Source organism: Staurois parvus, unplaced genomic scaffold (assembly GCF_062004578.1).
Source record: "Staurois parvus isolate SC_StPar_1 unplaced genomic scaffold, SC_StPar_1.0 ptg000578l, whole genome shotgun sequence".
Lineage (NCBI taxonomy): Eukaryota > Metazoa > Chordata > Amphibia > Anura > Ranidae > Staurois > Staurois parvus.
The window spans coordinates 6,871,344-7,015,522 of record NW_028318374.1 but is presented as its reverse complement, the minus strand read 5'-3'; the positions used below and the strand labels follow the sequence as shown (position 1 = coordinate 7,015,522).

At 41.9% G+C, this 144,179-nt stretch overlaps 3 protein-coding genes across 11 annotated transcripts in view; 1 reads left to right on the top strand and 2 right to left on the bottom strand.

Annotated features, from left to right (window-relative positions):
* DNAJB4 (DnaJ heat shock protein family (Hsp40) member B4) overlaps window positions 1-4,716 on the bottom strand; it is a 31,910-nt gene extending 27,194 nt beyond the window's left edge. Inside the window, exon 1 of the mRNA XM_089692203.1 lies at window positions 4,356-4,716. Coding sequence (XP_089548329.1) covers window positions 4,356-4,566 — 211 coding nt within the window. The 5' untranslated portion in view covers window positions 4,567-4,716. The remainder of the gene's footprint in view (window positions 1-4,355) is intronic.
* Window positions 4,717-28,755: 24,039 nt separating this feature from the next.
* Window positions 28,756-60,452, top strand: FUBP1 (far upstream element binding protein 1). Of its 5 annotated transcripts, XM_089692198.1 has the most exons (21): window positions 28,757-28,945; window positions 34,294-34,384; window positions 35,528-35,566; window positions 35,663-35,705; window positions 37,236-37,285; window positions 37,367-37,438; window positions 38,101-38,158; window positions 38,254-38,413; window positions 38,529-38,627; window positions 39,060-39,161; window positions 39,424-39,526; window positions 39,597-39,697; window positions 42,134-42,275; window positions 42,494-42,654; window positions 44,014-44,168; window positions 44,252-44,331; window positions 45,944-46,072; window positions 46,417-46,491; window positions 48,312-48,371; window positions 50,181-50,329; window positions 50,601-60,452. In XM_089692198.1, exons 1-21 carry the CDS (start codon window positions 28,853-28,855, stop codon window positions 50,607-50,609), a joined length of 1,971 nt encoding a protein of 656 aa, XP_089548324.1. In that variant the 5' UTR covers window positions 28,757-28,852; the 3' UTR covers window positions 50,610-60,452. The 5 variants fall into 5 exon arrangements, with proteins under 5 accessions (XP_089548326.1, XP_089548327.1, XP_089548324.1 ...); XM_089692200.1 differs by lacking the exon at window positions 37,367-37,438 and having other exon boundaries at window positions 28,756-28,945; XM_089692199.1 differs by lacking the exon at window positions 35,528-35,566.
* A 56-nt stretch (window positions 60,453-60,508) lies between these two features.
* NEXN (nexilin F-actin binding protein) lies at window positions 60,509-138,428 on the bottom strand. 5 transcript variants are annotated; one of them, XM_089692193.1, is made up of 15 exons: window positions 138,177-138,427; window positions 98,516-98,599; window positions 95,095-95,286; window positions 90,235-90,313; window positions 85,475-85,623; window positions 84,552-84,593; window positions 83,555-83,752; window positions 83,072-83,251; window positions 82,419-82,604; window positions 80,468-80,668; window positions 75,805-76,002; window positions 68,227-68,448; window positions 67,889-68,074; window positions 60,973-61,327; window positions 60,509-60,886 (listed from the first exon to the last, which is right to left on the bottom strand). In XM_089692193.1, exons 2-15 carry the CDS (start codon window positions 98,540-98,542, stop codon window positions 60,873-60,875), a joined length of 2,229 nt encoding a protein of 742 aa, XP_089548319.1. In that variant the 5' UTR covers window positions 98,543-98,599; window positions 138,177-138,427; the 3' UTR covers window positions 60,509-60,872. The 5 variants fall into 5 exon arrangements, with proteins under 5 accessions (XP_089548319.1, XP_089548322.1, XP_089548321.1 ...); XM_089692196.1 differs by lacking the exon at window positions 95,095-95,286; XM_089692195.1 differs by lacking the exon at window positions 84,552-84,593 and having other exon boundaries at window positions 138,177-138,426.
* Between the last annotated feature and the right edge of the window lie 5,751 nt (window positions 138,429-144,179).

Below are 144,179 nucleotides of genomic sequence, written 5' to 3'. Positions count from 1 at the left end.
CGGCGTTATGCATGACGTGATGGTCTGGGGATTCGTCCGCCACGCACACCACGTCAGGAATCATACCGCTGAGTGAATGTATTTATTGTATGCCTGGAACTATATTGTAATGTGGTGTATTGTGCGCTGCGTCGCAGTATAGGGTGAGATGTACCCCGATTACGAGTATTGTGTTTTCTGTAAATAAAGTATATTTTTCAATCAAAAAACTACTCCGTAGCAGCCGCAGGACTACTGGCCAGGTCTTCTAAAAGCCTTGCCTCACAGCCAGGCATAAAGGCTCATTCACACATTTCTTCAATGATCAGTCTAGGGGTGTTGTTTTTTATTTTTGGAGAACTTGGATAGAGTTGAGGGAATTAGGTGGGATACTCCAAAAACAAGAACTATATACAGCTTGAGGACTTGGGTATTCTTCAGAGTAAGCTATGTCAAAATTTGTTCTTGTAGCAAACAGTGGACTTCAGCCTAAAAGTGGTAGTAGTAATAATCTAGAGCGGAGTCCTCTGTTTAGAAGGAGTTTAGACAATGCTTTTTTGGGGTCCCAGCCGGTATCCCCTTTAGGTGGACCCACAGCTGACTCCCTAGCACCAGAGGGGTTTAAGCAGCACAAAGTCTCTAAGATCCTTTCAGAAGTGTCTGTACTCACAAGGCCCAAGGAAGCTGGATGACTTCCTTCATGATACCAGACCAGATCTCCAATAGATGGCTCCTCAGTCAGCTCTTAGCAGTACCTGGGTCTCAATGTTCAGACCCTCAGGTTTCCCACCTGAGGCCTATGCCAGCAGATGCAGCAGCTTTGCCTGTGCATGCCCCCTCCAGGCTGGACCAATCCTATACAGGAAAATACCAGAGCTTGGTGTGCTCACTGAGTATATACCAGCATGCCATCACAGCCTGCCTCTCTGGGATAGGCCAGGGCTGTATTAATACTCATGCTGCCATCTGCATAGCTCCACACCTATCATCCAGAAACTTCTCAAGCTCTCTGGATGCAGAGGGAGTTATCAGGCTGGCAGCAGCTGAACACACTGAGCAGACCTAACTAGCAGAACACAGCACTGTCTTATCTGTCTAAACCAGTGGTCTTCAAACTATGGCCTTTTACTTGCTTTTATTCGGCCCTTGGATCACTATTGCATTCACTGACACCAACAATGGGCCACTGTTCCTCCTAATGACACCAACAATGGGGCACAGTTCCTGCCAATGACAGCAATGATGGGGCACAGTTCCTCCCAATGACACCAACAATGGGGCCCAATGGCACTAATGATGGGGCACAATTCCTACTAATGAAACCAATGATGGGGCACAATTCCTTCAAATGACACCAGTGATGGGGCACGATTCCTCCCAATGACACCAACAATGGGGCACAGTTCCTCCCAATGACACCAATGATGGGGCACAATTCCTTCCAGTGAAGCCAGTGATGGGGCACAATTCCTCCCAATTACATCAACAATGGGGCACTAGTCCTCCCAATCACACCAATAATGGGACACTATTCCTACTAATGACACCATTAATGGGACACTATTCCTACTAATGACACCAACAATGGGGCCCAATTATACCAATGATGGCGCACAATTCCTCCTAATGACAACAAGGATGGGGCATTGTTTACTCCAACTGATGCTGGGACATTTTCTACTCCCGATGGTCACAGTGCAGCCCCTCTAAAGTCTTAAGGACAGTAAACTGGCCCTTTGTTTAAAAAGTTTGGAGACCCCTGGTCTAAACCATTCACCTATCTAGGAGGGTGCTACAGTATCTCTCACCTGAGTAAAAAAGTTTTGGGAGACCTCACCGTTTCGGTTTTTTTTCCACCCAGTGTTTGTTTACATTCACCTGTCACTCAGGATTCCATGGCTGACAGCTCAATGTGTCAGGCAGGGATGGGTCACTGGAATTTTGAATTGTGGGTGGAATTGCCGAGATTCTGCCCACGATTTTAAAACGCACTGTTAAAATGTAAAATCAGCGTGTTCAGGTGCCATTCATTTCAATTTCAATTTTCATTATTTATTCATTTATCCTGGTTGTTAGGCATCATTTATATTTAGGCATTTCGAATCACGGGTGGAATCACTGCGATTCTGCCCGTAATTTCAAAATACGCTATTAAGATGTAAAATCGCAAATCAGCATGTACAGGTACCATTCACTTCAATGGCACCTAAAAACTAAGCGATTCTGCTGCAATTGTTGCACAACGAATCGGGCATGCAATTGCACAAACCAAAATGCGCCGCCCTGGCAGAATTGCCCTGTGTTTTAGGTGCCATTGAAATGAATGGCACCTAAACACAATGTGCGATTTTACATCTTAACAGTGCAGAATCACAGCGATTCCTCCCATGATTCAAAACACCTATATGTGAACGAAGCCTAACAACCAGGAGGAAGCATCACATTTAGCAGTGAAAATATATATTAAAAATATATATATTTTTCTAATTAGCAAATGGTTCTCATGGTCAAATGTTCCTATAGCTATTATTCTCTTAGGATGGTTATATGTGCAGGAGACTGGTCTTGTACCCACCGCTTCCTGTAGTAGGTAGGCTAGCTCTGCTCTCTGCACAAGTTATGTACAACATGGCGATGATGTCATTGCTAGTTTTACAGGGTAATATCTGGGATTGTAAAGGTACTTAGTGCCCACAAAGTGGGATTTTATATATATATATATTATACTGTATATGTGTGTGTGTATGTATGTATACCTATACTGTAAAAATGGCATTACCCATCACTATTGTGCTTCAGTAGCATCTTCTTCCCGGCTTGATCTATCCATGGCATGTTATCCTCCTTGACATATGGTACATCATTAGGACATTAGACTCCTGTGTGTAACCATGGACTATCCTGCTTTCCTCCACACCAGAGGCACCATTCTTACACTGTCCAGATGTTACCTTCTTTTGCAAAAGTAGGCTGCAAAGTATTACTCTGCTGCTTTGCTGATCACCCTTTGACTGATCAGAGCAGCTGCTTTTATAAATTCTGAAGCACCATCTGACATTTCAGAAGTGTGCCAACCAGTCTCACACACTTTCTACTGACGCACAGCCATCACATCCCTGAAAGCTAAAAAGCTTCATGCGTGGGCGTCTCTGCCTTCGCAAGAGTTATTTTCTTTGGAACAAAGGCAACTTAAAGTGCAAATTCATCATCGCTTACTAATTTTGGGCATTTGGTCGGACTGGTGAAGTCTACAATCTGGAATACCATGGTGAAGATTACAGAAGTCTACAGTCTGAGACACCATGGTGAAGATTGGTGAAGTCTACAATCTGGAATACCATGGTGAAGATTAGAGAAGTCTACAGTCTGAGACACCATGGTGAAGATTGGTGAGGTTCCACAGTCTGAGACACCATGGTGAAGATTGGTGAAGTCTACAGTCTGAGACACCATGGGTGAAGATTGGTGAAGTCTACAGTCTGAGACACCATGGTGAAGATTGGTGAAGTCTACAGTCTGGGACACCATGGTAAAGATTGGTGAAGTCTACAGTCTGAGACACCATGGTGAAGATTGGTGAAGTCTACAGTCTGGGACACCATGGTGAAGATTGGTGAAGTCTACAGTCTGAGACACCATGGTGAAGATTGGTGAAGTCTACAGTCTGAGACACCATGGTGAAGATTGGTGAAGTCTACAGTCTGAGACACCATGGGTGAAGATTGGTGAAGTCTACAGTCTGAGACACCATGGTGAAGATTGGTGAAGTCTACAGAGTGAGACACCATGGTGAAGATTGGTGAAGTCTACAGTCTGAGACACCATGGTGAAGACTGGTGAAGTCTACAATGTGAGACACCATGGTGAAGATTGGAGAAGTCTGCAGTCTGAGACACCGTGGTGAAGATTGGTGAAGTCTACAATCTGAGACACAATGGTTACAAAGTATCTGTTAAACATCCTAAAGCAGATATTACCAATCCCCTGAGGACCACAGGCATTCTCTGGATCTCCCAGTACCAGAATCTCCCAAAACTTTTTATTTACGACCCTCATGGTACAGCTCACACATGCCAAGGGGACAGTTCCCTTTCCTATGTAGTAAGGGGAATGGATGCTGATTGACAGGGGGAAGTTTCTGAGATCTTCCCAGATAGTGAGTGTTTGTTATCGCTTGGGCATTAACCCTTCAAACTCTTAACATTCATGTCTGCGAAAGATTTCGCCCAACATGGATTGTGTCTAGCAAGCCTAATTCTTTTATGAAGTATTTTATCCTTACACACACATTAACTCCTCCCATGCCATACTGTTCTGTAGAGCAGATTAATAGCTTTACAAGTCTGGATGTTAGAGGATGCTGTTACAATGCATACCTTCCTCCCCATACTGGTCGTAGATCTCTCGCTTCTTGGGGTCACTTAGCACCTCGTAGGCTTCAGCGATCTCCTTGAACTTCTCCTCGGCATGGGCTGACTTGTTTTTGTCTGGGTGCCACTTAAGAGCTTGCTTTCTGTAAGCCTTCTTGATGTCTTCCTCCGAAGCCCCCTTCTCAATGCCCAAAATCGAATAATAATCTTTCCCCATATCACCTTTGTCAGCAGGACTGGAATGCACAGAGCTAGTCCCTTGCTCTGGATATAGAAAGTCTGATCCCCTCTAAGCGTTCACCAGTCCATCCCCTCCTGTTCATATATAGAGATCAGCTCCCAGCCTCCCATTTACGTCTCACTCTCTCTGCTGCTTGCAGAATTCACCAGCTCTTTCTAGAAAGTTTTTTTTTAAACAAGCTAAAGCTTTATTAGATGACAGAGGCAGCAGAATCTCTGTTTAACCCATTGCATATCTGGCTTTAAAGCTGGGTAAGGGAACGGGAGGCATGCCAACAAGCCTGGACAAAAAGTGTTCTGTGGCTCTCCTATGGACATTCTCTACATTACTTTTAAAGAGGTTTTACAGTTTTGGTACGTACTACATTGTAAAATAATTTTTTTCTTTACTAAATAAAGATAGTGGGCCTATAGCTCAGGCTGTTATTAGTCATTTTTTAGTCATTTTTAACATAGAAACATAAACCTAAAGAGGTACTCCAGTCATTTAAAAAATAAATAAAAGTCAGCAGCTACAAAAACTGTAGCTGCAGACTTTTATTAAAGAGACACTCACCTGCCCATGAGTCCAGCATTGTCCTCTCTGGGGTCGGTTATTCCTGCTGACCACTGAGCATGCACAAGATTGCGCTGCACAGTCAGATTGGTCCCACGGGCTCCTGGGATGTGTAACATGTCCCAGGAGGCTGCAGGGGCAGGCCAGGCTTTGTAACTCTTGCCTAGGTGAGAAAATTGCAGAAGGGGTAGAGGGTACCTGTCAGCAAAAGGTACCCTCCCCCCCCCAAAAAAAAACAAATATGTTAGGGGGGAGAGAAGTGGATTGGCAATATTTTCACTTTTACGTTAAAATCTGCTTTGAACAAATACAATTCTACTCTAAAATCTATCTCCTAACAATGCAAGCCATCTGCAGATATGCAATTCTTTGACAACCTCTTAGGCTGCACATACACAGTACAAAATGATTGTACAGTGTCCTTTGGATCTACCACTAATGGACTAGTTGATCCTGATAAGTGTTGGCTCTGAGGAAGAGGTTGTGTCCTCGAAACGCGTTAGCCAGTTGGTCATCCAGGGTTCCATCGTATGGACTCAGATGTTGTTTGGATCATACATCTTGTTCAGTTTGACATGCCTGTGTTATTATGTCCATTGTGAGTATGATACCTATTTTTGTTTCTTTAATAAATTATTTTAAACGATAATGCACTAGGTCGGTGCACCCTTTTTCTTTTTCTCCATTTGTATCCAATGCATAGTGTTGGTGAAGCTAGGAAGGATTGTCCATGGATAGTATAATCAGATTGTTAAGTGTATGGCTTTAGATATATGTATGAACAGGAGCCAGGCGCTGTGTAGTTTTGTGATAAAAGTAATACACCTTATATAGAGGTGTGCCTTTAATAATTCATATGGTAAAAAATAGATAACCAGCCTGTGGCTTTAAGAAGCCAGGTTCCAAGATGGACGGCCCGACCACTCAGAGGGAAGTAGTGGAGTAGAATGCCTGTCAGTGCAGGGACCACGTGTATCCGACTGTCAAGGTCCTACCTTTTCCCAGAGGTTATGTTACTCCATGTGCTAGCATCCATCTTGGATTTCTGCTGAGCATGATGGGAATCTTTTATGCCTTCAGGTCTCTGAGGTCCATCCCCCAGAGGGGTGTGGCTGAGTACATATAAGCCTGGGATCTGCACATGCTCTTTGCACTTGTGTCTTTGTCTTGCTACAGCTCTGTGTATACGCTCGTGACTCTTCTGGTATTCTGACTCGGCTTGTGACTAAGACCATTCTCTGTGTTTCCCTTTGATCTGACCTTCCGTTGCTGAACCCGGCCCGTGACCTGTGATTCTCTGTCTACTGTTCTGTACTGTTTTGTCCCGTTGTTATTGACCCGGCTTGTCTGACTACGCTATTGTCATTCTCACCAGCTACACGCCATTGGCGGTGGCCATTACCGCAGCTGGGGTGTCTCGGGGGCCGCGACCTGGTCCCTGGTTGCGTCAAGTCCATCCCCACCATCAGGGGCCCTGGTGAAGGGCAGCCTGGGACTTAGACTCCGCGCCCTGAGGGACTTCAGTCTGTTGGTGGTGGTTGTCGTCAGCCAGTGCGTTACCCTGCCACTAGGCCTACCTGTCCGTTCCACAGCCCTGCCCTGACACCGACGTCCCAGCGTCCCGGATGACGTCACCACGATGTGGAGAGACGGAGGGGGGGAACTCTTGCTGGAGCCGCAGCTTTAGAAGGAAGAGGTCGGTTGCTGGGACAACATGTTTCGCGCGCATGCGCTTTATCAAGTCTGGAGCCCCAGATCGAGGGAGATTATCAGTGGTCTTGTATGTCTTCCATTTTCTAATTATTGCTCCCACAGTTGATTTGTTCACTATTGACTATTGCAGATTCAGTCTTCCCAGCCTGGTGCAGGTCTACAATTTTGTTTCTGGTGTCCTACGACAGCTCTTTGGTCTTCACCATAGTGGAGTTTGGAGTGTGACTGTTTGAGGTTGTGGACAGGTGTCTTTTATACTGATAAGTTCAAACAGGTGCCATTGATACAGGTAATGAGTGCAGGACAGAGGAGCCTCTTAAAGAAGAAGGTACAGGTCTGTGAGAGCCAGAAATCTTGCTTGTTTGTGGGTGACCAAATACTTATTTTCCACCATAATTTGCAAATAAATTCTTTCCAAATCAGCCAATGTGATTGTCTGGATTTTTTTCCTCATTTTGTCTCTCATAGTTGAGGTCTACCTATGATGCCAATTACAGGCCTCTCTCATCTTTTTAAGTGGGAGAACTTGCACAATTGGTGGCTGACTAAACACTGTACTAGGGCCAATTTAGACATGAGGCAATAAACATACCAGCATGTCTTTGGTGTGGGAAGAAACCAGAGTGCCCGGAGGAAACCTACACAGGCACAAGGAGAACATGTAGACTCCAGGCAGGTAGTGCTGTGGTTGGGATTCAAATCAATGACCCTAGTGCTGCTAGGCAGACCTGCTAACCATTTAGCCACTGTGGAGGGACTTCATGCATATTTTTACATGGGTCTCCCCCTAAAAATCCAGGCCAGATCTGAAGGATCTTTTTTTCTCTTTTTTCATTTTTGCTAGAAGATGTACTATAGTAAACATAGTGACATAGTGACTTTTATAAAGAAAACAAAGAAAAGATAATAATTTGAAATTTCTGGCAACTTACATTGCACAAACAGCTTTTTTTTTTGTTTCAAAAGGGACCCCCAAGAGTCCCCCAAAATGCTTATCAGATCCTTTAAACACTGTTCATTCAAACCCCTAGATAGAGCAAAACACAAGATTATACCATAACTTTTCATATTTTAAATAGCACTCTTATATTATCCCAGTGCTTCTAATCACTCTTGCTGCTAATGCAATTCATAAATTGTCCATTCCACTTTCGATAATGTGTATCACCAAATCAAACATAGGTCAGTTGTTGATAATCATGGTGACACAATCCCATATCCCAATCATGGTGTTATTTAACTTACTCAAATTAGTGCAGCTCCCAATTCACACTGTGATTCCACCATCCAGACCCTGAAAGCTCACCAAGATTGTAAAATCCTTAGTGTTAAATGGGTCATTCAACGTTTACATCTGAACCCTGGAAGGGCCTTTGCACCCTATCTATTCCATAAAACATAATTAAACAAATGAGAACAGTATGGGGTGCAGGGAAAGGCTTTTTGGAGAAGATACCATACAGAAAGAGATGAAAAAGGGGAGAGAAGAAAAATAAAAATGAGAAGGGAATTTTAATCTTAGCGATGTAACTTTTATGGAACACAAGATGAATGTTTTAGACCTTGGAATAAAATATGGACCAAATATATGGTCCTAATAATCAATTAAATCAAATTTAAATAAATATGACATTCAGAAATTTTCAAAGAACTCAATGTCAAAAAATTATTACACAAGAAAGACATTTTATCAGAAAATATGCATACCCTGACAAATGATGAGTTTAATTAACCACTTGCCGACCACAGATAACCGAATGACGGCTTCACTTCGGCCGGCCAGTTCTGAGAGGGCGTCATATAATGTCCTCCCAGAACGCGCCCTCCCACGCTCCCCCACACACAGCTGATCACATGATGTGGTAAAAGGCCAATCACAGTGGCCTTTTACCATGTGATCAGCCATGTCCAATGACACAGCAGATCACTGGTAAATGTAGTTGCCTGTTATCGGCTGCACTTTACTCACGCTGATAACCGGCAATTGTCAGAGGAAGGATTGCAGTGATCATCAGGGCACTGATGATCAGTGCCACCCACCAGTGCTGCCCATCTGTGCCCAGCAGTGCCACCGACATGTGCCCAGCAGTGCCACCTGCCTGTGCCCATCAGTGCCACCCGTCTGTGCCCAGCAGTGCCACCCATCAGTGCCGCCCAGCAGTGCCACCAGTCAGTGCTGTCAGTCAGTGCCACCCATCAGTGCTGCCTATCAGTGCCAATCAGTGCCACTTATCAGTGCCCATCATTGTTGCATATCAGTGCCAGCTCATCAGTGCTGCCTATTAGCGCCACCTCATCAGTGCCGTCTATCAGTGCCCATAAGTGCCCGTCAGTACTGCCTATCAGTGCCCATCAGTGCTGCCTATCAGTGCAGCCTCATCAACACACATCAGTGAAGGAGAAAAATTACCTGTTTGCTATATTTTATAATAGAAACAAAGAAAAAATATTTTCAACATTTTTGCTTTTTTTTGTTTATAGTGCAAAAAATAAAACACCCAGTGGCGAGTACATACCACCAAAAGAAAGCTCTATTTTTGTGAAAAAAAAATTATAAAAATTTCAAATTGGTACAGTGTTGCATGACTGCGCAATTGTCCTTCAAAGTGCGACAGCGCTGAAAGCAGAAAATTGGCCTGGGCAGGAATGGGGTATAAGTGCCCGGTAGGCAAGTGGTTTTTAAACACAGTGGTCTAAAAAATACATTGGTTTTTAACCTCAAAGTGACAAGAAGCCATTATTTAAAAGATTTTAAGGCTATGGTGGAGAGTTGTGTTTTCTAAATAACATTTTTAGGATTTCTAAATATGGCAAAACCCCCTTGCATATTGCAGCAGGAATTAAAGAATTAGAGATCAAAACAACAAACAGTAGTAAGTCAACTTACTGATAAGTGTGGGGGAATTTATAAACAAAAAGGATTATGAAGAAGAAATTAACAAATGAATCTCAGTTGAGAACACCTACATAGTTTTGTCATGGAATCCCAGATACTTTTAAATTAAAAACTTTAAAAACTTTAATCAAGAAAGGAAAGAGACAGAATATATTGAATGTGAAAGAAGCAAGGTATTTAGTTCCTAAAGTTACCTACAATCTATTATATACCATATATTCAAAAGGAAAAGAAACATTCACTGGGGAGACCCATTATAAGTGAAGTAATTTCAATTATTTCCAGATTGGGGGGAATATATTGATTTATTTCTGCAGAGTGTACTTTTTTAAGGAGAGCAGAGAACTAATTTTACTGTTAATAGAAATATCATATAAAGATGGATATATTTTCACTACTATAGATGTAAACTCATTACACACTAATATAAAACAAAAAGACAAAAGAAAGCTTTGGAATCAGCTATGAGCAACAACTACAGTGCCTTAAAGTATTCATACCCCATTGACGTTTTCCACATTTTGTCATGTTACAACCAAAAACATATGTATTTTATTGGCATTTTATGTGATAGACCAACACAAAGTGGCACATAATTGTGAAGTGGAAGGAAAATGATAAATGGTTTTCAAATTTTTTTTACAAATACTGTAAATATCTGAAAAGTGTGGTGTGCATATGTATTCAGCCTCTCTGAGTCAATACTTTGTAGAACCACCTTTCGCTGCAATTCCAGCTGCAAGTCTTGTTGGGGATGTCTCTACCAGCTTTGCACATCTAGAGAGTGACGTTTTTGCCTGTTCTTTTATGCAAAATAGCTCCAGCTCTGTCAGATTGGATGGAGAGTGTCTGTGAACAGAAATTTTCAAGTCTTGCCACAGATTCTCAATTGGATTTAGGTCTGGACTTTGATTGAGTCATTATAGCACATGAATATGCTTTGCTCTAAACCATTCCATTTTAGCTCTGGCTGTATGTTTAGGGTCATTGTCCTGCTGGAAGGTGAACATCCGCTCCAGTCTCAAGTCTTTTGCAGACTGTAACAGGTTTTCTTCTAAGATTGCCCTGTGTTTGGCTTCATCCATCTTCCCATCAACTCTGATCAGCTTTCCTGTCCCTGCTGAAGAAATTAATTCCTACAACATGATGCTGCCACCACCATGTTTCACGGTGAGGATGTTAATTTTTAAGCACACATAGGGGTTGATTTACTAAAGATAAATAGGCTGTGCACTGCATGTGCAATTGCAAGTGCACTTGCTTTATATCCGAGGGGAAGCTCTGAAATGAGGCGAAGTTCTGCTAGTTTCTTTCATCCAATCATGTGCAAGCAAAAATGCTGTTTTTTTATTTTCCTTGCATGTTTCCCTCAGATCTAGAGCAACTGCACTTGCAGTGCACAGCCTATTAGCTTTTAGTAAATTACCCTACAGTGTTTTGCTTTTAGGCCAAAAAGTTCAATTTTGGTCTCATCTGACCACAGCACCTTCTTCCACATGTTTGCTGTGTCCCCCACATGACTTCTTTCAAACTGCAAATGGGACTTCTTATGGCTTTCTTTCAACATTGGCTTTCTTCTTCTTCCATAAAGGCCAGATTTGTGGAGTGCATGGCTAATAGTTGTCCTGTGGACAGATTCTTCCACCTGAGATGTGCAGCTCCTCCAGAGTTACCATAGGCCTCTTGGCTGCTTCTCTGATTAATGGTCTCCTTGCCTGGCTTATCAGTTTAGGTGGACGGCCATGTCTTGGTAGGTTTGCAGTTGTGCCATACTCTTCATTTTCGAAGGATGGATTGAACAGTGCTCCGTGAGATATTCAAAGCATGGGATATTTTTTTATAATCTAACCCTGATTTAAACTTCTCCACAACTTTATTCCTGACCTGTGTGGTGTGTTCCTTGGCCTTCATGATTCTGTTTGTTCGCTAAGGTTCTCTAACAAATCTCTGTGAGCTTCACAGAACAGCTGTATTTATACTGAAATTAAATTACACAAGGTGGACTCTATATACTAATTAGGTGACTTCTGAAGGTAATTGGTTTCAAAAGATTTGAGTTAAGGGTATCAGAATACAAATGCACACCACACTTTTCAGATATTTATTTGTAAAAAATGTTGAAAACTATTTATCATTTCCTTTCCACTTCACAATTATGTGCCATGTTGTGTTGGTCTATTACATAAAATCCCAATAAAATACATTAGAAACATTAGAAAGATTTTTGGAATATATTAAAAATAATAGATACAGGACTACATTTACATGGGGATGAAATAAGGTGATTTTTCTAAATCTGGATGTATTTAAAAATATGTGACATCTAAGACATCTTTCTTGTTCATTAATGTTTTATTGATTATTACAAAATACACAAAAGAAAACAACAAAAACCAGTATAAATAAGAATATACCAGCAGTTGCAAAATTTTGGATACAGTAAGATTAGTTTCACAGCTTTGCAGTTTGCATTTGATCCATTTTTGCTGTGCTTTTTGCAGTGCGTTTTTGCACATGCAGTTTGTGTTTTTTTTTTCAAACTTGTTGCTGGGCAGATTAGAACGCATCAAAAACACATAAAAAATGCACTACATGCATTTCTGCAGCGTCTCTATTGAAGTCTATTGAACCAAAAATGCAACGTTTTGCATTTAAAAAAAAAAGTCCTTGACCCTGTCCAGAAAACGCACCGGGTGAAAATGCGGAGATGTGAATGTGTCCCATAGGAAATCATGTTAAATGGACTGTAGTGCAGTTCTGCAAAATGCGAAACGCACCGCAAAACGCTTAGATGTGAATCTAGACTAAGGGCGGGTTATATCCCCTGTTAGTTTTATGTTTGCCTTCTGTGTCCCATTGGGGAGATTTCCCTTTGCTTAAGAAAGAAAAAAGGTTTTGCCTTTAGCTAGACTTTAAGAAAGTTTGTTTTCTGTGAAACTACAGCGCTTGCTATGGAAATACTTTTGACATGCCAATGCGTCCCTCAGGCTCCAAAAAAATGTACTGTGGGATGGGTAGGGGATGTGTACATTTGCTCTGTACCAGGGAGATCTGTTTTTCTTAGGGGACTGTGCAGCTATTGAAGAGTCAGCTAAGCAAATTTGTAGTAAGTTTTCAGTTTTTACATGTTTGATATATGTGCTTTATTTTTTTAATGCGTTTTTATAGATTTTTGGTAAAAAAAAGTGCTAAAATCAATAAATGACAAAGTATGTGACTCAATAAGTGATACAATTAAATCACAAAAAATATTAAATACTACAAAGTGTCTATAAAAAATATGCGCCACAATGCGCAATATGTTTCAATAATAAAATGCCACAAAAAGTGTCCATATGGAAAAAAAAGTTCAAATACATTGTCTCTTCATTGAAGCCCCTCCTCCCCAAGAAAGCTCCAGTCAACAGGTGAAAGTGATCAATGCAGCAATACCGTTTTAATGCCAATGTGCAAAAATGATCATCCCCTGTACCGTGTCCGCAGTCCCTGGTCATCCCCTGTGCCGTGTCCGCAGTCCCTGGTCATCCCCTGTGCCGTGTCCGCATTCCCTGGTCATCCCCTGTGCCGTGTCCGCAGTCCCTGGTCATCCCCTGTGCCGTGTCCGCAGTCCCTGGTCATCCCCTGTGCCGTGTCCGCAGTCCCTGGTCATCCCCTGTGCCGTGTCCGCAGTCCCTGGTCATCCCCTGTGCCGTGTCCGCAGTCCCTGGTCATCCCCTGTGCCGTGTCCGCAGTCCCTGGTCATCCCCTGTGCCGTGTCCGCAGTCCCTGGTCATCCCCTGTGCCGTGTCCGCAGTCCCTGGTCATCCCCTGTGCCGTGTCCGCAGTCTCTGGTCATCCCCTGTACCGTGTCCGCAGTCTCTGGTCATCCCCTGTACCGTGTTCGCAGTCTCTGGTCCAGGGGCGGACTGACAACTCATGGGGCCCCCGGGCAATAGGGGATCATGGGGCCCCTGTGTCCTTGCCCAAACTCAAAAAAGCCTATGAAAAAGGTACCAGGGGCATCTCATGGGGCCCCCTACTGACCCCGGGCCCTCGGGCAGTGCCCGAGTTTCCAAATGGTCAGTCCGCCCCTGCTCTTGTCATCCCCTGTACCATGTCCGCAGTCCCTGGTCATCCCCTGTACCATGTACGCAGTCTCTGGTCATCTCCCGTACCATGTTTGCAGTCTCTGGGCATCTCCCATACCATGTCCGCAGTCTCTGGTCATCTCCCGTAGAATGTCTGCAGTCTCTGGTCATCTCCTGTACTTTGTCTGCAGTCTCTGGTCATTTCCTGTACTATGTCTGCAGTCTCTGGTCATTTCCTGTACTATGTCCGCAGTCTCTGGTCATTTCCTGTACTATGTCCGCAGTCTCTGGTCATTTCCTGTACTATGTCCGCAGTCTCTGGTCATTTCCTGTACTATGTCCGCAGTCTCTGGTCATCCCCCGTACTGTGTTTGCAGTCTCTGGTCATTTCCTGTACTATGTCTGCAGTCTCTGGTCATCTCCTGTACTATGTCTGCAGTCTCTGGTCATTTCCTGTACTATGTCTGCAGTCTCTGGTCATTTCCTGTACTATGTCTGCAGTCTCTGGTCATTTCCTGTACTATGTCTGCAGTCTCTGGTCATTTCCTGTACTATGTCTGCAGTCCATTGGTTCAAAATATTTTTTTTTTTCGTCCTCTAAAACCTAGGTGCGTCTTATGGAGTGAAAAATACGGTATTATAATACCAAATGCAACATTCAATGCAAATGACTTTACATCCACCTTGTGAACCTTTTATTTTTTAATGAATAGAATATGTTAGTGCACACAAATGGTTTGTTTATCTTTTACACAGTAATGCTTTACCTTCATTTCCTTATTAAATAACAAGAGAAATGCTAAATCTTGGGTACACACCCTTTGGTCAATACATTCCTATCTTCAACCACCTGGCATGTTTCCTACAAAGTGTCTTATTTACATTGTAAGGTGTATGGATCAAATCAGAAACAAAACGTGTTTGGGTTAACTTGGATCTTTTCTTTGTAACAACAGTGCGTGACAAAGAAGCACTCCCACCTTCTGATGACTGAACATCAGGGGTGGACTGACAACTCATGGGGCCCCCAGGCAATAGGGGGTCATGGGGCCCCTGTGTCCTTGCCCAAACTCAAAAAAGCCTATGAAAAAAGTACCAGGGGTATCTCATGGGGCCCCCTACTGACCCCAGGCCTTTGGGGAGTGCCCGTTTCCAAATGGTCAGTCCGCCTCTGCTGAACGTGGATCTATGATGGTTCACACCAGCAATGCCAGGATTGTTTAATTCAGAACACATTACATTTTGTGTTAGTGTTTTATTTTATACTTGTATTGATTGCAAGGTTGGGGGTCATTCACACCGGTAATGTGCAGGCAGCTTCTCTATCCTGATGTGGTGCAGAATTCGCATCAGTTTCTGTGCGAATTCAGCACCGCACCATAATAGCACCCTGTTCATGCGAACCGCTGCGGGTATGTATGTTAACAACACACAAATCTGTTCGCAAAACGCGGTGCAATGTGCAGAATCGGATTGCATGGGTGTGAATACCCATGTGATTCGATTCTCCTGCAGACAAAAAAAGGATCCTGCACCTTTTTGGTGCTGATATGGTGCAATTTGAGCCATACAAAATGTATGGCTCAAATTGCACCGCACAGAATTCGGATGTGATTTGCACAGGAATGCGGTATGCTTCCTGTGCAAATCACATGCAATGTTCCACACCGCAGAAGTGTGAACCCGGGCTCAGTCTAGGTTCACACCTATGTGTTTTCCGCTGCATTTTGCAGAAACGCACAGCTGTCCATTTAACATGATTTCCTATGGGACAGGTTCACATCTCCGCATTTTCACCCTATGCGTTTTTTGGAAAGGGTCAGGGACTTTTTTTGAATGCAAAACGTTGTGTATTTGATTCTATATACTTCAATGGAGACGCTGCAGAAAAGCATGTAGTGTGTTTTTGATGCATTTCGCCTTTTAGTCTGCCCAGCAACAAGCTGAATAAATGCGAAACGCATCAAAACACGTCAAAAATGCCCGTGCAAAAATGCAAAACACACCACAAAAAGCACTGCAGAAATGGATCAAACACAAACTGCATAGGTGTGAACCAAGCCTAAGTCTAGATTCACACCTATGTGTTTTCCAGAAACGCACAGCAGTCCATTTAACATGATTTCCAATGGGACAGGTTCACATCTCTGTGTATTCACCCGGTGTGTTTTTTGAGAAGGGTCAGAGACTTTTTTAAATGCAAAACATTGCGTTTTTGGTTCTATAGACTTAAATGGAGACGCTGCAGAAAAGCATGTAGTGCGTTTTTGATGCATTTTGCATTTTATTCTCCCCAGCAACAAGTTAAAAAAAAAAAAAAAACAGAAAAAGGTATCATAATTGAGGCAAAAAAGCATGTGAAAAAATGCAAAACGCACCACAAAAAGCACTGCAGAAATGGATCAAACACAAACTGCATAGGTGTGAACCTAGCCTAAGTCTAGGTTCACACCTATGTGTTTTCCAGAAACGCACAGCAGTCCATTTAACATGATTTCCAATGGGACAGGTTCACATCTCTGTGTTTTCACCCCGGTGTGTTTTCTGAGAAGGGTCAGAGACTTTTTTAAATGCAATACGTTGCATTTTTGGTTCTATAGACTTAAATAGAGACGCTGCAGAAAAGCATGTAGTGCGTTTTTGATGCATTTTGCGTTTTATTCTGCCCAGCAACAAGTTAAAAAAAAAAAAAAAAACAGAAAAAGGTATCATAATTGTGGCAAAAAAGCATATGCAAAAATGCAAAACACACCGCAAAAAGCACTGCAGAAATGGATCAAACGCAAACTGCATAGGTGTGAACCGAGCCTAATTGCAGGTACCAGTTTGGATATGCAGTTATATGCCAACAGCCACAATGCGTGTCATTAATGTACTGGCTGCTGGTCGCAGACACCTGTGTATATCCACGGCAGGGAAAAGATCATTCTTGGTGGTGCACGGTGCATATAAGGCATGTGAATGAGCCCCTATAAGATTGTGTATAAGCAGACATTTCAGCACGCTGATGACAAACTCTTCTCATTGAATGAATTGCGGCCTTTCAGGATCTCCTACCAGATTTGGCTGATGGATGTTAATTCTGGGGGAAGAAAATGTATTACTGCTTGCTGATCAGATAAAATATTGAACTGTCATCAGATAAAGCACAGCAACTGCATTATTCACAGTCTAGTCATTCCACCAATAGAAACTCAGGTTACCAATTGTAAAGGTATGTTCCAGACCGGGGCACTGGGGTACCTGCAGGTGTATAATGTAACCAGGGCATGTTTTCAGCAGGAACACGGGGGAACGCAGTTCCGTCACCTCCAGCACTGAATGTAGGCAAAGGTTATGGAGCGTCTATTGCTACTGGCTGCTAGGGGATCTAATATTGCCCGGGGAGGTCTATTGTTGCTGTGGTGGTCAGAAGTTACTGGGAGGGTGTCTATTGTTGCTGGAGGGTCTATTGTTACAGGCTGCTAGGGGATCTAATATCGGCCGGGGAGGTCTATTGTTGCTGTGGTGGTCAGAAGTTACTGGGAGGGTGTCTATTGTTGCTGGAGGGTCTATTGTTACAGGCTGCAAGAGGATCTAATATTGCCCGGGGAGGTCTATTGTTGCTTTGGTGGTCAAAAGTTACTAGGAGGGTGTCTATTGTTGCTGGAGGGTCTATTGCTACAGGCTGCTAGGGGATCTATTATTGCCCGGGGAGGTCTGTTGTTGCTGTGGTGGTCAGGTGTTACTGGGAGGGTGTCTATTGTTGCTGGAGGGTCTATTGTTACAGGCTGCTAGGGGATCTATTATTGCCCGGGGAGGTCTGTTGTTGCTGTGGTGGTCAGGTGTTACTGGGAGGGTGTCTATTGTTGCTGGAGGGTCTATTGTTACAGGCTGCTAGGGGATTCATTATTGCCCGGGTTGGTCTGTTGTTGCTGTGGGGGTCAGGTGTTACTGGGAGGGTGTCTATTGTTGCTGGAGGGTCTATTGATACAGTACTGACTCCTGGGAGATCTATTGTTGCTGGTGGGGGTCCAATGTTGCTGGGAGATCTGTTACTGGAGGGTGGTTCTATTGTTTCTGGCAGTGGGGCCTATAGTTGCCCTGGGGGGGGGGGTGCTGGGGTGGGTAATTTGTTGTCATAGAGTCTATTAGTGCTGTAAGGGGGATCTATGGTTGCTGGCTACTTCACTGCTTTTCTTGTTATCATTAACAAATTCATAGAAATTTCACAGCACCGCAAAATGATACTTGATTCTGTATTCTGTAAAAGGGGTAGATAGGGAAGAAACCAAGAAATGATGCTCAAAGGTGGGTGGGGGGCACGGACAAGGGGTGACTCAGAAGGGGTGGGGGAGTACCTGCACCTATTCTCTGAGAAAAAAAGCCCTGCATGTAGCCATCTGGTCCGCTTATAAAATCACATCGGTCTTTACAAAGATGGACCCATCTCTCAGCTTCCATGACTGATCACCTGATAACTCATTGAGGGATTGTTAGTGATTGATCCCGAAAAAAAATATTTTGAGGATAGTAAAAATCCACTAGCAGGGGCGGACTGACAACTCATGGGGCCCCCAGGAAATAGGGGATCATGGGGCCCATGTCCTTGCCCAAACTCAAAAAAGCCAATGAAAAAGGTACCAGGGGCATCTCATGGGGCCCCCTACTGACCCCGGGCCCTCGGGCAGTGCCTGAGTTTCCAAATGGTCAGTCCGCCCCTGTCCACTAGTATTGTTGCCAAGTGGTGTTTATTTTAACCCTTTATTAATTGGGATAAGAAACACCTGCAGTATATTGTGAACAAAATTCAGAGTACAGAAACTTCTACAATATATTGTAACCATAGACCACTGAATCTCGCAATCTGTATCCATGGATCACGAGGGAAATCCAACTTGTGTTACCATCGGGCTGGAGTGCTCTATGGATAGAATTAGTGATACACTGATATATCGGCTGCCGAAAATTACTATTGGCTGATAATAGGGTTTTTGGCGTTTTGATATAAAAAAACAAAAGTGCTGACAAAGATGGTTAACTTCAGTGCAAAATCGCGTCCCATTGACTTTAATGCAAAATTACATCCCATTAACGTCAATGCAAAATCACATCCTATTGCTTTCAATGCAAAAAAAAAAAAACCTATTGACTTCAATGCAAAATCGCATCCCATTCACTTCAATTCAAAATTGTGTCCCACTGACTTCAATGCAAAAACACTACCTTTTGAATTCAATGCAAAATCGCGTCCCACTGACTTCAATGCAAAATCGCGTCCCACTGACTTCAATGCAAAAACCGCCTCTATTCAAGTTTTTTAATTTTATATATATTTCATTTTATTTTATTGCTAATTATTGTGTGTTACTTTCAATAAAAGTTTTTACGTCACTGGATTGTATTTTTTTTAACTTATTTTCATTTAAATTCATGATATTAATTAAAAAGTCGAATATAATACAATTATGTAAAAAACATATTATTAAAAAAACTCCACTTTAGTTTTGGTTTTTGGCCAATTGCATCTGAATCTTCGGTTTCGGTACAGAATTTTCAGTTCTGTGCACTACTAGATATAATGTCCCCATCATCAGTATATGAGCTTCAGGTGCTGCTTACAGACTGCTGTGTAGTTTAGGAGTTCTTGGTGCCCACAGATGGGTATAAGACCAGGGGCGGACTGACCATTTGGAAACTCGGGCACTGCCTGAGGGCCCGGGGTCAGTAGGGGGCCCCATGAGATGCCCCTGGTACCTTTTTCATAGGCTTTTTTGAGTTTGGGCAAGGACACAGGGGCCCCATGATCCCCTATTGCCCGGGGGCCCCATGAGTTGTCAGTCCGCCCCTGTATAAGACCTTTTCCACACGGGACCTACGTGGATCAGCATGGCTACTCTTACCTACAGCAAACTTTAACATTACCTATGTCGTGCACCACTCCCTTCATTTCATTTGCATTCTGTAGGAAATTACACAAGAGAAAGCTTCGAGCCAGACATGCCCTGAGGACATCACGTATGTACAAAATGTAGTTTCACTGCCAGCAATTGTGATTTCCTGCCATTACCAAAGAATACCGAATATGAATCAATAGAATTTTAGGGTACTCAGGGATTACAAATAAAACATTTTTATAAAACTTCTACTTCCATATCTATCACATAAAAATACTCCAATACATATCAAACCCTCTTCATGAAGGATCTCCATAACTAATATGTTACACTATTATCTTCAAACTTAAAGTGGAACATCACCCAAAAAGGAAAGTTCCTCTTTTCTGCCAACAAACCCCCCCCATTTTTGGGCTAATGTTTTTTCAGGAGAGCAGGTACCTAGTTTTGTTAGTGTCGACAGGGGAACCCCTCCTGCCAAGCCATAGTGTTCTCCCGGCAAGGTGCGTGGGAAGCCGTCCCCGCTGGGATAACACAGTGATTATTGCTAGCGGCTATAACCGCTTCCCGACCGCCCTATAGTAGAAATACTGCTACAGGGTGGCATGGCTGCGCAAAATCATGTGTATATACGTGATTTTGTAATTCCGGGTTGGGGGTGTGTGTGCCCTACCCGCACCACCATTCGTGGCAACGGCTGACAATCACCGGGTCCCGGCCGGTGATTACTCGCCAGCGCCTGATGATTTCCAAGGATCTCCGACGGGGAGGAGAACTGTTTTGTTTACTAACAGTTCTCCTCCCTGTCAGCTCGGGAACACTGCTTTGGATGGCTGTGCACAGCACAGTCATCCAAAGCAGTGTAAATACAGTGAAGCACACTGACATCGCCCCCTAGTGAAACAGTACAAGCACACAGTTAACTCTTTGATCACCCCTCATGTTAATATATACACACAGCCATTTTTAAACGCTATAACTTTCACGTAAACCAATTAATTTACACGTATTGGGATTTTTTTTTTAGCAATGACATGTTGCAGAATACATTTTGGCCTAAATTTATGACGAAATTAGATTTTTAAAATTTTTTTACTGGACATGTTTAATAGCAAAAAGTCAAAAATATTGTTTTTTTTTCTCAAAATTGTCGTCTTTTTTGAAATTTTTTTTATAGCGCAAAAAAATAAAAAACACACAGGTGATCAAATACCAATGAAAGAAAAAAAGGGTGTAAGTTTAATTTGGGTGCAGCGTTGGATGACCTGTCAGTTACAGTAACGCAGCGCCGTAACACAAAAAATGGCCTGGTCAGGTAGGGGGGTAAATTCTCAGGAGGGTAAGTGGTTAGCAGCTACTAACGATAATTGTAGGTACAGTGCCTTGAAAAAGTATTCATACCCCTTGAAATTTTCCACATTTTGTCATGTTATAACCAAAAACGTAAATGTATTTTATTGGGATTTTATGTGATAGACCAACACAAAGTGGCACATAATTGTGGAAGGAAAATGATAAACGGTTTTCAAAATTTGTTTATAATAAATATCTGGAAAGTGTGGTCTGCATTTGTATTCCGCCCCCTTTACTCTGATACCCCTAACTAAAATCTAGTGGAACCAAATGCCTTCAGAAGTCACCTAATTAGTAAATAGAGTCCACCTGTGTAATTTAATTTCAGTATAAATACAGATGTTCTGTGGAGCCCTCAGAGGTTTGTTTGAGAACATTAGTGAACAAACAGCATCATGAAGGCCAAGGAACACACCAGACAGGTCGGGGATGAAGTTGTGGAGAAGTTTAAAGCAGGGTTAGGTTATAAAAAATATCCCATGCTTTGACCATCTCACGGAGCACTGTTCAATCCATCATCCGAAAATGGAAAGAGTATGGCACAACTGCAAACCTACCAAGACATGGCCGTCCACCTAAACTGACAGGCCGGGCAAGGAGAGCATTCATCAGAGAAGCAGCCAAGAGGCCCATGGGAACTCTGGAGGAGCTGCAGAGATCCACAGCTCAGGTGGGAGACTCTGTCCACAGGACAACTATTAGTCGTGCACTCCAAAAATCTGGCCTTTATGGAAGAGTGGCAAGAAGAAAGCCATTGTTGAAAGAAAGCCATAAGAAGTCCCGTTTGCAGTTTGTGAGAAGCCATGTGGGGGACACAGCAACATGGAAGAAGGTGCTCTGGTCAGATAAGATCATAATTGAACGTTTTGGCCTAAAAGCAAAGGGCTGTGTGTGGCAGAAAACCAACACTGCACATCACCCTGAACACACCATCCCCACTGTGAAACATGGTGGTGGCTGCATCATGTTGTGGGGATGATTTTCTTCAGCAGGGACAGGGAAGCTGGTCAGAGTTGATGCGAAGATGGATGGAGCCAAATACAGGGCAATCTTAGAGAAAACCTGTTAGAGTCTGCAAAAGACTTGAGCAGAGGTTCACCTTCCAGCAGGACAACGACCCGACACATCCAGCCAGAGATACAATGGAATGGTGTAGACTAGAGCAAAGCATATTCATGTTAGAATGGCCCAGTCACAGTCCAGACCTAAATCCAATGGAGAATCTGTGGCAAGACTTGACAATTGCTGTTCACAGACGCTCTCCATCCAATCTGACAGAGCTTGAACTATTTTGTAAAGAAGAATGGGCAAAAATTTCACTCTCTGGATGTGCAAAGCTGGGAGAGACATCTCCAAAAAGACTTGCAGCTGGAATTGCAGCAAAAGGTGGTCCTACAAAGTATTGACTCAGGGGGGCTGAATACAAATGCCACCACACTTTTCACATATTTGTGAAAAAAAAATTGAAAACCATTATAGTGAGCAGCTCTATACAGCCTGGAGGACTACAAGTACCAACTGCACTGGGGATCCTATCTGATCAGCCTAGAAATGAACAGGTGGTCTGTTTCCATCCGACCGCCGATAGAGGACATCGGGCTGTGTCTGTGTCCTCTCTGCAGCAGTGGAGCGGACATGGACCTGTCATCTGCTTGCTCAACGGTGATCAGCTTAGCGGGGAACGGAGAGATCCCCCGCTGAGCAAGCAGATCTGCTGATAGGTCCACCCCTGTGAAAGGGGCCTTAATCTCTCGCTTTTATCTATCTATATATATATACACAGGTGAAACTCAAAAAATTTGAATATCGTGCAAAAGTTAATTTATTTCAGTAATGCAACTTAAAAGGTGAAACTAATATATGAGATGGACTCATTACATGCAAAGCAAAATAGTTCAAGCCGTGATTTGTCATCATTGTGATGATTATGGCTTACAGCTCATGAAAACCCCAAATCCACAATCTCAGAAAATGAGAATATTACATGCAATCAATAAAACAAGATTGTACATAGAACAATATTGGACCTCTGAAAAGTATAAGCATGCATTTGCACTCAGTACTTGGTTTGGGCCCCTTTTGCAGCAATTACTGTCTAAATGCGGCGTGGCATGGAAGCTATCAGCCTGTGGCACTGCTGAGGTGTTATGGAAGACCAGGATGCTTCAATAGCGGCTTCAGCTCTTCTGCATTGTTCGGTCTCATGTCTCTCATCTTTCTCTTGGTAATGCCCCATAGATTCTTTATGGGGTTCAGGTCAGGCGAGTTTGCTGGCCAATCAAGCACAGTAATCCCACGGTCATTGAACCAGGTTTTGGTGCTTTTGGCAGTGTGGGCAGGTGCCAAGTCCTGCTGGACAATGAAGTCAGCATCCCCATAAAGCTCGTCTGTGGAAGGAAGCATGAAGTGCTCCAAAATCTCCTGGTAGACGGCTGCGTTGACCCTGGACTTAATGAAGCAGTGGACCAACACCAGCAGATGACATGGCTCCCCAAATCAACACAGACTGTGGAAACTTCACACTGGACTTCAAACATCTTGCAGTGTGTGCCTCTCCATTCTTCCTCCATACACGGGGTCCTTGTGCCTCTCCATTCTTCCTCCATACTCGGGGTCCTTGGGCCTCTCCATTCTTCCTCCATACTCTGGGTCCTTGGGCCTCTCCATTCTTCCTCCATACTCTGGGTCCTTGGTTTCCAAATGAGATGCAAAAGTTGCTCTCATCAGAAAAGAGGACTTTGGACCACTGATCAACAGGCCAGGTCTGGTTTTTTTTAGCCCTGGTAAGACGCTTCTGACATTGTTTGTTGTTCAGGAGCGGCTTGACAAGAGGAATACGACATTTGAAGCCCATGTCCAGGATCCGTCTGTGTGTGGAGACTCTTGATGCACTGACTCCAGCCTCAGTCCACTCCTTGTGAAAGTCCCCAACACTTTTGAATGGCCTTTTCCTGATAATCCTCTCCACGCTGCGGTCATCCCTGCTGCTTGTGCACCTTTTTCTTCCAAACTTTTCCCTTCCACATAACTTTCTATTAATGTGCTTTGATACAGCACTTTGGGAACATCCAACTTCTTTTGCAATTACCTTTTGAGGCTTTCCCTCCTTATGGAGGGTGTCAATGATGGTTTTCTGCACAACTGTCAGGTCAGCAGTCTTTCCCATGATTGTGATTCCTACTGAACCAGACTGAGAGACCATTTAAAGGCTCAGGAACTCTTTGCAGGTGTTATGACTTAATTAGTTGATTAGAGTGGGACACTTTGTGCCAAGAATATTGCACCTTTTCACAGCTCATGAAAACCCAAAATCCACAATCTCAGAAAATTAAAATATTACATGCAATCAATAAAACAAGGATTGTACATAGAACAATATCGGACCTCTGAAAAGTATAAGCATGCATATGTACTCAGTACTTGGTTTGGGCCCCTTTTGCAGCAATTACTGCCTCAATGCATGGAAGCTATCAGCCTTTGGCACTGCTGAGGCGTTATGGAAGACCAGGATGACATTTGAAGCCCATGTCCAGGATCCATCTGTGTGTGGTGGCTCTTGATACACTGACTCCAACCTCAGTCCACTCCTTGTGAAAGTCCCCAACACTTTTGAATGGCCTTTTCCTGACAATCCTCTCCAGGCTGCGGTCATCCCTGCTGCTTGTGCACCTTTTTCTTCCAAACTTTTCCCTTCCACATAATATTCTCATTTTCTGAGATTGTGGATTTGGGGTTTCCATGAGCTGTAAGCCATAATCATCACAATTATGACAAATCACAGCTTGAACTATCTTGCTTTGCATGTAATGAGTCTATCTCATATATTAGTTTCACCTTTTAAGTTGCATTACTGAAGTAAATGAACTTTTGCACCATATTCTAATTTTTCGAGTTTCACCTGTATATATTTCTCTCTCTCCATCCGGGTTCAAACCAATGCCATGTGGGAAACGCGAATCCTGTGCGTTTCCCACACCATATTGCAATCGCATTGCTTTCATGCGATCTGGTGCGGGTGTCAATCATAAATTAATAACACCCTGAAACAGATTGCAAAATGTGATGCAATTGCCAGAAGTCTCATCGCATGGGTGAGAACACCCATGTGATGCGATTCAGATGCGGATTTAAAAAAGGGTTCTGCACCTTTTTGGTGTGGATACGATGCAATTTGAGCCATACAAAGTGTCTAGCTCAAATCGCACCGCACAGACATTTGCCTGTAATACACACAGGAATGCTGTGCGATTCCTGTGCGAATTACATGCAATGTCCTGTACCGCATACTGTGAACCTTTATCTCTACTTTCATCTCTCTCTTGCTCCCTCAATCTTAATCTCTCACTTTCTCTCTATCCCTCTCTCTTTACCTACTTCTCTCTCCCCTCCAATTTAGATCGGAGTGGTGCCAGATTTTAGTTTTGCCTAAGGCAGCACAAAACCAAAATACAGCACTGGGCGCAATGCATGTGGTTGCGGCACATTTGTTGGGAAAAATGGGGTTAAAACAGGCGGTTATTAAGCGACTTGTTTCCTTGCCGCTTGTCAGTAGCCTCTGAAGTCCTCTCCCAATGTGGATCAGGCTTCAGAGGTAAGGCTTCATATACACTAGCAGCTGCTAAACTCAAGTTTAGAAGCTTTTGGCATTTTTTTTTTTTGCCAAAGCTCCTAAACTCCGATCCATAAAAGCCTGCGCCCATGTACACATAGGCTTTCAGCAGAGTTTAAAGCGGAGTTCCAGCTGAAAAAAAAATAAATAAAAGTCAGCAGCTACAAAAACTGTAGCTGTTGACTTTTAAAATACAGCCACTTACCTGTCCCTCGGTCCAGGGGTGTCCTCATTATGGCTGGTTTCACCGTCCGGCTTCTCTCCCTGACACCGGCATCTTCAGTGTGGGCACCCGGCTGTGACAGCTTGCAGCTTCACAGCCGGATGCCCACTGCGCATGCGCGAAACAAGCTGCACTTTGTGAATGGCCCCACGTGTGTCCCAAAAGACTACTGGGGGGGGGGGGGGATTGGGAGGACAACTTCTGCTTCCGATCGCCTAGGCAATCGCAGCAGAAGTGAGAGCGGGTACCTGTCAATTTTGGGTACCCGTTCGGCCTCGCTCCCCAAAGGTGCCAATCCTTAATGGGGAGCGGGGGACAAGGGCTTAAAGCAGAACTTCCCCTTTTGTTAGGAACTCCGCTTTAACTGCTTCCCGCCCAGCCTATGGCCAGATGGCGGCCGGCAAATCACCTTGTCCCTCCGGGTGGATGCCACATGGTGTCCTTTCAGGCATGCCTAGTTTGCATGCCCGCAGAGCCGCGATCTGTCACCGGCCGTGTACTTCGGACACGGCCGATGACAGCTCTGAGTACCGGCCCCGTTGCTGGTACCATGTGACCTGCTGTGACCAATCACAGCAGGTCACATGACAGTTGTATACAATGGATGGCTTCCTGTCATGCCATTCCTGTGATGTCATTGTATACTAGTGTGGCTAGCTGTGAATGGTCACAGCAATCACATGCGCAAGCTGGGCCAATCACAGCCCAGCTGTGTCATGTGATTAGCTGTGGCCAAATCACAGGTAAGAAAAAAAAAAACCCTGAATGAATCGATTTCATTCAGGTAAATGCTTGCTATAAGCAAATTGTGTAAAAAAAAAATATATATATATATATATATATATATAGATCACTTCCCCAAAGTAGTACAATGTTACTATGGTAACATTGTACTACTTTGGTCATAGAGAAATATGAAAAAAAAAAACCTTAAACTTAAAAAAAGAGAAAACAATTTAATAAAAAAAAAAATTAAAAAAAATGTATCAATTTTTTTTTTTTTCGTACTGTCACTGGTGTCCCTGATCACCGCCATGCCAGTTATATGATGATGCTGTACTGCACTGCTGAAAGTATATAAAAAAAATAGTGAAAATCATTTTTTTTTCTTAATTTCCAAAAAATGACAAAAAAATTCCAACTTCAAAAAACTCGCCATGCCTATTAAGAAATACGTCGGACTGTCTACTTTGCAAAAAGGGGTCATTTGGGAGATATCTATACTGTCCTGACATTTGAGGGATATCTGTACCGTCACGACATTTGGGGGATATCTGTCCTGTACTGACATTTGGGGGATATCTGTACTCTCCTGACATTTGGGGGATATCTGTACTCTCCTGACATTTGGGGGATATCTGTACTCTCCTGACATTTGGGGGATATCTGTACCGTTCTGACATTTGGGGGATATCTGTACCGTCCTGACATTTGGGGGATATCTGTACCGTTCTGACATTTGGGGGATATCTGTACCGTCCTGACGTTTGGGGGATATCTGTACTGTTCTGACATTTGGGGGATATCTGTACCGTTCTGACGTTTGGGGGATCTGTACCGTCCTGACGTTTGGGGGATCTGTACCGTTCTGACGTTTGGGGGATCTGTACCGTTCTGACGTTTGGGGGATCTGTACCGTTCTGACATTTGGGGGATATCTGTACTCTCCTGACATTTGGGGGATAGCTGTACCGTTCTGACATTTGGGAGATATCTGGCCTGTACTGACATTTGGGGGATATCTGTACTCTCCTGACATTTGGGGGATATCTGTACCATTCTGACATTTGGGGGATATCTGTCCTGACATTCTTGGACCTCAAGAAATTAGATTGGCTGTCAGTACTTCAGGATTGATCAATATTCAGATCTATACCATAGTTTGTGAACTCTATAACTTTCCTACAAACTAAATAATACATCCTAATTTGGGTTATTTTCACCAAAGACATGTAGCAGAATACATCTCGGCCTAAATTTATGAAGAACAATTATTTATTTGTAAACTTTTATAACAGAAACAAAGAAAAATGTGATTTTTTTTTTTGAAAAATTTTTGGTCTTTGTTAATTTAGCAAAGAATAAAAACACCAGCGGTGATTAAATACCACCAAAAGAAAGCTCTAGTTGTGTGAAGAAAATGATAAAATTTTAGTTTGGGTACAATGTTGTATGACCGCGCAATTGTCATTCAAAGTGTGAGAGCGCTGAAACCTGAAAATCGGCCTGGGCAGGAAGGGGGTAAAAGTGCCCGGTATGGAAGAGGTTAAGAACTGCTGGGTTGGATGAGGTTAAACCTCCCTCTCCTAAACGTGAAATAATCGCGTTCAGGATAGGAACGTTTTGACCGTCGACGCAGCAAAAACGCAGTACTGTGGTTGCCGCGTTTAGTTTCCCAGCAGCCGGCGGTCAGAGTTGTGTACATGAGCCCTAAGGTGCACGGTTTAGGATGACAGTTTTGAACTTTTCTTTTTCAAATTTTCTTCTAGAAGCATTCCTGAATCCATCCAGGTGTGCTGTACCGCCAGTATTGTATTTATAATGAAACCATCCCTCCTGTACTTCATACACACGGTAGCTTTTTATAAAATAGACCTAATCAGCTTCCTCCCCTCCTTCTCTGTAACAGAACACCAGCCTCCCAAGGACACCTCCCCTCACAGGGCGCCGCCATCTTGTCTCCTAGGCGCCCACACACACAACACGCGCAGCACATTTGCCTCAAGAACAGGGCGGAGTGAACGTGGCGCGCTCCTCTTTCCATTACTCTCTCGCGAGATCGCCGCGCAGGGCTCGGCCCCTCAGCTCCCGCGAGATCTTCGGACGTCCGAAGGGTGGAACCTTCTCACTTCTCGCGAGACCCCGACGACACGGGGTTACCAACAGCGCGAGGGAGTTCGGGCGCCATTTTCTCTCTTCCCCTCACAGTGCGCGGCTGCTCGGACTCACACACGGTGCAGGCGCTGAAACATGGCCGATTACTCCACCGTCCCTCCACCAAACGCAGGCAACGCCGGTGGGGTCAACGACGCCTTTTTGGACGCGCTGCAGAGGGCGAGACAGGTGAGAAGGGAGGGCGCGAGGCCCGGGACGGGGACATGAGGGAGGGCGATGAGGGGCTCCGGGCTGGGCTAGGCCGCGGACAGGTAATGGAGGCCGAGTTCTGGAAAAGGCTCCTCACGTTTCTCCTGAGCGATGTGAGATTTCCTCTCAGAGGTTTCCCTCCATTTCCTCCTCTATGGCGGATTCTCCGATCACACCGCCTCAGGGAACTGCTATTCCCTCCACGGCGTGCTGGGCTCAGCGTGTCCATACACTCCGCGGTCTCGAATCCATTCCTACCAGGAAAAGTACTTTTATGGAAAGTCCATCGCTGGCTCTGATGGAAAGTACAGCCGCGGGCGGCCTCGCGGTACGGCACCCCCGCGGCCTCGCTGTACGGCAACCCTAACCCTCGGGGTACGGCAACCCCAATCCTCGCGGTAATGCAACGGAAGTAGAAGAGGCATGGTTCCTGGATGGAGGGCCGCTGCACAATGCAGTCTCTGCACCCCGGAGGCCCTTTGGATGCATTTCTCCCCCTCATTTCGTTTCCTTCATCTCAGTTCAGGACTTATCTCTGGTGCATTTCTAACGCGGCTTGCCGAGTTCCAGATGCATTTCGGACCAGTTCACCCCAAAAGTGTGGGAAACCCACGTTCTGTGATAGTTTTCCGCACCATAACACTGCTGTTGCGCTCCGCAATGGATGCTCGTGTTAACCGCTTGGCCTCCAGAGGATTTACACTCCTGATGGGACTTTTTTTTTTTTTGCAATACGGTGCTGCGTTACTTTGAGAATTGTGCGGTCATGCGGCGCTGTATACATGAAATTTATACCCTTTTTTCAACAACAATGGAGATTTTTTTGTGGTATTTGATCGTCTCTGCGGATTTACTTTTTGCTCTTTAAGCAAAGCCAACTATTTAAAACATTTTTTTTTTTTACTTTTTGCTATAAAATGTGTCCAGTTAAAGAAGGTTTAAAAAGTCAAATTTCATCATAATTTTTTGCCAGAATGTATTCTGCTACATGTCTGCAAAAAAAAATCCCAAGAGGTGTAAATTAACCTCTTCACGCCGAGCGCACGCAAATGTGTGGCCTCTGTCTGGGCTTTGACACCGAGCGGCCGCACATCTGCGTGCAATTAAAAAAAAAAAACCCATATGTGCTGAAGGCACATGACCTGCACGCTCCCAGCACACAGGTCCGGTACTCACGGAAACGTCCCGATCGCCTCTTGTGATTGGGACCTTTCCCAATCGTGACAGCGAATGTACGGCGGTCACATGACCCTAAAACCCCACCCGCCTCCCAGCTTCTGAAACTCTTAAAGGGCCGGGAGAGGTCAGCGCCAAGGGGTTAATTGGTTTACATCAGAGACGTAGAAAACTTTTTTTTTTTTTTTTACCTTTTAAGGCTACTTTCACACTGATCCGCCTCAAAAACATATATGCGTTTTTACCGCGCTCTCTGATCATGTTTAACCTCTTCACTTCGGCCAAACGCAAATGTGCGGCCTCCTGCCGTCTGGGCCTAGACGCCGAGCAGCCGCACATTTGTGCTCTATTAAAAAAAAAATGTGCAAGAGCGCGCACCCTGTGCACTCCCAGCACACGTCTGGTACTCACGGAAAGGTCCCAATCTCCTCTTTCAATCAGGACCTTTCCCGATCATGTGACGGCGGTCACATGACTGTAAACCCTGCCCTTAAAGGGCTGGGAGGCGCCAAGGGTTAAAGGACACGTGACTTAAAAACTGCACCAAAAACTCTTCTCAGAGGTGTTTTTAAGGAGTTTTTTTTTTCAGACGTTTTCCATTGATTTCAATGGGAAGATGCTTTTTTGGGACCTTTTTTGTTTTGTTTTTTTTTTTTAACTCGCCAAAGGAGTTTTTACACTGCACCACAAGCGCAACGCTTCAGTGTGAAAACAAACATAGTAAACATTCACATACATAGGGAAGCGTTTTTCTTGAGCTTTTTGGGTGCTTTTTTAACACAAAAAAATGCTTCAAAAACTCCTCAGTGGGGAAAGTAGCCTAATACAGGGGTAGTCAAGCTTAACCACTTGTCCTCCAGAGAATTTACCCCCCCCCCACCCTTCCTGACCAGGCCATTTTTTTTTCTGCGATACAACGCTGTGTTTCTTTAACTGACAATTGCGCGGTCATGCAACACTGTACATAAATTACATTTACATCCCCCACACAAATAGCTTTCTTTCAGTGGTATTTGATCGCCTCTGCATTATTTTTTGTGCTATAAACAACAAAAGACCAACAATTTAAAAAAATAAACTCTTGAATTTTTGCTATAAAACATAATCAGTGAAAAAAATTACAAATTCAAATTTCTTCATTAATTTAGGCCAAAATGTATTCTGCTACATGTCTTTGCATCCCAATATGTGTACATTGGTTTACATGAAAGTTAGTGTTTACAAATGGCGGTATATATACTGGAAGTTCTCTTCTCTTTTTTTTTTTTTTATACTAGTAATGGTGGCGATTAGCCACTTGCTGCGGGACTGCGGCAGGAATTCTGACACTGAGTGGGAGCTAACTGCCACTGACTTCCCCAGTGACACTAATACAGCGATCAGTGCTAATAAAAAGCACAGACACTGTACTAATGGCATTGGGCTGGAAGGGGTTAACATCTGGGGGCGATCAAAGGGTTAACTGTGTGCATTTTACTAGGGAGACATGCGCTGCAGATAAATACAAAGCAGTATGTCCTTGTTGGCAGAAGCGAGACCTGTGTTTACACACACCTCTCCCCTGTCAGCTTTCCCGGACGATCATTGTGGAATCTCCCGCCAGGCGGTGGGCGCCCCCTACCCGGAAATGCAAGTCACGTGTGTGTGTGTGTATATATATATATATACATGTGATTTTGCACAGCTCTTCTGCCCTGTAGCAGTACTTCTACTATAGGGTGGCAGGCAAGCCGTTACAAAGGGGTACTGCAGTGACCCAAAATTTCATTCATCTTATTCCGTGATGTGATTTAAAGTGATTGTAAACCCTCAGTTTGTAAAGCAACCCATTATGTTTAAAATAGAAAGTCAAAACGTGTATAGATATGAAAAACATAAATTTTTCCCTTTTTTTTTTTTATATACATGATCACATTCCCTCTGATTCAGCTACATAAGAGCTGGGAGAGGAGAAACAGCAGCAAACGTATCTTCCCAGTGAATGCCTGTGCAGGGAGTGAGGATGTCAAGACAAGTCTAATAAATGGAGAGCAGGCTGAGTTACAGTACAGCTAGAGAGCTGACCATGCTGAGCTCTCATGCCCAGTGTGGTCAGTTTTTAATGAGAAAGCCGAGGGACTAGCAGGAACACCAGGGATTTCACACATATAAAGCTATACCAAGAACAGCATACATTTTCATACAAGTGCATGGTACAGCAGGCACCTATCAGGAATATGAAATGTGTTGACATATTCTTTAAAGCCAGCCATACACGGGTCAAATTCCAAAAGAATTTACTTTCGAAAATCTTTTCTAACAATGTTCGTTTGAATTTCGCACCATTAGTGGGTCACAGAAACGGACAATTTTCGTGTGACCTTCGAATTGAAGATCGGAGAATTGTGCAAGAAATATAAAGCTGTGGCCTGGAAAGGGGAAAAAAAAATTCTTGGCCACGAAAATTTTCTGTAGCAACATTAAATGCTTGGTTTGTGGAATTACGAGATCATTGGTGGCACCATTGGATTAGAAAACGCACAAAATTTCAGATTTTCTAAAGATTAGTTCGGAATTTGACCCATGTATGGCTGGCTTAATACAACTTTTGGACATTTTTTGAGATCCCTGGTGTGAGAGTGACCATCATCATTGCTAATTTCTGTTCATTTACCAGCAATATGCCTGAGGCAAGCCAGTAGTAGATCTGTTGTAGATGTTCTGTTATGGAATGAAGTGTTTGGAAGTGGGACTGTACGTTTCAAACTGTAAAATGTAGATTTTAAAATTCCAAACTGAAATTGGCTGGTGGGATTGTGAATGTGAGGTTACATTCACGCGACACTGCTGTTTGTGTTATTTAAATGCAGGAGGAATTATATCACAAAATATAAACTGTATACTTCCCAGATTGCATTCTCCTGTGTTTAAAAATAAAAAAGCACAAATCGCCTATTTTCAGCACTTCCAGACCACCTATCAGTGGCCATTTACTATTGTCAAAATGGAGCAGATGGAGGTGTACACACAGCAAGGCAAAAATAACACTGCACACAGAGTTCATCAGACACTTTGCAGCCACCTCCATTACCTTCTATTGAAGTGCACCTATGGCATTTACAGCAGATTTTAGATCCCTTTTACACGGTCGTTCCGTTTTTTTTCCATCAGTTCAGTGACGTTTTATCCAAGAACAACGGATCAGTTTTTCGTCCATTCCATAGTTTTTTTTAACCGAAACAAAATGGTGTTTTCTGTTAAAAAAAAAAAAAAACCGGATGCGGACATTAACCGATCATCAGTTTACAGCCGCTAGTCCATAGAAATACATGGGTGTCTGTTTTTCATCCGTAAACGGACAGATGAAAAATGGGCATACAGGACGCCCATGTGAAAGGGGCCTTAGGCTCCATGCACACTGGGCGTTTTAATAATGCTGGTAACATTAGCTGTGTAAAGTCATGTTAAAAACAAATTTTTTGGTTTTTTTAGCGTTTGCATTCGGGTTTTGCTGTGTTTGCGGTTTTGTTTTTTGCTCAAAAAACGTCCAAAAACACTGGTGTGCCGTGTTTTACTGCATTTTTCAGCGTTAGAGCATTTTTACAGCTAAAACAAAAACTCTAGAAACACACTAGTTTTGAGGTTTTTTTTCTACAGCCAAAAAACACTGATTACATCCTATGTGTGCATGGTGGAGGGTTTACTGGCTGTAGAAAAAAAGCCAAAAACAGCAGCTGTAAAAACATCCAGTGTGCATGAGGACTAAGTCATGGTTGCAAATCATCAAAAGTAATTTTCTTGTTTTAGCATTGTACAATATAAAAACAAAACAAACACTCGCAGGGTGTTTGAGGCGTGTAGCCGGACGCAACATGAACACATGCAATGCATCCAAAGCACACATTGATTCTATAATGTGAACTTAGCCCAACTTCGCCTTTTCCAGAAAATGGCCCATGCAATCAAGGGGCCCCAGTAGATATATAAAAAAAATCCTGCTTTGTTGCTAAGATGATCGCTGCTATTCCAGCTTGTTCCTACTATTGCAGGAGCAAGTTCTCTCTAATCCAAAACCCTGTGCATGTGTGGGTTGCTGTCACCTCTATTGCAAAAGTGAAGGATTTTCTAAACAAATTTTAATGGGGTTTTTTTTTTTCATTCCTTTATTTCAGATTGCTGCTAAAATAGGAGGAGATGCACCACCACCTATGAATTCAAATGACTACAACTTTACAGGGCAGAAGAGACCATTAGATGATGGAGGTTTGTGTGATTTAAGTATTTTTACAGTAATTAGTGTTTTAGAATTCTATTAAAACATTCTTTTTTATGAATATTTAGGCTGGTAAGTAAGTTTAGGCTGGCTAGAGAGAAGTGAGCAATGATAACTTTGTTTCTGATCTTTTGAGCTTCATGTGCCTCGTTTACACGGATCAGAGCTATGTTATTGTACATATTCTATATAAATCCGTGTAATGTTCATATTTATGCTATACATACGATTATCCATATCATGCTTATGTGTGCAGCATGTTTATTTCGAACAAAAGTAAGAATGTGATCAATATTTTTGATAGGATTTGTGTATCTTATGTCCTTCCGGCACTCGCTGGAGAAGGGGAGGGCACAGCTGGCTTTTTGCTCTTAGCCATTTGCAAAGAACCCGAGCCAGCTGTCAGGCAGCTGAGTGGATCCAGACAAAGTGGTCGGGATCTTTCCAGAACTTGGAGCAGCTCTGTGACATCAGCTGACAGTGCTGTCGGCTGATTTTGGGTCACAGGAGAATGTAGGTAAGAGCACGCCTGTCACCCGCAAGAGAGGAGCATGGCCAACAAAAGCATGGGCCGTCTTCTCTTCTAAATAACAATGGTGTAACCGTTTCCCCTCGTGCCCCCCAGTGAGGAAGGGAAGACAAAAAGTCGCATGATACATTAGTGGCTAGCTAAAGTTTAAAAATACAACTTTCTGAGATTTTTTCCTAAGGTATTTTCATTGTCATCACTTTGACTTTTTTTTTTTTTTTTTTGCCTTCTCAATTGAGGGCCCCAGCACTGTGACCACGCTGTCAGAGATAGCTCCTGCTCACATAGCATACAATCAGTAGCCAGCAGGATAGGCACATGGTCACCGTGACAGCCAGTCAGTGATCACATGAATGGGAAGCCAATGTAACTCCTCAGATGTTAGATTTTCAGGGAGGAGTTAAGGAAAGACATGTTTGTTGCCTTTGTTTTATTTCCAAAATTTATAGATCTGTCTGGATGTTTCTTAAGCATTCTTGGCAGTGGTGTAGCTAGCAGGCTTAGACATATATTGAAGAAGCAGTGTCCTAATGGGAATATCAGAATGGAGTTAGTTGCTGGATGGTAAATTTTTTTTTTTTTTTTTTTACTTCATTTATTTTAGATCAGCCAGAGGCAAAGAAAGTAGCTCCAACAAATGACTGTAAGTGCTGTATAAACCTGCTTGTTTAGTTTTTAAATCATTTATACATACTGTCAAAATACAAGTTTACATGTTTGTTTGTTTTCTTCCTTCAAGCTTTTTCACCTTCACTGCCTCCAATGCATCAACAACAACAGAGGTGAGTGTTGTGTGAACACTAGCTTTGTATATTAGTGATGTTTGGCGTAGTTGTTTGCAACCTGTGACTCCTAAAGAACTTTACCACACGTAAGCTCACCACACACGTTACAATCTTTGCAATCTTTTTTAGATCCACCAACAATTATGTAGTGCAAGAGCCTGTCAGATTGGATGTGGATTTGGTTAGTTTACTTGGGTCTATATACTAACCATTTTTAATCTAAAATTGATTACACAAAGATAGGTTAGATTGTAAAGTGTATGGTGCCCCCTAGGGGGTAAGTTAGTCCCTCACACCCATTTTCTCATGCTGAGAATTTTATGTTTGCTTGCTGAATTGGTTCAGCTCTTACCAGGGCTCTTTGGCTATCGATGGAGGTTTGTTTGAATAGTTTTAGGTTGGTAGTCGGAGGACTCTATACTCTTAATGACTTGATGTTTGTGGTCCAATGCACAGAGCTGTCACCCTTTAGGTCCTCTTAAAGGAGCACTGTATATTCCCCATAATTGCTTCCCTGCAAAAGTCTCACTTTTTGGCAGTGCCTAGTCTTTCAATTGCAAGTCTGCATTTTTTTTGGAGGGAAGTACAGCTTTGCTTTCGGCATAGTTATAAGTAGTTTAGTTCACCTTGCAAGTTGGAAATCTAGGGACATATATGTCCTGTCGACTGTCTATTGCTTTTAACTGCATTTTAAATGTTTTGTGATTACTGATAATTGAATGTACAGTATTTCGTCATTGTTAGCTCTTGCAGTAAGGGAGGGTTATAACCCTTGTAAGTTTTTTACCATCTGTGTCCCCTTGGGGAGATTTACCTTCACTTCCTGTCCCATTGCCAAAACAGGAAGTGGGATCTGCAAATTAAGGGAGTTCTTTGGGTCCCCTCAGGTCAGAAAAACTTGTGTCCCCATTAAAAAATGTCCCCTCTAATAATCTGCAGACATCCCCAAATTTGGGATTTTGTCTTACTTTCACTTTTGATAATTGTTGTACAGGACCCATAGAGTGGGTGAATCTGCCTAACTGGGCCACAGACAGCAATAAAAACCTGACAGGTGTTCTGATCCATCTCCACTCCATGCAAAACTAAATAAAAAACCTTTAGTTATACTTTAACTCCTTGCAGCCGGCCACATGCATGTATGTGGCCTCCTGGTGGGTGGGCCTTAACGCCGAGAGGCTGCATATTCACAACCCCCCATCAAACCCCGCCTCCCGGCATATAAAGGCCTGGAATGTGCCAGCGCAAAGGGGTTAATATTATACTAAAGTCCTGTTTTTGTTCTTTTTAAGAAAGAAGGAAAAAATAAAACTTGTCTATGCATACCTGCTGTATGTAGTGGTTTTACAGAGATCAGCCTGGATCCTCTTCTCGGGTCCCTGCCGGCGCTCCTGTCCCCTCCCTCTCGTTGGGTGCCCCCATAGCAAACAGCTTCTGACTTTTTCTGATCATGACTTTCTTGAATAGCAATAATTCTTTGTTCTTCCGTAAGATGCAAGAACTAAAATATAAATATCTTTTTTTCAGGTCCGTTGTTACCGAAGAGTACAAAGTTCCAGATGGAATGGTTGGATTCAGTATGTATTGTCTTAACTCTTTCATACATCTTTTACCTCGTTTTCCCTGCTTTTGTTCAAAATGGTTGTGTTTTTTTTTAGTCATTGGTAGAGGTGGTGAACAGATTTCACGCATTCAACAGGAATCTGGCTGCAAGATTCAGATTGCTCCAGGTATATTTTGCTCTTACAAGTGTGGATCACTGGAAGAGTTTCATTATATATTTGTGAAAAAATAGAATTTGTGATTTTCAGTCCTGGTGACTGTGGCTGCCAGGAGCAACAAGTTATTTCTCACTAGAGGGGACACAAATAGCAGGACAGCAAGTTTTCAGAAGGAAAATTGTTGGTCTGTCAGTGTTTTCTTTATCTTCCACACTGAAATGGTCATGAACTGTTAAAAAGAGGGCACATAAGTTTTGTGTGACTAGACTTGACTCTTGCACATTTCTAATTGGTAAATGTTTTGAAAATTTAACCCATGACCAGAGCTCCTGTAACATGCAATTTTAGTGGCGCTTAAAAATATTGGACATTGCGGACCTAGCTCTTGTAAAAGGAGATGTCTCTGAAGCTACATATTGGATGCAGTATTTAGGAAGGCAGTGTGTAGTATTTTAGCATCTATTTACCTGTGGACAAATAGCAGCATGCATCTGAGGCTTTTGGCTTGTTTGTAAGGTTTAATTGGTTCAGCTTAATTGCAGCCAAGGCTAGCAACTGGAATCTGGTTTTGATTTGTGACATATGCCTGTTTATTCACTTTTGTCCTTTTTTTTTGAAGAAAAGGATTTTGTTTTGGGACTTGTTTTTAAACTGTCTGGTTGCCATTTCAGATAGTGGTGGGATGCCTGACCGATCCTGCATGTTAACTGGAACCCCTGATTCTGTCCAGTAAGTAAAGCACTACCTCCACTTGATCAAATTTTGATAGGTACAATTTCCTATACTAATACAAGTGTTTTGTTGTTTTTTTTTTCCTGTTGCAGAGGTGCAAAGAGGTTGCTCGATCAGATTGTTGAAAAGGGAAGGCCCACTCCTGGATACCATGGAGATGGCCCTGGGAGCACAGTTCAGGAAATCATGATTCCTTCTGGTAAAGCTGGACTGGTCATCGGAAAAGGAGGGGAAACTATTAAACAACTTCAGGTATGAATGAATACCTTTTAACTGCTGTCTCTGAGCAAAGTAAGTTTTTTTTTTTTTTTTGTTTTTTTTTGTTTTTTTTTTTGTTTTTTTAAATTAATCTTTTACTTTCTCGCAGGAACGTGCAGGAGTCAAGATGGTCATGATTCAGGATGGACCCCAAAACACAGGAACAGACAAGCCATTAAGAATTACAGGAGATCCTTACAAAGTGCAGGTACTAAACAAAACATTAGGGTGTGATGAGCAATATGCAAGGTGAACCGTTTAAAGCGGAATGTCACCCAAAAGGGAAATTTCCACTTTGTCCTCCTGGTCTCTTGCACCCCCACCATGTTTGTTATATAATTTTTGGGGTCGGGAAGAGCAGGTAACTAGCTTTGACAGGTAGGCGATCTAAGCTGAAGTTCTCCAGGGATATTACTGTCCCAGAAGACTGCAGGACCATTCATAAAGTGCAGTGGGCATCCAGCTGTGAACCCAAAAGCAGCATAGCTGGCTGCCCACAGGATGCCGCCTCCAGGAACCCGAAAGCTAGTAACTAGCCTCAGTGAGGATGACGCTGGATCCCTGGACAGTGTCATTTTATGAAGCCAGCAACTACAGGAGAGAAGAACCGCTTTAACCATGCTCTTTATTTTTTTTACAGCAAGCTAAGGACATGGTGTTAGAATTAATACGTGATCAAGGAGGTTTCAGAGAAGCAAGGAATGAATATGGCTCAAGAATAGGCGGGAATGAAGGAATTGATGTAAGTATAGAGAATCTTTCTGTCTGGAAATAAATTAAGGAGTTGTACAGTTTTGTACTTGTACTGACAAAGTAATCTTGAAGCTAAAAACTTGTATAAACTACTAATTGATCTCTGATCCATCAAGGAACTGATACTTTTAGCAGGCTCATCGTAATTTCTGGCTGTCAGCTATATTTTCTGCTGACAGACTTACAACTTACTGCAGTAATGTCTGGGAAGCCTTTGCTGGTGCCATATTTAGTCCCTGTTTGTTTTCAAGGTACCCATACCTCGATTTGCTGTTGGAATTGTAATAGGCAGGAATGGTGAAATGATCAAGAAAATTCAGAGCGACGCAGGCGTCAGAATTCAGTTTAAACCAGGTTGGTATTTTTCTTTTAAGTTGTTACTTAAGAAAATGTGAATTTTCCTGACAGAATTTTTCTCTTGCAGATGATGGTTCAACTCCAGAAAGAATAGCACAGATCACAGGTCCTCCAGACAGATGTCAGCATGCTGCAGAGATCATAACAGACTTGCTGCGCAGTGTCCAGGTTTGTGTTTTTTTCCAGACTAGTTAGCAAAAGTGCAATGGTTCATTGAATGAATTTTAGAAGTCGCTGTTGTACAAACAACTTCTGTCTATTAATCTGACAGTACTGTGTTGATTTAGTGGTGTGGAATATATTAGAGCACATCTTTCAGAGTGGACCGTGTAATGGATGGCACAACCCATCATCCACCCCCTATAGACTTGGTATTTAATACCACCCCAGATCTCCCATCTCTATGGATCAGCATGCATATTCAGTGGATATAAAAAGTCTACATGTCAGGTTTCATTGTAAAAAAAATTAGACATAGATAAATCATTTCAGAACCTTTTCCACCTTTTAATGTGACCTATAAACTGTACAATTCAGTTGAACATCAAACTGAAATATTTTAGGTGGAGGGAAGTTAAAATAATATGGTTGCATAAGTGTGCACACCCTTGTTGAAGCACCTTTTTGATTTTATTAGTCTTTATGGGGACAAGGCTATCAGCATGGCACATCTTGACTTGGCAATATTTGTCCACTCTTCCTTGCAAAAACACCCCAAATCTGTCCGATTGCGAGGACATCTCCTGTGCACAGCCCTCTTCAGATCACCTCGCAGATTTTTGATCGGATTCAGGTCCGGGCTCTGGCTGGGCCATTCCAAAACTTTAATCTTCTGGTGAAGCCATTTCTTTGTTGATTTGGATGTATGCTTTGGGTCGTCATGCTGAAAGGTGAAGTTCCTCTTCATGTTAAGCTTTCTAGCAGAAGCCTGAAGGTTTTGTGCCAATATTGACTGGTATTTGGAACTGTTCATAATTCCCTCTACCTTGACTAAGGCCCCAATTCCATCCAAAGAAAAACAGCCCCAAAGCATGATGTTGTTTTTGTGCCAAACATATCTTTTGCAATTATGGTCAGAAAGTTCAACTTGGTGTCATCAGACCAGAACACATTTTCCCACATGCTTTTTTGGAGACTTCAAATGTGTATTTGAAAAATTTAGCCGGGCTTGGATGGTTTTTCTTCGTAAGAAAAGACTTCCGTCTTGCCATTCTACCCCATAGCGCATATGAAGATTACGGGAAATTGTTGTCACATGTACCACACAGCCAGTACTTGCCAGATATTCCTGCAGCTCCTTTAATGTTGCTGTAGGCCTCTTGGCAGCCTCCCAGACCATTTTTCTTCTCGTCTTTTCATCAATTTTGGAGGGATGTCCAGTTCTTGGTAATGTCACTGTTGCGCCATATTCTCTCCACTTGATGACTGTCTTCACTGTGTTCAGTGGTATATATAATTCCTTGGAAATTCTTTTGTACCCTTCTCCTGACTGGTACCTTTTTAACAATGAGATCCCTCTGATGCTTTGGAAGCTCTCTGCAGACCATGGCTTTTTGCTGTAGGATGCAACTAAGAAAATGTTGGAAAAGACCTATTAGAACAGCTGAACTTTATTCGGGGTTACTCAGAGGCACTTTAAATGATGGCAGGTGTGTACTGACTCCTATTTAACATGATTTTGAATGTGATTGCTTTCATTCTGAACACAGCTACACCCCCAGTTATAAGAGGGTGTGCACACATATGCAAACACATTTTATTTTTTACGTTTACTGACACCCCCCCCCCCCCCCCCAAAGATTTGTTTGTTTTTCATTTGAGTTGTACAGTTTATACGTCACATTAAAGGTGAAAAAAGTTCTGAAATAATATTTCTCTTTTACCTCACAGAAACCTGACATTTTAACAAGGGTGTGTAGACTTTTCATATCCACTGTACTTGCCAGTCAGAGCTACACATCCTGTCTCTCGGCTTTTAATTTCTGTAGATTTTCCTGTTATAACACAGCACCTACTTCTTAGACACTACTTCTCTGCCCCTCCCATTGCTGACCCTGTGCATGCTGTTCCTGGTTTTGTTTTTAATAAATCCTATTGGATATGCAGTACTCTGCAAAATATGGGTGCATTTTCTAAGCTGATGACCCTTTTTTAACCCTTTTCTCAAATGCAAGATTAGAAATTGGTGTCTAGTTTATGTAAGGAGCATTTTATTTTGTGCTAATGCATTGCTTCTTAGATCCTTGCCCTTTTTTTCTGTACTGGACATCTTTTAGGAAGATTACTTTGTCACAGGTTTAATTTACAGTTATGTGTAGCCTTTCATTGAGACGCCATGTTGGCACACTTTGCATTATGGTAGGATTGTGTTGCAAGTCATCAACTCGCTTTAAAGTGGAATATAGTTAGTATAGGTTTTTTTTTTTTTTTTTTTTTTTGTTGTTTCTCTGGTTCAGTGAAACTTCTTAAGTGAAACACGAGATGTCCCTTTACACAAAAACTTGGTGGAGAGTTCAAGAAATATTAACAGTTTAGGTCGATTTTCACACTTCTTTAGTTATAACCTTTTTATTTTGATAATTTTGTGTCTTTTATCACATGTAGGCCGGAAATGCTGGTGGCCCTGGTCCGGGTGGCAGAGGAAGGGGTAGAGGACAAGGAAACTGGAATATGGGCCCCCCAGGAGGTCTGCAGGAATTTAACTTTGCTGTTCTCACAGTAAAAACTGGACTCATCATTGGAAAAGGTATTGGTTAATAATGCTACAAAGTGCTAGCTGACTGACAGCTGTTTTTAGCATACTGCTTACTAATTGCAGCTAAGGTTTTAGTTATCTCTGAAGTTTTTGTAGTAGTTGTCAATTCTAACTTTTTATTGGGACATCTGTAAACGTAATTCTAGTGGCTTTTTGACGTCTGTTGCAATTTTAATTCTTTACTCTGTCCTTGATCTGCGTTTTTTCAGGTGGTGAAACTATCAAGAACATAAGCCAACAATCTGGAGCTAAAATAGAGCTTCAGAGAAACCCTCCACCGAATTCCGACCCAAACATGAAGTTATTTACTGTGCGCGGCTCTCCACAACAGATAGACTATGCAAGGCAACTAATTGAAGAAAAAATAGGGGTATGTATAATGTTCAGAATTTCTGCATTGTTACATATGGCCTGATTTGCTGTTGAAAAGCCACAAGTGGTGATATCCACCCTTGTTTTTAGATTGTTGTACTGTCAAGATTCATTAGTGTTTTTTTTTTTTTTTTCCCTTCTGGCATTGGTCATTTTTATGGTGAGGAGCATACATCCTAAAGAGACTATTTCCCTGTTCTTTCCTTCCTTATAGAGACAGGAAAAATTCAGCAGTATTAAACCCAAAAGCAAATATTATTTCAGCTTACCATTTCTTGGATGCGATGGCTACATTTTGTTTTCTTGTTGGGCTTTCTTCTATTTTCATTGGGTGATCTGGCCAGGAATCCTCAGTTCACACTAGCTTTGTAAGCAGGCGTTTGAGGGGCATTTTTAATGCTCTTTAAAAGCCTATAAAAATTATACACATGGCAGTACACAGTGCTGTTCACCCTGAAGCATTAGCGTTGTGGAAAAATTGATGCCTTGTGCAGAGTCAGGAGGAGTTGAAGCCTTTCAGCGCCTCCCATTCAATTCTATGGTGACACTCCTCAAACGCTTGTCAGGCGTTTGTGGGGCGTTAATACCATTAACTTCATTATAGGCGTTTGCTGTGTGGTTTTAACGCTTGGAAAATGCCTATGAAAAGGCACAAAAACACGCATGGAGTGTTTGGGGAGCGTTACAAACCTGTCAAATGCTATAGGGGCGTTTGGGAATAAGTCTTGCAGATATTTCAGTTACAGGGATGATCCCAAAACAAAATAAAGGTTTGCTGTAACTGCTTATAATGCATTAGCTGGAGTTTGTATTCAGAACCCTCCGTCGTCGTCCCTGTTGACAATGCTGCTGTCCAGTTGTGCCCCTGGTTGCACCTTGACTAATATAGGGGGCACTGTAATTCAGGAGGTGGGGTGTTACTGTCCAGATCACAAGTGAAAACGGGGGAAGGAAGCCTTAAAAGAAAACTAATGTAGCCATCTAATGATTGGTAAGCTGCAATATATTGCATTTGGGTTTAATAACCGCTTTCAATGTTCATGTAACTCATTGGGCAGGTTAGAAAATTTGTAAACAGGACTTGCTGCTAACCCTTGTGCAGCAGGCTTTATTGTATCAAGATGATACTTAGATTAGTTGTATTACCTACAAATATTGGGATATTTATGACCCCTCAGCCTAAATAACCGCTTTTATTTGTGATCAGTGTTGTACTTGTTCCTCAAACTGGAGTTGATTATATTGACTGTTGAAACACTAAAATTTATATAAATCATAAAGCTTTGAGGATTTTTTTTTTTTTTTTTTGAGCACTGAAGGCTAGGTATGTTCTTAATTTCATCTATTCACTCTTCAGGGCCCAGTTAATCCGTTAGGGCCTCCAGTTCCTCATGGACCCCCTGGAGGTGTACCTGGCCCCCACGGACCTCCTGGACCTCCAGGCCCCGGTGCTCCCATGGGACCATACAACCCTCCACCATATAACCCAGGACCTCCAGGCCCAGCACCACAGTAAGTAATACATTTTTATTTGAATTGCTTGATTGTATTTATGATCGGGTGTGTTTACCTAGGCTTGTCATTATCTTTTAAAGCGGTCCCCCCGCGCCATATGCCCCACAGGGCTGGGGCAACACATACCAGCATTGGCAGCAGCCAGCTCAGCCAGACCCAAGTAAGTTGTCTTGTCTGTGTTTGCATTTTTACCTTGATTTTGTAATGTATTCATTTAATATGGGTAGTATCATTTATACTCAAAATTTGGGTGTATGGTTTACATTTGAATCCTTAGGAGTCCTACATTTACATTTTGTCTAGTTTGCTAGGATAAAAATAATTCAGTGCATGTGCTTCATTGAGTAGCGGAATGCTGATGAAGATTTTGGTTGATCGCAGCAGTGATCATAATGCTTCATTTGGATTTTCACTGCACAGTCATTGAACATGCTTCTCTGTGCTGTACATTAATAGGCATGACATATTTCAGCCTAACAGATCCTTAATTCAGTGCAGGCTAGAGGAAAATCATTTACACAAAGGCCCTTGGCAAGGATAGGAAAGTGGTAACTGGATAGGCAAAGAAAAGTTTCAGTAGTATTTTCGTTACACCAGTTTTCTGCAATATTGGGGAAACTGCAGCCACAAAGGTTAGTAAAAGTTTTGGGGTGGGTTCCAAAAGTCTAGCCTTTTCTGGTGTATATATTTTAATCCAGCCAGGCAAATCTGGAGTGTTAAGTATCTCCTGAGTTTAAAAATACCTGTTGGATCTCCCAGGAGACCAGGTGTACATAGCTCTTGGTCACATTCTGACCTTTGCTGAGGGTTTGAGCTAAATCCACCAGATTATTTCTGTTTGTAGTTCCACCCCAGGCTGAAGCCCAATTGGTCTTCCTAGGAGGAAATTACAGCACAGAACTAAAGCCCCCACCCCTTCTCTGGTTCTTACTTTGACCACACCGCCCTGGTTTACCTTTTGCTAGCCTGGGTAGCGCTGATCAATCCTATTGTGATTGCAGACTGCAATTAAATTGGTAAATGTTCAGTTAGTGCTGGTAGGGCTGTCTGATCTGACAACAAAGGAGTTAAACTAGTAAATAGTGGCTGCTGGTAAACATTCCCCCACACTCCCAATAGTAAACTGTAGGAAAATTAACAAGTCTCCATGACTTGCACTTCATCTGGTACCTCCTCTGGTCCCTGCAGCACACATCTCTGATGACTGTGAAACTCGCATGACTTGCCTCCGGATGGCACCTCCCTTGGTTTTTGCAGCTCCCATCCCTGGCTCCTTAATTAGCCCCTGTCACTGCCCTAGTGCTGACTGATTATTTACCATTGTGAATGCTTAGTCTGCAGTCGTGGGGCTGTTCTATCTATCTGCCAGTGTAGTGAATGTTGACTAGCAGCTGGCAGATCTGTCACTCAGCCCCGCCACTGCTGGCTGTTCATTAGTTCAAATAGTAAAAGTTCAGTCATCACTGGCTGGGCTATGTCATCGATCTGACCACTGATGGTAAACATCCATGCATCAGATGGATAACACAGCCACACAATTTTGTTGTGAATGGAGCTACTGTTGACCTTGCTAGCTCAACAATAGCAGCACAAAACAGAGCGGGACAAAGAGTTCCAGATACATGTTCCCTGAGGGATTTAATAAGTATTTTAAGTGTGGAGATAACTACTTTAAAGAATTTATGTGGTGGGGTGGATGGATTTGGGTGATAATTTTATGTAGGTTTGTTTACATACAATACTCTATAAGAGTGTGATGTTTAATTTCTTAGGTAAAGCAGGAACAGACCCCAATTCTGCAGCATGGGCAGCTTATTATGCTCACTATTACCAGCAGCAAGCACCTCAGCCACCTGCAGCTCCATCTGCTGGACCAGCTCCAACCCAAACTAATGGACAAGGTAGCATCTCAGTTATAATACTTAAAGGAAATCCATTCTGTGGCGGAGAGCAACGGGACACAATGTGGGCAGCAGTGCTGGAATTCTACATCCACCAGATTGTGTGGTGTGGATGTTGCAGCTTTGAAAATGTTGCCATTAGACATTATTTTGGTTTAGGCATCATGAGGATTGCCTTTCTTTTAGGTGGCATGTTGATTTTGTTTTGCGCACCTTACATGCTTTGCATGCACATGTGTGAGTGTCCGTTACGGATTTGTCTTTCTTTTTATGTACCTTTCCTTTCTTGCGTGCATGTTTTGCAGTCCTAAAGTTCTGACATATCTTATCTCCTTTTTGTCAAGTTGATGCCCCAGCTGCCCCTCAATCTGGCCAAGTGGATTACACAAAAGCTTGGGAAGAGTATTACAAAAAAATGGGTATGTAACATGCATACATAACGTTTTAATTATTATTATTTCTACAGGCTGCGTTCGTTTGTAAGCAAAGATGTGCATTTTGGCCTACATTTATGACAAAATTGGATTTTTTTTTTCGCACTTTTTTTACTGGATGTTTTATAGCAAAAAGTCAATTCATTGTGTTTTTTATAGAGCAAAAAATAACCGCACAGGCGATCAAATACCACCAAAAGAAAGCTCTACTTGTGGGGAAAAAGGACATAAATTTCATTTGTGTAGTGTTGCATGACTGCACAATTGTCAGTTAAAGTAACGCAGCGTTGTATCGTAAAATATGGCCTGGTCAGGAAGGGGGGGGGTAAATCCTCTGGGCGAGTAGTTAAAGAGAAACTTGTGACTGGGCTTCCTCAAGACTCTCAATATCCCACCGTTTTATTATAGCTGTACAGACCTGTTTTTTATTATTTTATATTTCTTCCCTACCAGTACTGCCATGTTATAGCAAACTTTACCCATAACTACTTGATAAAAAATGTTCTTTAGCAAGGAATATGCGTTCCATGTTAATAATTATGCTCCTAAAATCAGTGTGCGCTGTTCATTGCCTCCAGCATTGCTCTTGTTCTTGCTGGAGGCTGCCATTTTGCTGAAGCCCAGAGCCCCTGAGCAGCAGTAAAGCAGAACTAAACTCATCTATTTAAGTTTAAAAAAAGTTACATTGCTGGAAAGCTGTGATTGCAAACTGTCAAATTTTACTTTTGTAATTCCAAACTGTCAAATATCGAAAGGCTGGTGTTGTAACTGATCACTTGCCGCACTATGGTAGTTGTAGATCAAACAGAAGCAGCTTCCTTGTCTGTAAGGCCTTGTTCATACCATGGTGCAAACACGGCAGTTTTTCTGCACACATTCTGCTTGGCACATGTGCCCTGTTCACACCACAACACTAGTATTGTGTGCTTTTTTTTTTCGGCATAGCAATCTGCAATGTGTATGAAATATTGAAATGCCCATAAAAACTGATGTATACTGATGTCTCTGCAAGTGAAATCTGTGCATCAGTTTTTCTGCACGTATGGTATGAACGAGCCCTTAATGAAAGGAGGGTTTAGTTCTGCTATAAGGCTGTCAGCAGATCAGCCTCTACAAATTCGGGGAGCATATGCCAAGCAGTGTGACACAGTGTATTACTGTATTTTAAGCAGTTTAGGCACTTGTTTTTATTGTTTTTACATAGCTATACCTCGAAAGGGGCCAGCATGAAGTGACCTAGCGGGACATCATTTCTGACTAAAGTTCCACTAAAAAAAAAATGTTTTTTTGCCTGCCTGTTTGATTATGATAGTTTCATTGACTGTTGTACACAAAGGTTGATTGTGTCATTGTCCGCATTATAGATGACTGCATCAGCTAATGCTACATTTTTGAAAATTGAAAACTTGATGCTGCAAAGCATTTGTACACTTGTGTGGACTGGCTTGGGATAGATCCAAGTGCTGGGGCGTGTGGCCAGTGAATGCAGAGATTTCCTTGCCAATGCAGTTCTGCCATAAATTTAGTTGCTTTTTCACAAACCCAGCACATGCCTGAATTTACTATACTGAAACAGACCATAGCAAAATTGTACCCACAACTGGATTCAAAGCCTGATACCTTAACTAGCAATAGCCCCAGACCCGCTTACTACATTGGAAATCTTGCAGTTACCTGACCCAGTATTGGGTTACTGCACATATCTAGCATCACTGTTGGGCTCCTGTCTTGATATTTTGTGCATGATCATTGTACAGCAGAACCTTTGTGAGCCTGTTTATATTTTGCAATCTTTGTTTTCATAGGCCAGCAAGCCCCTCCTCAAGACTACTCCAAAGCATGGGAAGAATATTACAAAAAGCAAGGTAAAGTTTGAATCTTCTAAAAAAGAAAAATGAAACCTTGATAAAGGAAAAAGCAAAATAGTTTTCCCTTTGCTCCTTTCACACCTGCATTTGATCCTTGGAGTTTTAAGTCATTTTAAACCCTCAGTTCTCAAGATTTTTCAGCAGATTTTTTTGCTTACTGATTATTCAGCTTCTTTATATTTTGATCCTTGCCTATGTTTTTAAGCGGGTGCTTTGACTGCTGCACCAGATTTCTGATTTCAGGGAGGCTTTTTTATTTTATCAGTATCCTATGGAGCCCCTCTTGTGCAGGGATTGAAGTTGTCTCCCTACAGTTTGCACATCAATAGAATCACACAGCCCCATAGCCTAAGATGGCAAGGCATTATTTCACCCCCTCCTCCAGGCTAACAGAACTGGCCACAATTTTTTTCATGTAAAATCTGACAAATCAGGGTAGCTGCACTGAGAAAGCAGACACTAGCAACAATGCAAAGATGTAAGCTGTAAATGCTGGGATAAGAATTAACTAGTTTAATCCAATCACCATAAAATAAATATTCCTATGTGTTAAACTGAAAAATGCAGAGTGTTTATTACTTTTAAAGGTAGATTGATGCATTTTTGGTGAGTTGATATCGAAGCACACATTCGGAAAGGATATATGGTAACATTAGGAATGCGGAGGTAAATGTTGCCTTACTATATTAGTGCTCCAAGGGGAGTCACTGTTCTGATGAATCTTTTTAAGCTTTCCCTTCTATGTTGCTGGGTTCCACATTGGCTTAACAAACCATCTAACTGCAGTAACCTGGTTGGCTAATGGCTTACACCCCAGTCACATCGGGTGAGATTTGCATGCCAGGTGACTTTCAAATCGTATGCCAAGTCACACCCTGTTGTCCGCTATTAGAGCGGTCATATCGGTGCGGTTCCGACTTGGTCTGAGATGCATCAATTTCTAAAGTAGTACATGCACTACTTTTGTTGCAATTTGCATAGACATCTGTGAGATGTCTTGCAAATCACAACTGAAATTGTCACCTGATTTTGAAATCGTGCAACTTCACTGTAAGTCGCACAATTTCAAAATCGGCTGTGATTTGACCGGGGGCTTATTCTGTATTCACACATTGCATTGTTAAAAGGCAGGCTTGCTTTTGTTTTGTTTTTTTTGGTGGGACATTTTGCTGCTGTTGTCTTTTCCTCAATTTTCTGGTCATGTGACATGCTTTTAGTAAAATGCCATACTTGTGTACAATTTGCCTCATCTGTGGGCCCCCACTAACGTTCATCCAGATCCCTCAGTCTGCCGTTTTTACTATGTATGACAGCTGAAGTGTGTGCTGTAGTTTTGTGTGTTTGTACTACTAGAAACATTGTGTAACTGGAGCCTTAGGCCCCTTTCACACAGGGCAGAATCCGATTTGCTCAGCAGGGGAACCACTGATGCACCACTGAGCATAGCAGGCGGATGACACGTTTGTTTGCTCAGTTTATGCAGAGCAGACACGGACAGAGCCCACTCTGCGGTTGGATGTAAATGGACTGGCTGTCATCTCTGCCCTCTGATCTGCCTAGACCAAGGGGGATGGCTCCCCTTCCGTTTGTTTTTATGGGGTTGGATGTAGGTGAGTGTAAATGGACAAGCGTTTGTTTACACCCGCCAGTCCATAGGGGTGAATGGACAGACCGTCCGTCCAGGTTCCCCTGAAACTGACAGGCTGACCTGCTCAGAATGGTCGTGTGAATGGGGCCTTGGTGAAATACTTTCTGCAATCACTATTGAGTTTTCTGTGTCAACAATTCATTTATTCCCTACTATAGGCCAAACGGTTCCAGCTGCAGGTGCGGCACCACCTGCTGGCCAGCCTGATTACAGCGCTGCCTGGGCAGAATACTACAGACAACAAGCTGCATATTACGCACAGACCACAAGTCCCCAAACAATGCCACAGCACCCTCCTGCGCCTCAGGTATGTCATTAAAATCAGTACATTTGTCTGAATTTTGGGGAGATTTATTTGCCCTTGATAAATAGTAACAAAGACTTTTAAAACAAATTCCTGTGCAACATGTGGTTTCTGTGTGATCACAACATTTTCCCCTTTCAGGGCTAATGAAACCATACAGGAAGCAGCCAACATTTGTTAACCAATCTTTCCTTAGGGTCTCTCCTGAGTTGGCTTCCTTTAAAGGAATGTCTAGTTTAACTCTTTGTATGTCTTATGTATTTCCTCTGCACAGGGCCAGTAATGCGAAGTGGACAGTACAGTATTTGCTTCATTGTGTTGGGGAAAACCTTTGTTAAATGTTTGGATGCAGACGCCTTGATGAAGATCTTAATTATTTGTTTTGGTTTAAAAAATGTTTTTTTTTTGTTTTTGTTTTTTTTTGAAAAATGTACAGAAACTATCACTACTGACTGATAGGAGGCTATATTTCTGTGTAGAAATGACAAATTGGTTTGTTTTTAGTATTAGTGTAGATGTACACATTCCAGCAAATGTATTTGCAACTATTATGTGGTCAAAGAATGCTTTGTGATACAAATGTACTTTTTCAATGTATACTTCATCACTTTTAAAAATGCCTGTTTTGTGCTTTACAATAAATAATATGAAACCTCCTGTGTCGGTAAGTTGGATATGTGAGTATTTAAAAAGAAAATGCTTTTTTATTTTTATTAATGGTTAAATAACAAGGTAATGGACGTATTTTATAACATGAATACAATTTTTTTCTCTTCAGTTTCTCTTTATGAGAAATGTATTTTATGCTCTTGTAGGTTTTGAATCACCTTTGCTGTAGTAAGCGTTACATGTTTGTTTTCCTGCATGTATATAACTTTAAAGCAGGCACATTTAAAAGACCACTGTTATGACTTGTAAAGCACTCTTCATACCGTTCTGTTTTTGTTTTTCATAAATTGATATATTTCCAGACTGTTTGTGTGCCGTTTTTGATTTTTTGATTTTTTTTTGATTTTTTTTTTAACATGATGTAGTTACAGGAAGAAAAATAATGTAGCCTTTTTTATTTTGAATTTAAGACCTGAGAAAACTAAATTTGTAAAAAGGCACTAATCTATAAAGAACAGTGGAAGCTTCTATTGCTGATATTTTTGAAGTTCATGCTCCTTCCTTGATTGCATGTGGCACGTAAAATATAAACAAGCATTTTCATGACCGAGTGTCCCAACACTTGTGCACTGGGTCATTGACTCGCCATACAATGAAGGCTGCAACTGGGTGCTAATCTCAGAGGTTGCATCCCTAGAAAGTTGGCAGTTGCAGTTTCCACGATTTTCTGTTTTGATATGTTTTATTCAGAGGTTCTCCTGGAAAAACCTTTTGGCAGTCATATTCTGAACAGTACAGTGAAGATGTGGATTCAAACAGATAAACTCAGCAAGCGGCATAACATTAAAAAAAAATGTCAAACTCTTATCAGTCTGTTGGGCAAATCCATCTCTCCTGCTGTTCTGAAACATTGCTGGAATATATGATACGAAAATAATAATCTGTGATAAATTGTCTCCATGGTGAAGACAGGTGATTTAGAAAGCCCCCATCTCATTAAATTGAGTGTGGGTGAAAGGCTGTTGGCACCCTGGGACCTGATCTGGACATAGTCATGCTGGGAAGCAATTCTTTTGTAGCTTTCTATTTCTTATACATACAATAGTACTATACAGTTCAATAGGTTGGTGAGGTCCAGCCTTGTTACACTGTGGGTACTACACACTACCAGCAAAAATGGGACTCAATTCCAGCACTCGGTCAACATTCCACACAAGAATATAAACTATAATTAAAAGAATAAATAACCTAAAAATGTGAGGTAAAATGCCGCCTTATAGTAATTCCATACAGTCCTAAAACCCATGAACAAGTGTATAACAAAATCATAATTGTCACCAATTTTTTTTTTTTTAACTCCAATTTTATACAAGGTCCACATCATATACATGGGTCCACAAAAGCTGCCTCCTCCTGAAACCCTCCTAAATGGAGTGTAGTTGGCGATAGATTACTTCTGAGACAGCTTGCTTTGAATGGTGGTTACAGATTTTGTTACATATTTGTAGTATAGATATTTAGAATTACCAGTGACCACCATTCTAAGAAAGATACCTTATAGAAATCATCTAATGACCGCTTTAGGGGGTAGCTGGCTTTTTGTTTGTTTTGTGATGATTTTATAGCACCAACAATTTGTGCAACTCTTTACATACATATATATTCACATCAGCCCCTGCCCTCAAGAAGCTTACAATCTAAGGCCCCTAATTTCATATTCATTTAGACGGGCGCTAATTAACCTAGCAGCTTGTCTTTGGAGTATGGCAGGAAACCCACACAGACACCGGGAGAACATGCAAACTCCTTGCAGGTACTGTGGCTGGGATTCGAACCAATATCCCCTGTGCAGGTAGGCAGAGGGTGCTAATCACTAAAGCTGGCTGTACATGTGTAGATTTTTGGACTAGAATATTTGTGCGAAAAGTCGTATGAGAAGTCTTTGCACATTGGAAGAATGGACGAATGTCGTCCGAAAGTTGTCTCTTGCTTTTTAACATTTGATGATTTTAAAATGAATGTAGTTTCTGAATGATAAACACATACTGTCTGAAACTTTGGAGACGTTTTTACTTTTTTTTTTTTTTTTCCCCCATCACTGCAGTCAAAAATGAACATCGGTTTGACCCCAAAAACGATTAGAAAATCAAATGAATGTTCTTAAAACATTAAAAAATCTATACTGCCCAGTAGACCCATGTATAATAGATATTGGGCTGGCAGCTGCAAAACAGATTTTTAAAAATGACATCAATTATGACTTCCATATTTGTCCATGTGTTTTTATTGTATGAGGTTACTACAGGGTTACCCCATGCTTGTACTTTAATTCTTTTTTGTTATGAAATAAATTACATTTTTAGTATGGAGGGTTGAGTGCTGGAATTTTTTGATGGTGTTGTGTAGTTTATACAGCAGTGCTGGTTTGTCTCTACTTGGGAGATTTCAGGTAAGGGCTAGGCTCCACTTGCCTTGAGCACAGCTGTGAAAATTTAATGAATTGGGGGCTGTGAACCAAACAAAAACCTTTTGTGAGTTAGTGATGTGTAACTTTTTCTTGGAGAACCTAGTAAAGAGGTTTCCAGGAGAAAAAAAAAGTCCTCTGTTTGTGGACCTCCCCTTATTCAGCTTCTGTGATTTGCTTTGACTATGAGCCGGACTTAACAACAGATCTTACTTGCAACGCGTATATACCTGCACAGCTGTACAAAATAGCGTAGAACCCTTTAAACTGCTCGAGCGTTAGATTAAAGCACTGTAATCAGACAGATGGGTAACCTGCTGTTTAGGAGGTGGCAGATAGGGGAGGGATTTATTGCTTTATGGAGGGTTCACAAGCAAATAGGGGATTTCCGGTTTTCCCTGGAAATTCCCTCTTAAGGGTTCCTGTCCACTGGCATTTACATTTGTACAGACTGATTGGCATGGCTCTGCAACTATGTAAAGGAAGTTTGTATTTAGGTAAGCAGGTAATGGAGTATGACATGTCCTATGACCTCATTTCAGTGGTTCATTTTTATTTTTTTTTTAATGTACTTTTAGTCTACTCAGTCAGTAAACTGCATAGAATGCCAGATGAGCCTGCAGACTCTCATTCAGTCTTATGAACAAAAATAAGTGTCAGTATGCTAGGATTGTGATGAGATAATCCTGTTTTATGCTTACTAGCCCATCAAAACCCTGTGTTCACCAATAATGCAGTTGAACTAGAATGGAAAGGAGAATGTAATGCATACCATGATCCATTTGTTTGGGACAGCATTGATAATGATGATAGGCTTTATTTAAATGTCCTTGTAAGAAATTAATGCTTACTCTGCATAACCTGCCAGTTCACTATTGCTTCTGTTCTATTAGATCCCAATCAAATGCAGTCTTTTGCCCATTCTCTGAAGTAAAGCTATGATCCAGTATAGGAGTAGCTCTAATATTGTGAGGAGAACTGTGCATCATCCTAGATACATGCACTGTAAGTACCTCAAATGATCCAATGTTGCGCAATGATCTTGCTGTGCAGTGCTGTGTATTACACCAATATGTTAATGTGGATTATCGGGTAAGTATGTAGGATTAGTTGCAGGAAGTTTTTTCTTGTCAGTCTTCTAGCTTTATTTTAAAATTGCAGATCTTGTGTTGATTTTACAGTACAGCTCAGTTGGTGACATACTGTGATGATCCCATTAGGTTGCTGCTTTATATGTCTTTTCCATATAGTTGAACTTAAACCTGTACATTCTAGAACTGCAATGTCATTTCAACTAGTCTCTGATGGCTTTTTTTTTTTTTTTTGTTATATACCAGTGTTTTGTTTCTCCTCCACCTCCTACTTGACTTGGAAATAGGCAGAGAAATTATTCTTTGTGCAGTTTTGTATGACGATATGTCTTTATAAATTTTGAGACTTGCCATGTTCCGATAAAATTCACATGACATTTATGACCGTTGAAATTGGAGGCTGTCAATCTAATTCCAGGTCTTAATATATCTATATAGTTGGAAAGAGAACTATTTAATCCTCAATGCCTTCCCAGATCTTCCACCTTAGGTTTTGCTGCAAAGTACCTCAGGTAAGCACAACCTAAGGAAACATATGCATTATATCAATGATGTTGTCCCGTTGAGGTTTGTGCTTGTTTATGCTGAAATCTGCTCCATTAACATGCATTTGGACTGCATATTGATGCCATTTATTAGGGAGGTGTCTTGTTTGTTTTTTTTTTTATTTTATTTTTTTCCTCTATTAAGCAAATTATGTGTTCCTTAGTTTGCACACAATTATTGCTTTTGTTTTCCTGAACAGTTTTAATATTGTACAAAATAGAAAGGACCTATGTCTTTTCTGCTATGGCTTTGTCCTTAAAGTTTAATTACCTTGCAATGGCAGATGTATATTCTTTTGTCAGGATTTCTCGTTAAATTTGACTGTATGCCAATGAGCAGAGTATGATCTTGTTGTGTTTTTTTTTTTTTTTCCCTCTAAGATCATTTATTTGCATTTTCCAAGAAATGTACTGATTCTAACATTAAAAGTCCTGCATATTTTGTACATTTTTTACAAAAGTTTCAAAACCCTGCCTTCATTTTCACACACAGTGCTGAAGATGCTGCAATTGATAGCTCATAAAATCAGGTCCTGAGGTAGTTCCCACCCATAAGGAGGAATCCTTTTCTGTGTATGCCATTGGTGAGCCGATGAGCATGGACCTAGAAGGGCTCATGTAGAAGGTAACACTATAATGATGCATAATAGTGCAGATTGTCGTTCATCACTATTGATGCTTTTTGAACTATTATTTGCCCTCTAAATTACTGTCATACAATAGTGTGCATATCTCTTCCAATTATGTTCCTTGTTCATAGAACTATCCGAATGAGCCTGATTTTATTTGAGAAGTGATGTATTTTTTGCAATTGGTTGTAGGGCTGTTATGTTAATTTTTTTTTTTTTTTTTTTACTAAACATGTGCAATGCTTTTGGAACATATTTGCCCTCAAAATCTGTCATACTTTTTATACTTTTATTTGCCCTCCAGATTAGTCACTGTAGTGTTCATAACTCTGCCGTGTTCATATCTCTGCCAATTCTTTTCTTTGTTGATAGAACTAGCCGGTTGAGCCTGATTTTGAGAAGTGATGTATTTTTCTTGTAACGGGTTGTATGGTTATTGTAGCTGACTTAACATGTCCAATGCTTTAATGCAGAGTAGAGTACTGACGTGTTTTCCTCTCCTACACTGTAATATGTATAAAAGCTGATCTGTTTTCAAGTTGCGTTTTTGCATAGAGGTTTTACACTGCCTAGATACAGAACACACTCTTGTATAGTAAACAGCTAGGTTTAGTTCACAATTGCAGGTTTAAGGATTTGATTTTTTATTTCAGAAACTTATCTACCAATGTTCTAAACTAGGATCCTAGCCCCAGAATTTGTGATTAATTTTCAAGAAATTGTTGGTTTGTGGGCACAGCTTGCACATGCACCTGGTGCAGTGACCGCACGGGGTGACACCGGACCCACTCCACAAAAAGGTAAGTTGTAAAGCAAGCCGACGATTCCCGCAGGATGGATCCGATGCATCCTGCGGGGATCGTCTGCTTTCTTTACAACTTACCTTTTCTTGGAGCGGGTCCGGTGTCACCCCGTATAGGTTGCATGCTGACGAGCCTCGTCGGGGTGACACCGGACCTGCTCCAAGAAAAGGTAAGTTGTAAAGAAATCCGACGATCCCCACAGGATGCATCGGATCTGCGGATTGAGCATAATGGATCGGAGTCAGATCCATTATGCTCAATCTGCAGATCCGATCCATTCTGCGGGGATTTTTGGAGGGGGTGTCACCAAGTGTTTCCGCACTGGGTGACACCTACCCTAGGGATACCTCTGACCTGGTGTTAGGTTCACTCTGTCCAAGCTTGACTCGAGGCAGGTACATCTTCATAATTCTTCTGGACTGACTGGTAGATGAGCAGAACAGAGGTAGTGGGTAGTTTGCAGTATTACACCCAAAGCAGCAATACATGTATAGCTTTTTAACACTTGTGGCGCTTCAAACCTTGATATGCTAAATTTTCTGTACCGGAAGTCTTATTCCAGCTGTTTCCATATAACGTGTTGATGACTTTTACTTATAAATGTAGTATAGACGTGATTCATTTTGCCAGCATTCAAGGAAAACCGTTTCAGGAGTTTTTAGTGTATTTCAAGTTCTGTACTTTGTGACTAAAATCGTGCAGTTCAACTGGGTGCATCCACTTTCCTGTAAAAGACTTATGTTTAAAGACACCAAAATAAAAATGACAAAGTGCCTCCGGCGAAGAGAGCTCATTCATGCCTCTCCCCCACACAGCCCATCTTCACTTTATTGCAAAGATAGAGCTGCCTTAAGATTCTGTAGCATCTGGCACACTTTCAAGAATGTTTGCTACTTGTCTCCTGATGGGCTCAGCAGTTTGACCCTAAGTCCCCACAATGATCCTTTGCAATGTAGGGGCCATCAGGAGGAGCCACAGCACAGGGGGAAGCCAAGAATATGGTACTCCCAGAAGTGTCAGATTCTTCTTCAGGCAGCTACATGTCTGCAGTACAGTGGGGGTTGGCAGTGCAGGAGCGTTAGGCCCTTTATGCACAGTGGCGAGAGCCATACACAACCCACATCAGTGTACTTCTCCAGTTGGACTATCTGCATCTGTTCTCATACTTGGATTGATTACCTGCAATAAGGAACAGATATACATCCCTGGTTGTGAGCAGTCTGCAACCATGGGTTCAGATCTGCAGGTAATTGCTCCACACGATGACCTGGGCAGTGTACAGACCTAATTGGTGTAGTGTGCATGAACCCGTAAGTATGAGCTGTCATCTTTGCTGGGGGTACTTTTTGCTTTTTATTTTATTTTTTTTATTCTAGTGACAGGGTTAGTTTTAATATGTTATGTAATCTTATGTGCACCTAAATGTGCTTCTTAAACATTTACTGAGTTATTAGGACTGCTTTATAATCGATTCAGGCTATAAAAGTCTTTTTGTCTGTTGAATTAGATCCCCCACATCTTAACATGATGGTATCCTTTGCAGCACAGAAATGTTGAGTGCTTGTACATTTGTCCTGGTTTTGAGGCATGCTACAGTGAAAAGGGTTTTTTTTTTAAGTGTAGTCAATCCCAGTATGATTTCTTATTATAATATAATTTTTTATGATTTTTAGAAAGTGTGGGGAAGGGGTAGAGCCCAGCTGGGGTTTTTTTTTTTTTTTGCTTTTTTTTTTTTTTACTGCTGTCTGTGTTGCAATTAAGCTGACTTCCCCACACTTCCTATGACTAGTTGCCAATGGTAATAAATTGTAATGGGTTAGTTCACCTTCTACCAAACAATTGCCGGCACAGATAAGGGTCGACTGTAGATAAAAGCAAACTGCAGCTCTGATTTAAAGTTGAATTATTCTCTTGCTGTAGGTGTAGGCCATATACATACCTCCCAAAGCCTGACTGAAATACTCCCAGGACATTGCTAAGTGGGGCCTAGTTGTTACTGCTCACCTCTACCATCACAGGAACGAGCTCTCAAATGAGTTCAGAGCTTTTGCATCTGAGAGTGGGGGGGGTGGCAGCTTTTTTCAGGGGGTTTGAATCCGAAAACGCTCACTCCTGTGATGGTATAAGCAAGTAAGGACCATTCCTCACTTGGGAACGTCCTGGGAAGAGTATTCCGGTCAGGCTTTCGGAGGAATGTATATGGCCTATAGCAAGGGCATGAGCTGCAGAATTTTATCTACAAATACCCCTTACCTGCATTGGAAGTTCTTGAAAGGTGAATTAACCATTTAAAGAAATTTTTAGATTTTTTTTTTTTTTTTTTTTTGTCCCTTCAACCCCCAGACCCTTCATTGTTCTGGTGTCAGCAATAGGAAATCTCCACCCAGTAGAGCCAGGCAACAGTTAAAAAAAAAAAAAAAAAAAAATGCCAGTCTAAGCCTCTCCCACTTTGTTCAAAATAATATTTTTCAGTGGTTGGGCTTTTTGACTGTCTTCAAATTCATAATTGGTAGTTTTTTTTGGGGGGGGGGAGGGGTTTGCTTTATTGCTCTAGGCTAAACTTATTAAATCAAATTGGGAAGATTTAGAATGTCTAGATTTCTGTTAAATGCAATTTTTTTTTAAATGTCTGATTTGAGCAGCTTTTATAGCTTTATTTTTATGATATGCAGCTTTTTGTTTTCTGATGCCGTAATTTACTAACCCTGTTATATATTTATATATATATATATATATAGTTTTTGCTGTGGCTTGCTAACTATTAATAGTTCAAATATCAGTTCTGTGGGTATTTATTTTGACAAATGTGCTGTCACATGAGTGTCACACAAATGTGAATGCATTTCTGCCCTTTGTGAAATGATGCCCACGGATAAGTGGCCGTGAGTTCAGAAGATCGGCCCTTGTATCTTTGTCTAAAGCCAGTATCCTAGTCGACCATCATAAGCCAGTATCCTAGTCGACCATCATAAGGATTGAGGTAACACTAATGCATTATTCTGTATGTGCACAAATATTAACAAAATTGTGTGCCTATAAAAATGTCAGAAATGTCCCAAAAATAGTCTGCTGTTTTCCTGGAGGAATGAGGGTGATGTTTCAATGATACAGAATATTGCTTTTTTGTTTTTGGCTCCAGACTTTTCTTTTTTCTTCTTCTTTTGGATAGGGTGGTGAAAGCTAATGGCTGCTGAAATTTTTTGCTTTCTGTGACAAAATTGAAACCACCTAAATTGTCCTTGAGGCATTTTTCATTGGGACAGGAACGCAGGGAATCTCTCTCCAGTGTGGACACAGCAATTTAAGAAAGAAAAATTGAGACCGTGCTAAAATTCTGATTCTGGTTTTTAACTTTCCCACACTATCCAAAATTAAGAATTTTGACTTGTGTGTTTTTTTTTTTTTGTTTTTTATTGTTTCAAACAGAATAAAGTCTCTATCTGAAAATAGCTCCTGTATGGAAACACTCTTTAGTTATCTGGTGGTGATCTTCTTTTAACTATAATTAGTGGTATATTGCATATTTAATACATAGAGAAATGTAAGGTTGTTTGTACAGCTTACAGCCTGTTAGGTTACGCATTCTCCACAATAGGTCATGGTACATTTGTCAGAAAACCTCTGAACTATAGTGTAGATATAACTTGAGGCAAAGCTTTTGTTTTTTGTTTTTTTTTTTGTTCCCAGAGAAGCTATGGAATTCATTTTTATAGTGCAAATAAAATTGTGTAATAAAGTTAGATTGATTCCAAATAGTTCATGTTTATTGCTCAGGATAACTACATAATAAAGAACTTCTAGTTTTTAAGATTTTAGGTTGATTTGGTTATTTGAGTACTGCACATCCTGGAAAGTGTATAAGGTTCAAATTGGATATTGCATTCAAATAACTGTATTGTTTACAGCTGCATATGCATGACTCATGTGAAGCTTTTTTAACTGTGATTTAACATTGTACAGAATAAACAAATGATCTTGCTTCCAATTTTTGTCTCAATTATTTATTTTTTTTACTTTATTTAATAAATGTATGAGATGACATGACAGTTTAAACAAATCATTTATTAAGAAATCAAGACATTACATTTCACTTATGTCAGTCTTAAAAGTCGGCACATTTCATTTCCTGAAGAAAGTTTTATAAAAATCAAGTCAGCAAGAGAAGTATATAAAGGCAATTAAATACACTATGAAATCCTGCTGTTTCCTGTATGCGGTGTTTCCTGTAAAGCCCTTGCATCATTGTTCAGCAGCTCTACTCAACGGCAGCAACACATGCAGTGTGAGGCCAGCACTACAGGAATGGCGTATTAATGTGCAGCAGAGTTTCCCGTGTCCCTTGGCCCACTGAAGGAAGGCTGGATGCAGTGAGAGTCAAAGGGAAGTCTCCAATAAAAGCAGGAGGTTAATAGTCATCAGCTAGAAAGCAAGAAAAGAGAGAATATAAGTGTGTCCTGCCAAGTGTTAGAACTCGTGCAATGACATCCTAAAGCATTAACTCTTACTTTCAATGCTGAGAATGCAGCTGCTTGCAGCGGTGCCCCTGCTGTTCACTACTTTACACATATATTCTCCTTCATCCTCTGGGAAGGTTTCAGGTAGGTAAAGGCAGTAAGTTTCCCCTCTTTCAATATATTGATAGTCTTCAGAGTCCTGTAGCATCTCTCCTTCAAACCACCACGTCACCTCAGGCTTTGGCTCTCCAGTTATTTTTACTGTAAACCTTACCGGTTCCCCATCTACCACAGAGATGTTCTTTAAAGGTTTCTTAAACCAAGGAGCCCCTGAGCGAGCCAGTTCCTCATCTTCGTATTGTGAGCCATTGACACTGGTTTCTTCCTCGTCGTCGTCCTCCCTCTTCTACATAAATAAAATTAAAGCTTGAATCCGCAGCTATAAATGCCTTACAAAACAAGTGGTTAAAATGTTGTAGGGAAGCAAAATATGTAAACATTCTCATGCAGAAACTACCATTCAGTGCTGCCAACCTCATGCAATATTTGTTTTACTGAGGCAGTACATTTTATTTTACTGACAAACCAATGACAAAAAAAGATGTAAATATAAACACAATATGGAAACACTGACAATACCCATACCAAGTAATTCAACTGGTTTACCCTTACAAAGGCAACACAGCATGACAAATTAGCCCCTGATATTTACAGACTGTTGTAAAAATCACTGATTTTTTTTTTACAAACTAAATTTACTGATGATTGCCAACCATACTACCATTTGGTGTCTCAGGACTTGTGACAGCACTTGCACAGCAAAGTTTAGGTTCTATTTTATTAGTGAGGGAATATACTGGCTCTTATAGGTTAACATGTTTAACCCCTTTGTGTCTAAGGGTAAAACAAATCTTTGACGTGTTAGCAAAACCATACATATCACAACTACTTTTTGCCTCCAGGTGAATTATACCACGGTTTTTTTTTTCTTTCAGGGCTTTCATTTGGTGGTAAATGGTAATGGATATCTGATTTTATTTATTTTTTAAATCAAAGGAAAACTGGACCAACATAGTAAAAAAAAAAAAAAAAAATTTTTTTTTAACATTTTAGCTGTATATTTCTTGCTACTATCATAACCGAACACCAAAGAACAGCTCAAAATAATTTCTAAAAATACATTGACCCAAACGCTAACCCTGGCACTGAACTAGATCAAACCTTGAGCTAGGGGTTTTTTTTTTAACTTTTTTCTTTTTCTTTCCCCCTCAAAGGACAGAGATGCAACATACCGCTCTCCTCCAGAGAGAAAACGGGTGGGCTTCAGTGACTGATTACTGTGATAGCCAATCAGAGGCTATCACGGTGATCAGGTGACCTGGAATTAGGAGTTACGGGTCATGATTGTAAAAATGGGACCCAGGGCCCTCCATGAGACCCTGTTCTGAGTGCTCCCAGCACAAAGACAGGTGTGCAAATTATCAGCCTCACGGCATAAAGCCAAGTGCAGTGGGACTGCTAATTTGCGTACCATTGGTGTGAAGGGGTTAAAGAACTATCATAAAGCAGACTAGGGGGCTCATTAATACATGTAGCAAGCAGCTTGCTGCCTCTGAAAAGCAATCCATGGTGCATGGTCAAATTACAACTCAACTGCCTGCATTTACTGACCTATGACCACACTTGTAAACAAGCCCCTAAAGCTGGTCAAATTCTTCATACAAAAGTTCTGGTAACATTTGACTGTTACTTGAAAGGTTTTGTTTGCTGTTAACATTTGATTTAGGAGTGAATGGACTTTACCTAGTGAAAACCACATTCACTGTTTAAAAATGTTCCTATTACTGTCAATTTGACCTACTGTTAGGAAAATGAACAGCCTTTCTTAGAACATTCTTTTTCTATGAATTTTTATTTGAAATTCTACACATCAGAGAAATAAAATGTATTTTTTTTTTTTTACCTTAATGCAGGGGTAGGCAACCTTAACCACTTGCCCTCCAAGGGATTTACCCCCCAACCTTTACTTGTGAGACATGCTCCTGTGCAGAGATAGTTCCTTGAAATAGTATTCATACCCCTAGAAATTTTCCACATTTTGTCATTTTACAACCAAAAATGTAAATGTGTTTTATTGGGATTTTATGTGCTAGACCAACAAAAAGTGGCACATAATTGTGAATTGGAAGGAAAATGATAAATGGTTTTCAACTGTTTTTACAAATTGTGAAAAGTGTGGCGGCATTTGTGTTCAGCCCCCCAAAGTCGAAACTTTGTAGAGCCACCTTTCGTTGCAATTTCAGCTGCAAGTCTTTTGGGGATGTCTCCACCAGCTTTGCACATCTAGAGAGGGACATTTTTGCCCATTATTCTTTCCAAAATAGGTCAAGCTCTGTCAGATTGGATGGAAAGTGTCTGTGAACAGCAATTTTCAAGTCTTGCCACAGATTCTCCATTGGATTTAGGTCTGGACTTTGAGTGGGCCATTCTAACACATGAATATGCTTTGCTCTACACCTTTCCATTGTAGCTCTGGCTGGATGTTTTGGGTCGTCCTGCTCGAAGGTGAACCTCCCCAGTCTCAAGTCTTTTGTAGGTTTTCTTTCTAAGATTGCCCTGTATTTGGTTCCATCCATAATCCTATCAACTCTGAGCAGCTTTCCTGCCCCTGCTGAAGAAAAGCATCCCCACATGATGCTGCCACCACCATGTTTCACAGTGGGGATGGTGTGTTCAGGGTGATGTGCAGTGTTAGTTTTCCGCCACAGTGTTTTGCTTTTAGGCCAAAATGTACACTTTTGGTCTCAGCTGACCAGAGCACCTTCTTCCACGTGTTTACAGTGTTCCCCACATGGCTTCTAGCAGACTGCAAACAGGACTTCTTAGGGCTTTCTTTCAACAATGGCTTTCTTCTTGCCACTCTTCCATAAAGGCCAGATTTGTGGTGTGTACGACTAATAGTTGTCCTGTGAACAGATTCTCCCACCTGAGCTATGGCTCTGTATCTCCTCCAAAGTTTCCATGGGCTTCATGGCTGCTTCTCTGATGAATGCTCTCCTTGCCCGGCCTGTCTGTGTAGGTGGATGGCCAAGTCTTGATAGGTTTGCAGTTGTACCATACTCTTTCCATTTTCAGATGACGGATTGAACAGTGCTCCGTGAGATGTTCAAGGCTTGGGATATATTTTTTTTTTTTTATAACCTAACCCTGCTTTAAACTTATCCACAACTTTATCCTTGCTTTGTCTGGGGTGTTCCTTGGCCTTCATGATGCTGTTTGTTTACTAATGTTCTCTAACAAACCTGAGGGCTTCACAGAACACCTGTATTTATACTGAGATTACATTACACACAGGTGGACTCTATTTACTAATTGGGTGACTTTTGAAGGCAATTGGCTCCACTAGATTTTAGTTAGGGGTATCTAGAGTAAAGTGGGCTGAAAACAAATGCATGCCACATTTCAGATATTTATTTGTAAAAGATGTTGAAAATCATTTTCCCTCCACTTCACAATTATGTGCAACTCTGTGTTGGTCTGTCACATAAAATGTTTGTTTTTGGTTGTAACATGACAAAATAGAAAATTTCAAGGGGTATGAATAATTTTTCAAGGCACTGTACAAAGCAGCATGTCCATGCTTGAAAGGAGAGAGACCTGTGTTCACATACAGGTCTCCCCTATCAGCTCATCGAGACCCGTTGATTGACATCCCCAGCCATGGCACGCACGCCCCCTAGCCGGAAATGCAAGTCACACATACATACACATATATGTGTGTGTGTGTGTGAGATTTTGTGCAGCTGTGCTGCCCTGTAGCAGTACTTCTACTTTAGGGCAGGTGGCAAGTGGTTAAAGAGGTGTAGATCTACCTGAACAGCGTGGTAGGAGTCAAAAATCACTGGGCACATTGCAATAGCGTGGCAATCATGGTTTTAAAGCAGATGGTGAGGAGGCAACACATCGCCTCCTCACCACCTGTCAAACACATTCAGATCGCTTTCCAGAGTAACAGCAGTGCCTGCTGCATTTGTGAATGAACCCTTGCATTTGGCAGAGGCACCCTTAGGGCTCATTCACATGTAAAGCTGGGGGTGGAAAAATCCTGCAGTTGAGTCACTGTTTAATCATTCCCTATCCCTCTTAGCTGCTGAGGTAGCAGCCAAAGGTGCACACAACAGGAATTAAACACCCTGTTGCTTTTAGTGGGTGCTACTGCCTGCCAATCATGACCCAGTAAATGGGCCCACTGTGCAAGTGCCCTGCAACTGCATACTTCTGTGGGGTCCCAGGGGTTAAATCGGGTACTAAGAAAGCAACACAATGATGTCTGCTTTAACCCCTTTTTTTGCTGTAGTACAGAAGGTTGCAGGGCACTTGCAGAGAGGCCTCATTCTCTTGAATGGTTCATGTTTGGCATGTGCTACTCCCACCAACTATGACAAGACATTTACCTCCTGCTGCAATGTGTACACCCCTGATCACTGCAGCTAAAGGGGGTGCGGGTGGGGCAGGGGAAGCAAAACAAATCTTAACTGTAGGATTTTACTACCCCCCCAAACTGCAACTGTAAAAGAACCCTTACTGCCTTGAGCTCCCTATTGGGCTGCTTTAATACTGATGTGCATGTGGTTTCCCTGCATTGCAGTGCATCTGCGACTTTCCTGGGTTAGCTGTGCTTTGCTATAGACTTCTGTTATATCCTGAAGGTGTGGTGTGCTTTTATAAAGTGTACCAAACCTGCAGGATATAATAGAATTGTCAGTGCAGCTAACCCTCAGAAAAGCTGCAGCTACACTGCACCCATGGTGTAGGCAAACCGCAAAGCATCTGTGTGAAAGCACCCTTTATACTATTATGCCCAATGTATTGCTGCACACTGACCTGAAGATCTACGTTCCTGCTGCTCCAACGCTGGAGACTGCAAGCCGGGATAAGAGGTAGAGTATTGCTCCGCATGGGAGAGGAGCCAGCACTACAAATGAGGTATCGGTTTAGTCGGCTTTTGCTCCCTACTACAGCTTCAACTTTACAAGTAGTGCCTCTGCATTGCACTCAGTTTGATGTTCTGGGCTGGCAGGTCAGCAAGCCCAGGCTGTGATCTACAGATTGCTGACCGCTGCCTTAATGCAAGGAATGTGTGAAGGTTAAAAAAAAAAAATGTTTTTAGTTTTGGTATCACTTTCATCTTTACATTTCCTTATTTGCTAACATAGGTAGAAAGCAATAACACGTCGGTCACAGGAGAGGGGTCTAGGCCATGATTTTGATAGGCTGGTTTTATTTTCTGCATGTTTAACCGCTTCTGTAGCAGAAATACTGTTACAGGGCGGCACGAGTGCGCACAAATCACGTATATATACCTGCGCTGCCATTCGCAGCCTTGGCTGTCAATCAGCAGGTCCCGGCCAGTGCTTACCCGCCAGTACCCGGTGATCGCCAAATATCTCCAATGGGGGAGAGACCTGTGTATAAACAACATGGATCCCCCGTTAGCTCCTGCACACTGCTTTGGATGGCTCTGCATAGCATTTTTGTTCTCAAAATTGATGGTCTTTTTTTGTTTATAGGACAAAAAAATAAAAACAGCACAGGCCATCAAATACCACCAAAAAGAGAGCTCCATTTGTGGGGAAAAAAAAGGACGTAAATTTCATTTGGGTGCAGCATTGCATGACTGCGCAGTTGTCCGTTAAAGTAACACAGCGCTGTAATGCAAAAAATGGCCTGGTCAGGAAGGGAGGTAAATCCTCTGGAGGGCAAGTGGTTAAGGAAATTGTCTATGCCCACATTGAATATTCACAATGGGATGGGCAGCAATTAGCTGAACAAATGCAGAGATTGCTATCAGTAGTTTGATTTATAGTGCCTGATTGCAGTATAATATACACTCACCGGCCACTTTATTAGGTAAACCTATTCAATTGCTTGGCTCCTGTCTAAAATTGTCCTAGTTTCATCCCCGGCCATGCGGGATCTCCTGCATAGTAGGGTTTGGGGAAAGAGGCAACCTACCCTGTAAAAATAATTGCTAAGAGAATTCATGGAAAAAGTCGCTTACGAGTGACGGTCCATGCAATCGCCAAGGGTCGGATACGACTGAACGCATAGATTCAATTGCTTGGTAACACAAATTGTTAATCAACCAATCACATGGCAGCAATGCAATTTAGGTGCGTAGACATGGTGAAGACAACTTATTGATGTTCCAACCGAGCTTAAGAATTGGAAAGAATGCCTTGATGTCAGAGGAGAATGGGCAGACTGGTCGCTGCGACATTCAGATGGTAGGGTCAGAATTTGGCCTAAACAACATGAAAGCATGGATCCATCCTGCCTTGCATCAACGGTTCAGGCTGGTGGTGGTGTAATGGTGTGGGGGAGCTTTTCTTGGTACTAGCAAAGTGTACCTAGTAAAGCGAATGTATTCTGACAGGCATGTGGACCGGATGCCTTCCTGGTTTTCAGTACTTGTCTATAGTACAGACACAATGGGGGTTATTTACCAAAACTGGAGAGTGCAAAATCTGATGCATTTCTGCCAACCAATCAGCATCCAGGTTTTATTGCCAAACCTTAATTGAACAACCTGAATTTAGAAGCTGATTGGCTACCATGCACAGCTGCACCAGTTTGGGTAAATGTAATCTGCAATGCGCTAGTCCAAGTAGGTGATAACTTTAAAAACCCAGCAGTAAGATTATATTTGCCCAGTTGTTTGGTATGGCTGGAAATATTAAAAGAACTATCAAGTTTTAAAAGTTTATGTAAATGTTGATCTTGTGGCTTCCATTCTTTGAATGGTTGACCTTGAGCTATGCAGCAGGTAAGGTCAGAACTGATAGTTCTGGGTCCGTGAATCCAAGTGCTAAAGCCCAAAGTATTAGCATTTGGCAGCCTACAGATTTCCTTTACATTGATTTTTAAATATTGCAGTTCCTCTGCAATATTTTTTTAATTATGGTACCTTTTGTAAAGCAGCATCAATTTCCTGCTGCTCAAACTGCATTCTTAAGAGCTTTTGTTCTTCGATTCGCCTCTGTTCCTCCTCTTCCCTAGCTCTTGCCATTTGTTCAAACCGGGCCTTCATGTTAACCTTATGTGAGAATGGGGCATGGCTCTTCACCGCTGGCCTCACATCAACATCTTCATCCTGAAACATGAATAAAGTTACCTTCTTATATCTCAGAAATAGCGTTTGACTACTGTTTCTTTGTAAACTAGAACTATAGTCATGAGAATGCAGCATTATCACAGATTTATAATGGATTTGTTTTCAAGCCACATCCTCTACAACCAACTGACCTCATGAAAATGTTCAGCTTCCCTTTCTTTCAGTTCATCATCCTCAGCCTTTCTTCTTAACCTTTCCTCTTCCACCTTTTTCTGTATTTCTTCTTCTGTTAGTTTTCCAATCTTTTCAAATTTACTTTTTAAGTTTTTGGCTTGAATGGATCCTGCCCTCTTTAGTTTAATCAGTTCTTCATACTCTCTACTTAATACCTCATAGCTTTCATTTATTTCTTCCTGAATAAAAAAAAGAAACCGTTAAAGTAACAGATTGCCACACTAAAATTGCTTATGTTGGTACATCAATCAGTTTTTTCTTTGTTCACTGCACTGGTTGAACAAAGAAAAACTGTCAGTGTTAAGAACTAGCAAGCCTGATGATACTGTGCATCAACATGAGTTGCATTGGAGCAGATTAACTGTTTAAATGGGTTGCCCACCACACTACGATTAATTAAAAAAACACATTGTGATGCATTACTGTAATGCAGGTATACTTGCAGTGGGGTAAAATTCAGAATGACTGACAATATTATGAATAAGGAATGCTGGCGTGAGTAATACAGATAAGGAACTGCACATGTAAACATGGACAGATGAAATTCACATTCAAGGTACTTGTGTGTATCGAGCCATCCACCTCAGCACTACCTTTTGTACTGTGCATATCTGGAACATATGCTTGGAAGTCCAATTTGACGCCAGGGCTTTGTTCATCACATGGCCCATTACTATTCACCTGCCACACAATACTATCTTTCTTAAAGGGACTTTGTAGTTTGATCTGCATATATTCTCAGGACTAAAACCACCTTTAAATCTTACACATACAGTATAGGACACAAGCTAACTATTCATAGACCCTGGGTTACAGGCTGGTATAATAAGGTGATTGGACATGAACAAGCTTTGAGGACACACTCCCTGGATGTCCCCTTAAAATCCTACCCCACTGCATGAGTCCTCAGTTTTTGCCTAGTGTCCCAAGGTACTAGACAACTTTTCCCTAATGGAGAAATTACTTGTTTAAAGTGTTACCAAACCCAGGACCCTGCATTCACTATATCTGGTCCCCCACAGTACACAGAACATGGAAGTGCAATTATTTTAGTAAATATAAAGTGCTAAATACCTTTTCTCAACGACAGAGCAGTCTTGTGATTTCCAGCTGAGCACTGGTTAAAGCTTGTAGGAGGAGTTTTCATTCTGCTCTAAAAGGATGCAGAACCCCTGACCTCTGTTTGGACAGTGCTGATTGGCCCTGTGCTGGTCACATGCACTCTCCCAAACAAAAAAAAACCCACTAGTAATACACACCAAAGTGAGCATGTGCAGAGTGACTCCACACACTATGTCTTATCAGGAGATAAGAGGGGGACACTGAAAAAGGGAGGATCAGTGAAGTCAGGATCACGTGCACTTTTACACAATGCAAAGAATTAACCCTTTATGTTTCACAGTGAGTATAACGAGCACACTTTACTGCATATACAGACAGGTTACTGTTGTGGGTTTAGTAACACTTTAACTACTTTATTATTTGTTATTTGGATTCTTCAACTCCTCGCTGTCTTCTAATACGATAATAGAAGTAGTGCATCCAGAATCAGTAAAACCTTGGGAACCATACCCCACACCATGGAGACAGCCTGTAATGTTGCTGCAGGCACTGGTTTCTGTGTGGGCTGCACCCAACTTGCTCCATTTCTGAACCCTACCCCACAAGAATACCCTCACCCGTAGTAGTAGTTGAAACCAGGAGAAAAGGAGTCACTGCAAAAGTTCAGGTGAACATACGCTCTGCCGAAGCAGGCCACACAATCTCATAGTGACAAAGCTTCCCTTGCACCAGAGCAGAAACCGATTTTAACACTGTCCTCTGTATTTGATTCTAGCTAAAGCATGCAACAAGTGGTCTACTTGGCCAAGGCAGATTTTTCTACATGTCAATTCCTCTGGCAATTACCAGCTTTAATACAGCCATCACTGATTAGGGCTCAATAATGGCAGACTTCTCCAGCTTCACAGTCTACCTGGATGAAATCCTGATCTGCCCACCTTAGAAGAGGCAGACAGAAGGGAAATACAGAGGACCCAGAAGCAGTGTTAGAGGAGGCCATGGAGGATTTCTTACCCCCCTGTGCTCCAATGCACCTGATTTCATGCAATAGACTTGTGAGTACTGTTATGCTCACTTCTGCTAAGCAAAAAAGCCTCTGAATTGTTGCACTTGAACCTCTGCTTGTTTGGGTACAAAGAGACCTGCTGATTCTAAAAAGACCTTCCCTATTCACGAACAAATAGAATGGGTAGTTTGATAATTGAGTCAATCCAGAAAAGATTTTCACCCCTCCAAAGATCATTGCCAAGCTCTATCCAGGGAAAAAAGACTTTACGAAGAAGTGGTCTGTTCCTGTGGTAGACACTTGTCTCAGTCTTAAATATCTCACTGCTCCAAGTGAAGATGTTCCTTCATTAAAAGAGCCTGTGTGTAGGAAGTTTGAGACACTCTTAAAGCTCTCTTTACACTTTCAGGCCAAGCTCTGCAACCAGCTATTGCAGCTATTTCTGCCTGCCCAACTGCAGCTATCTAAACTCGGGCAATGAACAACCAACACGATCCTTTATTCCAGGACTGTACTTTAACTGTGCAGTTACCTACTGCCCTGCTCCTTTGTGTGGATGCCCTAGAAAAAGTTATGATACAAATCTCCAGAATGGCCGTGATTTCCATTCACATGCACAGAATATTTTGGCTCAAATCCTGGTCAGCTGAAGCTGCCTGTAAAAGAAACATCACATGTATGCCCTTTGAAGGAGGACATCTTTTTAAGGCACATGACAGATTCATTAACCACTTGCTGTCTGGGGCATTTTTTTTAAATTTTTTGCACGTTAAAGTCAGCTTTTTCTGCTAAAAAAAAAAATACAACTCCCCGACATTATACATTTTTTGAAAGCAGAGACCTTGAAGAATAAAATGGTGAATGTTACAATTTTTTATGTCAAAATACTTGCACAGCTATTTATCAAACACAAATTGCCAGGAAAAAAATACACTAAAATTAATTTTAGTGCACACAAACACAATATCCTACCCATTTTTTGGCAAAATATAAAAGATGATGATGTGCCAAGTGAATAGATGCCAAACATGTCAAGACTCAAATAGGAGTGCGGTCCTACTTAGAGCCTGTAGAGCCACCCAGACCACTTTTACTAGACAGCAGATCGCCGGCTGTGAAAAATGATAGCAAGATCAAAGCTGCAGCCATGACCTTAGTATAGCCACTTGCTGGCAGGCTGTATACATAAGTATGGCGGTCAGCAAGTGGTTAAAGATGTCGCAGGAGAAAAGGTTCTATCACATTGGAAAGTTCAGAAATTCCCTTGCTCAGGAGCCTCAAATTCCTCAAAACGCATAGCACCTCAATGCTCAACCCAAACATCAACTTCTAAGCCTTTCTTATTGCACAAGACTGTCCACAAAGTCCATCAAGACTTTCCCGAAGCCCTGTTCCTAAGTGAAGGGATGCCCTCACTTCTAAGAGTGGGAGGATATCTGTTAAAATTTGCCGATCTGTAGGTTACAGACATCCCAGAGCAGAGGGTTCAATCTGCAGTTTCAAAGGGGTACAAAATAGAATTCAAAACTCAGCCCCCTCACTGCTTTCTTCTTTCAAATCAACCAAATTCTTGCCAGAGAAAGTCATATTTGAACATTACCTGAACCATCTCTTGTCCCAGCGATTAGTTCCTGTACCTCTAGAGGACAGGTTTAAAGGATTCTATTTAAACCTGTTCACAGTACCAAAGCCCAACAAGGGTATCCATCCTATCCTGGACCTAAAATCCCTAAAGGAAATACCTTTATTTTCCAACATTTCACATAAAATACACAAAGTCAGTTATTGCCTCTCTGAGACAGGGAATACTTGGCATCTCTAGACTTCAAAATGTCTATCTGCCTATTACCATTTATTCACATCATCAATGCTTTATATGCATTGCATTAGAATATCTCTTCTAGTTTGTTGCACTGCCATTTGGCCTATCCTCTACCCCCCAGATTATTCACAACAATTCTTGCACCTCTTCTTGCCTTTCTAAGAACTCAGAACTTCCAGGGCACAGGTTTTCTGAATGGCATCCTTCTGAAGGACTCATCTCCCATCCAGCTATCTGCAAAAGTCCACAAGAAATTTCAGATGCTTCAGACTTTTGGCTGAGTGATCAGCTATCAGAAATCTGCTCCGTAACATTCTCTTTGTCTGGAATACTTGGGCCTAATTCTAGACATAGCCCAAGCAAAGGTTTTCCTTCCAGAGAACAAAATGCTGTCTCACAATTCATGTTCAGGACTTAAGGTCAAAGAGACACCCCGCTGTGAGATTTTCAATTAGAGTTCTGGGTCTCATGGTAGCCTGCTTTGAGTCCACTCCCAACACAACATCATGCTGATATGGAACATGCATGTTCTTTAAACCTACCCATGCTCCTATCCAGCCAAGCAAGGAATTTACTAGCCTTAACAATGAGGACATTGTCTCTGCCATATCACTGGAAGGTGGTAATAGATGCCAGTATTTCAGGCTGGGGAGGAGTATTCCAATCCCTCACAGTTCAGGGAACGTGGTCAAACTTCCCATCAACATCCTAGAACTCGGAGCGAACACTGGACCCCAGTTCTGCAGGGACACTCAATCAGAGTGCAGTCAGGCATTGCAACAGCTGTAACCTACATTAATCGCCAAGGGGGCACTAGGAGTCATGCACCCTTGAAGGAAGTAAGCCACATCACCTCATGGATGGAGAAAATACTGTCCAGTGATCTTTGCTGTCTCCTATACCAGGAGTGGACAACTAGAAGGCGGATTACCTTAACCTGGAGCAAGGGAAAAGGTCCTTCAACTTGACATTTTTAACCTGATATGCCAGAGATGGGGAATCCCAGATGTAGATACAGTATTGTGGCCTCTAGATTCAACAAAAAAGTTACCTCGGCTCAGAGCAAGAGAAGAAACTGGTTATTCTCATTGCACCAAACTGGTCCAGAAGAGCCTGATACACAGACATATTTAGACTTCTAGGAGCTGATGCCTGGCCTCTTCTTAACAGGCCTTACCTGTCCTAAGGCCTCATACTCCATCCTGCTTCTAACTCTCTGGCTTTAATGACCTGGCTGTTGAAGCTGTGATCTTAAGAGAAAGAGCAGACTCTGTCTCTGTTATTTATACTTTTACTAAAAGAAAGAAAAGCCATTTCCAATAAGATTTACTACTGAAAGTCTTTTTCCACAGGTACTTCTGCCACTCATCACATCTGCCAGACATATCGCTGAGCTAGCACCTCTCTTGTAAGGAGCAATTCCTCATTCATCATAAAAAAGGTAGTCTTACACCTCCGACCATCTTTTCTTCCCAAGCTGGTATCAGTCTTCCACCTCAAAGAGAACATGGTTCTATTTTCCAAAGCACCAAAAGGAATTTGCTGTTCACTGCCTGGACCTAGTCAGAGCCTTCAGAGTCTACCTCAAAGCAACAGCTTCCATCAGGATGACAAACTCCCTATTCTACCTACTCTCAGGAACTTGTAAAGGACATCCTGCTTCCAAGTCCACCATCTCTAGATGTATAAATTAACTCACCACCACAGCTTACACTCTAAAAGCCAAAACTCTGCACTTATTTATAAGTATATATACGCTCACTCAACCAGGTCGGTGGGTGTTTCCCAACATCAGGCCTCAGTTGCTGAACTTTGTAAGGCTGCTACCTGGTCCTCTGTGTTTTCAAAGTTCTTCCAGGGAGACATTAGTCTTCTGCAGATGCAGCTTTTAGCCACAAAGTTGCATCCGCACTCTGAATTTGGGTCTGTTGACTCTTGTTGATGGGCTTGTTGGCACAGTTTCTGTTTGCCTAGTTGTTGCTAGCCCTTCTCTTTCATTGCTTGGGGACATCCCAGAGTCTGTAAATACTCAGCCTGTGGCCTGTACTGTGCGATTAAGAAAGTTTGACTTGCCTGTAAATTCCATATCTTAGAATGCAGTACAATACACAAGCCACCCTCCCTTCTATTCCTGTGTTACTCTGCATTGCTTGCTACAAAACTGAGGATACACGGAGTGGGGTAGAGTTATAGAGGGAAGATGTCCAGGGAGTGTGACCCCAAAAAGCTTGCCAGTGTTAAATCACCTGAAGATACAAGCCTATAACCTAGGGTCTATGGATACTCACCCTGCTTTCTGTACTGTATTCCAAAATATGAATTTACAGGTAAGTTAAAGTTCTTATTTTTCTACGTCAGTATATATTAAAGGTTCATATGAATGTATTGTTTTCTCATATTCAGCTAGCAGAGCTTTAGGGTTCTTGTGCATTGCAGCTGATAAACTCTTGTTCGGGACCTTTTCTGCATTTTTTTTCAGCAGCCCCTGAACTCTCCCTGTTTTCCTATGTGTCCATGTACACATCGTCATTTACAGGCCGTTGAGCTTACAGACGTTTTTTTGAATGCACCAAATTTGCGTAGATTTTATCAGCGTTTCAACTGCTTGTAAACGTGTGTAAACGCGGCTAACCGTGTTTATAAGCGTTTGCATTTAGAAGCGTTTTTTAACTGTTCCTTATATAAATGCTGTCCAGAGCCATTTTTCATCATCAGAAATGCATGCAAAGCGTTTTCCATGTTTTCAAATGGGCCCGGTACACCAGCACAGTCAGTTCCAGGTTTTGCTTGCAGGAAAAAATGGTAGAACGTGCTGCATTATGCTCATGATGGGAACCATAGTGAATACAACCAGAAAAGACAGCTAATCTCAACACATACTGCTCTCTCTGCTTCTGCTCTCTCTATTTCTGTGTCTGAAATAGTTAATTTTTTCTGGGCATTTTGGAAGGTCTCCTGAGTTTATCTTAAAAAAACGCTTCTAAATACAAATGCTCACAAACGCGGTATGCAAACGCAGATAAACAGACGTTTTTTAACCTACATTTTCCAGCAGTCAGTTTCCATCGTTCAGAAGAGTTTTGCAAACGTCCCGTGTACATGGAGCCTTAAAGTACATGTAAATGTTTTTGTCCAAAGTCTAAACAAGTCCCAAAGCCAGTTACCATATAATACACAAGCCTGACTACTCCAAACCTTGTGCATCATATGCTCCCCCCTTCCAGACATTGTAGCCTACAGTGGAAGGTGTCGGAGTCAGTGATGTCAATCCAGAAAGCAGTGGGCTTCACTAGGTATGGCCAGGTGCTGATTGACAAGCTACAGTTGTGTGAATTAGTAGTAACAATGCTGAAGGCCAAAACCCCAGCAACATTTTTTTCTTCCAATGGTAGTGTAAGACAGCACAGACTAGAGGGTGTCCATCACAGGAAGCCATATTAGGTGTCTGTAAAATTAAGTATTTGTGGGACTTTTCAAGGAGACTAACAGAAAATTGTAAATGTACTGCAGCACGTTTTTATAAGCCATAGTTCTGTTTTCATTGGTGTCTGGTGTTGCCTTGTGTAAGAGTCCTGATGTGAATACTGGGAAAATGGTACAGGCCTTCATAGTATAATTAGGACTAATAGCTAAGAAGTAGTGTACCTCTCCCATCTCCTGCCGTAGCTGAGCAAATTCTTGTTTTTCTTGTTCCAACTTTTGTTTTTTTTCCTCTTCTTTTAATCTTTTCTCTTCTTTCATCTTCTGTTTGAGGCGCTCTTCGAAGTTTATTTCCAGTTTACCTGGTGAAAGTGTCTCCTGAGATGTTGTTTTACTGAGTGGCAGGTTGTCTTCATCTGGCTCCTGATAGGAACAAGAAATAGCATTAATTTGCCTGGCCTACCTATATGATGTTAGATGCGTAAAGGGGTTACAGTCAAGGCTTCCATTACAAATCTTCTGGAAATATTACTTTTTAAGCAATTTGGCACAGTATAATGTGCTGCATATGTATTCTTTGTCCTTGGATGGCATTGGCCAAGAATGACAACGCAACAGCTAGGGAGATATCTTTGCCTTCAATTGGTGTTATTCACCTCTGCACTATGTTAAAATGATACAAACTTGATTGAATAGTAGAAATAACGTACTATATTTTGGCTATCCGTTGCGTGAGCAAGAGATGAACCCAAAAGCGCTGTTGCCTCCTCAGTGCAATTGTTAGCACCAGAATTATGAACTTAAAGGATAAGTTCACCTTTGTAAAAAAAAATAATAAATGCATATCGTTATGCAGGTTAAAAAAAAAAAAGTGCATTTATTTATTTATTTTTACTAGGAGCCTGTAAATCAGTGGTTCTCAACCTGTGGGTCGTGACCCCTTTGGGGGTCGAGCGACCCTTTCACAGGGGTCCCCTAAGACCATGAGAAAACACATATTTCCGATGTGTAAAGAGCAGCTGCTGTGTTGAAAGCAGCTGCTGTGTTGAAAGCATCTGTATTGGAGGTATAACGACACTCATGAATTATAATTACTGGGTAAATAATTTTATGGTTGGGGGTCACTACAACATGAGGGACTGTATTAAAGGGTCACGGCATTAGGAAGGTTGAGAACCACTGCTGTAAATCATTGCACCCGCGATCAGCAGATCGCAGGTGCAATGCAGGACTCTTGCAGACTCTCAGTGTAGCTGTCTGCTCATTCCTCGCATAAGCAAGCAGTTACACAATAACAGGAAGCATCAATGAACTACCCAGAGTGCTCAACAGCGCCGTGGTAGATCATTGAGAACTACAAGCCGACAGCTGCAAAGGCTGTTGCTACTTGCAGTTCTCCCATTCACAGAACTCTGTAAATAAATGAATTGCATGGCCGGTGGGTGAAGAGCCCCGGAAGGCCACGTGTTTTTTAAATTGTGACAGGAAGTGTGGGGAAAGATCCCCCGCTTGCTGGTACAATTGGGGGGAGGGGTGAACGGGGGCTGCTGCATCTGTAACATGTTACACCCTAAATATCGGTGCAATATGTTACGAAATGTGAACCCTCATGAAGGGTCGCAGGTAGCCCCAAAAATGCTAGTTTGCCATTCCTAGTAAACATTATCTCTGGGCAACCACTTGCCCTCCTGAGGATTTACCCCCCCCCCCTTCCTGACCAGGTCATTTTTTGCATTACGGCGCTGCATTACTTTAACTGACAATTGAGCGGTCATGCAACGCTACACCCAAATTAAATTTATGTCCTTTTTTCCCATGAATTGAGCTTTCATTTTGTGGTATTTTAACGCCTGTGCGGTTTTTATTTTTGCATTATAAAAAAAAGAGCAACAATTTTGAGAAAAAAACTATTTTTGACTGTTTTCTTTTAAACATGTCCAGTAAAAAATTTAAAAAATCTAATTTCGTCATAAATTTAGGCCAGAATTTATTCTGCTACATGTCTTTGCTAAAAAAAAAACCAATACGTGTAAATTAATTATGTGAAAGTTTACAAATGGTATATTTATACTGGGATTTTTTTTTTATTTCTGCTAGTAATGGCGGCGGTCAGCGACTAATATCGGGACTGCGATGGGCATTCTGACACTGGGGGAACTGACTTGGTGTCGCTGACATCCCCAGTGACACCAACACAGTGATCAGTGCACAGTCATGCAAAGCAGTGTGCAGGAGCTGACAGGGGAGAGAACTGTTTTGTTTACAAACAGTTCTCCCCCGTCGGAGATGCTCGGCAATCATCAGGCGCCGGCGAGTAATCACTGGCCGGGACCCGGTGATTGACAGCCGCAGCCGTGAATGGCGGCACGGGTAGGGCACGCGCGCCCCCTACCTGGAAATGCGAAATCATGTACAGTTGCAAGAAAAAGTATGTGAACCCCTTGGGATTACGTGGAGTTTTGCATGAATTGGGCATAAAATGTGCTCTGAACGTCATCTAAGTCACAACAATAGAAGAACACAGTCTGCTGAACATAATACTACACAAACATTAGATGTTGCCATGGTTTAATTGCACATAACATGTAAACATTCACAGTGCAGGGAGGAAAAAGTATGTGAGGCCCTAGCTTAATGACTTCTCCCAGAGCTGATTGGAGCCAGGAGTGAGCCAACCTTGACTCCAATCAGTGTGATGATATTGGATGTGTTGCTGACAGCTGTCCTGCCCTTAAAAAACACACACCTGTTTTGGGTTTACTGGTTTCAAGAAGCACTGTCTGATGTGAACCATGCCTCACAGAAAAGAGCTCTCAGAAGACCTACGATCAAGAATTGTTGACTTGCATGAAGCTGGAAAGGGTTACAAAAGTATCTCCAAAAGCCTTGATGTTCATGTGTCCACGGTAAGACAGACTGTCTACAAATGTAGAAAGTTTAGCACTGTTGCTACTCTCCCTAGGTGTGGTCATCCTTTAAAAATGACTGCAAGAGCACAGCGCAGAATGCTGCATGAGGTAAAGAAGAATCCCAGAGTGTCAGCTAAAGACCTACAGAAATCTCTGGCACATGCTAACATTTTTGTTGACACATCTACAATAAGGAAAACATTAAACAAGAATGGAGTACATGGGAGGACACCACGGAGGAAGCCATTGCTGTCCAAAAAGAATATTGCAGCACGTTTGAAGTTTGCAAAAGAGCACCTGGATGTTCCACAGCACTACTGGCAAAATATACTGTGGACAGATGAAACCAAGATTGAGTTGTTTGGGAAGAACACACAACACTATGTGTGTAGAAAAAAAGGCACAGCACACCAACATCAAAACCTCATCCCCACTGTAAAACATGGCGGAGGGAGCATCATGGTTTGGGGCTGCTTTGCTGCCTCAGGGCCTGGACGGATTGTTGTCATTGATGGGAAAATTAATTTCAGAGTTCATCAAGACATTTTGCAGGAAAACGTACGACCATCTGTCCGCCAACTGAAGCTCCGCAGAGGATGGGTGATGCAACAGGACAATGACCCAAAGCATACAAGTAATTCAACAAAACAATGGCTGCAACAGTACAGAATATGCCTTCTGGAGTGGCCCAGTCAGAGTCCTGACCTCAACCCGATTGAAATGCTGTGGCATGACCTTAAGAGAGCGATTCACACCAGACATCCCAAGAATATTGCTACACTGAAACAGTTTTGTGAAGAGGAGTGGTCCAAAATTACTCCAGATCGTTGTGCAGGTCTGATCTGCAACTACAGGAAACGTTTTGTTGAGGTTATTGCTGCCAAAGGAGGGTCAACCAGTTATTAAGTCCAAAGGTTCACATACATTTTCCTCCCTGCACTGTGAATGTTTACATGTTATGTGCAATTAAACCATGGCAACATCTAATGTTTGTGTAGTATTATGTTCAGCAGACTGTGTTCTTCTATTGTTGTGACTTAGATGACGTTCAGAGCACATTTTATGCCCAATTCATGCAAAACTCCACGTAATCCCAAGGGGTTCACATACTTTTTCTTGCAACTGTATATATACGTAATTTTGCGCACCCTGTAGCAGTACTTCTGCTATAGGGCGGATAGGAAGCAGTTAAACAACTTTCAAGACTGTTTTGTGTATGACTTTGTCAAATGGTTTGCTATGTTACAGGGAACTAGAAGTGGTAATTGTGCCTTAGCAGTACCCTGAAAAATGTATGTTTTATCTTGACTCTATCATGAAAGTTAACAGTGCACTTCGTATTGTGCCTGCAATCTAATAACTGTATAGCTGCAGTGAAATACTAAAGCACTGCTACTTTGGTCTGCTGGTTTTCAGTGATTTGAAGATGTGCTGCTTCCCATTCTCCCTGCTGGAGGATTTGAAATGAGAAAGCAAAGCCTTGCCTATACCATGATCGCCACCTTCAAACAGGGACACAATGGGGTTTATTTACTAAAGCTGGAGAGTCCAAAATCAGACTCCCTTCTGCATAGAAACCAATCAGCTTCCAGGTTTCATTGCCAAAGCTTCATTGAACAAGCTGAGGTTAGAAGCTGATTGGTTTCTATGCAGAAGGGAGTCTGATTTTGGACTCTCCAGCTTTAGTAAATAAACCCCAATGCAGCAAATGACTTGGTAGTCAGTAATAGGGAAAGTGCAGCTGCAGGAAGACCACAGTCAATACTGGAGACTAGCCCTTTGCCCTTTGTCTGACTTTTTTTTTCAGTACAGCTCCAAAAGTTTGTTACCTGTTAAGATTTTTTTAAAAAGTGTAAAAAAATAGTTTTATAATTTTATGGACAATTCTATAACAGTTTAGGTACGCACATCCCCCAGTCTCTAAGCCTGTTTTAGAATTTTGGTCATGCAGTATTCTGGCAAATTAGTTGAAGACGTACCATATTTTTCCTTGCCTCCGCAAACTGCTTCCTCTCCTCTTCCAGTCTCTTCCGGGATTCCTCCTCTGCTCTCCTATGCTCCTCTTCTCTTCTTTGCTTTTCCAGTTCTTCAAAACTTAATTTCAGTTTTCCAGGTTGGCTGTGCTCCTTTGTAACTTCCAGTCTGAAATTTTCATCCTCCTCCTCCTCCTCATTGGAAGCCTGTAAATGCAACATGTTTACTTGCCTAAACATTTTTCAAACTTTTAGCTTGCCAACTCAAATGTGAGAAACTTCCTGCCAATATCAAAATATTGACATTAAGCTTACTTAGAGCTGAACCAAAGGCAAAAAAAATCAATGCAAGTTATATTTTAATTTAAAAAAATAATAAAGCGGAACTCCAGGTTTGCCTCCCCTCGGTTGTTTTATTTTTTAAAAAACCTTATACATAACTTTTTTTCCCGCAGTCATCAGGCCAGTCTGATGATGTCACAGGTCTTTCCTCTTATTCTATAGAGGGGGCAGTCCATCCATCTGGACTGAGAAGTGCTCAGTTTGATGACAGCCTGGGCTCACAGGAAGTAGGCTGATAACCTGAGAGACTGAGGACTTCTAGTGGCGAAGTACTGCAGGGCAGAGCAGAAGTTTCAAGGTGAGCTTTAAAGCAAATGCTTTTTCTATTTTAACAGACGCAGGGCAGCAAAGTAATAAAAACTAGAGTTCTGCCTTAAAATAAAACTAGGAAAAGCTTTTTTTTATTTTGGATACAGTAAGGGAGGGGTATAGCCCATATCAGTTTATTTTTTGCCATCTGTGTCCCATTGGAGAGGTTTACCTTCACTTCCTGTCCTATAGCCAAAATGGAAGTGAGAGGAAATCACTACAAATAAGAAAATTCCTTGGGTACCCCCAAATTACCAGAACCGGTGTCCCAATTGGAAAATTTCCCCTCTATTAGTTTTTTGGGGAAAACCCAAAAGTTGGAGTTTTTCGTTTACTTTTCACCATTATAATGTTAAACAGGAAAAATAGAGAGGGTGAATCTCCCTAGCGGGGGCACAGACGACGGTGAAAACTGTATAGGTGTTCTAGTCCATCTCTACTCTATCTGAAACAAAAAAAGCTTTGTCTTTAGTTAAATTTTAGGTGTAAGTTTGAAAAGAAATTGGTGTAAATACTTAATTTTTATCTTGGTATCTGTATAGCAGAGCTCAGAAAGAGAGAGCAGCAGCATAAGCAGTCAGTTGTGCTAACAAGGAACATGCTAATAGGAAGGGAGGAGGGTTGTGTTCATCTTTTGAATGAATGCAGAGAATGAGAAATACAAACCATTCAGCAGCTTTGATATATGTCATTTTATCTGTATATGTATCTTTTTGCGTTCAGTTCAGCTTTAATAAAATGCAGCAAGATATTAAAATTTGTTTTAACCCCAGGCAGCCAAAAAAATCAATATTTAAAAAAATGTCTATAGTTTAGAAAAGGAAAGCAAGTTAAAGTGCATAAGTAATTTGCAAGCTGGCATTATTTGATGTATCAAGCCATCTACAAAGTGCAAGTACCAGAAAGCGCTTCAAATTAATGATGCACTGAAATACTGTAGCAAAATGATTGACAAATAACTGTTGAAGCAGCCATTTTATATACTCATAAAAGAAAAAGAAAAAATGCGGCAATATTCTGCAGTTAAATATATCAGAATTCTGTCATTTTTAATAATTTGACTAAATATGGTTTGTTCAAATGAAAGCATGTAAAAACTTCTAGTTAACGCCAAGCTCCTTACCTCAAGCTCATCTGCTATACATATTTCGTATCATACGACTACTAAAAACAATGATAAAAAAAGATGCACTCACTTTGTAAAATATTGGAGAACTGAAAAAAATTAGCTATTGATTATTTCTGTCACAATGATCAGCTGCCTTTCCCCATCATAGTTCAAACTGAAAATATTTTTCTACTCTACCATGCTTTTCCTTGCTTCCGCAAATGCTCTCTTTTCTTCTGCTATCCTCCTTCTCGCCTCCTCCTCTGCTCTTATCCTCTCCTCCTCCTTTCTTTGTTTCTCTAATTCCTCAAAACTCAACTTCAGTTTTCCTGGACGGAAGTCGTCTTTGTGTGTGTTGTCTTGTTCTTCATCGTCATCACTGACCTTTTGGAAAACAGATGCTAGAAAGTTATGTTGTCTTCATTTTGTAGCAAAAAATATTTCTTGTTGAGCTTCACAGCAACATCTCAGATTCTTACATGGAAACTTGAAGGACCAAAGGAAATCCAAATGACTACAAAGCTAAACACTATGGATAATTACCCTTTTATCTTTCTGTGTGAGAGAAGAAAAAATTAACAAACGTGTTTATTATCAAGGCTATTTGTGAATCTTACTATACTCCTTGAAACAGACCCCAAGCCATTATCATAAGGTAGAGGTAAAAGTGTCAAAATATGGAGCAATGTGGGCATTGTATTTCAGTGGACTAGCTCTAAGCTTTGAAGATGACACAGGTTGAAATCCTCTTCCCTTATATGCCCAGAACTTTATACCATAAAATGATTTGTTAACAAAATTCTTCTAATAAATAAAGTATCCGAAGACCAAAACCATGCCATTTTCTTTACCACATGTTGCCTTGCTTCTTCAAAGGCCCGCCTCTCCTCCTCTAACCGCAGACGAGCCTCTTCTTCTGTTAGCTTTTTCTGTTGTTCCTGCCTCTGCTTTTCTATCTCCTCAAAGGTTAATTTGAGTTTACCAGGTGTTATTTGTTCTTTGCTCTTCTTGTCTTGGGTTTCTGTATCATCCTTAGAAAATAAGATGTGCTTTATTAAGTTGGGAAATTTTTTTGGAGTATTGATCGCTAACAAAAGTATCAGGAGCAACCACAAATACCATATAACCATGGTTATGTTTATTATCCATCAATGAAAACAACCTAAACACATGAGACATTTCTCTTCTTGGTACTTTGCTTTGGAATTACTGCCTGCAACACGTGGCTATGTAGATATGACCCCTATGTAGATGTGACCCTCTCAATTTAAACCCAATTTTATGGTCTATCAATTGACAAAAGCTAGAACACTGCCAATATAGCTAACCATTACCATGGCAGAGGAACGTCTCTTAGCTTCTCTGAATGACCTCCTATGTTCATCATATCTTCTCTTTTTTTCTTCTTCACGTCTGTTCTTTTCTTCCTCTTCTCTCTCTTTTTCCAAATCTTCAAAATTAATATTTATTTTTCCAGGAGATCTAACTGCCTTTACAGGCGTGACCGCAACTTCATCTTCTTCAGTTCCTTCCTGTTTGAAATAAACATTCTTCTTGGTTAGTGGATTTGTTTTAAGACCACTGTTTTTGCTAAGAGGAAATCTCTAAGTTGACAAATTCAACTCTGAAAACAAAAGAATGTAAGTTTAGATGATACAGGAAGAGTTATTATGGAGCAAGATGACCTCCTTGTCAGAGCATCTTCATCAAGGAACCAAGTTCAGTAAACGACTGGTATAAATCTTGAAGATCTGTGATTTGACCAGTTTTCATCACTTCTTTAAGTAGACTAATTTGGTACTGAAAAAATATGAGAAACTTTCGTACTTATTTTATCTTGTATAATTAACACTCAATACGAAGGCAGAAAAAAACAATATTTCCTGCAGCTATACCTTTTGTAATGCCTGTAGTCCATGCACCACAGAGGTAGCTAATTTGTGGATTGTGCAGTTATTTAGAAGAATCTACATTTTAAAATTAGGAGCAAGTGACATCATTTTAATGTTGTTATTTGGATCTACTATGTCACATTAACACAGTTCTTTGAAATTAAATTGTAGACATGGTCTTAGATTGTAAACTGTAACAAGCAGGGCCTTCTGATTTTTCCTGTATTGAATTGTATTGTAAATTGTACTGCCTGCTGTGTAAACTGTTGGCACTATATAAATACTGTATAATAATAATATAGGTCACCAGTACATTATTATGTGAGTTTAAAAAAACACGCTATTTCCTTATCCAGTAAGTGTTAGTGAAGAGAGTGGAAAAATAGGAAGAGTAACAAAGGAAGAAAGGATTTTTTTAATTGAATAAATATCTTTTTACCTCCATGTCCGAGTCACTTTCCGTACAGTTAATGTCCTCAATCTATTAAATGAGAATTTTAAAGTGTCAAACCCTGCTGCTTATCTCCTAAAAAAATAAGAAAAATATTTTTTTTTCTTCCTCAAAAATAATCTCTTCTGAACAGCTCAAGATCTCAGGTGCACTGGAAAAAAATATAATTCGGTCATTTAAAATCCCCAAAATTCAAAATAACTCCTGAAATTAAAGATTACAGATCTGTATAGCTATTCAAAAATAAAACTACAAACGGCCAACGTTCTACGATTGTTTTTGGTTTTTTTATCCTTTTATCATAAAATGTCTGAGACACTTCAGTAAGGGTCACTTTAGCATGTATACATGTGTACAAATAAATCAAAGGAAATCAAGTTAAAGGGTAGCCATTATTTGTTTTCATAGGGCATTTTCTCTGCAAGAAAAACAGATTGTTGTATTTTTATTGATGCTTTTCTGCACATGTTCTGGTAGTGAAAGCTTGGAGAAAGAACATCTGTGATGGAGGCCACTTGGCATAAAAAAAAAAAAAAAAAACACTTTTCCAATGATTAACAAGCATACTTGTACATTGTTGACATTGTGACATTGAGCTTTCTTGCCTCTTTTCCCCACTTTGAACAGTGTTAAACATGCATTGTTGCAAGCTGCAAAACAAGCTTAAAACTACTAAATGTCAGCTGTAGACTTAATTTGTAAACAATTAGATAGACGATTAGTTCTAGCTAAGCCTTTATGTAAGAATTTCCAGCATCTACATTGCAGCAAGTAATCCATGAATTCGGTGTACAGTAGGCATAGTACAGACAAACTAGGACAAAAGGCATAGTAATACATTCTGCATGTTTGTACCCAGGAACTGCTGTCAGCACTTTGAACAAGTGCATGTTTGAGTATTGGAGCCATACCTGTTCGGCTCTCTTGGCCAGTTCACGCTGAATCTTTCTTTTCTCCTTTAGGTCTTGTTCAAGCCTCCTTTTTCTCTCCTCCTCCATTCTTTTCCTTTCCTCATCTTGTCTTTGTTTCTCCATCTCTGCAAATTTCCCTTTAACTGTACCTGAACAGAAATAGCTGATTGGGTTAGGAGTCTCAAACTGTTGCAAGCTTTGGTTTCCATCCAACAGTTGTTTTTCAGGAAGAAAAGAATATTCAAGGGACTGTCGAAGGAGGCAAAACCATACCACTATGACATAGCATACCACTATGTCCATCCAAATCTTTTTTTTTTTTGGAAAATAGGCAAAAGGCTAGAACCCCACCAACTTTTATTCCTATTTGCATCCATGTTGGAGATTTTCCCTCACAAGAACAGTAGGTCAGGTACAATCTTTCTAACAGAGTCCCAGATAGCAGCAAAAACCCACAAGAGTTCCTAACTTTCCCTACTCTATTTTTAAATAGATAAATACATTTTGTCTGAGCATATGCTTTAAACAGAAGATAACAGGTAAGAAGATCTCTAGGGGCCAGAGCTGCTATGGCTCAATGAACATGTTGAAGCTGCTGCTTCTGTATTCTTTCCCATGAGCCTTTTATTAAAGTTAACCTTTCATGAATGGAATATGTAGACTTGAACCGATGACTTATTTATGAACGTGCTAGCTGTCTGCCTGCCATGTTGATCCTGTTGCCTCAGTGGTTTTAAACTGGCAGACTCTCTACATGTCTACATAGAGTGAAGTAAGAATTGTTCATCAAACTTATTCCTGGTCAAAGATTCAGTATAACAGTTGGGTGACTAGCATTTTCAGCAGAAGAGTCTGGAAATAAAATCTCATATATTTTTGTAATGATACTTCCCTTTAAAAAAATGTGATAACAGAATATACTTTCCAAGCCAAAACATACAGTATATTGCCAAGAGTATTGGTCGGCCTGCCTTTACACGCACATAAACTTTCATGTCATCCCAGATTACAGTCAGTGAGCCAAAGAGAAGAGAGCGGGGGCCGGGTCGGGCCGCAGTTCCACATGTGAATGGACACTTAATAAATGCTGCACAACAGCTGGAGAAAACTGCACCTATGTATGCCTGGGAAAATGAACGGGGAAAATGAACGCAATTGCAAATAAAGTTGAATATCTTGTTCAGAAGTTCACTCTATCTCACTGTCTGGGAAACAGCAGTTAAACTTCATACCAGGTGGTCCTTAATGCCACATAAACTCCATGCTATATTCCCAAACTCCCATGATACCTCTTAATGGCTACCAGGACAAAAGAACCTTTAAATATACACTATATAGCCAAAAGTATTGGGACAAATGCCTTTACATGCACATGAACATTAATGGCATCCAGTCTTAGTCCGTAGGGTTCAATAATGAGTTGGCCCACCCTTTGCAGCTATAACAGCTTTAACTCTTCTGGGAAGGCCATCCACAAGGTTTAGGAGGGTGTCTATGGGAAGGTTTGACCATTCTTCCAGAAGCACATTTGTGAGGTCAGTCATTGATGTGGACGAGAAGGCCTGGCTCGCAGTCTCCGCTCTAATTCATCCCAAAGGTGTTCTATCTGGCTGAGGTCAAGACTCTGTGCAGGCCAGTCAAGTTCCTCCACCCCAAACTCACTCTTTCATATCTTTATGGACCTTGCTTTGTGCACTGGTGAGCAGTCTTGTTGGAACAGGAAGCGGTCATCCCCAAACTGTTCCCACAAAGTTGGGAGCATTAAATTGTCCAAAATGTCTTGGTATGCTGACGCCTTAAGGATTCCCTTCACTGGAACTAAGGAGCCAAGCCCAACCCGTGAAAAACAACCCCACATCATAATCCCCCCTCCACCAAACTTTATACTTGGCACAACGCAGTCATGCAAGTACCGTTCTGGCAACCGCCAAACCCAGACACGTCCATCAGATTGCCAGAGAACTGTGATCTGTCCCTCCAGAGAACATGTCTCCACTGCTCTAGAGTCCAGTGGCAGTGTGCTTTACACCACTGCATCCAACACTTTGCATGGCACTTGGTGATGTAAGGCTTGGATGAAGCTGCTCGGCCATAGAAACCCATTCTATGAAGCTCTCTACGCACTGTTGTGCTAATCTGAAGGACACACAAAGTTGGGAAGTCTTTAGCTATTGACTCTGCAGACAGTTAGCACTTTGTGCTTAAGCATGCGTTGACCCACGCTCTGTCATTTTACGTGGCCTACCACTTCATGGCTGAGTTGCTGTTGTTCCCAGTTGCTTCCACTTTGTTATAATACCACTAACAGTTCAACTTGGAATATTTAGTAATAGGAAAATGTCACGGATGGACTTATTGCACAGGTAGCAACCTATCACGGTACCACGCTTGGAGTCACTGAGCTCCTGAAAGCGACCCATTCTTTCACAAATGTTTGTAGAAGCAGTCTGCATGCCTAGGTGCTTAAGTTTATACACCTGTGGCCATGGAGGGGCCTGGAACCTGAATACAATGATTTGGAGGGCGGGCCCAATACGTTTGGCAATATAGTGTATTTTCCATACTACCCCATTGATAGTGTATTAAAGCAGTAGTAAACTCCACTCTTGTATCTGCAGGTAACCCTATAATAAGGCTTACCTATAGATACAGTGAATATCTCCTGAATGCGCATTGTTTAGGAGAAATTCCAATGTGTACCAGCCGGTGGTGTCACCGGCTTGCCGTCAATTGAGAGAGCTATGCCGTGGGCCATGACTCCTGAGTGGAATGACATAATCACAGCTCAGCTATTAAAATGACCAGGGATTTGCAAAGAAGATCGGGTGAAGATGGAAGCCCAAAGTGACAGTGCACCACTGGAGGGATCTGTTTTAAGGTAAGTCTGTCATAATGTGCTGGTATGACATTATCCTGCATGGGGCCAATTTTGTTCTTTGTTTTTTTGGGGTTTTTTTGCAGTTCACTATTGCTTTAAAGCATTTTTAAAGGATAAGTTAACCTTCAGGAATATGTTACATGTTCCACTCATTTTTTGGGTGGAGCATGTAACCTGTTCCCACTCCTGCAGCTGCTCACTGATTCCATCTACCTGTGACAGCAGTACGGGGTGAAGTTCCCTGTCCCAGCTGTCACTTTTTGAAAAGAGTGCAGCTGTGAGAGGCTCCACTCTCATGGCCGCATCATTCATTAACAGACTTCTCAGAATGTGAAAACTACAAGGACCGACATCCTTTGCAGCCGTCGGCTTGTAGTTCTCAATGAACAACCATGCTTTGTTGAGCGCTGTGGTAGTTCATTGATTCTACCTGTCAGTGTGAAACTGCTTGCTTGTACGTTGTACGAGCAGACAGATACACTGACGGTCTGCAGGAGATCTGCATGACACCAGTGATCTGCTGATACAATGCTTTCCAGGCGCCTAAAAATACAAGAAAAAAAAACAGTAAATGCTAATTTTTTTGCATGAACAAATGTACATTTTATTTTAAAGGTGAACGTATCCTTTAACCACCTCCTGCCCGCCATATAGTAATATGACTGACGCTAGGTGGTTCTCTCGTTCTGGGAGGACGTCATATGACGTCCTCCCATTCTCACCGCGCATGCGCATCTCAGGGGGCGCACGGTAATCGGCGGTGCGCTGTGTCCCTCGGACACAGCAGATCACCGATCATGGAGAGAGCTGAAGATGTCGGCTCAGTCATGTGATCAGCTGTGTCCAATCACAGCTGATCACATGTAAACAGGGAAATGCCAGTTATCGGCGTTTCTCTCCTCGAGCTGTCACTCTGACAGCTCGTGAGGAGAGGAGAGCCGGTAATCTGCTTTCTGCGGAGAGGACATGTACACTGATCATCAGGGCACTGTTGATCAGTGTGCCCTGATGATCAGTGTAGCCCCAGCAGTGCCACCTGTCAGTGTCCATCAGTGCCTTGTATCAGTGCTCATCAGTGCCACATATCAGTGCCTGCCAGTGCACATCAATGCCACATATCAGTGCCCATCTGAGCTGCCTTTCAGTGTCAACCATCAGTGCCAGTCAGTGCCACCTATCAATGCCAATCAGTGCCACCTAGCAGTGTGCATCAGTGCCACCTATCTGTGCCAGTCAGTACCGCCTAACAGTGCCAGTCAGTGCTGCCTATCAGTGCCGCCTATCAGTGCCATGTATCGGTGCTGCCTATCAGTGCCCATCAGTGATGCCTGTCAATGCCCATCAGTGCCACCTACCAGAGCCTCATCAGTGCAGCCTATCAGTGCCCATCACTGCAGCCTCATTAGCGCACATCAGTGAAGGAGAAAAATCACTTATTTACAAAATTTTATAACAAAAACTAAGGAAAAACTTTTTTTTTCAAAATTTTCAGTGGTTTTTGGTTTGTTTAAGAAAAAATAAAAAAACTCAGAGGTGATTAAATACCACCAAAATAAAGCTCTATCTGTCACAAAAAAAAATATCAAAATTTCATATGAGTACAGTGTTGCATGACCGTGCAATTGTCACTCAAAGTGCGACAGCGCTGAAAGCTGGGAATTGGCCTGGGCAGGAAGGGGGTATAAGTGCCCTGTAGGCTAGTGGTTAAGGATATGTTTTTTCATGCATCTATGTATCCACTATGCTTGTCATAAACATCGGTGTATTAGTTGTGTGTGACCACAAGGGGGCATTAGAATCACATCAGTTGAAACTTGAATTTGTAAGAGTAGTAGCAACAAAGAAAATACATTTTAATTTATGATTTATTTGTATCACTTACCTGTGAGTTTTGGAACATATCCCTTTTCTGCCTGTTTCGGTTTATCTTCTTCATCATCAGAAGCTAGAAGTTCTTTCATCTGGACCATTGGAAAAGACAACTTGCTTTACTGAGTGCAGAAATAAAATGTTACCTTGCAGATACAGGGGCTTATTTACTAAAGACAAATAGACTGTCCACTTGGCAGGTGGAATTTCCTCAGAGCTTAGTGAATGGGGTGAAGCTCTTTTGACTTACATCATCCAATCATGTTAAAGCAAAAATGTTTTGTTTTTATGTTCCTTGCAAGTGATTGGGTATTCTTTGCAAAGTAACATTTCACATTCACTAAGCTCTAGAGAAAATTTCCTTGCAAAGTTCAGCTTCCTTTTGCAAAGTGAACAGCCTATGTGCCATTAGTAAATGAACCCCACTGTATCTAAATTGTAATTTTTTGATGCTGAAAAATGTTTTGCAGAGGAGACTATGACACAAGAAAACAGTATATACAATAATGGTAATTGGTCCTTGATTTCCAGTGACAGTCCCTAAATTGGAATTTAGCTTTTAGAAATTTGTTTCCAATAATGAGTTTGTCTCCAAGACTGTCCTTGTATTGTAGAACTGAACAACAGTACCATTAAAATGTGCTAAATATTATACTGTTTAAAAAAGTAATAAAAACCATTGAAATAGAAAATGTGCTAAATATAATCTCTTAACTCTATTTGAGTATTCGTAAACTAATAGTTTAGTGAAAGACAGAAATTAAAATGCAAAAGTATGATGCAATGATAGATACAGGGGTTCCCTGCATAGGCTGACTGATATCCAAGTTTAGGTATTGAATAAATACCTGTAAAGGCAAGCAGGAAAAGATATTTTAGGGTGAACACATACTGGCAAATTTAACTGGGCACGGTTCACTCCTTTAGCCTGGTTCATTTGTGTAGTGTGAGTGCTCTGAACCATGGCTAGGAAGATTAACCATACCATGCCCAGGACTACTTGGAAGAGGTGGTCCCAGGAACAGTTTACACGTGGTCTGATATGGTTTGCAAACCATGCCAGAGCACAAAACTCTCCATAGATGACTGAGCACAGAAGTGGGAGTCACTGCCATCTGGTTGGCAGAGGTGTTGATGTAAGTATGCCCAGAAACACTTGCTTATAGTCCAATGTAAGTGCAGACCAATGGGGAGAGGGGACAATCAAATTCAGGCATGGTTCAATTCAACCTTGTCCAGTGTGAGTGCACCCATAGACACTTGGCATTGCAGCTTATAGTACACCCATCATGGGAAATAAATGGGGGCCTTCTTAAAATACCTCACTGTGTCTGTCAGGGGCAGACTGACAACTCATGGGCCCCTCAGGCAATAGGGGATCATGGGGCCCCTGTGTCCTCACCCATACCCAAAAAAGCCTATGAAAAAAGCCAATTAAAGGTACCAGGGGCATCTCATGGGGCTCCCTGCTGACCCTGAGCCCTCGGGCAGTGCCTGAGTGCTCGAATGGTCAGTCTGCCCCTGGTGTCTGTCTTCCCTGCTGCTGTCCATTGGTAGTGTCCTGTTCAAACCCAACCAATCAGCTGTTAAAAGTTGTGCTCTTGAGCTCCCTGAGGTTTTTGCTTGGCCACATCTCTTTTGCCATCTACAGAAACTTACTCCATCTTAATGGGTTTCAAACTCTTAGTGCACTAGTGTGACATAGTTTGTGCTGAAAACTAAAAGAATGCTATGAAGAAAGCCCAACAGCACTGACAGCTTCCAAGCTGCACTTCAAACCACTGATTGGAAGGTGCTACAAGCAAGACACTCATTGCTAATGAGCAACGTAGAAGAATGTCCATGCTTGCCAGCTGCGTGGAAAGTGCCCATGGGATTTTCACTCTTTATTGTATGTTTTACACTGATTGATGAAGATACTGTGTATTATCATTGGTGATAGTGATAGCCATAGTCTAGGTCAGCCTTTCTCAACTAGGGTTCATCCAACCTCTGCCTCTCAGTTGAGTAACCCCTGAAAACAATTATCTTGTTTGCTATCTGTAAAAGGGAATTCTTCCCAATAACCACTAATGCAAGGATCAGTCTTCCCACTGACCATCACACTAATGTACAGTAAGCTGTGGATACAGTGATTATTACCAGGGGTTCCTTGAGCCCGAAAAGATATATTAAGGGTTCCTCCACATTAACCATTTGACCTCTGAAAGGTTTTACCACCTTCATGAATAAACAAAAAAGACCTAAAATTTAGAAAAAAAAACCCAAAAACTATGTTCTCTACTTTCTGTTATAAATTTAGGCCAAAATGTATTCTAATACACGTCTTTGGTAAAAAAAAAACAAATCCCAATAAACATGTATTAATTACTTTGTTCAAAAGTTACAGCATTTACAAACTATGGTATATATACAGGTAAAACTGGAAAAATTAGAATATCGTGCAAAAGTTCATTTATTTCAGTAATGCAACTTAAAAGGTGAAATTAATATATGAGATAGACTCAGAATATTACATGCAATCAATAAAACAAGGATTGTACATAGAACAATATCGGACCTCTGAAAGTATAAGCATGCATACTTGGTTTGGGCCCCTTTTGCAGCAATTACTTCCTCAATGCAGCGTGGCATGGAAGCTATCAGCCTGTGGCACTGCTGAGGTGTTATGAAAGACCAGGATGCTTCAATTGCGGCCTTCAGCTCTTCTGTATTGTTCAGTCTCATGTCCCTCATCTTTCTCTTGGCAATGCCCCATAGATTCTCAATGGGGTTCAGGTCAGGCGAGTTTGCTGGCCAATCAAGCACAGTGATCCCACGGTCATTGAACCAGGTTTTGGTGCTTTTGGCAGTGTGGGCAGGTGCCAAGTCCTGCTGGAAAATGAAGTCAGCATCCCCATAAAGCTCGTCTGCGGAAGGAATCATGAAGTGCTCCAAAATCTCCTGGTCGAAGGCTGCGTTGTCCCTGGACTTAATGAAGCACAGCGGACCAACACCAGCAGATGACATGGCTCCCCAAATCAACACAGACTGTGGATACTTCACACTGGACTTCAAGCATCTTGCAGTGTGTGCCTCTCCATTCTTCCTCCATACTCTGGGTCCTTGGTTTCCAAATGAGATGCTCTCATCAGAAAAGAGGACTTTGGACCACTGAGCAACAGACCAGGTCTGTTTTTCTTTAGCGCAGATGAAACGCTTCTGATGTTGTTTGTTGTTCAGGAGCGGCTTGACAAGAGGAATACGACATTTGAAGCCCATGTCCAGGATCCATCTGTGTGTGGCAGCTCTTGATGCACTGACTCCAGCCTCAGTCCACTCCTTGTGAAAGTCCCCAACACTTTTGAATGGCCTTTTTCAGACAATCCTCTCCAGGCTGCGGTCATCCCTGCTGCTTGTGCACCTTTTTCTTCCACACTTTTCCCTTCCACATAACTTTCTATTAATGTGCTTTGATACAACACTTTGGGAACATCCAACTTCTTTTGCAATTACCTTTTGAGGCTTTCCCTCCTTATGGAGGGTGTCAATGGTGGTTTTCTGCACAACTGTCAGGTCTGCAGTCTTTCCCATGATTGTGATTCCTACTGAACCAGACTGAGAGACCATTTAAAGGCTCAGGAACCCTTTGCAGGTGTTATGGCTTAATTAGCTGATTAGAGTGGGACACTTTGAGCCGAGAATATTGCACCTTTTCACAATATTCTAATTTTTTGAGATTGGGGTTTTCATGAGCTGTAAGCCATAATCATCACAATTATGACAAATCACGGCTTGAACTATCTTGCTTTGCATGTAATGAGTCTATCTCATATATTAGTTTCACCTTTTAAGTTGCATTACTGAAATAAATTAACTTTTGCACAATATTCTAATTTTTTGAGTTTCACCTGTATTTGAAAATAGATCAATCCTGATGTACTAACGACCTCAATGAGGCCCTAAAATACCAAGAAAGTACAAACACTCCCCCAAATGATCCTTCTTTGGAAAGTAGACAGGGTGAGGTACTTTGTAGGAGAATTAAGAATGTAAGAAATTAAATACATTTTTTTCCCCTGGTGATCAGGGATACAGACTAGTGACAGTATGTAAAACATTTTTTTAATAATTTTTAATTCAATTTTTAAACTATTTATTTTCTTTAACTTTTTTTTTACATCCTGTCATCAGAGTAGTTTAGTGTCACCATAGTGACACTGTACTACTCTGCGAAGGCGATTGGGGATTTTGTTTTGTTTTTTTTGGGGTTTTTTTACACTCTGCTTATAACAGTGAAGTTCACTGTTATAAGCAATAGTTTTAGCTGTCATAAATGGGTTAACATTCATGACAGCTTAGTTATTGACATACTGTGATTGGCTACAACTTATCACATGGTAGAAGTAGCCAGGAAACCATTCATGACTGTTTGTTTACATTGTAATCGTGTGATTGCTATGACCAGTTATAATGATCTCATGATACCTAGTTACCAGTCATTGTAATCCGCTGTGTCCGCTTGGACGCAGCAGTCACAGGAGCGGAGTGCTGCACACCCCTAACCTAGAACAGGCTGGATGATGTACGTAATCCAGCCTTCCCAAACCACCCTGTCACAGTAAATGTACTGTGGCTGGGAGGCAACCTGTTAAAAAGGCAGAGAAAGGCTGGTCTAGGCAGCAAGAAGTTAGTGTAATTAAATATTATTTATTATTACAGGTACTATATGTTAATGTAACCCCCCTCCCAAAATAAAATGAACTTATTGGATTTCTGTCACCTGCATAAAAGCAGTTGAGCTGCACTCTTGTGCTTTGTCCTATGGCCAAATGAATGATATCTAATGCATCTAAATACACTAATGTAAGGGTGAATTATCTGGACAGAGAACCTCTTGCTTCCTTTTGTTCCAGATTCTCTCTCTGTTATATTGCTCTTTCCTCCGCTGTCTCTCATCTGTGGTTTTCCTTTGGCTCCTCTCCTCTCTGGCTTTCTGCATGGCTTCAAACTTGTTCATTACATCTCCCTTTTCAAGCCTGGGAACGTAGCATTTTTGGACAGGCTTAGCTGTAGAGAGCAGGATCTTGAAGATGAGAAAAACAGGAAAAGTCAGAAAAGCGTGACAGATTAGAAGACAGAAGATGGATAGTAGAAGTGAGTGTGTAGCAGGGCCTGTGCTTTTATACTACAACTCTGCTTAAGGTTGGGTTCCAACCTTCCCCTCAGTCTTACACAGTTGTACCGGCTCCTCTCCTGTACTGAAATTGTTTACTCTGATTGCACTGCACACTGTGAGCTTCTAACTGCACATTAGAAGCCCTAGCAAGTGAGACAGCCTACCTCATTTCCTGTTTGAGGTTGTTCAGCGTCATTTAGCGTTTTCCTCCAAGCTGAACTGGAACCTCCCCTTTCATTATCTGCATTTCAGTTCTTTCAATCATAGAGGCTCATTATTACATGTGGGAATTACCTGCGGCATGCTTGTGTTTCCAGGTAGTTATGCACAGCTTCACCCACTGGGCATTATCTGCCTGTTTTGCACAGAGACCCAGAAATTGCATCACTGGGTCTAGAATAAGGTATGTAAATAAAGCTGCTTTTAATTATTAATTTCCTTAACATATCGATAAAGGGGATGAGGGATGAATACAGAGTGTTCTCTAATTGGAGAGGTGGGGTGGTGACATCATGATTTCCACCTCATTCAATCAGAGAATACCTTTTATTTATTTAAACAAAATACGAGGTGTTTTGTGAATGGCGGCCTTGCCAAGCAATGTGCAGAGGGGATGTCACTTGGCACAGGACTCGGAAGATCATGGCAATTTCTGTAGTAGCATCAACTGCTTCAGTGATTGTCAGCTTCCCTATACCTGGAGTTCAGCTTTAATGTTTTTCTTTAAGCCCAGGACATATCAGCTGGATGATAAATTGAGATGCAGATGGAAAAAAACAACTCCATGAGAATGGAAAATATGCTGGAAAGATAAACGTCTATCCTGGAAGAGTGTTGTGTTATTTTATCGCAACATGCACTACCTCATAGTATCCTGTAGAAGTCATTGTTTCAGTTATCCTGAACCCTTTAAACACTAGCTGCCTCCTAAAGTGAGAAGTATAGTTTGCAGTAGCTAGAAGTAGTTAGTCAAATTGAGCTGAACTAGTTTTGTAATAAAAATGCTTATCCAAGCTGCTTCTTCAGCTGTCATTAGAAGTAAACAAAGCAAGGAACAAACAACAAAGTGCAAAGAGCAGTGATCTACAGTAACCAATCAGAATTCACATGACTGAAATTGGACTAGATGGACTTGAGTTTTTTTGGGTACTGCACTTTGCACTTAGCCTGTAAGGTCTTTTTAGAGATGGTTCCACCATGGTCATTGGGATATGGGAGTGCCATATGGGAGTGCCTTGTCAAATTTACCTGGGTCCAGAATATATGTGGAGCCAGGAGCTTGCGCGGTAGAGGGACAAAGTGAGGAGGAGCACTTCCTCACTCAACTTTGAGAGAGAGGGACTGTACAAATATGTAAGTGGTTTGGATTATGGCTCCCATTTGGGGGAGCGTGACTAATCCCCTTGGGGGGCAAGAAAAGAGTTGAACAAATACTGAAGAAACAAGATACCAGACAAGGCCTGGGAACAAGACTGGTGGGGTTGGTTGCTGGCATTTTCCAGGGTTGACAATGTACAGCTTGTGGGCACTTGTTCACTCACTCACTGGAAAGCGGTGTTTGACTTGGGACACATAGGCGCTATGTCTGAGAATTTGACCAGGGACCCATGCCAGGGACAGATTGGACAACCTTGGTTGATCTAAGAAGACTACCAGTGTCGGAGGGATTTTACTGGGCTTTGCCTTCTACACAATGGTTCTAACTTCATAGTAGTGGAACGAAAAGGGAAGTCACAAGTGATAGTGTACAGTAAGGGTAGTAGGCCCCTTACAAACCTTTTGTAATTATTTTATTGTATTTTAGAGTGTGGTAATACCAGATCTATTTCTCACATTTTATTTCATTTCTCTCTTTATACAGATTTTAAAATGCCCTCAGGCAAATAACTACTGTTTGGAAATGTACATATATACAGAATATAGCAGAAAATGCCATAGTATTGCTATGTATAAACCAGCAATGTAAATAATTCATCATGTACACACTTATGCCTTACCTGCAATGAATCTGCACACAATTCTATGGCATGGTTCAGAGCATTGTGATAGCATTAGAAATAAAAGCTATGTATGGGGGTTGATTTACTAAAGGCAAATAGACTGTGCTCTTTGCAGTGCAGTTGCACTCATTTTCCCCAGAGCTTAGTGAATGTGGTGAAGCTTCACTTTCTACAGAATATCCAATCAGGTGCAAAAAAAAAACAGTATATGCTTGCACATGATTGGATGATGGAAATCAGCAGAGCTTCACCACATTCACTAGGCCAGGTGGAAATAAGTGAAACTGCACTTGCAAAATGCCCAGTCTATTTGCCTTTAGTAAATAAACCCCCATGCATAGCTAAAATAGTAAATCAACCAAGCATGTCATATACAGATCGGTCTGGACCAGGGGTCTCCAAACTTTGTAAACGAAAGGCCAGTTTTGGGGGTCTGAACTGTAGCCAATGGGAGAAGAAAATGTCCTGGCATCAGTGGGAAGTATAGTGCCCCATCTTTGGTGTTAGGGGAAGGAATAGTGCCTCATTGTTAGGGGCAATGGAAGAAATAGTGCCCCATGATTGGTGACATTAGTAGGAATAGTATCCAATCGTCTGTGTCATTGGGAGGAATAATGCCTCATTGTTGGTATCAGTGGGATGAATAGTGCCCTATCAGTGATGTCAGTGGCAGGAATTATTGGTGTCAGTGTAAGAAATAATAGGAATGGGAGGAGTATTGCCCCATTGTTGGTATCAGTGGAAGGAATAGTGCCCCATCGTTGGTGTCAGTCGCAGAAATTATTGGTGTCAGTGGAAGAAATAGTGGGAATGGGAGGAACAGTGCTCCATTGTGGGTATCAGAGGAAAGAATAGTGACCCATTGTTGGTGTCGATGGGAGGAATAGTGCCCCAAAAGCCAGATAAAGACAGGCAACGGGCTGCTTCTGGCCCCTGGTTTTCAGTTTGAAGACCACTGGTCTAAACTGTGCATTCTTTAGAAGTTCATTTCAGTTATGGTTAGTAACATTTCAGTGATTTGTTATACATCAGTTCCTGAAAGAAAATGAATGCAGTAATTTTAAAAAAAGTGAAAATGCTACTTTAAATTATTATTACACATCCATTTTCATGTTTGGTAAATTTATTGTACCTACCTCAGTCTTTTGAGCCACGTCATTCATGATTAATTATCCCTTCCCTTCTGATCCCCCCGGAAATTAAATTTTGTCTCACTCAGCCTGAAATCATACAAAATACATTATGTTAAGCCTTTTAATTTCCTGTTTACAGATGTAATCAGTGTGGCTGGGTCTACTGCACACACAGAACAATACAGAATAACATTTTCCGTAAGATCCATATTCCATAGAAAACCAGAGACCCAAAAACTAAGCAAAGCTTGAAAGGTGTGTGAACATCATTTACAAGTTGGTTTCCTTATATTAAAGTATCTTTATTAATTTTTTAAATATATTGAAGCTTCAGGGGTTTATGAGAAATGAGGTTCTGAATGAGTATATACGTAGGTCTCCAGGACAAAACACTTCCATTGGAATGCATATTTATGGCCAAGACAAATCCTTGTATTATCAATTACTCTTTTAGTTAGTTATGGAATAAGAACTTTATATTATAAATCCTTTTCCATTAATTAATTTGTAGCTCAGGATTCTGATCTTTATAGGTATGACAAAAATACAATTTGCAAATAAACCAGGCATGAATTATGAAACAAATTTGTTAGTTCGAGTATTACACTGTCAACCATGCAGAATACTCAGCAAGCAGACTTGGTCCATGTGACAGTCCTTCAAGTTATAGTATATGTAGAGATGGAATGAAGGGACTGTGTACTCAGATACTGTATAATGAATAATAATGCAAGCGATAGGAAGCAAACTTATTGATTGTGTAGAGAAAAGTGGCTCTAAGGCAGCCTTTCTCAGTGATGGTTCCTCTAGAGATTGCTAGGGGTCCATTGAGCTTTGAGTACTTTTTGCCTCAGATAAGTTACCACTTACACTAATGATCTTTCTAGCTACCTGTAAAGGGTTTTTCCCACTAGCCACCGATGAAAAGAACATTCTTCCCACTAACTACCAATGTAAGAATCTTTCTTCCCACTAACCACATATGGAATGGGCATTCTTCCAAGTGACCACCAATTTAATAGGATCCTTCTCCCACTGACCATCATTTAATGGGACCCTTTTCCCAATGATCACTAATATATGTGGATGTTTCTCTCAGTGACCCCCAGCTAATTGGGGCCTTTCTCCCAGTGACCACCAGTGTAAGGGGGCCTTTCTCCAAATGATCGCCAATTTAATGGGGCCCTTCTCCCACAGACCACCAGTATAATGCAGCCCTTCTCCCAATAACCACCAGTGTAAGAGCTTTTCTGCCAGTGACTGCCAATGTAAGGTGGTCAATTTCCAACTGACTACCAGTCCAAGTGGGCTCTTCACTAACTGCTAATGTAAGGGAATACTACAATTTTTACTGTCTACCTTTCTATTTTGACCTTTATTATTTTTAATTTATTCTATTACTGGTATTGAAAATAATTGTCATATTGGGTTTGATTTGCTAGAACTGGAGAGCTTCCAGGTTTTTTTGGTCAAAGCTTAATTGAACAAGCTGAAGTTAGAAGCTGATTGGCTACCATGCACAGCTGCACCAGATTTTGTACTCTATAGTTTTAGTAAATCTACCACATGGAGTTAATGTCAAATATGCAACATTACTTATTTTTTATGTATTCTTTTAATTCAGCTTACTGCTCACGCTAAAGCGGTATTAAACCCAAAAGCAAACATTTATTGCGCTGCAGCTTACCAATCTTGAGATATGATGGCAGCATTGGTTTTCTTTTTTAGGCTTTCTTTCCTGTATTTTCACCTGGTGATCCTGCCAGTAAGTCTGCTGTTTTTCAACAAAGCAAGCTGTTCTGCATATATAGCGTTTACAGGGTTGACAAACCATTTACCACTGACAGGGGTGCTTACAATGATCAGCTGTTTATTTATGTAAAACGTTTATCCAAAAAGGAAAAAAACAGCTGTATAAAGTGTTAGCAGGAGTTCACCTTCAATTTCTTGGTGTATCTAAATCTGCATCTAACACTCCCCTCCCTACAGACTGACAATGCTGCTGTCCAAAGGTGCCCCCTGTGCTCCTTCGTCCAGAGTGGGGGCTCTAATACAGGTGGTGTGTTACTGGCCAGACCACCAGGGGAAAACAAAGGGAAAGAAAGCCTAAGAAAAAAGAAAACAAATGCAGCCACCACATTTACTGATTGGTAAGCTGCAATATATTACATTTTTGGTTTTGCATTTAATACCGCTTTAATGTTATCTGTCATAAAGCATTAGCAGAAGGCAAGTGTCGCCGTATGTTACCATGTCAGAATTTAAATGCCGATTCCAATCCAGCCTGCAGTGAGATTATACCAGAGGCAGACTTTTGGCCTAGTTTATAAATTGTCCTGCCTGATACTTGTTTCACAGTGCAAATAAACCTACTGCAGGACCCTATCCCTTGGGGCCATATAGATCTCACTAAGCACAGCTTAGTTCCTAAAGAAACAAGCAGGAATGGCAGTCATTCTGTATTTCAGATAAAGCATGAAAAGCTGTAACAGATATTATAAACATAAATAAATATTGCATGTTTCCCTGCTTTAGTTTTTATATTAAAAGCTGAATTACCTGCCAAATGTAACAAACAGAAAAATGCAATAAGTTGCACATTTCTGTAAAACAAACCAACAAAACTAAGAATTCTGAAGAAAGCCGGATGTTTATTCATTTCCCATTAAGAGTGCAAAATATGAATTAACAAAAGTATTTTCCTAAAGAGGGAGGATGGGAAAGGTGTCTAAGTGCTGTTTAACACTCAACACTTGCAATTGTTTCTTTTTTACAAAAGGGGTAAAGGTTAGAACCTACCTACTCTTACATACAATTCAGGTGACAAGTGTTAGCAGGAAGTGTTGGGATATCTCTCTAATGTGCACAGAGATGGCAACAAAAGCACATTTCTGGTAAAGGATAACATTTTGCTCCTCTTTCAGGTATTATTTATTACAGGTATTTACAGTCACATCAGTCCCTGCATTCAAGGAACTTAACAATCTAAGACAGCCTTTGTCAATCTTGTTTACCCTAGATCAGTGGTGGGCAACCTTTTTTTTCAACTGAGCCAAATCTCGCCAAAACCACGATTGAAATTTATTTTGAGAGCCACATTTTTAAAACTGAAAATACATAGGATGGTACACTGTTTTTAGTTTCAATAAGTTTTTATAGTAATTCATCCCCCATAGTAATTTATCCCCCATATAGTAAATCCCCCATATAGTAATTCATCCCCCATAGTAATTCATCCCCCATATAGTAATTCATCCCCCATAGTAATTCATCCCCCATATAGTAATTCATCCCCCATATAGTAATTAATCCCCCATATAGTAATTCATCCCCCATAGTAATTCATCCCCCATAGTAATTCATCTCCCCTATAGTAATTCATCCCCCCTATAGTAATTCATCCCCCCTATAGTAATTCATCCCCCATATAGTAATTCATCCCCCATAGTAATTCATCCCCCCTATAGTAATTCATCCCCCATAGTAATTCATCCCCCTATTGTAATTCATTCCCCCATATAGTAATTCATCCCCCATAGTAATTCATCCCCCATAGTAATTCATCCTACATAGTAATTCATCCCCCATAGTAATTCATCCCCCCTATAGTAATTCATCCCCCATAGTAATTCATCCCTCATATAGTAGTAGTAAGTAAGTAGCAAGTAGTAAGCCAAGTCCCCCCTGTGTCAATTAATTTACCTTTGCTCCACGCGTTCCTCTCGCCGTGTTCCCGCGCCGTTCCGGTCTTCAGGGCGGACTGTGAGAGGAGCCTAGCTCCTCTCACGTTCATCATGCTGCCCCGCCTACACACATCCTGACAGCCAATCACTGGTATCAGGATGTGAGTGGCAGTGAAACTGGCCAATCATTGCATTTGAGCGCGCTGCCCTGGCTGTTTTTTTTTTGGATCACGCTGCAGAGTCCCTGCCGCCCGAGAGGAGGGAGGGGAGCGGGCGCCCGGCACACAAGAGCCGCATTAAAGCGTGTAAAGAGCCGCATGTGGCTCGCGAGCCGCGGCTTGCCGACCACTGCCCTAGAGCAGTGGTCGGCAAGCCACGGCTCGCGAGCCACATGCGGCTCTTTACACACATTAATGCGGCTCTTCTGTGTGCCGGGCGCCCGCTCCCCTCCCTCCTCTCGGGCGGCCGCCCCAAAAGTCAGGACTCTGCAGCTAGCCCAGCAATGGGCAAACTACGGCCCGCATACGGCCCGACAGACCTTTTAATCCAGCCCGCGGAGCGTGGCAAACATTGGCTGTCAGGATGTAGGCGGGGCAGCGTGACGAACTCCTCTCCTCTCACAGTCCGCCCTGAAGACTGGAACGGCGCGGGAACACGGCGAGAGGAACGCGCGGTGCAAAGGTAAGTGAATTGACACAATATGGGGAATGAATTATTATAGGGGGGATGAATTACTATATGGGGGAAGAATTACTATGGGGGATGAATTACTATATGGGGGATTAATTACTATGGGGGATGAATTACTATATGGGGGATGAATTACTATATGGGCGATTAATTACTATGGGGGATGAATTACTATATGGGGGATGAATTACTATGGGGGATGAATTACTATGGGGGATGAATTACTATATGGGGGATGAATTACTATGGGGGATGAATTACTGTATGGGGGATGAATTACTATGGGGGATGAATTACTATATGGGGAATGAATTACTATGGGGGATGAATTACTATATGGGGGATGAATTACTATATGGGGGATGAATTACTATATGGGGAATGAATTACTATGGGGGATGAATTACTATATGGGGGATGAATTACTATGGGGGATGAATTACTATATGGGGGATGAATTACTATGGGGGATGAATTACTATATGGGGGATGAATTACTATATGGGGGATGAATTACTATATGGGCAATTACTATGGGGGATGAATTACTATATGGGGGATGAATTACTATGGGGGATGAATTACTATGGGGGATGAATTACTATATGGGGGATGAATTACTATGGGGGATGAATTACTGTATGGGGGATGAATTACTATGGGGGATGAATTACTGTATGGGGGATGAATTACTATATGGGGAATGAATTACTATGGGGGATGAATTACTATATGGGGGATGAATTACTATATGGGGGATGAATTACTATATGGGGAATGAATTACTATGGGGGATGAATTACTATGGGGGATGAATTACTATATGGGGGATGAATTACTATATGGGGGATGAATTACTATATGGGGGATGAATTACTATGGGGGGTGAATTACTATATGGGGGATGAATTACTATGGGGGATGAATTACTATATGGGGGATGAATTACTATGAGGGATGAATTACTATGGGGGATGAATTACTATATGGGGGATGAATTACTATAGGGGGGATGAATTACTATAGGGGGGATGAATTACTATATGGGGGATGAATTACTATGGGGGATGAATTACTATATGGGGGATGTATTTTCAGTTTTAAAAATGTGGCTCTCAAAATAAATTTCAATCGTGGTTTTGGCGAGATTTGGCTCAGTTGAAAAAAAAGGTTGCCCACCACTGCCCTAGAGTAACATTTGAAATAAGTTTCAGGTCTCAGGAAACCCATGCTAAAACCAATTCATTGGTGGTCATTTAGAAGAATGTCCCTTACATTGGTGGTCTGTGTGAAGAATGATCCTTTGGTAACCAGTGGGAAGAATGCCCTTCCTTACACTCTTGGTCAGATAGCCAACCTATAGGCTCATCTTCTTTAGATCTGTTGACAAGTATGTAGTGCAAAGTTCTTGGTTGGATACAGAATAATTGGGTAGATTAGGTAGGTCCTCACATTACATATGTATAAAACAAAGAAAGGGAGAGAGCGCACATCTGCCCTAGTATAATATTGTTTATTGAAAACAATGATTAAAAAGACTTCAATTAATACACTCAGAATAAGTAGTACGTTTATCGGCATGTAGATACTCTCAGCCTCTGCTCCCGGGTTGCCGCTGTAAGATCGAAATGGGATCATGTAATCTACAACCAGCTGGCTGACAGCTGTGAGTCCCAACTCAAGCAGACCGCAGTGACTCGGTTATGGCGTGCCCGCTCAACTGCCACACACCACGAAGATATCCTGCAACACGGAAAGGAACAGGAGAGGAGGAAACCATCCAGCACGGTTGTAATGACATGTTTCGGAGGCGTGGCCTCATGTCATGGAGCACTACTTTATATAGGGACTCACAACCCCTCCCATGCTCCAGATCTTAAAGGGACCACACTGGGAGAAGGTGACTAGTGCCTATTACAAATAATGGGGCAATAACAGCCATTAATACATAAATGAGGCTGCAATTTGTTGCATTACGACTATATAAATAAATCAGTAAAAAATATATATAAAAAGACGGGTACAAAACAACAATAAAAGGTATATGTAAATTATGTTAAAATATATATACACTCACCGGCCACTTTATTAGGTACAGAGTTGGACCCCTTTTGCCTTCAGAACTGTCCTAATTCTTCATGGCATAGATTCAAAAAGGTGTTGGAAACATTTCTCAGAGATTTTGGTCCATATTGACCTGAGTTACTGTTGCCTTTCTATCATCTCGACCCAGTCTGTCATTATTTGACATCAAGGCATTTTCATCTGCACAACTGGATATTTGCTCTATTTTGGACCATTCTCTGTAAACCCTAGAGATGGTTGTGTGTGAAAATCCCAGTAGATCAGCAGTCTTTGAAATTCTCAGACCAGCCTGTCTGGCACCAACAAACATGCCACGTTAAAAGCGACTTAAATCCCCATTCTGATGCCCGGTTTGAACTTCAGCAAGTAGTCTTCACCACGTCTACATGCCTAAATGCATTGAGTTGCTGTCATGTGATTGGCTGATTAGCAATTTGTGTTGCCAAGCAATTGAACAGGTGTGCCTAATAAAGTGGCTGGTGAGTATATATTCTATAATATATTTTATAATACACCTGTAGTGCCCTCCTAGGTAGCTAGTGGCAGTTAGACAAAAAATGTTAGACAGAGGCCGAGTAGCAGCCAAGGTGCAAGAGTCGGAGGGAGGTTAAATTTGGGTCAGAGCTGAGAGGCTCTGCAGATCAGCTCTCTGAGACTTCCCCCTTCCCTAGAACTTTGGAGAACGTTCTAGAAACAGTGGGTGGAGGTAAGGAGTGGCTGGTCTGCACTCTTGAGGCATCCTGACCAATCCCCAACAGGAGGCTTGGCATGGGGTCAGGACTGCCCTTAAAAGTGAGAAAGCCTGCTCAGCTGGAGGAGAGTTGTTGCAGGAGAGATAAGGAGGATGTGAGGCTGGAAGACAGGAGCCTGGGAGGGAGCCCAGATGGAGAGGGGCTCACCTACAGGCAGAAGGACCTGAGAAGGCTGAAAGCTTGAAACATCACCGGCCCCCTGAGAAAGGGAAGGAGTGGTCCAGCTAGAAGGTCTGATAGCAGCCACCAACCCATCAGCAACACAGGAGAAGGACTAAGTGAGTAAACCTGCATCCCCTGGGCCAGATAGGGGAAGGAGGCACTCTAGTGGGAAAACTGTATTAGCTGCTACCCTGTTTCACCCATTCTATGTGGCAGACACTGGATCCACTGTCCAGGGATTCCTCCAGGCAGTCACAAAGAGGAGCATCTTGGGTCTGGGTTGGTACTACAGGAGATGCTGGCTAGCTCTCCAGAAGAGACTGTTTGCTGTAACCACTTGTACACAGTTCAGGAAGTTTCCTCGGTTTCTCAGGTCCATTGGGCATCCCGTTACCCCAACGAAGTTCTAAATTCCCTAATAAAACTTCAAAACAAGCTCAAGGACTGGTCAATGACTCCTGAATGCAAGTCTATGTGGAAATGCGACTTGTCTGGCTGTGCAGGACTATAGTGGGAACCCAAAACTTCAGCAACTCCTAAGAGGTGAAGTGCTACACACCGTTTCCACAAACTAAAGGATTATAACCCTCCCACACTCCCACAGTGCAGTACTAAGGGCCTATGAAGAGCTACTCAGCAGGCTGGGAGGGAAATACACAATTTGCCAACATATACTATATTATATGCTGGTGCAACAAGAATGTCTTATCACATTGGTGTTGACCATACCATTATATATACATGGTCACAGATGACCCTGGCTGATAGGTCCCATCGTTTTGAAAATCCTAAGCCATATACAAATGTTAGAAAGGACGCTATTAGATAATGTGCTTATCTCTAGTTCTTCGTTTAGTCTGTCAGGGGACAGACTATTGGTATTCTCATGGTATTCAAGGTAAAAATCCCAAACTGTTTCCCGCATACACAATCTGGAAAACCTTGCACCTTCTGGGAAAGACATAGGTATATCTTCAGTACCAAAGAGCTCTAAGCCCTCCATGCTACCCCCATGTACCTGAGAAAAATGATGGGGAACACTATGTTTATCTGGCTTGTGCTCTATGCATCGCTGGTGCTCACCAAACTTAATGAGCAAAGCACTCACCGTTCTACCTACATAGAGAACACAGGGGAACCTCAGTCCATAGACCACAAACTGTGGCACTACAACAAATGAATTGTTTGATTTTAAATACCTATCAATATTTTCTAAAAAATGTTTTTTTGCCATGGGACCTGTTCCTTTCCATGTCGCAGGATATATAAAGTAGTGCTCGTCCATAGTGGGCATGACTTAATAAAGGAGGCCATGCCTCCGAAACGTATCATCATAGTAACGGTGCCGCATAATTTCCTTCCATCCTGTTTTTTTCTGTGTCAACGGATATCCCCTTTGTGCAGAGCGCCAGCTGGACATAGCGCATTTGCAGTTGACCGGGCACACCATAGCCGAGTCACGGTGGTCTGCTTTAGTTGGGACTCACAGCTGTCAGCTGATTGGTTGTACACCACATGATCCTGTCCAGATCTTACAGCAGCAACCCAGGAGCAGAGGCAGAGAATATCTAGGTGCCGATATACTTACTACCTAATGTGAGTGTATAAATTGAAGTCTTTTTAATCATTGTTTTCAGTAAAGAGTATTATACTAGGGTGGACATGCGCTTTCTCCCTTTGTTTTATTTAGATGCAATCCCAACACACAGTAGAACATCCAGAGAGCTGCAATGCCATATTTACTGATGAATACTGTAATGAGTGAGCTACATTTACCAGCCTGGTCAGAGAATGTTTTGATCAGCGCACCAGTTAGCTTTTTGTCGCGTTGACCTCACATTACATAGTTTTGGAAAATCTAAAGTTAATTGTATGAAGATTACGTGTTCAGATTGCAGCCTGTATGGTGAGCCTTAGGCAGCCCATAGATCACGTGTCAAACACAAGGCCCACGGGCTACCTATGGCCCACCAGGCCATTTTGTGTGGCCCTTGCACCCAGGTCTTTCTTCAGTGGAACTTGCTGTAGCTCTCGCCCTCTGCTCATCACTACCGCTCTTAAACACAGAAGCTTTCTTTTGGAAGCTCTCACAGATCCCTGGCTGCCCTACACACACTCACAGCGGGGCACAGAAAGGACAGATGCTGACCAATGATCTCCCTGCAATTGAAAGACAGAGGAGGAGACGTCTACACTGCTAGAGTAGATACATAATCTTATAGATACAACCGGCCCTTTGAGGGCAACCATAATGCTGATGTGACCCGCAATAAAATTGAGTTTGACACTCCTGCCATAGATTCATTCATTTTATTTAATTCAACCAGTAGGTTGAATAAAAAAAAAGACTGGATGGGAGAATCCTCCTGCTGTGCCTTTGTATTCTGACAGTGAGGAGACTTTCCCACCGTCAGAATACACTGATTGAGGGGAAATTTTCCAACAGGGTGATTGTACAGAAGTCAATTGGTAGATCAAATTCTATACAACCACCCTTCCCTTGCATGGACCAAAAATTGTATGCTCCCTGCTGAATTGGCTGAATTTCAATCCATGTACTACCTCACCAACCTGATTCCCAAGTACCACCCTACCCGTACCCTTCGCTCCTCACAGGACCTCCTTCTATCTTGCTCTCTGATCTCCTCCTCCCACGCACGACTGCAAGACTTCTCCAGGTCCTCCCCCATCCTCTGGAACTCACTGCCCCAATCCATCAGACTGTCACCTTCCCTCCTCACCTTCAGGCGCTTGCTGAAAACCCACCTCTTCAGGAAAGCCTACCCCTCCCTCACCTAACAGCCATTCTCCTTCATTCCTCCTACCACTCCATCCCCCACAGTCACTTCCTCCTGTGCTACTACCCCCTCCCTCCTAGATTGTGAGCTCGAAAGAGTAGGGCCCTCTAACCCCTCATGTACTGTTGTTGTTGCTGTTCTGTTTCTTGTATTGTCCCCCCCTCTATTGTACAGCGCTGAGTAAACCCTTTGGCGCTATATAAACTCGATGTAATAATAATGTACTGGATGGTTTTACAGACAGCTAGAAAGAAAACTGGTGTCATGCTGCTGACTATGCCAAGTGGAATTGGCCCCAGAATTATGCAGGTACCATCAAATAGGATGTAAGTTAGCCACAGCTCAGGGAACCCCTATCAAACTCTGGAGGAACCCTAGGGTTCCACAGACCCTAGTTGAGAATAGCATGCATACAAGCACACATACTATGGCCATTTTAGACTGGAGGAAATCATCCTACCAGCATATCTTTGGAGTGTGAGAGTATACTAGAGAAAACCACAAACCCAAGGAGGACATACAAGCTCCATGCAGTATGTGGCCTGGTTAATATTAAAATCAAAGACCCTAGTGCTGCAAGGCAGGTGTGCTCACCACTAAGCCCCTGTAGTTTTCATTGATCTCTTTGTTTTCTTGCCTTGGTGACTCCCAAAACTTCTCATTTATTGTCTTGATATCATAGGGACAGAAAGTGAAGGGAAACTTGTATACAAGTGTGCCTAGCTGTGAATGGTCTCAGCGATCACATGCACAAGCTGGGCCACTCACAGCCCAGCTGTGTCATGTGATTAGCTGTGGCCAAATCACAGCTAAGCACAAAAAAAAAAAAAAAAAAAGCCCTGAATGAATTGATGTCATTCAGGTAAATGCTTGCTTATAATCCATTGTATACAAGAAAGTGAAGGGAAACTTTCCCAATGAAGACACAGACAGCAATAAATATCTAAATTAGAGAATGATGACTGCACCAGTCATCAAGTGTTCAACCTTTGTAACCGATGGGTGCTCATAGTGACTGTAGCTGATTGCATTGTGCAAATCACAGTGAAACAATAAGATGTCACCAGCACTCCGTTACAAACATATACACTCTTTTAATACTGCAGTGTCACATCAGTAAAGTAAGCCAATTTTATTGAGCCACACTGAGTCCCTTCCTTAATACGATATAGTAACCACCTTGTCACCTTGATGAAGAGACCATGCATAATCAATCAATCTGTGAATTCAGAACTCTCCTCCTAAATGCTTGTTCCTCCCAGGAATCAATTACTAAGTGGTGGAGGAAGAAGGAATGACAAGTCCATAGCCTATAACTTTAAAGAGTCAGTTATACCAACTCCCATTTCTTGATACTGACATTTTTCTTTTGAATTGTGTCTAGGAAAGGAAAACTACTGATTAGCAAATGTATAATAAGGTCCTGATGGATCTGAAGTCATATAGTAAGCAAGATGTTTCCTTTACAGCAGTTTAGATGGATCTCATGGTCTTCTTTAGAATGTCACACTTTTTTATTCTGAGCCAGCCTTTAGATTAAAACCATCAATTATTCTCTATCAGCAATGACGAAGCCCTGTACACAAATTCCTGTATCTGTGCTATATTCATATATCTCTGCATTATGAGAGGTGGACAGCTGCCAGGACAGTATGTGAGGCTTTGGTCAGTCATGTTCCCAATCTGAAATGTTATCAGAGCTAAAGACTGAATTCCTCTGTTATCTCCTGCAGCATGAATTAATACCCACTCTGTTACCATCACTCCCTCCAGATTCCTGGCCCCCTGAACCCTGTCAGTCTCCTGCAAACTTATCATTTGTGCTTCCTCAAATTTTGTTATGTTTAATTTAAAAGTATACATTCTAAAAGGCACATTACAAGATAGTTGCACCCTACACTGAAAGTCTACTGTGCTATGAAACCATACTGTGTTCTTAGAAGTCCCAGTGCTCTGATCTGACTTCAGCCTGTGCTGTCCTATGTGCCAATAGCATAGAATTGTGATTCAAGTGAAGCATAGGGATCAATCTCTGCCCTTTTTTTCATGTTCGCATCAAGTACTGGATATTGAGCTTTACTTAAAGTGCCAGGCCAATAAATTTACATAGGGGTTGATTTACTAAACGCAAATAGACTGTGCACTTTGCAAAGTGCAGTTGCACTCTGCAAGAGCAGTTGCTTCAGGGCTTAGTAAATGAGGTAAAGATTCACTTTGCAAAGAATACCCAATCATGTGCAAGGAAAATGAAAAAAAAAAACAGCATTTTTGCTTAGACATGATTGGATGATGGAAGTCAGCAGAGCATCTTATTTACCAAGCTCTGGAGCAAATGCACTTGAAAAATGCAACTGCACTTTGTATATTGCACAGTCTATTCTCCTTTAGTAAATCAACCCCATAGTGTAGAAGCTATTGGGGGGCACATTAGAGCTTAACTCTTTGGCACTGGCACCTCCTGGCCCTTTAAGGTTTTTTTGACGCCGGGAGGTGGGGTGGGGTTTAGGGTCATGTGACCGCTGTGATTGGCTGTCACAATGGTCACATGGTTGGAAAGCTCCTGATCGGGACCCTTCCGTGAGGCACCAGTAAACGTGCTGGAAGTGTGCAGGGCGCGCGATCTTGGCACATGTTTGTTTACATTGGTTATGCAAATATTTGGCGTCAAGGCCCAGCCACTGAGAGGCCGCATATTCGCATACTATTGGCGCCAAGGAGTTAATGTGATATTGAAGGTAATTTAAAATAAAAAAAAGTTATACTTGCCTTTTCTGTGCAATTAAATTGCACACAGTGGTCCCTTACCTCCTGTATGGAAGTTTCCCGTTGAGCCTGTCAGCTCCTCTCTCCTCTGGGTGCCTCCTCAGCAAGCTGGGTGCTAACGAAGCACCAAAGTGCATGCTATTGAGTCAAATTGTGTGCGTCCATAGACACAGTGCTGGTAAGCCATGCCCTGGCTACCTACTCACAGGAGTTTGACTGACAGCAGTAGGAGCCTATGGTTCTCGCTATTCTCAGTGTCTCCTGTGAGGCCAGGAAGTGAGAGGATTGGCGCTGCAGCTGGGACAGCACTGGAGTGGTGACAGGAGTCAGTAAAGTGTTTAGGGATTGGGGTGGGTAGAACAGGTAGTGGAGAGTTTTTTTACATTAATGCAGAGAAAGAGAGCCTTTTTGACACAGATGGGCAGGCCAGAGGTTTAAACAGGTGGCTGAGTCATGGTTGTCTTGAAAAAAGCATTAAAAAAATTGTGAATAAAAAGGATTTGGGGAGACCATCTAAAAAGGTCCTCTACTCCCAGGCATTGCCTGAAGAGGATGTCATTGTGAGGGATCCTGGTCTTCTGCCTCCCAGGCCTGTTTCCTGGGGAAGACACAGTTCTAAGGCCTAGGCCCAAGAATAGGACCCTGGGTATATGGAAATGTGGCTACTAAGGAGAAGCACCTTCAGGCAAGTACTGCTCAATCTACACTGCTCAAAAAAATAAAGGAACACTTTTGAATCAGTGTATAGCATCAAGTCAATTAAACTTCTGGGATATTGATCTGGCCAGTTATGTAGCAGATGGGGTTGTTAATCAGTTTCAGTTGCTTTGGTGTTAATGCAATGGGCAACAATGAGATGACCCCCAAAACAGGAATGGTTTAACAGGTAGAGGCCACTGACATTTTTTTCCCAGTCCCAACTCATCTTTTCTGACTGTTTTTCAATAGTTTTGCATTTGGCCAGGGTCAGTGTCACTACTGGTAGCATGAGGTGATACCTGGACCCTACAGAGGTTGCACAGGTAGTCCAACTTCTCCAGGATGGCACATCAATACGTGCCATTGTCAAAAGATTTGCTGTGTGTCCCAGCACAGTCTCAAAAGCATGGAGGAGATTCCAGGAGACAGGCAATTACTCTAGGAAAGCTGGACAGAGCCGTAGAAGGTCCTTAACTCATCAGCAGGACCGGTATCTGCTCTGTGGTGCAAGGAGGAACAGGATGAGCACTGCCAGAGCCCTACAGAATGACCTCCAGCAGGCCACTGGTGTGACTGTCTCTGACCAAACAATCAGAAACAGACTTCATGAGGGTGGCCTGAGGGTCCAACGTCCTCTAGTGGGCCCTGTGCTCACTGCCCGGCACTATAGAGCTCGATTGGCATTTGCCATTGAACACCAGAATTGGCAGGTCCCCCACTGGCACCCTGTGCTTTTCATAGATGAGAGCAGGTTCACCCTGAGCACGTGACAGATGTGAAAGGGTCTGGAGAAGCCATGGTGATTGTTATGCTGCCTGTAACATCGTTCAGCATGTCCGTTTTCATGGTGGGTTCGTGATGGTCTGGGGAGGCATATACATGGAGGGACGCACAAACCTCTACAGGATAGACATTGGCACCCTGACTGTCATTAGGTATCGGGATGAAATCCTTGGACCCATTGTCAGACCCTACGCTAGTGCAGTGGGTCCTGGGTTCCTCCTGGTGCACGACAATGCCCAGCCTCATGTGGCGAGAGTATGCAGGCAGTTCCTGGAGGATGAAGGAATTAATACCATTGAATGTCCCCCACGCTTGCCTGACCTCAATCCAATAGAACACCTCTGGGATATCATGTTTTGGTCCATCCTATGCCGCCAGAATGCACCTCAGACTGTTCAAGAGCTCAGTGATGCCCTGGTCCAGATCTGGGAGGAAATACCCCAGGACACCATCCGTTGTCTCATTAGAAGCATGCCCCGATGTTGTCAGGCATGCAGACAAGCATGTGGGGGCCATGCAAACTAAATTTCAGCAAAATGGACTAGCCTGCTGCATCATTTTTTCACTTTGATGGAAATTAAAAGTATCTACCTACAGAGGACTGAATTCAAAGACACCTCGAAAATCAAAGTGAAAAAATGATGCAGCAGGCTAGTCCATTTTGCTGAAATTTAGTATGTATGGCCCCCACGTGCTTGTCTGCATGTCTGGATGCCCCATCGTTTGATGGAAATTAAAAGTATCTACCTACAGAGGACTGAATTCAAAGACACCTCGAAAATCAAACGATGGGGCATCCTTACGTTCCTAACACATTACCCTGTCCATATTAGTATAGATATCCAGCAGGAGATTTTTTCCCATTGAGATCTGATGTGTTTTCAAAGTGTTCCTTTAATTTTTTGATCAGTGTATTTCCGTTCTCAGTGTGAAGCTCCACAGCTACAGATTGTCTCAGATTAAAGGTTCATTATTAGCCTGTGAAAGGGGCTGAAGATATGTGTACTAGCATGTACTACTGAGCAGACTGAATTATTTTATGCTTTTTTTGGGTATCCTGTAGCCCCTAACTCCCTTGGACACTGTGCCAATAAAATCTGGTAATTATAGAGTTCTGTACTATTATATACAGACATAGAAAATAATAGCCCCAATATGACCCAACCCAACCATTATCATAATACATTTCTATTACATTTGAAACATAAAAAATATAACTATCAGCATATACTGACTACTGGAGACAATACCGTACAGTAATGTTATAATTAATATAAACTCTGTTATAATGTATCCATGGACAAAATCTTTTTTTTTTTTGGATAATGTGGGGAATGGTTAGACATTCTCTTGGATTTTTCATGCTATATGTGTCCCTATTAGGGAGATTGCCCCTTTATTTGTACTGGTGACTGTTCTCATTTAGAATGAAGGTGATGGGAAATCCAAAATGAACCACGTGCCTACCAGGCACTTTTACCACCTTCCTGCCCAGGACAGTTTTCAGCTTTCAACACTGTTGCACTTTGAATGACAATTGTGCGGTCATGCAACACTGTACTCAAACTAAATTTTTTTAATTTTTTTGTGACAAATAGAGCTTTCTTTTGATGGTATTCATTCACCACTGGAGTTTTTATTTTTTGCTAAACAAACAAAAAAAAGACCAAAATGTGAAAACAGTTTTTCTTAGTTTCTGTTTTAAAATTTTTGTAAATAGGTGATTTTTCTCCTTCACTGATGGGCGCGGATAGGCTGTACTGATGGGCATTGATGAGGCTGCACTAATATGTGGCACTGACAGCCAGCACTGAGGAGGCACTGATAGGAACTGATAGCCAACACTGATACGCACTGATGGGCACTGATAGCAAGCACTAACGGGCACTTATACAAGGTCTGATGGGCACTGATAGGGTTACACTGATCATCAGGGTACTGGTGATCAGTGTAGATGTCCTCTCTGAGAAATGCTGCTTACCAGCTCTCCTCTCACGCTGTCAGTGTGAGGAGAGGACTGCTGATAACCGGCCTTTCCAATTTACACTGTGATTGGACACAGCTGATCACATTGTAAAAGGCGGCTCTGAGTGGCACTTTACCTGGACAAGTGATCACAGCTCATGCACGGTACGTGCCTCTGGGGGCGCGTGGGGGTGTGTAGTTCTGGGTGGATGCCCATGGATGCCCTCCCAGAACTAGCCGACTGTGTTTTAGCCATCATTCAGCTATAGTGTGGTCGGGAATTGGTTAAAGAGTTATCCGCAGAGCAAGAGGTAAGGGGACATCTTCCAATAAAAATATATGTGCTGGGAACAAAAGGAGAATATCTCTCAGTTTGAGATATACAGGTGAAACTCGAAAAATTAGAATATCGTGCAAAAGTTCATTTATTTCAGTAATGCAACTTAAAAGGTGAAACTAATATATGAGATAGACTCATTACATGCAAAGCAAGATAGATCAAGCCGTGATTTGTCATAATTGTGATGATTATGGCTTACAGCTCATGAAAACTCCAAATCCACAATCTCAGAAAATTTGAATATTGTGAAAAGGTGCAATATTCTAGGCTCAAAGTGTCCCACTCTAATCAGCTAATTAAGCCATAACACCTGCAAAGGGTTCCTGAGCCTTTAAATGGTCTCTCAGTCTGGTTCAGTAGGAATCACAATCATGGAAAGACTGCTGACCTTACAGTTGTACAGAAAACCATCATTGACAACCTCCATAAGGAGGGAAAGCCTCAAAAGGTAATTGCAAAAGAAGTTGGATGTTTCCAAAGTGCTGTATCAAAGCACATTAATAGAAAGTTATGTGGAAGGGAAAAGTATGGAAGAAAAAGGTGCACAAGCAGCAAGGATGACCGCAGCCTGGAGAGGATTGTTAGGAAAAGGACATTCAAAAGTGTTGGGGACTTTCACGAGTTTGGACTGAGGCTGGAGTCAGTGCATCAAGAGCCACCACACACAGACGGATCCTGGACATGGGCTTCAAACGTCGTATTCCTCTTGTCAAGCCGCTCTTGAACAACAAACAACTTCAGAAGCGTCTTACCTGGGCTAAAGAAAAACAGACCTGGTCTGTTGCTCAGTGGTCCAAAGTCCTCTTTTCTGATGAGAGCAACTTTTGCATCTCATTTGGAAACCCAGAGTATGGAGGAAGAATGGATAGGCCCAAGGACCCAGAGTATGGAGGAAGAATGGAGAGGCCCAAGGACCCAGAGTATGGAGGAAGAATGGAGAGGCACACACTGCAATATGCCTGAAGTCCAGTGTGAAGTTTCCACAGTCTGTGTTGATTTGGGGAGCCATCTCATCTCCTGGTGTTGGTCCACTGTGCTTCATTAAGTCCAGGGTCAACGCAGCCGTCTACCAGGAGATTTTAGAGCACTTCATGCTTCCTTCCACAGACAAGCTTTATGGGGATGCTGACTTCATTTTCCAGCAGGACTTGGCACCTGCCCACACTGCCAAAAGCACCAAAACCTGGTTCAATGACCGTGGGATTACTGTGCTTGATTGGCCAGCAAACTCGCCTGACCTGAACCCATAGAGAATCTATGGGGCATTACCAAGAGAAAGATAAGAGACATGAGACAGAATAATGCAGAAGAGCTGAAGGCCGCTATTGAACCATCCTGGTCTTCCATAACACCTCAGTAGTGCCACAGGCTGATAGCTTCCATGCCACGCCGCATTGAAGCAGTAATTGCTGCAAAAGGGGCCCAAACCAAGTACTGAGTACATATGCATGCTTCTACTTTTCAGAGGTCCGATATTGTTCTATGTACAATCCTTGTTTTATTGATTGCATGTAATATTCTAATTTTCTGCGATTGTGGATTTGGGGTTTTCATGAGCTGTAAGCCATAATCTTCACAATGATGACAAATCACGGCTTGAACTATCTTGCTTTGCATGTAATGAGTCTATCTCATATATCAGTTTCACCTTTTAAGTTGCATTACTGAAATAAATGAACTTTTGCACGATATTCTAATTTTTCGAGTTTCACCTGTATAACCTCTTTTTTTCATCTCTGGGATGTGAATGGAAGGGAAATTTCCCCAGTGATACACAAAAATGGACAGCAAAAATGAACTGTATTGATCTTTAGGGGGTGATTATCCTACAGTTCAGTTGCATCTTGCAAGATATGGGCTACTCGGCATTCCCTGCCATATTGCCCAAAGGATGCTGACACCTCCCTCACCTACTGTAGGTGACATGGACAGAAGTGGAGGTAAGGATAAGGTTAGTCAATTTTGTTAACTTTTTCTCTCTTGTTATTTTTTAACATTGACACACTATACCTCCCAACATGACCCAATAACTACATTTAATTATAAACCTGCTACACCATACATAGAACACTACCTCATTACTAAATCAGCTCATAATACTACAAAAATATAAGGACAGCAATGCACCCAGTTGTCAATACACTACTGGAGGATAAACGACAACAGCAAACAGTTCTCTCCAATTTAGAAGAAGTTAACAGGGGAGAGTAGGGTATTTGTTGTTACAGCTGACAGACAGTAAATGCTACAGGTCACCATTTATGAATACTGTGAAGAGGTTATAACAGTCCTAGTTGCAGCTGGTCTATGGTGGAACAGGTGGACCAGTCTTGCTGTCACCACTTACGTCACTTCACAATCCTACTAGGTCTGTACTAATCATTCAAAGATACACATATTGTGGTTGATTTACTAAGGGCAATAGACTGAGCACTCTGCAAGTGCAATTGCTTCAGGGCTCAGTAACCGAGGGGAAGCTTCACTTTGCAAAGAACAGGGGTGGACTGACGACTCATGGGGCCCCCGGGCAATAGGGGATCATGGGGCCCCTGTGTCCTTGAGCAAACTCAAAAAAGCCTATGAAAAAGGTACCAGGGGCATCTCATGGGGCCCCCTACTGACCCCGGGCCCTCAATAGGGGATCATGGGGCCCCTGTGTCCTTGCCCAAACTCAAAAGCCTATGAAAAAGGTACCAGGGGCATCTCATGGGGCCCCCTACTGACCCCAGGCCCTCGGGCAGTGCCCGAGTTTCCAAATGGTCAGTCCGCCCCTGGCAAAGAATAACCTATTACATGCAAGGAGAATAAATAAACAACATTTTTACTTGCACATGATTTGATTCTGGAAGTCTGCAGAACGTTTCCTCATTTACTAAGCTCTGGAGCAACTTAACTTGCAAAGTGCACAGTCTATTTGCCTTTAGTCAATCAACCCCACTAAATTACCAAAAAAGTAACACAGAGACCAAAATTTTAAAATGTTATTACTGTTTAGTGAGCTATTCACAAAAGATGACAGCATTGTAAGTAAATTACCCAACCAGAACCAATTTACACCTAAATTCTGGGCAAAAACACTCTCTTGAAAAGCCATATATAATCAACTTTGTAAGCATCAAATGCCTTTGTAAAAGCAGCAGGAACATAATCACTATGCTGTACACAGCCCTTAAAAAAAGTCAAGGAAGTGACGAAACACGCCAGGGACACGTGACGTCTGACGCATCGACGTCCACCGGAAGTGCGATCGTGGCCATTTTGGAAGTGGGAACATGTGGTTGTTCCCTTGCTTCACAAACACATAGTAGAATTGTCTCTGTCATGAGGAGCTGTTTTCTCCAATTTTGAATGTAAGTTGCTGAATAAATAAGTATTATATTTTATCCACCATATCTAATTGCGGATTTATGTGGGAAATGGAGGAGAAATCTAAGCACTGAGTTGGATCCTGGAGAAAGATGTCATCTTAGCTTATGATATGCCCTTTAGATATACTTATAGGGTAATTATTCACTGCTACACGAGTTTGAGTGTTATATTGTGATTTTGTGGGTCTAAGATGATCACTGGTATATATTGTGGCTATACACATTATTTGAGTGAGTCGCTGATTTGTTGCAGTGGACACAATTGGAGTGATTTCACGTTTGGAGGATTTATATAATATATTTGTAGATATAATATATATATATATATATATATATTTTTTTTGCACTAGTTACGGTATGTGTTTTGCATGATTCACAGTGAGTGGCACATATTTATTTTATAAAGGGTATGACACTATCTTGAACTTCATCCACTACAGGCTGCCTGCAGAAAACTGCAGGAGGGGGCGGAGACAAGACCTGGCACCTGGCACAAGTTTAGAGAGCAGTGGTGATTGGTCTTTATTACAGGTGGCTCCTGCACAGTTTCATACTGGATTACTGCACAGATCTGAAAGAGCTGCACTAAGCAAAAGATTTGAGGAAGAATAGAAATGCCTCTTCCAAATCATGCATCTCTTGTAGATGGAAGGATTCACAACCTCCGTCCATTGGACTCTGGCTCCACAATCTTGAAGAGCTGAAGCAAATGGAGGATCTTGTGCTGACGTCTCAACAAAAACGCAAGGTGTATTCTAAAACCTGGACTTTATGGAACATGTTCATCATCTAGGAGAAGGGCAGGTCTTTTTCTGAAGTGAATCCTGTTGGTTCTTAGGTGTATGTAACTCTTCCACCCCAGACACGTCGATTTATGTATCTATCTGGGTTTTTTTTACTCCCATCTCCCTCTATCTCTGCTCTTTTTTCTACGTTGTTAAAGTCTCTCATGACGAATAAACTCAGCAGTGATATTAGGACTTCATGATAGACTGATACTCAGTGTTCGCACATGATGTTTAATTGTTGTTTGTAATTTATTGTTGCCAACCTGCTGAACATTTATATACGGTATTTCTGATTGTACATTTTATGTCTCATTGTATTGTTTGGCTTTGAAGGTGACTGTGGTCTATAAACAAAGAATTTGAAAAAAAAATAAAAAATAGACGCCTCTTGTATTAACCGCTTCCCGTCCACCCTATAGCAGAAGTACTGCTACAGGGCGGCATGGGTGTGCAAAAACACACATTATATATATACATGATTTTGCATTTCTGGGAAGGGGCGTGCACGCGTGCTATTTGTGGCCACGGCTGTCAATCACCGGGTTCCGGCAGGTGATTACTCGCCGACGCCCAGTGATTGCCAAGCATCTCCAAAGGGAGGAAGAACTGTTTGTAAACAAAACAGTTCTCTCCCCTGTTATCTCCTGCACACTGCTTTGCATGGCTGCGAGTAGCACAGCCATGCAAAGCAGTGTGCTTACAGTGAAGCACAAACAATGCCCCTAGTAAAACACACACAGTTAACCCTTTGATTGCCCCACATGGTAACCCCTTCCTGCTCAGTGCCATTAGTACAGTGTCAGTGCTTTTTATTAGCACTGATCACTGTATTACTAAATAAATACGGTATCCAAATATATACAAAAGCCAAAAAACTAAACCAGCTAAACCCTATAGCATACAGGTCTATCTTTCACCCTTGAAAGTGTAATAATCTCAATACTACCCCAATCTGCTCAAACCATACTATAATCAAAAATTAATACAAAAATGTGAAAAACCATATAATCTCCAAAAAGCCAAAAACAAAATTATATACTCATGTCCAAAATTAAAGTCATTCCCAATTCTGATTCCAATAAGGAAAAATCCCAAATCCTTGTTATCAAGCCCTCCAAATGGCTCCAACGGAAAATGTGAACCTCAACAAAAGAAAAACTTATATAGTGTGTTACCCTTATAAACAAATAATCAAAAATTATCTATAAACAATATGCACTGTGCAACTTTAAATCAAGCGTGAGCCACATATGTGAAAAGTGAACACTGTGTAACAACCGTGATGGTGAATCACTCTTGTGAATTAGGGTAATCCAAGTGACAATAGTCGTGTATACTTCTACAGTGTAAGGAATAAATACCCTTACCAAATTGCCATAAAACCACGCCTTAATACCACAAAGGGTATATTAGATTTATTCCAAGGACCGCCTTCACAGCCTATTACTCTTTTGATGTCATCACAGCCTCATAGATACTTCTCCTAGATGTCATCATCTCTTTAGCAAGAGTACTCCATAGTACTCATAGTACCCATGCTCCACATATGCAAATGATATATGGAAAGGATATAGTGTAATTCCGTATATACTGTTCAAAATATACTTTATTATTGCTCTTACATCAATAACACGTTAAAAAATGCCATATTCCCATGACTCCAAACCTCTGTAGTGTCCAAGCAGCTTCCAGGAGTGTTTTACTAGAAATTCCATTATCCAAGATGGCCGCTCTGCCACTTTGGGTTCCTCCGTGTGCGTCCGACGTCACTTCCCTTGACGCGTTTCGTCACTTCCAGGACTTGACTTCAAGGTCTAGTAAAACATTCCTGGAAGCTGCTATAACCAGAAGCCTAGATGTTAGGTCATGTGACCCCTGCTGAAATGGAGGGTCAAAATTCTAATTGGTTGATACTTTCTTTCAGCAGAGTTCATGTGAGCAAAGGCCAAAGTTGTACAAACAACAAAGGAAAGAACCTGGGGAAATATTTTTACCTTTAATGCTAGCAAGACAAATTAGCTGTAAGGAAAAGCTGCCTTGGACCTAACGTTGCAGTATATTGAAAAAGTCGCTTCACACCCCTTTTTTCTCCTCTCCTCCATTCATAAAGGTCCCTGCATTTTTTTCACTAAATGCAGCACGTTTTGTGAAAGAGGGGAGATGTTCCTGTCATTCATGTTCCTCTCCCCCATCTGCAGAATTGTGTCAGGACTTCCTTAATGTACTGCAATGTTAAACCCAAGGAAATTACCCATACAGCTGGAAAGAGCAGGGCCCTCGATCCCCTCATGTTTTGCATTGTATTGTTATTGCTCTGTCACATGTTCTGTCCCCCTTTGTAATGTACAGCACTGAGCGAACTATTGGCGCTTTATAAATACTGTATAATAATAATAATACAGTGATGAAAGCTCAGCAGTGTGAAGAAGACCGTCATCACTGGAGAGAAGATTTCTACACTAAGGGACAATCAGTGGGGTGTAGGATAAACGTCATTACAGGTAAGTTCAGTGACTAAAGCTGAAGGCAAAAAAACTATAAAAACCTCAAATCGAATTAAAATTAAATCAAAGTGATGGCATTTCCATAGAAACTGGAAGTGTGTCTTCCCACAACCATGACATGATAATTGTGCAGTCCAGCAATTAGAATATAAGTGAATGGTTTTACTATGCGACCTGTGAAGACTCTGGCCAACTTACTTTGGGGAAGAACCAGATAGCCAGAATGGATTTTCTCACCAAATCATTTCTTGAGATTAGGCTGCCTTCAGGGGTGTTTGTATGGTACTTAAACATTCACGCATTAACAATTATTCTGATAAACTGTCATTTAATGGTTGTATCTCCTGACCTTCATCTTGTGGAGGAGTCCACCTTAAAATGACCATGGATCAAATAACTCTATGGCCAGTTTAGCAAACCTATCACTGACAAAACCTTTTCTCCTAATAAAGCTATTCATGAATCTGTGCCATAAAGTTGACAAAATCAGACAAAAACAATTTACAACATACAGTAACAATTGTTCAGTATAACAGTTTTGTGCATGTGACTGATGCCAGAGCACTAATCATGTGATTTACTGCCTACACTCCACTTGTAAAGACTAGGTCTCCCTATGTGATAGAAATAAAGACAGGGCTGCCGAACTATGATAGGTATGAACAGATGACAAAGGCTGGGAACACACTATTGAGTCTTGTCCATGATGGGTTTTCCATTGAAATCAACATATTAAAACATATTTGAACATGCATTTCAAAACATGGCTATGCACATTGGTACACATCAATGCAATTAACTTGCATTTTAAAGCCTAAGTGTAAGTAAAATTTAAAAAACCCCATAAAAATCAGCACAAGGCACACAACCTCCACAACAGTCAATAGGATGTGTCGATTGTGCTGATTCCTCTTCCTTTTCTGCCCATGTCCCACCCTCACCACTGAAATCTTTTGGTGCGGCGGAGGTTAATACAACTATTGGGCTGTCACAGGCTATCATCAAGAGTATCCAACTATGCCCGCCCTTTCCATCCAGCTCCTCCATTCATACAAGCTGTAGTACAGTTTCTATGAATGAAACACGATCTATGAATGAAGGGGGCAGAGTTGTCAGTCATCCACCCGTCAATGTTTCATAGATCCTGTTTCATTCATATAAGCTGTTTTATGGCTTTTATGAATGGGTGGAATGGGCGGGCATAGTCAGGTACTCTTGATGACAGCCGCTTAGTTGTATTCACCCCTGCCGCACCAGAAGCAACGATCATGGATGGAGGAGGATTTAAAATAACAGAAGATACATCAGCACAGGGGACACATGCTACTGACTGTAAGTGTCCCTTGTGCTGATTTTTCAATTTTAGGGCTTCACAATATTCCATATAAACACAATGTATTAGTATAAGTTAGAATTTAGGCTAGAACACTTTGGTTTTGCAGTGTGCCCGAAACTTTTTCATTTGACAAAACAGAACCAAATTACACTAGATCCAGCTTTATTAGACACTCCAGTACAATAGGCAAGCCCTAAGCCACGTTGCAGTAAACTTCAACTTCCACATTCAATAAAACAAAGGCCTGTGTTTCTGGCATGGACATCCAGGCTTCTACTGCCAAAAAAAGGAAAACATAACATATATATGATGTGCAGCTTCTGGCTGAGACACAGACATTTTTTCCTTCTTACATTTAAACAGATCTTCTTTTTTTCGGAATCCATTTAGGTGATTTGTTTGTTTAGTAAGGGTGACAAATACAGCCGTTTGTGCTGTGTGATTATTGGAAGCCTACACAACTGTTTCCCAGCAAGTAGAAAGGTCTAGAGAAACAGAAGCTGACATGAGGGGTCGGAGGGGGTCTCAGCTGTGTGAGGCCCAAAATAGCCAAACTGAACATAAGTTTGTACGCCGAAGTCTCGTCTTTCAGACATGGCGCTGTGCCAGGACCAGCAGACAGCCGTAGAGTCCCGGGAGGCTCCTTGCATTGTGCTCAACAAAAAAAGTGCAACTAAAGCATTGCATGCGAACATGAGAGTCTAATTGGCTGCTAAAATGAAGCTAAAGGAAACCTGTGCTAACGTACCTGGCCTCCGTTGCTCTCCTTTCCTTCCGAAAATGCTAGTTCCCTGACTATGGACAGTGGCTTCCATACTTTCCAGGGCAATGACCTGCAACAAGCGTATGGATCAGTTTTGGCTTGATGGTCAGCATGCTTGTTCCAGGTAACTGGCTCAGAAAGTAATGAAGCCATTTAAGTTGTATGACAGCCAGGCAAATAGCATCAGAAGGTAATCAGCAATAACAGGCTGCCCATTTTCCTTTGCACAGGTTGCCTGTAGAGCACCAACTGGAAACAAACAAAACCAATCGTTGAACTTTGCAGACAACCTGAAAAAATTGTGACTGAGCTACAGTCAGAAAGTCCAGTGAATTAAAATATATATGAGTCTTATATAATCCACAGCTGCCAGATTCAGCAAGCTTTTCACGGTGCTTCAGTGTGAATTTGTAGCTTCTTATCACATTCATTTTTTTATTGTACAGTCTACCCTTCTGAGAACTACAGAAGGCATTGCTTGGAACCAGGAGCATGCCTAGATTAATTGCAGCCTGAGACGGACCATTTTTGCCCATATTTAGTTCCTAGGACACTGGTAAAGTAACCAATGAAACTGTGGCCCTGCTGCCAGCATCCTAGCAACCAATGAAGCTGTTCAGCTGTGGGTCATTGGTTGCTAGAATGCTTCTTGTTTGGTTGATTATGGGTGGGTTGTCATTATAATGGGGAACCCTGCCAGAGATCATACCAGCTTTTGAAGGTTTCTGGTAACCCTGCTACACTGTGTCCCTTGAATGTGACCATTTTTCCCATATTTAGTTCCTAGGACACTGGTACAGCAACCAATGATGCTGTGGCCCTGCTGCCAGCATCCTAGCAACCAATGAAGCTGTTCAACTGTGGGTCATTGGTTGCTAGAATGCTTCTTGTTTGGTGGATTGTGGGTGGGTTGCCATTATAATGGGGAACCCTGCCAGAGATCATACCAGCTTTAAAATGTTTCTGGTAACATTGCTACACTGTGTCCCTTGTATGTGACCATTTTTCCCATATTTAGTTCCTAGGACACTGGTACAGCAACCAATGACACTTTAGCCCTGCTGCCAGCATCCTAGCAACCAATGAAGCTGTTCAACTTGCTTGATTGCTAGGATGCCTGTGGCTGGGCCGCACAGTGTCATCAGTTGCTAGGTCACAGGCAGCTGGGCCATGTAGTGTCATTAGTTGCTAGGATACAGGTGGCTAGGCCAGGCAGCATCATTGGCTGATAAGATGCTGGAGGCTTGGCCGCACAATGTCACTGGTTTATATGACACAGATGACTGGGCCACACATTGTCGTTGGTTGTTATGGTACAGGTGGTGCCAGCTTCCTAGCAACCAGCTCTGTAATGCTCTGTGTACATAAGGCAGTGTTACTGAGCTGCTGTGAGGATTGAGTGCCATGTATGGATTTTCTGGTCTCAGTGCTGCCCCACCGAGTGCCGCCTGAGACGGTTGTCTCAGTTTGCCCTATAGTCAGCACTCCCCTGTTTGGAATCGAAGAACATTTGGCAGCATGACGCTCGGGGGCAGAAGATGCGGATACCAGCAACCGCAGAGATTCTGAGACCAAGGAATGCTGATCTGCAAGACAATGATATTATCAGAATTAGAACTACTAAACAGGTCCACTGTATTCACATCTGTCTGTACTGTGACATTAAAGTCCAACTCTAGCCCAAACTTTTTTTTTATTAGCATGTGTGCCTTTGTTGTTCATTAAGATTTCCCCTATTTTTTTTTTAGAACAGGGAGTGATGAGAAATGTCATTGGTCACATTAATATGGCTGGAAATCATTAGAATCCCCTACAGAATTGTGTTGCCAATGTGAAGACCTTTTCTCACTTTCTGTCCAGGTGACTGGTTTTCGAGAAAACAGGAAATGAGGTAAATCTCCTTAAAGGGAACCCATAGAACATTTAAAAGAAGGCAGGAATTCCAAACCTTTCCCACAATATACAAACTGCAGAATTTCTAGTTGGAGCTTGGCTTTATCAGCACAGATATTGGGCTTGATTAACTAAAGGCAAATATACTGTGCACTGCAAGGGCACTGCAAGTGCAGTTGCTCCAGATCTTAGTAAATGAGCAAAAGTTGTGCTGATTTCTATCATCTAATCACGTGCAAGCAAAAAATTCATTTTTTTTTATTTTCTTTGCACGTGTTTGGGTGTTCTTTAGTAAATCCACCCCATTGTGTCTTTGTGGCTCATTTAAAATGGTAATATCTATATCCACATTCTGTTGGAAACTCCAATTTTACTCCATACTGTGGCCTGCATTTTGTTTTACTCATTCCAAAAATGTAGGTCATGCTGTGCCCTATGGAGTTCTTTCTTACTATAGCAGAGAGATTGGACGAAAGGCCAGTCACATGACTGTGACAGGCAGGGCAGCTGTAAGAAACCACAGGGTCCAATACAGCCAAGCGGACAGGACCCCCTGAAAAAGAAAAAAAAGCTTCCTATGCTTTGGTTATGAGTTCACACAGTGAGTGACCAGTACCAATCACTCACTGTGTTCATTCAGTAATGAAAGCGGCTGCTGAATGTGACCCTTCCCCCACTCTCCATCTTGAAGGATCCTATTGTGTGCTTGCAGCTGCCAGTGGCAAGGAGAGAAGGGAAGCCAGATGCACTGCGGGAGTAGAGGCATAGAGGGGGGGCCCTGGGCAGCAGGTGGGCAATTGCCGGAAGAGATCCCCTGTACCGCTTTCTCTGTAGCAACTGAAAGCCAGTGGGACAGCTGAAGAAGCCAACTTTCAGCTGCTACAGAGAGCCATACAGGGGATCAGTTCTGGTAATTGCCCACCCCCACCTCACTCTGATCACCCTCCCTGCCCACATTCGAGTCACCCAGCTACCTGGGCCCCCCTGCTGGCTTGGGCCCCGTACAGAAGAACCGGTGGTACCCCCTTATCCAGGGCCCTGGTGACAGTTCAAATGGCTCCCATCTTTTTTTTTCAAGCAAGCAAGTTGGACAGTAGACAAATGTGTAATGCACATCACTATGCACATCACAAATGGTTATGTGGCAGTAAGGCCATACCGCTGCTTTGTACATGGGGTCTTTGGTTAGGTTATATTTACATTTGAGTGTTGTTGTTGTTTTTATTACTTTTTCAGGCTTGAGTGTGTTTGTTTTAACCTATCGAAAGGTACCTACTAGAAGGACATGGCTGATAGATGCAAAATTGCTCAAAACATACACGTTATGCACGTTTTTCAGGCACTCACATTAAGGTCTATTGGGACCTGAAACATGTCCCCAGCATTTCAGTCTTTGAATTGCTGGCCCAGCAGCAGGACACTGCAAAAATACTGTAAGTATCATCTAAACTAGAGTTTAATTAAGCCTTCTCTAGTGCAATTAGCTTTTTTCCCCACAAGATGTAAAATATAAGTCAGTCCATTGCTTAAGATAAGACATTACTCTGAACAATATACAGCACCAAAAATAAGAAAATCCCTATAACTAAAAACTTCAACACAAATACAACATAAAGGCAACTGACCCCCCCATCCAAGACCTTCCCTATTCATATACAGTTGCAAGAAAAAGTATGTGAACCCCTTGGGATTACGTGGAGTTTTGCATGAATTGGGCATAAAATGTGCTCTGAACGTCATCTAAGTCACAACAATAGAAGAACACAGTCTGCTGAACATAATACTACACAAACATTAGATGTTGTCACTTAGATGACGTTCAGAGCACATTTTATGCCCAATTCATGCAAAACTCCACGTAATCCCAAGGGGTTCACATACTTTTTCTTGCAACTGTAAACAACTAAATTCACACACCGAATATTCATCCGAATATATAAAGAAGGAAGGAAATATCAGGTAAACAATATAAATTTGTTGTCAGGAAAATAACAGAGTGCCAAATGCAGAGAAGAATTTAAGATACTGAATTAGCAAACCTACTGTAGAAAAAAGCTACTGAAATACTGTTGGCTACACTGTTTTTTTTCTTTTTTAAAGTGGTATTAAACCCCAAAACAAAAATGTAATATATTGCAGCTTAACAAATTTTGGATGTAGTGGCCATATTACTTTTCTTTGTTAGGCTTTATTACATTATCGTCACCTGGTGATCTGGACAGTAAATCTGTTAAATTGTCAGCTTCCTTTACAGAAGTGGAAGTTAGAGCGATGAGACAAACCATTTATTTATGCAAAACCTTTATCCCAAAGAGAAAATTGCTGTAACTGCCTAAAACCCTAAGGCAGGAAGGGGTTTGTTTACTAAAGCTGAAAGTGCAAAATCAGGTGCTCTTCTGCATAAAAACCAATCATTTTCCAGGTTTTATTGCCAAAGTCTAATTGAACAAGTTGAGGTTAGAAGCTGAGTGGCTGCCATACACAACTGCACCAGATTCTGAGTGAACCAGCTTTAGTAAACCCCCCCCCCCCCGAAGTGTGTTACTTGTGGGATCGAAAGGTAAAAATAAAGGAAAGAGCTTAAAAAAATGAATGCAGCAACAATGTTTAAAGCAGAACTCCAGGCATAAACTTCTTTACATGGCCTTATTGCTGATTTCCTACCTTCACTGAATATATCATCCATCTTCTGGTTTACCTAGTAGTTGCCCTAAAACAGCCTATTAATTTCCATATGAAACAGTTAATTCTCTTTGGTTTCCTGTTTGTAAGACCAGTGGCTGCTATGCCTCCTATTCCCCCAGCCACTAGTCTTGGCACATCCCTTCTGTAGTTCTTTCTCCAGGAAGCAGTGATGTAATTCAGCCCCACTTGCAGTGGTGAGTGGACTGAGACTTTCAGACACATTCAGCATGTACAGGCCTAGTGTACTCACCCACATTCACTACAATTCCCTGTGGTTGATGGGAAACTGTAGTTTCCTTCTACTGCAGAGAGAGGGGAGGATATGATGTCATCCCTGCTGTTATACCCCCTCCTTGACAAAGCAGTAGCTGTTATCTTTTGAATTACAGAGATGAGGTCATGAAAATTCAGTTAGCTTTTTCTCCTAAATGGTAAGGATTCTCAAAATGTTATTAACGGTTTAGAGTGTATTCTGTGTAGAGGGGTGTACTAATGGGTGATATTTTGCCTATTCCGGAGTTCTTCTTTAAGGATGGGTAAGCTGCAATATACATATTTTTTTTTCTTGCTTTAATACTGCTTTAAGGTTCAATCTGAATTTTGATTTTTCTATATGTAGTGGAAATTCAAGGACAATTGTGGTTGAAACTTTTAGAGCACTATATATATATATATATATATATATATACAGTGGGGATCGAAAGTTTGGGCACCCCAGCTAAAAATTTGTATTAATGTGCATAAAGAAGCCAAGGAAAGATGGAAAAATCTCCAAAAGGCATCAAATTACAGATTAGACATTCTTATAATATGTCAACAAAAGTTAGATTTTATTTCCATCATTTACACTTTCAAAATAACAGAAAACAAAAAAATGTCATCTGCAAAAGTTTGGGCACCCTGCAGAATTTATAGCATGCACTGCCCCCTTTGCCAAGCTGAGACCTGCCAGTGTCATGGATTGTTCTCAATCATTGTCTGGGAAGACCAGGTGATGTCAATCTCAAAGGTTTTAAATGCCCAGACTCATCTGACCTTGCCCCAACAATCAGCACCATGGGTTCTTCTAAGCAGTTGTCTAGAAAACTGAAACTGAAAATAGTTGACGCTAACAAACCTGGAGAAGGCTATAAGAAGATAGCAAAGCGTTTTCAGATGTCAATATCCTCTGTTCGGAATGTAATTAAGAAATGGCAGTCATCAGGAACAGTGGAAGTTAAAGCAAGATTTGGAAGACCAAGAAAAATATCAGACAGAACAGCTCGCAGGATTGTGAGAAAAACAATTGAAAACCCACGTTTGAATGCACGATCCCTCCAGAAAGATCTGGCAGACACTGGAGTTGTGGTACACTATTCCACTATAAAGAGATACTTGTACAAATATGGTCTTCATGGAAGAGTCATCAGAAGAAAACCTCTTCTACGTCCTCACCACAAAAATCATCGTTTGAACTTTGCAAATGAACATATACAGTTGTGTCCAAAATTATTCAACCCCCACTGAAATTGAGTGTTTTGGCCAGTTTGACATTGCTTTTGATCATTCAGTCATCTTGCTTACATTTACATTAAAGAGGCACTTGTAGGTCAGACAAATATAACATAACAGTTATAATGAAATAACCACAAATGTCTTTTCTGTGCTCACAGCATTATCAGTTTTATTCAACCCCCAAGTGACATTCAATCTTAGTACTTAGTACAGCATCCTTTTACAGTTATAACAGCTTTTAAACGTGAAGCATAGCTTGACACAAGTGTCTTGCAGCGATCTACGGGTATCTTCGCCCATTCTTCATGGGCAAAGGCCTCCAGTTCAGTCACATTCTTAGGCTTGCGCACTGCAACTGCTTTCTTTAAGTCCCACCAGAGGTTCTCAATCGGATTTAAGTCTGGTGACTGCGATGGCCACTCCAAAATGTTCCAGCCTTTCCTCTGCAACCATGCTCTAGTGGACTTGGAGGTATGCTTGGGATCATTGTCCTGTTGAAAGGTCCAACGTCTCCCAAGCCTCAGGTGTGTGACGGACTGCATCACGTTTCCATCCAATATCTCCTGGTACTGAAGAGAATTCATGGTACCTTGCACACGCTGAAGCTTCCCTGTACCTGCAGAAGCAAAACAGCCCCAAAGCATGATTGACCCTCCACCATGCTTCACAGTAGGCAAGGTGTTCTTTTCATCATAGGCCTTGTTCTTCCTCCTCCAAACATAGCGTTGATCCATGGGCCCAAACAGTTCTAATTTTGTTTCATCAGTCCACAGAACACTATCCCACAACTTTTGTGGTTTGTCCACATGGCTTTTGGCATACTGCAGTCGACTCTTCTTATTCTTTGGAGACAGCAAGGGGGTACGCCTGGGAGTTCTGGCACGGAGGCCTTCATTACGCAGTGTGCGTCTTATTGTCTGGGCTGAAACTTCTGTACCCACATCTGACAAATCTTTTCTCAGTTCCTCAGCAGTCACACGGGGACTTCTCTCCACTCTACGCTTCAGGTAGCGCACAGCAGTCGAAGTCAGCATCTTCTTTCTGCCACGACCAGGTAGCGTTTCAACAGTGCCCTTTGCCTTGAATTTGCGAATGATGCTTCCTAAGGTGTCTCTTGGTATGTTTAACATCTTTGCAATCTTCTTATAGCCATTGCCCTTCCTGTGAAGAGAAATCACCTCTTCTCTTGTCTTCCTGGACCATTCTCTTGCCTTCACCATGTTTGTAACCACACCAGTAAATGTCTAGAAGGAGCTGAGTATCACAGTCATTTTAAAGCTGCCTAATTGGTGCTTATTATGCTTGATTGCTGCTCGGTGACATCCACAGGTGTTTTCAATACCTGATGGAAAGCACCTGTATGAACCTCTGTTCTTCAGAGTGGTAGTCTTTAAGGGGTTGAATAATTGTGGCAATGAAGAAACCACATAAGAACCATTTACTACTGTATTACATAAACAATTGATGTCATTTTAGTTGCATTTGGGTAGTTACAACGTCCTTGTAGGATTTGATTCTGAATACAATTCCAAATGTACACTATAGTCCCTAAACCCCTTTACAGCATTGGGGGTTGAATAATTTTGGACACAACTGTAGACAAGCCTGATGCATTTTGGAAACAAGTTCTGTGGACCGATGAGGTTAAAATTGAACTTTTTGGCCGGAATGAGCAAAGGTACGTTTGGAGAAGAAGGGGCACAGAATTGAATGAAAAGAACCTCTGTCCAACTGTTAAGCATGGGGTTGGATCAATCATGCTTTGGGGTTGTGTTGCAGCCAGTGGCACAGGGAACATCTCACGAGTAGAAGGAAAAATGGATTCAATAAAATATCAGCAAATTTTGGATGGTAACTTGATGCCATCTGTGAAAAAGCTGAAGTTAAAGAGAGGATGGCTTCTACAAATGGATAATGATCCTAAACACACCTCGAAATCCACGGGGGATTACATCAAGAGGCGTAAACTGAAGGTTTTGCCATGGCCTTCACAATCTCCTGACCTCAACATAATTGAAAATCTATGGATAGACCGTAAAAGAGCAGTGCGTGACAGACAGCCCAGAAATCTCAAAGAACTGGAAGACTTTTGTAATGAAGAATGGGCAAAGATACCTCAAACAAGAATTGAAAGACTCTTGGCTGGCTACAAAAAGCGTTTACAAGCTGTGATACTTGCCAAAGGGGGCAGTACAAGATATTAACTCTGCAGGGTGCCCAAACTTTTGCAGACGCCATTTTTTGTTTTCTGTTATTTTGAAAGTGTAAATGATGGAAATAAAATCTAACTTTTGTTGACATATTATAAGAATGTCTAATCTGTAATTTGATGCCTTTTGGAGATTTGGAGACATCTTTCCTTGGCTTCTTTATGCACAGGTGTTGGAGTAGCCATACATAGAGAAGGAGCGTAGAATCAGTCACAGTGTAAAGACATAAAGGTCCATCACTACAATAAAGCTCATAAAGTCTGCTACCATCAGGGAGCTCAGAAGACATCCCATGGTATAAACTCTCCTCATTCAGTTGGCTGTCAATAATGGGCCAGTATGGTTCCCCACAGGACACCTGCCAGAGGATAGAAGGACCCTTTGTGTGGCCCATTGGGACCATTCCTTTGCAAAATTGGAGTGATTAGGTGATATTTGTGTCTAGCTGAGTGTTGTATATTTATCATGCCAGCGAAATATATTTTAACCACATTACTTTTATATTGATTTTGTAATAAAAGTTTTTTATATTTTTTGACCATTTTTTGTGCCTTAAAAGTTCCATTCATAATGTTCCTTGAATTACTATGTATATAGGAATGTTGGCATACAGCATCTGATAATATTTTATTCAGTTTCATGAAACTCATATAAATTTATCAAAGCATTCTATGGATTTTTCTGCAGGTTTCAGAAATATGAACTACAATCATTTCAAAAGCAAACCATTTTTCCAGCCTGCCAGATCAATGTTAACATTCTCTATGAAGGAAATCTTTCAATGCACATGCACCATTAAGAGCTGTTGGGCACATCTAATCATCACAGGTCCCATTGGTACACACGCTTTTTTGAAGGAAGGAACTTGCAAACTTCAGTGTTTAGAAATGGTAGAGGCACCAATCATAAATCTCAAAAGTTGTCAGCAACCTGGACGGGAAAGAGACTTGAACGCTGCACTTGTACACTGTACAAAATACATGGGTGCAAATGCCTAGTGCGGGTGTCGGGAACCCGCGGCTCCAGAGCCGCATGCGGCTCTTTTTCACCTTGGCTGCGGCTCCAGAGCACACTGCCCACCAGGTGACAGGCAATAGGGCAGCAATGGGCAAACTACGGCCCGGCGGACCTTTTAATCCGGCCCGCGGAGCTAGGCTCCCGCTAGGCTCCTCTCATAGTCCGCCCTGAAGACCGGTGTAGCATGAAAATCTGTCTCCTATGAGGATCTGTCCCCCTCGACGTATCTGCGCATGTGCCGGAGATCGCCGATCGGCTGCTAATGCCTGAAACTGGCACATGCGCAGATACGTCGAGGGGGACAGATCCTCATAGGAGACAGATTTTCATGCTACACCGGAACGGCGCGGGAACACGGCGAGAGGAACGTGCGGAGCAAAGGTAAGTGAATTGACACAGGGGGGACTTGGGGACTTAATATGGGGGATGAATTAATATGGGGAATGAATTACTATGGGGGATGAATTACTATAGGGGGGATGAATTACTATATGGGGGATGAATTACTATATGGGGGATGAATTACTATGGGGGATGAATTACTATATGGGGGATGAATTACTATGGGGGATGAATTACTATGGGGGATGAATTACTATGGGGGATGAATTACTATAGGGGGGATGAATTACTATATGGGGGATGAATTACTATATGGGGGATGAATTACTATGGGGGATAAATTACTATAGGGGGGATGAATTACTATATGGGGGATGAATTACTATATGGGGGATGAATTACTATGGGGGATGAATTACTATATGGGGGATGAATTACTATGGGGGATGAATTACTATAGGGGGGATGAATTACTATATGGGGGATGAATTACTATATGGGGGATGAATTACTATGGGGGATGAATTACTATATGGGGGGTGAATTACTATATGGGGGGTGAATTACTATATGGGGTATGAATTACTATGGGGAATGAATTATTATGGGGGATGAATTACTATATGGGGGATTAATTACTATGCTTACTATGGGGGAATATTACTATACTTACTATGGATGACACATACACATCATTCATCTACTCTTGGTCCGGCCCCCGGGTCCAATATATGAACCCATTGCGGCCCTCAAGTCAAAAAGTTTGCCCACCCCTGCACTAGAGCCAGGTGAGCTAAGGGCATGTAGATACAAAGCACAAATTCGGAAAGACCACTTTGCAACTTCAACTGAAGAATTGAAGAATGTGGTCTTCCTGAATTTGTGCTTTGTATTTGCATGCCCTTAGCTCACCTGGCTCTAGTGTGTATGTTTTCATACAACCTTTAATAAAGTGTCAAAGATAATGCGCTTGCGCCCTTTCTTTTTGTGTTTTGTACACACTGTTTATTGTCTGATACCATGGTGAGGGGTTGGAACCTCTGTAATTTTTTATGCTATCTTGCTGTCTCTGTCCTTATTGCAGATATTTCCCTTTATTATCAGTCCAGAAAACTCAAGAGGAAGCCGCACCAAAGGAAATCCAACCTTTGACAGCTGACACCCAACACAGGAGTACATTGGGAGATTTTCTTTTTTAATCAAATAAAGTGAGCCAGTTCTGGTGATAACTGGCACTAGGAGACAAAATGAAAGTATCCCTCAGATGGGGACACAGCAATAATAGCTGTGAAATGTCAGGGTCCCCTTTACAGGTACAGGCCTAGGTTTCCATGTTTACTATTGTAATCCAACGTTGCACAAGCAGTACTACAACTAAGAAATAAGCAGAATTTTGATCGGTTTGCAACACTAAGTTCACCCCCTGGTATTTGGGAGGATACAGCACGGCTCTTGCCTGGTCAGGGAGGAAAATAAACTCAGAAACATACTGGGGCTCCACGAACCTTCAACTGGTTCCCTGTTCACACTTGCACTGTAGAAAACAGCTAGGGTTAAATAGTTCATTTGTCTTCACTGTTGTCAGCCAGGAGGGTTAGTATGACAGTGACAGCTGTCACCTGTTCAGAGGACTCACGCAACATCTGAGTCTGCAGCCTGTCCTTGTCAACTACTGTACAGTCCCAGAACCATGCGGTCAGCTACAGCAAGGAGATCCTCACACTAAAATATTCTAGTATTGTAAGCACTCCGATTCATATCACAAATATCTAACATAGCCTGAAAAAAACTTTTAAGGCTCATATTTAATCCCTGTTTTTGTCAAACATCTATGCCAAAGGGCTGTTATAGTAAATGGCCAAAAAACAGACTAATCTCCCAATGAAAGCAAATAAAATCTTAATGTAGAGAGAGTAGAATGCCAAAAAGAGGAATTAATAAGATGTCCATAAGTAAGTTATTCTTTTGGAGGTAGTGCTGGCTACTAATCAACAATAAAAAAATAACTTTTTTCTGAATTTCTCATCGACACTCCTTTACATTTCACTTTCTGCCCAAGGTCCCAAAACAGGGAGAGAGTGCCTGTGGTTTAGAAACAGCCTGTTTACAACATGGAGTCCTTGAGATCCAATACCTCATTTCTACATCAATAGCTCAAAGAGATGCAGTGCCACTTCTGATCCGACTTGTACATATAGTAGAAAGGGGAAAAGAGTCTACCTTTTCTTTTTTGTTTTAAAATAAAATCTAAACTCCGTCCTGCTCTAGCTGTCCATAAAACCAAAAACAATATTTTGTAGGATTTGACAAACACAACTGACAATTGTAGCCTCGCTACCAAAATGATAACTGAGGATGGACAAGAAGAGAAGAAATTGGTCAAAATAATTTCTCAACTTTCCTGCAGAAGATGCTTTTAACAGTCTTCATCGGTACAAATTTTTTTTTAGGCAGTCTCTCTCAACCTGTTTAACCCTTAAAATAATTTTCAGGTCTCAGTAAACCCCTCCTAAAATAATTTTACTGGGGGCCATTGAGGAAATTTCCCTTACATTGATAATCAGTGGGAAGAATACCCTCTTACAGTTACCCTTACAGACAGCTAAAAAAGAACATTGATACCATTCTACTGACTCTGCCAAGTGAAATTAGACTTGGAACTATTAAGGAGCACCAGGTGGAAGGTCAATCTGCCACAGCTCCAGGAACCCCAAGCAACCTCTGATGGAACCCTAGGGGTCCACAGAACCCTGTTTGAGAACAGGGGCGGACTGACAACTCACGGGGCCCTCAGGCAATAGGGGATCATGGGGCCCCTGTGTCCTTGCCCATTTAAAAAAAAGCCTACAAAAAAGGTACCAGGGGCATCTCATGGGGCCCCCTACTGACCTCGGGCAGTGCCCGAGTTTCCAAATGGTCAGTCCGCCCTTGGTTGAGAAGGACTAGTTTAGAGTATGAGCCAGTTACAGTCTATACCAGCCTCTCTCAACCTCTTTAGCATGGGGGAACCCTTAAAAATAACTTTCTGGTCTCAGGGAACCCCAGCTAAAATTTGCTATATTTACATCAGTATAATAATGTGATGTTCACTGGAAGAAATGTTTCTTATACTTGCCATTGGGAAAAATCCCCCAGATAGTAAAAAAAATCATTGTCAGCAATTACTTATTTGAGAAGTAGAAACTGCTCATTTCTCTAGGAATCCATAACAATCTCTGGAGGAACCATGGTTGAGAAAGGCCGATCTATACTGTTGCGTAGTTTAGTGTCCAAAATGTAAGAGATCAGAAAAAGTGGTCGGTCGCAGTATATGAATAATGTGAAGATATAAAATCTTTGTAAAGTTGAAAAAATAATTGTGCAGCGATTGGCCATCCATCTCTCATTGCTGTCCTAGTAACCCTCTACGATGTGTATTCTGCCTCTCCACTCTCTACTCCATTAGTAAAAACTGAGAACGGTCTTCCCATGTGCACTGACATCATAGTTTTGTACCCTGTTGTTTTGGTGATTCAGTTGTTTTCACTAAAACGATTCAACAATGTTTAGTGCAAACCATGTTGATTTACTAACAGTTATCATACAATGTTACATGCCCATGTTTCGATACCAAGATTATTACTATTATACAGAATTTATATAGCACCAGGGGCGGACTGACCATTTGGAAACTCGGGCACTGCCCGAGGTCAGTAGGGGGCCCCATGAGATGCCCCTGATACCTTTTTCATAGGCTTTTTTCAGTTTGGGCAAGGACACAGGGGCCCCATAATTCCTATTGCCCGGGGGCCCCATGAGATGCCCCTGGTACCTTTTTCATAGGCTTTTTTGAGTTTGGGCAAGGACACAGGGGCCCCATAATTCCTATTGCCCGGGGGCCCCATGAGTTGTCAGCACCAATAGTTTACACAGCGCTTTACATGCCAGGATATTTAACAATAAACTAGGTAAACAATTGAAGTAAAGGAAATCATTATTGAGGAAGCCGGGAGGCTGTGATTGCTGACCTCATCCTCAGAAATAGCTGAAGCTGATGACAGCCAGGAAACAAGTATTTTCAAAGTCACTGAATTAGAAGTATGCAGATCAGAACTTTTGGCTTCACTCTTCTGATCTATATGGTTGTTTTTGTCATTGCTGAAAAAGAAATGAACGCCCAGACAAAGGTACAGGTTTCCTTTAATTCAACCCTACTGCAAGCATTTATCATAGAGAACCTTGTAAAACTTGCCAACTTCAAAGTCTGAAAATCCAGGATTTATCAAGATTGAGAATGTTTCCAACTAAAAAATAAGTGCCTTTGAGACATTTTTAAAATACAAAGAAATGCTTTTGATTTACAGACAGGTACAAAAAGAGTGGCAGTTTTGCTGTGACATGTGGTTCCACAGCAGTTTCAATTATTAGCTGGCTGGGTGGTCTGGGAATGTGAAAGTTTCCAGGCAACTGGAGACACAAAGCTTGATTTTAGATCCACGCTAGGACTTGTGGTTCTCCAGGGGCTAGAAGGAGGTTACTCATACAGGTAGTTAATAGGATCTTACCTTTCTCCAGGGGAGAGCTTTATGGTCAGTTCTGTGTTGAGGATGAGACAGTCCCAGTAATTCCTGGCTGAGTCCTTCTCTTGCTGTGCCAGACTTGGGATATTATTAAGCTGCACCCTGGCTTGTCCTTTGTCACCCTGAGCTGAGCAGATCCCCCTCTACTAGTCCACACTGAGCTGCTCCTTGTGTGCTGCTGCAGAGCTGTCCTTCTCCTGGTCTGCTGCTCTCATCAGACTGGATGCCATTTGGCTGCACTTACTCCCAGCCTGCAAGTTTCCATAAAAGTCCTGCTGTCAGGTCATCTACCGCATTCCAGACAATCCAAAAGCAGCTCTCAGCTGTTCACCACTCACACATATACATACATACAGCCTTGACTCTTCTCATTGTGACCTCCTGCATGGGAAACCACTTCATTCCTGGGCAATGAATGAGCACAGGGTGATAGAAGTCATGGCACAGAAGGTGTTAACCTTGGAAGCAGGATCTGTTCTCCCATCATCCAGGCATGATGTCTCTTGGATCCCTACCTGGACTCTCCCCCCTCCTTCGAGAAAAGGAAGAAGCGGATAACTTTTTCTAAGTTTTCCAAAACTTTGCAAAGCTTTTTGCTTCCCCAAGACAAGCTTCTGATTCAAAACAAGTGGAGCCTCTAGTCTGCAGTCTGCAAAATAGAAACTGAAAGTTAAAGTATACCTAAAAGCAAAACTTGTTTTATAGTTCTGGATAGAAAGAAATGAGATTAGAACCCCTGTCAGATTTTTATTGCTGTCTGTGTTCCTGTGAGGGAGATTCGCCCTCTCTGTTTGTCCTGGTGACCGTAATTACTGAAAGTGAAAGTGAACGTACGAGGCAAATACAACATTTTGGGTTGTCACCAGAACAGGCATTGAGAAGAAATCTTCCAGTGGGGACACTAGTTCTGGTGGCAATCTGGGATTCCCTCATTTTAGAGTGATTTCCTCTTTCTGTTGTAGCTATAGAAGTTATAACCCTCCCTTACTCAAAAATTTTTTTTATTAAATTGACTTTAGTTCTACTTGAAAGTGTTACTAAACCCAGGACCTTGCATTCACTATATATGGTCTCCCAGGACCCTGCCTTCACTATATCTGCTCTCCCAAGACCCTGCATTCACTATACCTGTTCTTCCCGGACCCTGTATTCACTATATCCGCTCTCGCTGGACCCTGCATTCACTATATCTGGTCTCCCCGGACCCCGCATTCACGATATCTGGTCTCCCTGGACCCTGCATTCACTATATCTGGTCTCCCCGGACCCTGCATTCACTATATCTGGTCTCCCAGGACCCTGCATTCACTATATCTGGTCTCGCCGGACCCTGCATTCACGATATCTGGTCTCCCCGGACCCTGCATTCACTATATCTGGTCTCCCCGGACCGTGCATTCACTATATCTGGTCTCCCAGGACCCTGCATTCCCTATATCTGGTCTCCCCGGACCCTGCATTCACTATATCTGGTCTCCCCGGACCCTGCATTCACTATACCTGGTCTCCCACAGTACACACAACATGAAGTATAAACTGCTAATTACCTTTTCTCATCAGCAGTATATAGCAGTCGTGTGACTTCTATCAGTGTCCGACTAAGCACTGGTTAAATCTTGTAGGAGGAGTTTTCATTCTCCTTACTGTCCTATGAGGCTGCATGACCCCTGACCCTCTATCTGGACAGTGCCGATTGGCCCTGCGCCGATTACGTGCACCCTCCCAAAAAAAAAACAAAAAAAACTCTCTAGCAATACACATAAAACTGAGCATGTGCAGAGTGTCCCCTAGGTCTCTATACTATCAGCAGATGGATTGGGGACTGTGGAAGAAGGGGAGGATCAGAGGAGACACAATGCAAAGGATTAACCCCTTAGGTTCCACAGTGAGTATAACAAGCATGCTTTACTGCATATACAGACTGCTTTTGTGGTTTTGGGTTTGGTAACACTTTAACTAAATGCTCCCGTTTGTAACCCTCTATCCTTCTTTATTCTACAGCTCCCCATCTATTATGACTGAAGTATAGATCTATGGCAAGGAATGTACTGCAGAAGAACGCCTGTCATTCTCCAGGCACATAAACTGGTTGGCTCTGAGGAAGAGGTTGTGTCCTCGAAACGCGTTAGCAAGTTGGTCATCCAGGGTTCCATCGTATGGACTCAGATGTTGTTTGGATCATACACCTTGTTCAGTTTGACATGCCTGTGTTATTATGTCCATTGTGAGTATGATACCTATTTTTGTTTCTTTACTAAATTATTTTAAACGATAATGCACTAGGTCGGTGCACCCTTTTTCTGTTTCTACATAAACTCAAACCTCTGAGGTGCATTGTGTGAATGATGCCTTCAAGGAATGAAAGCGGTCCTAATATCAGATGCGTTTGTTCATGTTAAGTGCATACAAGCCATGTGTAAAGGCTGGCCATAGATGGCCGCTAGCTGATCGGAAAAAAAAAAAAAAATATGAAGAGATTGTCTAATTCACACAAACACGTTGGATGGAGGAATCCTTCCTTCTGTGTTATATTCTGACAGCAAGGACTCCTCTGCTGTCAGAACACACTGATCAGCGCTGCAGCTGCTGATTGAATGAAAAATTTCCAACACTTCCATTCAACAATATGATTTGTTAGAGCGATGCCTTTTGAGCAGGAATGGCCATAGATGGATACGAATTTCGATTCATCCATGGCCAGCTGAAATGTAACACTTCCACCTAGTTACAGTAGTTCATCTGTTTTTCTATCCAGAAAGATGGTATCATCAGGCATCATCCAGGCTCAGCATCTATTATAGCCATCTACAGAGATGCTGACTAACATATTGACACAACCTTGCAGACCTGGGGTCCTTGGTTTGAATCCCATCTGGGACAATATCTGACTGGAGTTTACATTTTCTCCCTGTGGGTTTCCTCCCGTAACTCCGGTTTCCTCCCACACTCCAAATACATGCTGGTAGATTAATCAGCTTCTCTCTAAACTGACCCTAGTGTATTTGTATGTGAGATAGGGACCTTAGAGTGTAAGCTCCTTGAGGGCAGGGACTGATGTGAATGTACAATGTAAAACGCTGTGTAAATTGTCGTTGCTATATAAAAATGTGAGAAATAATAATGTTAATAATTCTTCCATGCAGTGGGACTGTGCTGGCACTGCATGGGTTAACTGCTCATTTTGTCTAGGGGTGAACCTAAAGGCTATCCTTTGATCCTTCAGAAAAACGCGCTCCCCTAAGTCCAATGGTGGGAACAGTCCATTCACAAGACCACTAGCATGCGGAGGGGGGGCAGAAGCGGCAGGGACCAGTCTTGCACTCGGAGGATTAGGTAAGTATATCTCTGTTCTGCAATCCCCTGGACAAAAACGAACAGGTAATCCATGCAGTACCGGCACAGCCTCACTTCATGGGAAAATACAAATTTTGCCCGCAGTTCAAGATTTAACAAGTTGTCGAGATTTTTTTTTTCTTGTTCATTTTTTTTTTCACCAAAAGTGAACAAGTGTGGGGTCTGAACATTACCAGTATAGACCATAACGTTGGGGGCTACAACCTATTTCCCTCTCCACTTCTCCCAGCAGACTGCACATTGTTTAATTCCAGTTGTCTCCCATGCACCAAGGGTGCAGAAATGTCAGGTCCATCCGCACAGGCCACCAATACTTTTGAAAGGGTGCCTCTTTTGGGGATCACTCTCAAACAACCTCCTAATGCTGGAGGTGTATGGGACCCTATATGCGCATAGCCTCGGGCCCCGCAGCCATATGGAAACACCATCCCGCATTTCTAGTATAGAGGGCTAATAGTCTTAGAAGGCAGGTGGTAGCCGTGTTTTATGTTATGTAAAAAACTGAAAAAAAAAAAACTATTAATAAATTATACATTTCCACTAAAGACATTACATTATTTTTTTTTTTATTTGTGTTTATTTACTAAAACATACCAAGAATATATACATTTTTATTTAGCCTATTTGTCCTCTTCGGCAATATTAAATACAAACCGCTTGCAAGATGCACACAAAAATACAACTGCTGTACATCAAAGAGTAACAAGTCACCAAATCAAAAACTTTAACACTCTGCAAATATATTCTGTATATTCCAAATATACGCAGTAGAAAAATGACAATTATATATCTCTGTACCTTTCAGCTTCGTACAAATTGAATATGTTGAAGTTATAAGGACTAGTGCATTACTACGGATACCCAACTTGACATTTTAGACTTTAAGGGGTTTATTTACTAAAGCTGGAGAGTGCAAAATCAGACTCCCTTCTGCATAGAAACCAATCAGCTTCTAACCTCAGCTTGTTCAATGAAGCTTTGGCAATGAAACCTGGAAGCTGATTGGTTTCTATGCAGAAGTGAGTCTGATTTTGCACTCTCCAGCTTTAGTAAATAAACCCCTAAGGGTCAGTTCACTCCTGAAGGCAATCTGGTACAAAGCAAAAATACCTGTGTGAGAAGCAGCAGGTAGAATGGCCTTTCTCTGGCACACAGCTTGTATACTGTTTGCAGACAGTAAAGCCTCGTGCACACTGCTGCCTGGGGTTGCAAGACATAACATATGGGTGTAAGGCATACAATTCGAGTCACAGCTGCTATTTACAGCCACCAGTAAACAGCAATGGCTATTTGTGGATATACGCCGGTATTTGTATAAACACATGCAGGGGTTTGGATGTACGACGTTGGACGCAGACTGTCCATATGCACGCATGCGTTGACGCAAGTACTATTTTATACTCACGTACAGCCATTACTGTCTATGGGCAGCTGTATAAAGCGCTTGTGGCCTCTTGGCAGGAAATGTATGCAAATTTTACGTCATACGTTGTTGGGTGCATGAGGCCAAATCCTAAACCTATCTCACTTAACTGCAAAGGGCATGCTTGGAATTATTATGCAGTCTAAGCATCAGAGAATGGCTGCTTCCATCTGAAGATTCTCACATATTGCTTTATGACAGATGCCCTTTACCTGATACTTCTGTGATGTATAGATATGGTTGGGCTGGATCACCTAATGGTTTAAATGTCCTTTTATGAAACAGAGATCAGTGGCGATCCTGAGGATTGTTGCTGATCTCCAATCATTAGGAAACAGAGATGATCAGAGGAGAACATGTTCTCCTCTGATCATCTGAGCACACAGACTGCCAGTGTATGAAGGAGCGATGTGAGCCCTTCACTGGCGATCTGTGTTCCCCAGGGGCGGACTGACAACTCATGGGGCCCCCGGGCAATAGGGGATCATGGAGCCCGTGTCCTCGCCCACACTCAAACCAAACCCAAAAAAAGCCTATGAAAGGTACCATGGACATCTCATGGGGCCCCCTACTGACGGCGGTGCCCGAGTTCCCCAATGGTCAGTCCGCCCCTGGTGTTCCCCCTACAGATTCTCCAGCCCAGAGGTGGAGAATCGGGGGAACTGCAAACGAATCAGCAATAATTTACTGCTACTTAGTAAACGGCGTTTGACTGATCTCTTACTGTAATCTCTTAACATTATAGTAACAACAGCCGTTTTCCAGCGTTCAAAGCGTTTGTAGATCTCTTCTTCCTTCATTCGGAGAAGCGATTTACACCGCTTCATAAAAAGGCATTCAACGGAGAACTGTCTCCTCTGAGGATGTCGGAGAATTGAGCAGCGGTCATTTACCGCTGCATGATAAAAGGACACCTCATTGTATATCTCAGAGACCCAGACACAGAGATCTCTCCTAACTACTTCCACCTTCTGAAGCCAAAGGAGTCTAGCTCTCTCGAGTGGGATCATTTATGTACAATACATAAATGTAGAAAAATGATTGAACTTCCATTTTTGGTGGGCAGAGCCATAAAATCTGTGCAAAGAATTGCCCTTGGAGTCTCAGAGAAACATAAGAAGTCAGATCTTCCATCAGTATCCACCAGTAACTGATAATGATTTTGAGTGGAGTGACCCTTTAAAAGGAATGCCTGTACTGCGGAAGCATAG

What these genes read in the sequence shown, in the direction of transcription:
- FUBP1 (XM_089692198.1), top strand. Translation starts at nt 28,853, where the DNA reads ATGGCCGATTACTCCACCGTCCCTCCACCAAACGCAGGCAACGCCGGT. An exon ending in ATGCATCAACAACAACAGAG is followed by an intron (nt 35,706 to 37,235) that starts GTGAGTGTTGTG and finishes TCTTTTTTTCAG; the next exon opens with GTCCGTTGTTACCGAAGAGT. An exon ending in AGATGGAATGGTTGGATTCA is followed by an intron (nt 37,286 to 37,366) that starts GTATGTATTGTC and finishes GTTTTTTTTTAG; the next exon opens with TCATTGGTAGAGGTGGTGAA.
- NEXN (XM_089692193.1), bottom strand. Translation starts at nt 98,542, where the DNA reads ATGAATGACGTGGCTCAAAAGACTGAG. An exon ending in AAAGTGACTCGGACATGGAG is followed by an intron (nt 83,753 to 84,551) that starts GTAAAAAGATAT and finishes TATTTCAAACAG; the next exon opens with GAAGGAACTGAAGAAGATGA. An exon ending in TTGATGCTGCTTTACAAAAG is followed by an intron (nt 61,328 to 67,888) that starts GTACCATAATTA and finishes TTATTTATGTAG; the next exon opens with AAGAGGGAGGACGACGACGA.